Genomic DNA, 144,179 nt, shown 5'->3' with positions numbered 1-144,179 from the left:
TGTAGCTTTCTCGACCCCTATCAAAATACCTATTGAATTTTAAATCAAAATTTTGGGGTCAAATCGGCCAAAAATCCGACATGGCATCTTTAACAACATTCTGTTATTGATTGATTGATTGATTGATTTTTTTCTTTTATTAAAGGCAAGCCTGAAGATAAGTTGGCTCTGATGTTCAACATGTACGACATTGATCGCTCGGGGCATCTTTCTCGTGATGAGTTCAAGATGATGCTTAAGTGAGTTTTTAGTATTTCCTGCTTTTTCTGATTGTCTTTGTTTAAACTAATGTAAATTGAAACTTAGCCTCGTCAAAAAATGCTTAAGTACTATGAAACACTGAAACTTCCAATTACCAATTTGTCTGATTACAATGCATTAACTTGTAAACTATTGTCCGATGTGCTTTTTTTGTGAATTAAATTTGGCTTTATTCAGAAAAGTGATACATTTTATTACACATTACAGAATAATACCATTGGCTCAATAGAGTGGAAAATTTGAAAATTTGTTCTCATAAGGAGTGGATCTGATTGATTAATTGCAGGTCCATGATGGAGACCGTGAGTGCATCTCTTGAACAGCAACAACTTGAGGATGTCATCTCATCTATGTTCAAGGCAGCTGGGTTTGAGAATAAGGAAGATCTTTCCTTGGATGATTTCATCAGGCTGATGGGAGATCACAAGGAAGAACTCAGCCAAGCTGCTCTCACTCTACAAGGTACTTTCAACATTTATCTTGTTTATTTATGTTAAAGCCATTAGACACTTTCTGAACAGAAATAAAAATAAAAGTTCACAGATTTACAAATAAATTACTGGGTTTACAGAAGGTAATGGTAAAAGACTTCCCTTGAAATTTTATTCCATGAAATGCTTTACTTTTTGATAACATTAAAACAATATCAATTCTCGATATCGAGAATAACAGATTTATTTAAAACACATGTCATGACACGGCGAAACGTGCGGAAACAAGGGTGGGTTTTCTCTTTATTTTCGCCCGACTCCGATGACCGATTGAGCCTAAATTTTCACAGGTTTGTTATTTTATATATAAGTTGTGATACCTGAAGTGTGGGCCTTTGGACAATACTGTTTATCGATGTTGTGCTTTAATAACAGTTTTGGTCGAATGTTGCAGTTTTGAGCTCTCCTCTTTTCTCTCTGTTTTTCGTTTTTTTGGTTCTTTTAGAGAGTTTGTGTTATAATTAATTTAGTTTTGAGTCTTAATTGATTAAGCCCACCTGTTTTATGTCTTCATTATTGATAGTCAACAATGTTTGGATGTGATTTTTAGGAGCTGATGTACCCGAGGCTGCCCAACCTCTTGATCGTGGAGCTACTATCATTAAGCGTGAGAATGCTCCATCTCGTGCTCGTAAGACAATCGTCAAAGCATATGCGTAAGTCTTATTGAATATATAATAATCTACATAGTTTCGCTTTTGTGAGTTTTTTTGGTGTGTAAATTTTCGCTTGTAAGATTAAATGTATTTTTTATTATTAATTACAGTCATGCAATTTTCTGAAACCATTAAAGTTGTTGATAGAGGCTGCCACGTTTAGTACTACTGTACTTTGTGTCATTTTTCAAACATTATTTGTACAAGTCTTACTTGTAACTGTAGAATCTCAGACAAAATACTTGGAGTTATTGATAGGTTTTTATACTAATGCGATAGTTATCAAATAGCTGAGTTGACTGAAATTTCTAGGTGAACCTTTTAAAACCAATTAAGGCTAAAACTCAAGAGTGTCCTGTGGCTCATAACCTTCATAGCTTCCCCTCTCCCCTGCAGTGACAAAGACCAACAGCGTCCTATGACTGCTAAACGATACCAGTCTAAGGTGGTGAAAATTGAGACAGAAAAGAAGACCTACACTGAGAGTCGGACACAGCGTAAAGTCAACACCTTCGTACGTTACATTGAGAACAACCGACTTAGCATCTTCTACTTGGTCCTCTACATGCTGGTCTTGGCTGGCGTCTTCATTGAGCGTGCCTACTGTAAGATTCCCTTTCGCTCTTTCCTTAAATGTCTTTTAATGGCCGACTCAAAACAAGCAGGGAGATTAAGCTGGCAAAATATTTCAAATAAGCATTTTGTTGGCATATCTGTTTGTTTCTTTTACCACTTGTTAAAATATAATCAGCATAAATGCAAAAATAGTTGATGGCCTGACGTTTCATCTCTAGAGTCTTTCTTAAAGGCTATATGGCTGTAAACCTGCCAACTTTCTGTGAAGTTTATGCACAAATACACAGAACATTGAGAATCCCAACTAACTTTATAAACTAATGTTAAATATAGTGGATCTAACCAGGGCCTGTTAGGTTGTATGGAGACCACTTATTACTTGGGGTCATTAATCAAATAAATCACATCTTTCACATAATATACTCATGATTCTAAACTTTGTATTTCAGATTACTCTGTTGAGCGTGAACATGCAGGCCTACGTCGCATTGCTGGCTATGGTGTAACAGTCACTCGAGGTGCAGCTAGTGCTATGATGTTCACCTACTCCACCATCCTCGTAACCATGTGCCGTAATACCATCACGTTCCTTCGTAGTACCTTCCTCCATCGCTATGTACCCTTTGATGGTGCCCTGGCTTTCCACAAGATTGTCGCTTGGACTGCCCTAGCGTTCTCATGTAAGTTATAATAAGTAGGGAACTTATTCATTCATCAAATAATGAGAACTTTAAGAAGTCCGGCTAAGTTTATTGACTCTGTTTTTGTATTCATTCTCCTGATGGCATAACAAAAGTAAAATACATGGTTGACTTTTATAACTTTTTGAAAAGCAAATGATTTGTAATCTGTTAGCTTACTGATTATATGTGTCTCAACGGACAAAGTGGCAATCAGTATTTGTCACTTTGTGGAAATGCTCATGGCAAATCTAGTGATACGTTGGTCATGCTAACTTAGTGTAATTACAAAGCTATTATGTGTTAGGTCCAGAAAATTGCTGCCATTATTAATAACAATTTTGAAAACAATTCGCAAAATGTTATGATTTTTGACAAATACTACATATCCCTTACATGTGAAAATAGTGACAAGATGATGATGGTTATATTATTTTGTTTGAATTTTTCTAAGAATTAATTTCCATGTTTTATAATAATTAACGTTCAAGGTCTTCCATAATTTTGTCTTGCAGTGTTGCACACTGTTGGTCATGCCATCAACTTCTACCACATCTCGACCCAGACTGCTAATGATTTGACGTGTCTCTTCCGAGATTTCTTCCACAGGTAGGTTTAATTTGAATTAATGATCCATTTTGAGAACCTATTTCTGAACTTTCTTTCAGATATTTAGATTTTATTCAACAGTGAAATTCCATATGCCATTTCATAATGAACACTTTGAAACTAAGCGGAAAAATATTGAACAGTGAAACTTTCCTTCACTTCTTGAAAATATGAAATCAAGACACCCATTCATACAATGGCCACTTTGGAGTCCTATCATTGGTGTTGTGTTATTCCTATTTCTGTATATATCTTCTGTGAGGTAGCACAAGAAGATAGATCCCTTGTGGGGCAGCAATGTTCCATTGTGTTTTGGCACTTGATACAGGGTACCATTGGTCATTTCAAATAGACTGTTCAGAATTTAGTGTTTCATGAAATTTTGATTCTGCATTCAAATAGCAAACTCAAATTCTTCTGATTCTTAGGTCTCATGAACTTCCCAAGTTCCACTTCTGGGTCTACCGTACCATCACTGGTAAGTATACATTAATTTGTTGTAAATGTAAGAGAGATTAACACTTTTCTCTTTAGCCTTTTAAAACAGAATAAATAACATCACATTCAAGAAATACTTTTTTGAAGAATTACATAAACAATAACAAACAAGAATTAGTTCTAGTAGATCTAATTATGATGTCTTTGGTTTTCTTAAAAGTAACCAATATTGCCTGTCTTGCAGAAGTGTCTTGTAAAACGATTGCTTGGAGATAATTTTGTGATCTGAATCTTTGTATCTGAATCTTTGGTTTTAATTTTGTCTTCACAAATTTTCCCCCCTTTTTTGAGCTGTTTCCAAATTCCTGTTTGTCTGTTTAACTCAAGTAATATTTTTAACATTGTGTTTAACATAATATATACTTGTACATATATTTTTGATGTAATTTTAGTTTAATGCCATTAGTCTGTGACTTTTTATTTGGTGTTGTATTTTTATATGAAAATAAATCAATTTTGAATTGAATTGAATTGAATTGTAGGTTTCACTGGTGTTCTACTGGTTATGGTGTGTGCCATCATGTACACCTTTGCCCTGCAGTTTGCCCGCCGTAAGGTCTTCAACCTGTTCTGGTTAACCCATAACCTGTACATCCTGCTGTTTATCTTGATGGTCTTCCATGGAAGTGGTAACCTCGTCCAGCCCCCATTCTTCTACTACTTCTTCCTTGGTCCCGTCATCCTCTTCACTTTGGATAAGCTGGTCAGTGTCAGCCGCAAGAAAGCAGAGATTACGGTGGTGAAGGCAGAGTTGTTGCCCTCAAGTAAGCAATCTGTTGTTTATTCATAAATCCTTTATATAATAGGGTCCCCAGGCCTGTTCATTTAATTATATTATGAAAACATGTTGTTTCTTAGAAGTGAGAATCTCAATTCTTATGATGTGAACAACATTTTTCATCAAATGTGAATCTTTTTTGAATGAATGATTTTCTGAATTTAAAAGTTGGTAAAAGTTTAGCTTTTGTGTTGTGTATATATTGAGCACCTGATGATTTTGTGTATGTTTGTTTCAAAATCGATTAACTGCTGAGAAGTCTCAGTTTATAAATAAAATAAAAAAATTGCTTATCTTTGTCTTCTGTCTTGAGGCACATTTTTTCTTTATCTAGAAACAATTTTCATTCATATATGATTTAAGTTTTGTGTCAGATGGTAAACTTTGTAAAGTTGCTCATTATGATGCTTGATGCTCCTGTTTTTCTAGACGTGACAATGTTGGAATTCAAGCGCCCTACCACCTTTGAGTACAAGTCCGGCCAGTGGGTGCGTATTGCTTGCAAGACTCTCAACTCCAGTGAATACCATCCTTTCACTTTATCCTCTGCCCCTCATGAAGAGAATCTGTCCCTTCACATCCGCGCTGTGGGACCATGGACAACAAACCTGCGTCGTACCTTCGACCCTAATGTGGTCAGAGAGCACCCCTACCCCAAGGTGAGTAGAGTAAGAAGGCAAGGCAAGAGATATAGTTGACAATCATTTTTACTTATAACATTATATGGCGTTTATAAATCAATTGGCAACAGTTGAGATGTGCTCAACTGCTGCAAAAACAGACCAGCTAGCTGGTCTATGTTTTGACGCCAAAATTCACTTAGATTTGCATTCGCAAGAAGTGTGACCCAACTATTGTTGTCATTAAGCATTTTGAGAACAAGTTGTGCTTTATTTATAATTTTACAATCTTGTTGCTTTTTTTTTAACTGTGTACTCATGACATTGAGGTGTGGGAATGAATAACAAATGACAGTAGACAAAAATGGTGTTCCAGCAACAACTTGTTTATTTTACAAAGATAATTGGTATGACTTAAATCTGTATTTTTAAAAGCAAGCAAGCAATCAAACGTCTGCTACAAACTATGTTTGATTTACTGAATATTAGTTTAATCTGTGAATCCATTTTTCTTTAGCTATTCTTGGATGGTCCCTATGGTGAAGGGCACCAGGATTGGTACCAGTTTGAGGTGTCCGTCTTAGTTGGTGGTGGTATTGGAGTCACTCCATTTGCTTCCATCCTAAAAGATTTGGTTGCTCGCTCAGCCCAAGGACAGAAATTCTCCTGCAAGAAGGTAATATTTAGTTTCAAAAATATTTGTTTCGTATTTATGATTTAACAGCTTGATAGCCTTTTTGATTTGATATCTAGCATTCTTTTATCTATTTGAAAATGTACTTGGTTTTTGCAAGGTTTTGAAGCAATAAATGTTACCAGGCAAGCTTGAACTGTGCAGTTTTGCTTACCGGTATTTGAAACAGTTTGATGTGAGGTTTAAGTTGTTTGGTAACCAGCTAATTGTTGAAGAATTGTCCCCTAGAAAATGACTAATACATTAACTTCCACAATGTCTTCAAATTTTGTGTTATTATTTCAGCCTCAAATATTTTCTGGAAGATTTTTTAAATTACTTTGTCTGTAATTATCTTTAATTTATTTTCAAACTAAAGGTATACTTCATCTGGGTGACCCGTACCCAGAAGCAGTTTGAATGGCTCACCGATATTATCCGTGATATTGAAGACAAGGATGTCAACAATCTTGTCAACGTTCACATTTTCATCACCCAGTTCTTCCAAAAGTTTGATCTGCGTACCACCATGCTGGTAAGTGGGGAAAGGGACAGCAAAACAAAACAACAAAATCTTTCCTGAAATTACATATGTCAACCAAAAAAGACTATCTGGGTAAATCTGAAGAAAATCCTCCATTGTACATGTTTATTATTACCTCTTTAAAACAAATCCTCTTTTGGTTTTATTTTCTCCAGTACATCTGTGAGCGTCATTTCCAGAAGATCTCTGAGCGTTCCCTATTCACCGGACTGCGTTCCATCACTCACTTTGGTCGCCCTCAGTTTGAGCCTTTCTTGCAGTCACTACAAGATGAGCATCCCACGGTTAGTATTGTGCCCCTACAATAGATAACAATGGTTTTTAGGCCAAGTATTATTAAGGCCTTTTAAAAGCATAATTTGGGAGGTTTGGGGGGGGGGGCAAATTTCTATAACTGCTTGAGCACACAGACTTGCTGAGCACATACTGTATATCTAGTTCAGCAGAACTAAATACATGTGTAGTTCCAAGTTTGATACCATGGGCTAGATCAAGAAATAATGTTCAAGCAATAATTCAGTAAGGACTTGGTGTTTTAACTCCAAACTAGCTTTGTGGATTGGTCTAGTGATCCTTCATAAGCTTATTGTTTTTGGACCCCCTCAAATAAATATTAAGATCATTTTGGCTAAAACAAAAGAAATGTTGTCCAAACAATAACTCTAAAAGGACTTGGCATATCAACTCCAAACTTAATGTGGATTGGTTTAGGGATCCTCAGAAGCCTGTTGATTTTAGACCCCTCAGTTAAATATTAAGGTCATTATGGCTAAAATAAAAGAAATGTTGTCCGACTATAACTTCAAAAGGACTTGGCATTTCAACTCTAAACTTGGTTTGTAGTTGGGTCTAAGGGTCCCCAGAAGCCTATTGTTTTTGGACCCCCTAGGTCAAGGTCATTATGGCTAAAACAAAAGAAATGTTGTCCAAGCAATAACTAAAGAATGAGATTATTTTCAGCGGGGCATTTGTGTTTGTCAACACACCATTCTTGGTTTATCAGTAGCTTCATGAATTGGGCCTTGGTGTGGATAACACAGATACTAAAGTTTTTAATAATGCTTTCTGAAGGAGGTCTGTGAGGTAAATTTATGTGATGGAGTTTGTTGAATTTGAGACTTTGAGTTGACTTATTTGTTAATTGACAAATCACTTTCAATTTATTGACTTAAACAGGTGAACAAGATCGGTGTCTTCAGCTGTGGTCCTCCAGGAATGACTAACAATGTGGAGAAAGCTTGCACTGAACTAAACAAGTATGATGGAGCTGCATTCCTCCATCACTACGAGAACTTCTAAATCAGACCCTTAGACCTCCTGCCTCCCTAATGAGGGGGTTGTATGACTAACACATAAGTTGCTATTATATGCTTCATTGTACATGAAAGAGAAGGGTTTATATTTTGATACACCGTGCAAGTTATAGCTGAAACAGCAATTTTTCTAGAACATAGTTTGATTGGATTTGATAAGGTTTTGGAATCAGTAATGTTGTTAACAAAGTAAATGTCCCTGCTCGTTATTTGTTGCGAGCCAGGTTAAAAAGATGGAGTTATTTTTCTAGAAAATAGTTTGTACTGGAATTGATGACATAGTATTTGCTTTCAACAAATATAACAATAATATGAGCCATTTTGCTATACACAGTTTTATATATTTTTGTAAAGATGGAGTTATGAATGTTTTTAGATATATACACATTTTAATCAAGCTACTAACGATGCACATATCAAATGTAAGAGGAGGTTTATTGCTTCATGAATGCAGTCGGAACAATATGTTGGACTAGCAACTTTTGGTGACTTTATAAACTTTATCAGGTAAAACAACATATTTCAGTGTCTGGATTATCATTAATTGAGATTGCATTTGCCTGAACAAAGAGTACAAAAATGTCGGACCTTAGTGTATGCAAGTCAATTTCCTAAAATAAACAATCATTATGATTGTTATACAAAGAAAACCATAAACCAAGATAACGACTTCAGAATCAAGTACTATTTTTTTTAAATATAAATTTAGAATAATCTTGTAGTTAGATAATTGTAAAAAGCAGCAGAATAGATATTATGATGCCAATGCATCTTTCCTGTCTAGAATTTATTGGTGGACCATACTGTATATGTTGCTCTATTCTCTGGTAAATAGAAAGTGTGTATATAAACATGTCATTGAGGTATGTTTGAAGATTTGCCTTTTTAATACAAACCCAACATGAAACGAATCGAGCATTGTTACATTGCATGAGGGGTTCGGATCAGAATTGGACATCGTGACTATGTATGGTTCGTATGAAACAAAAATGATGAACAGCAATGTGCAAGCCATCTAATGAAATGCGGTGACATTATGTTTTACCATTTGGAGACAACATTTAAATGTTTTAAATACTAGAATGAGTTATCTTGTTAGTTTATAAGTGCTCATTTTATTCTCAGCAGCCAAATTTCTAATGGTAATCGGAAAGTTTATAAAAAAAAGCCTATGGTAATGGTTTTAAAATAATATGATCTTGTATTTGCAGAAACACTTGAAATCTGATTGTTATCCACAGATAGAGTTTGTTTTATTCGTAACGTTCCCATAAATGTACGTGAAGTTGGCGACGGGTTTGGTGCACAAAGCAGACAACTCATATTGTGTTAATATTTAAGCGCAATCGGTCATTCTCCTTATCATTTATTTCCATTCAGAATCTAGTTCAATTAATCGGTAAACAAGAAATGTTTTTTCTTTCACAAGAGTTTGCAACGGAGTCTATAACTCCAAATATAGTTCTCCTAGTTTCAGCCAATATGGAAGAAATCTTTGTAGTTGAACAGTCCCAAGAATTTAACAAATTTCACAAAACGGATTTTTATCATTTAGCAACATATTAAATGTGATTGTAAACAAAATTGTAAAACATTTTTAAGATGACAGAACCGAAGGGCTTCCGAATTAATGAGTAGTTTAGAATAATTATACAGCAGATTGACAGATTTATTCCCACAGTGATTATTTTCCGAATAAGAATTCTTTTCATACCAGGCGTGTGTTAGTTTGAGGAAGCAAAAAACTGTTAAACTTTTTATAATCTTTCAAGACGTAGGCAAATAATTTTGATGTCTCAAATTAATCCTGCAATATTTGGGTATGATTGCTTTTGTAAACACCATAACTAATTGTTCTTTCAAACCGCCTCTCCAAACCGACAGGATCATTGTTAACAATGTAGCAAGAACCATTCAACATTATGTGACAATTATAGGTATGCGTTAGGAAATGTTTCTTATTTCCCTATGACTTTTCTTTGATGTTTATGTAATAAATATTGTTTTGATTTCTAGTAAAACATAATGGTTGATGTGATATTTCCCTTATATGTGTAATTTCTCTTAACTTAGGTTGCGGGTGCTGTACTTAATTGTGCAGTAATAAATTTCTCATGTTACTAATTGTTGTGACGTTTGCTTTTCTTCACGTGTTTACTTGACAACAGTGGGACAAACTATATGTTCGGGGATCAGAATGAAACACTAGCGCAATAGACCTTATTAGACCATGGGATGATCGCTAGAATTGTTCAAACCGTAGTCCCCACTTTTGGACCACGCAATTTTTGTATGTAGGTATGAAATAAAATACAGAACATCCATTTTTTGCTGTTGCTCGGCGAAAATCCTGCACCGTATTCCGAAAACAAACAATAACGGCGACAAATCGTGATCTAAAAATCCTCGGAAGCCTGCGATGTGGGTGAAGCATTATCTTGTTTCGTTCACACACTGTACCGTTATAACAGTACAGTGTAACTCTTCAAACCCCTGAATAAAAGAATGCCGATTTGTAGGCTTGTTCGACAAAATTATAAGTCATCACACAAGCGCGAGTGGAAATACGAACAAAATAGTGCGTCTGCGTCCCATAACTCGGCCGCGCGTGTGATAATAACAACTTTAACACACGCACGTTGTAGCAACGAAAAACAAATGGCATTGTACTTGAATAAAAATCATGGGTTTTTGTTGTAGGCCTTTGCATGTAATCCGACAGAAAAGGGGGAAAACTTACTTCGTTCACATTAAACACTTGGAAAAGGTTCTTGCACTGCCGTGAACCATTGGTAAATAGTCCCAGTGTAAACAGACGTTATCAAAAAATACTGTTTTTGGCCTAAAATGACCCAAAAATTGGTCTGTTCACGAACTGTGCAGTTTTAGAGCTTAGCAACAACTAAATTCGGATTCAGTACCATTGAAAACACTAGTGCGTCAAATTTCATGCGGTCCGGAGACGGGGACCACGGAACCCCCAAAATAGGCCCCTTTTCAATACCCATCCCATGGTCTATATGCATCTACGTCATCCAGCCGCCATCTTAGAGGGAAAACGGTGACGAAACAACCGAGACGCACCGATATGTACGCGCGGCGCACAGTATTGACCAATGAACAACCATTGATCTCCATTATACTGACATAATGGAGATCAATGTGAACAACCTCCTTTTGACCTCTAGGTGAGGGCGCCCTACTGAAATTACGTCATGCGCATAAGGTCTATTGAATACTTACGGATCTTTTACAGAATGTGACGGCCAATGTAATAGTGGCTTTCTTGTGAACCATCAGCCTCGGTTTGACCACATTAAAGGACTTGGGTACTTTTGGAACACAAAACACAATGTCCACCGATTTACATTAAGCTTACACCGTTTGAAGATAATGATAGTAGAAAAATACCTTAAAATAATAGTTGCTGTGGTGCTGTAGTTTTTGAAGAATTAGTAAAACCATATCATGAAAATACGTTTTTACATGCTTAAATAATTTCCATCTCGTGGTCAGTGTGACGAAAATTACATTGTTACTCATTTCTCAAAAACTTTGTGTTATTTGCCCTACAAAAAGTACATAGACCCTAGGCAGTTGTAATTACTCAAAATAATTATTATCATAAAACCTTACTTGGCAACGAGTAATGGGGAGGTTTTGATAGTATAACGCATTGTGAGAAACGGCTCACTCTAAAGTATGGTAGTTTTCGTGAAAGAAGTAATTTTCCAGGATTTGATTTTGAGACCTCTTGAAGTCTCGAAATCAAGCATCTGATAGCACACAACTTGTGACAACCAATGTGACGACCAATTGAGCTAAAAGGTTCACAGGTTTGTTATTTTATGCACAAAAATGTGTTGAGATACACCAAATGAGAAGACAATTACCAATAGTGTCCAGTGTCTTTAAAGCAAGTGACACAAGATTTATGTCAATTATGTGTTTCTGCGTGGGTCTCTACTCAACTACATAGTTCCAGTGGGCGGGATGCTCCCAGCCTGCTAGGAACGACACGGCTGCTTCACTGGCACATAGTATACAAATATTGACTGCTTCGAGTGCTATGGTTAAAACTATGACTCCCGAGGTGATTCACGGAGCGTTCTATTTTCCCGAGGCGAAGCCGAGGGAAAATAGAACGCTCCGGGGATCACCGAGGGAGTCATAGTTTTTAACCATTGCACGAGTAAAAGCAGTCAATATTTGTTTTATAACACCCCAAACATTTCTAAAACCTGTATTATTATTATTAAGTTACAGACCTGAATGCTACATTCCACGGACGACGCGAACACAGATTGCAAACACTTTTACCTACTGTGTTGCATGTAGTGTCGGACAATCCGAAATGGTTACAGACTATTAATTTATCATCCTCGTACACGCAACGGACGTCTGGGTACTGCACGCCGAGTGCTAGTCTGTCGGACTAGCGCACGGCGCCATGTGCTAGTCTTCGGACTAGCGCATGGCAAACCGACGCTCTATCACACGGCCGTCGTCTAGCAAAACTAAGACATGTCATGTGACGCGCTCTAAACCAATGAGCAGGCACAATACCTGCAAGGGGTGTTATAATTGAATATAGATAATGGGTGTGTGTGTGGGGGGGGGGGGGGGGAGGTATTCCGCGTGCAAACATAACCAACTCACGCAATACTTAACAACTTGTTCGTCCAAAGATGACGTAATTATTTGGTCAAACAAACATCAATTGCAGCAAAAATGTGAAAGTGACGGGGTGCACGTTTGCACCAGCACACTCAGGTAACCGCAAAAAGTGGACGCACAAACTCGCTTTATTGGGGTGGCTCGAAAAATAAAAATTGTATACACAGGGTAGGGCAAAGCAGTCATATTGGATTTTATAGTAACTCTGGTTTTGAAGGAGCAGATTGGTCAAGTACGGTCCCCGGGCAACTTTCCCGTGTGAAGACAGACAGGAGTTCTTATGCCCAAAGATTATTGCAGCCAAAACATAATAGTGACGGAGTTCAAATTTGGTGGGGTGGGGTGGGGTATCCGCAAGAAGTATCGAAAACTAAACATTGATTAAAGCATGACACCAGGAACAGTTTTTAAGTTTCGTTGTATTACGACACATATATTTAAAGAAAGTGGACACTATTGGTAACTGTCATGACTAGTCTTCATTCACAGTTGGTGTACCTCAACATACGCATAAAATAACAAACCTGTGAAAATTTGAGCTCAATCGGTCGTCGAAGTTGCGAGATAATAATGAAAGAAAAAACACCCTTGTCACACGTAGTTGTGTGCTTTCTGATGCTTGATTTCGAGACCTCAAATTCTACACGGCGGCAGCAGAGCACGGGACGACAGCATGTTACGGCATCCGGAAATACATGCACGGTGACGTCACACGGAACTTTTAGCACACCTGACATCTGAGACCGTGACACCGGCGTGCAGCAGCTGATTGAAAGACGGGGGCCTCGGCACCGGACCATCGCGATGCATCGACTGTACCGACTAGCAGCACTTGGATGTCCCCGTGAGTGGGGTGGGGTGTCCGATGGGGTGGGCTCGCAGGTCAGGGAAAACACGCAAACTCCGGGCGAACGGGCCTCTTTTGTAATGCTACTCTCATACTGTGGAGAATACGCAAGTGAATGTGCTTACGAATGAAAATATTTGACAACTGCGCTAACTTCGCAACATCCGCCGTGTGTTCGTGAGCGTTTTGTGACAAAATCGGAACGTTCACAAGCTGTTCCTCCCCCTCCTTAAGATGATCGGTCAACTTCAAAAGCGCTTTCTAAATTTCAGCGAATGTTGCTGTTGGTTTTTGTATGCGTTGGTAACGTTGGTATAAAAGCGTGCGTATTATTCGTAAGACATTGGTAATGAGAGGTTGAGGGATGACCGAGACAATATTCACTATCCAATCGCAATTTGGGGGCGAATTCATCGCGAATTTCAAATATTCATATTTGCAGGTGTGAGAGGAGCGTAAAGGTGTGGCAATAAATAAAATAAAATGGGTTTGCATATGAGGGTGCCATTTGGGCAGTCCTGTATATGTAAGGAAATGCTTGTCTGTGTTAAATAACAAGTTATTCTTAGTGAGAATTTGGCTGATGAGTAGGGGCGGGATTGTTTATTGGCCTTGATGGCAGAAACACATGAACCATGCCTTCCCAATGTAAGTATACAATGATTACACATCTTGTGACGAGATCATAAAGTTTAACCACGTTGTTGCAATAAAATTGACGAAGAAAGCTGCTTTAAATTGTTCAACTGATTTAATTCTCTTCAGCTCCTTTAACTTATATATCAATTATGTTTATGTAATTCAACAACTGTGTGTGATTCCTTAAAACGGCAAAAACTTGATCAAAATAAGAGAATCTGGAGAGTAAAACTCTGAAAGCTTTACGATCTCGTGTGTAGAAGTGGCTAATATTGAACTCAAGGCGCACAACCGCAAAACTTCACACAACTTGGAAACTAGTAAACAACATGTCATGTCATGACACATCTTAAGTCTAAAAGTGACTGGATAAGCAGAGTCAGGGAATAGATGTTTGGCTTCATCTAGTTTGTGGAGGAAGTCTTTGGTATCATTTAATAAAGAAGGGATAGGAAGGGCTAAGGAAGCTATCAACGATCTCGGAAATGCGCTGTAGGGCTACCCTTACCATGCAGACATACTCCGTCGATAATTTAGGACTCGTCTTATCTGGAGTTAGGACGAGTAACTCATTAGGATTAAACTTGAAGGAACACACTGCCTTGAATCGGTCGAGTTGGTTTTTGAAAAGCGTCCTGGAACCGTTCGTTATAAAATCGATATGGTTAGAAAGATGTTGTAAAAGTAGAATATAATGATCTACACAAATATGCCTCGAAATTGCGTGGTTTTCGTTTTACCTCGTCGACAAACTCGGTCGGCCATTTATGGGAGTCAAAACTTTGACTCCCAATAAATGGCCGACCGTGTTAGTTTGCGACGTAAAATGAAAACCGTGCAATTTTGAGTGATACATGTGTGGATCATTATATTCTACTTTTAAAACATCTTTCTAACCATATGCATTTCATAACAAGCGGTTTCAAAACGCTCGTCCAATCCAAGGCAACGTGTTCCTTTAAGGTCTGCATGATACAGTGCAGGGTTTGGACTCGTTTTAAGTCATAATATTAATCCTAAGTTATGAAGAGTTTTGTGAAATCGACGGCAGTGGGTCTACCCATGGAGGTAATTCTACCTCCATGGTCTACCTAGGTTGCATCCGGGTTGTTGGGCTTGTGTATCTTGGGTAGAAGGTAGAAGCGTGCTGTATGTGGGATCCTGTGGGTAAATAGAGCCCACAGGTCCTGTTTTCTAAGTCTTGTCTTGGGAAATCCCAAACGATGTAACTACTAATTCTCACGGGAACATCTTCAAACAATCAACACGCTTAATAGTTAATTTTGATACTCTGACCGACAGACCTTTTACTTGTGTGGTTTGGCAGTATCAATCCGCATAACCCACTTGACTTGAACACGCCCTCTACCAAGCTCATCACCTACAAACACGTGCAACACAAGCGCAGTGACTATTAAAGGCGGTCAACTCGTCATCAATTGGTCAACTCGTCATTGATTGACAGATGTCTCTATGGTTATCAAACAAAACTGCAACTCATTACATTTTAAATTCCCCCATGCTACAGATGTCACTCTGTACTTCATAAAACCACCTACAGCTCAGAGTGAATAGTGTACCAAGTTGCCATAAACCTTAGATGAAGATCAAAGTTAGAGATTTCCAGTTGGAAGAGCTTTAGCCTTTTCGAATTCATCTTAACATTTCGAACGGGACTTTAAAGTGCTCGTTTTGTCCAGCATGGGTACGCCTTATAGTGCCTTCAGAGAGGATGGACGGGCCACTGCATATCAAGAAAACAAGACAGCCGTTTCCGCTGATGTAACTTTTGCTGGATTTGTCTACGCGTTTTTCATCGTGAGCATTTCGCTCGTCGTCATCTTGCCCGGAATACGTGGGAAAAACGTAAGTTCGATTCTACAAACAATGCACCTAGTGTTTTAGTTGGGATTTATAGATTCTTTACAGGGTGTATCTTAATTTAACCATTGAGTTAAAATCTTGAACCCCTACGATATGCAGTTCAGAATCATGTGACAGGTCCTCCTAGAAAATGTTAGCGTTAAAACACGGGGTCTTTTTAAAATAAAGAAACACAACATTTTAATAGCGTATTTCGACTGCACCAATGAACACATGAATGGGCAAGCATAATGACAACAAGGTATTTCTAAAAAACAAATCAGAAAGGTCGTTGCCTATTAATTGTGGTTAGATGATGAGTTTATTGAAAACCAATGAACTCTTACAATTCTTGAACAATTCTTTAAAAGAACCTGGAACTATAGTAGATATTTAAAGTAACGTTACCATTAACTTGTCACAATACTAGAGTTGGATGGGATTTCAGACTTTTGTATTTGTTTTCGTTGTCTAATATGTAGGGAATATTTGCTGCTATTCGGTTCTTCATCGCCGCATTTATTGGTGCAACCATACTCTGTAAGTTGATTTAAAGCTTATGTTTTTGTACCTTCAATATGGCAGGTCGTCTCTGTGATAAACTATTGGGTTCTGTTGTAAAATGCCATGAATGTCATGGGTTTCTCAGGCGGTTTTATATGCAACTAAGGAGAACTTCAGTAGTGCTGGCCACACAAATTGGGTCAATATTGAACTTTTAATTGACTTCATTCGTGCATTGCTGTTAAAGGCAGTAGTCACTATTGATAATTAATAAAATAATTATTCGCATAAAACCTTACTTGGTAACGAGTAATGGGGAGAGGTTGATGGTATAAAACATTGTGATAAACAGCTCCCTCTGAAGTGACATATAGTTTTCGCGAAAGAAGTAATTTTCCACGAATTTAATTTCGAGACCTCCGATTTAGAATTTGAGGTCTCGAAATCAAGCATCTAAAGACACACAACTTTGTGTGACAAGGAAATTTTCACAGGTTTGTTATGTTATGCATATGTTGAGATACACCAACTGTGAAGACTAGTCATTGACAATTACCAATAGTGTCCAGTGTTTTTAACTGGTTTGCCTCGTGGCCCCCAACTTGAACCCATTAATCCTCGTGTTGTTGATTTAACTCGTTAAATTGGATGATCAAACTCGTTTATCCATCACACCTGCTATTGTGATCAAACTTGTTCCATCTGTTTTAGTTATCGAACTAGTTAATCCAACTGTTTGAATGTAAATCGTCAATCCAATGTATCCCGCTGTTATTAATCCCATTGTTAATATACCTTTAATCGCTTTGTTTCTGTATTTCCAGTCTTATTCCCGTATTTTATACATTTGTGTCAAGCGGCTCTTAACATTTCGTTATCATAATTACTTAATCAATTTGTTTATGTTCAGTATCCTTATATGGTCAAGACTGGGAGTCTGCTGTGCAGCATAACGTCACTACACAGTACAGAGCCTTTATCAAGGATGAGATCGAGGCTGATATAGGGGTACATATTGGACTTACTAATGTTAACATCACACTCAAAGGTGGGTTCGATCAAAACAAAGTCGAGGTTAAACTTATTTTGTTGCCATCGCTTGTGTAAAATACAAAATGCAAAAGGATTTTTGAAAACGTAGAATAAAGTAATACAATAATTTGGCCCAGGCCCTATTCAAACAATTGACATACTATTATACGTGTTGAAGAAACATTCCTAACCAAAGAAATAACTCTTTTCACGACCGGAATTTAACTGAAATACGTCTTAAGTTTTTCAGAAAACTGTTGATAGTTCGTGTGAAATGTCAAAGTATGTACTTACCGGACTCTTATATTGGAGCTTAGACCTATACACAAAATAAAGAACAAAAATCAACCTCGCATTTTGCAGATAAATCTATGTTGTTTATAAGGACAAGCCCACGTTAAGAACCCCCCTCCCATAAAAATAATAATAATAATAATAACAGTACTGATATTAATAATAACACTATAATTGCAACAAGGCCTGGTTTTTTATGTATTTGTATAAATTGACATAAGCTCAAAGGTTTCGAATACATTCGTCCAAGATGAATCGAAGAAAAATAATAAATGACTCATGAAAACCGACTCGTTGTATTGAGTCAGCATTTTGTTGCATGATGAGAATTGTAGGCTGTTGCGTGACAATGTCATATTCCGTTTATCTGAGTGCTGTTGAACCAAATAATACTTCCTTATACCAGGGAAAATGAAACTAGACTATAAAACTTTCTCTTGAGAATTTATCGTGTTTGACTAGCTTCAGTTTCGAAAGACGCTATCTTCCCACGCTATAAATTGCAAACGTCATCTCTTTTGGTTTCTGAAGTGGTCAGACACTTGCATCAAGTGCGTTTTTCCTTGTTTTAGTTTCATCCAAAGAATGGAGGAAATGAATAAGAATAACGATGGCAACATATTGAATACTGTTATTAACCTTCTACTGACATCATGTTGTTTACCGTCCAAATTATTGCAAAACTGCAATTGAATCTCTCATCAAGTTTTAGACTGAAATTAACTAATAATCGATTGCAACTGACAACTGCAGATGATGATTTCATCCCCACAGTTAATCGCCTGACATAAAAAAGGTAGAAATAGAATAATACACGGACCATTCGATAAATCGTAGTTATGTACACTCTAAGAAAAAAATACTCAATGTTGCGTAAAATTTTACTCTTTGTGGTGTTCAAAAGGGAACATGGTCGTTTGGAGGGTAAAACGGTACGCAACAGGGGTTGCGTCGTAATTTACTCAATTTCTGTGTAAAACGGCTACCCAACTATGCGTCAAATTTCTTACCCAACTTTGTTGTGTCAAAATGTACCCAACAACCGACTACCCATTTACTCAGTAGTTGAGTACCATAACCCCAAGTGTTGAGTAAAAAAGAAGTAGTGCATTTTGGCAGCAAAACGGACACTACTAAAAAATTAAAAAAGCCATATATACATTGAATTGGACTGGACAGTATAATATCCGATTAATATATGGTGATCACAACCCTATAACCACCTTGCATAAAACGACCGGAGTGTTTGTGTACATTCAGGGGGTGAAAACGAAAACAAAGTTCTCGCGAGCAGACTATAAGTAACAATCTCTTTTTATAAGCGGTGTTGGCTCTCAAAAGAGCCGTTTGGTTTTGCCAAACCTGTTATTGACGAAATTGAAGCTGCTATCCGCGTATTTCCTGGTGATGCATTTCTCACTTCAACAGACTGTTGTACCTCAAACATAATGCCAAAATTCTCTCAACTGTGGTTAAATGAACATCAGAACATCAACGACCTGCAACATCAGAACTATGTCCACCTCATCCACCTTTGATTGTGACTTGTGCCTGCCACTTGTATACGTCCGTGTGTAATGTGCACGTTGCATGATGGGTAAAATGGTTTCCACGAGGAGCAGTTTACCCAATTACGTGCAACATTTTACCACAAAAAAGAGCATGTCCTGCTTTTTTTAGTACGTCTCAAGGTAAACTTGACCCTGTGGCGAGGAAAATGTGTTTTTGTACCCATAAGTTGCTTTCACTGGCGAATTTTTGTATGCAACTTAAAAAGGTACAAATTACCTTCTCGAGAGTACTGGCCAAAAAGCCACATAGCCCAACATTGCGTAAGAAGTTACTCAACTTTCGTACCCAGCACATTTACTCAGCAAGTTTTTACACTTCTTTTTTAGAGTGTACGTTCATGTTTTATTATTGTTTCCTGACTTCCGTTTCTGGGCTCAACGACGCAAAAATCACTTCAATCTGGTTCAATCTCATACTCAACGGAACTCGGCCACTCAAGACAATACTATTTTACAACATTCTTCAAAAACATTGCTGTCGATATCTACCTTGATCAACATTCTAAACTGAAAATTTAAATTTATCAAACTTCTCACTAGCGAGTAAAACCAGTACGATTTATCTCTGAATATCTGCACCAACCCAACTCTTATTGCCGCTATCTTCACCCCGGAGACGCATTCCGGGGGCTACCTATAATGACACATCTGGAGAGACAGAGCTAGCTCCTACATGGCGTTTACACCCTGACTGAAGTAGATACTTCCCTGTAGCATTTGGTATAGGTAATTGACGGCATCAACAACAACAATAATAGCAATGAATAACCACAAATTAACAGAAAATGCATCAAAACCCTTACGAATGTATGCAACAAAATAACAACGACCACTTATCATAATTACTTGTTGTTTAAGGTGTGCCGGAATACCCACAGCATGGTGAGGTTAAAGGAGAAAGAATCAACTACAATGAACGCTTCACTTTCTGCTGTAGACAGGGCAGGCAGGGATACAGCCAATTCGGTAAGGTTTTAACTGTATTTCAAAGTTATAAGAAAAAGGGACACAAAAGAAAAAAAAACAAGCAAATAAAGCAAACCCGAACATCCCAGATCTACAAAGATGCCGTAACAAAGTAATGTAATATTTTATCATGGCTATTTTTCTCGAAAACATTACCATGGACAGAAACAGACTTTCAAACGAGAGTGTTCAATTTCAAAGATTCACGTGCGATGTTGAGGCCAATTACCTGCGTTTAATTAAACAAAAAGAAGTTGTTTTTCGAGTTCAACACAGCTTTCCCAAAAGGAGCTAGTGTGCCGGTCGAGCAGACATCGATGTGCGTTTTGTTGGCAACAAATTGGACTCATCGAAACTGAAATGTGCATTGAAATACTCCATGTCGACTCCTTTTTAACATAGGCCCTATACAGCTTGTCCAAGGCAAATTCTTAGCGGTGTGGAATTCTCTAATAATATATGTACATTTATTGATGAACTTCCAGCTCAATATGAGATAATGTTAATTGTTTTTTAGCCGGTCGCATCAACCAGGAGTTCCGCGCTGCACAGTGGTCCGGCAAGCCCTATCCCGTTCTGTGGATTGTAGAGTATTTCGTGTTTGATGCAGAGGACATCCGTTGGGGCCGAACATACAGGCTGGCTGGTTTCTACACATATCTCACGCTATGGTTCGTTTTTGTTAAGGATGTAGAGTTTATACTTATAGAGAATCAATAGTATTGGTTAGATTAAAGAGAAAATTCAAACAATGCCGTGTTTTCAGCTCTGGGACTCGATGCTTTTGTATAGAAACAGCAGACACGCTAAAACAACAGATATACTCACGTGGGAAATGATTAGTTTCAAAGTTATAAGACGAACTGTTTAAAGGCACCGGATACTATTGGTAATTACTCAAAACATTTGTTAGCATACAGAATTACTTGGTAACAAGTATAGAGCTGTTGAGAAACGGCTCCCTCTGAAATAACGTATAGTGTTCGAGAAAGAGGTAATTTTCCACTAAAATATTTGAATTTGATTTCGAGACCCATAGTGTGACACGGTTTTTTTTCTTCCATTATTATCTTCGCAACTTCGCCGACCAGTTGAGTTCAAATTTTCACAGGTTTGTTATTTTGTGCAAATGTTGAGATACACCAAGTGAGAAGACTGGCCTTTGACTATACTTGACAATATTACTAAAGGTGGCCAGTGTATTTGATGCAAATTTACGGAACACAATTGTTTTTTTAAGCCAATGCTTGTTTGCATTTAAATAACACACAGGTTCTTTTGGTTGCTGAGTAGTTTGCAGAAGCTAAGTCTATTTTCTCAAAACTGTTTTCGAGCAGAAATATCTGCCAAGCACAGAATTATATGCGTGAGGCATCAGTGGGCTACCGTCCAAAAGATGGTCAAAGATTGGTTCTCCTACAGTTGTTAATTAAATAGCTTGATGGCGTATGGTTGAGATACACGAGCGTAACTTGCAGTGTGTATTGTTGTTTTGATCCAGGACTGCGTTCCCACTATGGGTGATAGCAATAGTTACTTCCTTCATGGTGGTACGATACAGCGGGTTGTTCCTGCTCCTTACTGGTGGCTGCCTATTGACTGGTAACATCATCTACTCACTCATACGATACGGTTCGACGGAACTGATCATTCCCTTCGGTGCTGAACATGGTAATAACATAATAGATGTCAAATTTGCATAAGGGATAAATAACATTAATTTTGGTTTTTACCCATACACCGATGTGTTGCGGTACCCGCTGCCAAAACATAGGATTCGAACTGCCTCTAGCTGCCGGGCAACCTCGGTAATTTAGTTGGTAAGACACTGCTCTAGAATTGCAAGGGTCGTGTGTTCGAATCCCACCCGAGTAACCAGCGCTGCGAGTAACATGCCTGTGATATATTTTTCACAGGACTCGGGAAAGTACTGTCTAATTATGGTAATAACAATTAGTTAACACTAGAACTCGTTAGCATTAATTGAACACGCAGTTTAACTACTGTTGTAATGTTTCTATTTTGTTTAGTGTTGGTGTTTTCGAAAGGCGGTTCTTTCTACTTGTGCATGGTTGGAGGTAAGACACGAGTGCAGGCGCGAGGGTAGTCGTCTTTGCTTGCTAGTCTCAACACTCTGGTACAGACCGAGTCCTTTAAGGATATTAAACAATAGAACAGAAGGAAAACAAATGTCAAGACAGAACGATTGGCAGCCATTTTTATTTTCACTTTGGAAGACTGTGTCGACTGTCGTTAATATACAACATACCTCCATATTTTAATGAATGGGGGTGCGATGTCATTATCATTATCCTACATATTAAAGGCCTCAAACTTTTATGTTAAGCCACTTTTCCAACAACATGATAAAGCTGTAGTTTTTCAAAATGTCAGCTTTCAATGTAGTTTTTCAAAAAAATCAGCTTTTCAAAAGTTCAATTGTTTAACAAACTTATTCAGGAATCGTTTCATCGCTTGCCGGCCTCGCCATCATCTTCCTAGATGACATGTTTCCTTTTAAGATGGCAACTTTCTTCAACGTTGATCCCCTTCAGGACTACCAGGACACCTTCGAAAACCCAAAACATCTTAGCAACTTTCCAGATAGCTGGCGTCTTGACGACGATGACGAGACACCAAAGAACGGGAGCCCACGCAAGGAGAAGCAGCGTCCCATGTCCGTGCTGAACGACGATCCTCGGGTCGATAAACTTGCTTCTGAGGCGCTAGACAAGCGTTCCTCGGAGATGTACCAAGGAGATATGTACATCAATGTTGGAGAGGTAAGAAATCTTAGTTAGATATCAAGTCGAACACAATTTGACTATAAATCACTATGTTATTGACCCAAGTTTTACGTAATCTGATTTGCTTTCACGACCAAATAAAGTTGTTTTTATGATGGTGCTGCAGCCAAAATTCCTCTTCGAAAGAATGAGTCATTCTTTGAAATCTTGTATTTTTCCCAACAGATGCATCAGAGCTTCGTTTCTGGCAGAAAGTCCCTGTTCAAAAAGAACAAGCTAAAAAGACGCCCAGCGTCCAATGAGATGGACGATGTTGACAATGCTGAAGACTGGGCTGGTAATACATCTTCAAAGCAACTACTCCATAAACCATCACAAGTCAGGTATGGCTTTATTCATCACACACAAAACATTTATGACCTCATTGCTTTTCATTTGTAACACGTTCTTCTTCTATTTTGGGTTATTTGATTATATTATTGGTTAACTTTACAACAACTGATATCACGAATTCACGGCTACTAGTATGGTGTGTGTTTCAAGAATAATGACCCAGTAGTGACAGCGAGTGGATGTAATCTTGTGTTTGTTGCCTACAAAAGCGTCTGTAAGGACTGATCAAAAGCGTTTGTAATTTTTTCCATATTTTCACAATCTAACGGCAATGTGGACGCTTCCTTAAACAACTTTAGGATCTATGCAATATTGTAGCTATACACGGCACTGTATTGCTGCCATACACAACTCAATACACAACTTCATTGACAAGAGTCCAATGTTTACAGATTTGTTATTTTAGGAATATGTTTGGATAAAACCAAGTGAGAATACTGGTCTTTGACAATAACCACAGATGTTCAGTGCTCTTCCATCCAACCGTAATGTCTTTCGTTTACTGCTTTGACCAGGTTTAGCGTCAAGGGATTCGGTGGCAAGCCAAGAACGGACGACTCAGTTGCCATGGATACTATGACCAACACGTCAAGCTTGCCGGTCAAGATGAGCCAATTACACGAGGAACCCGACGATGAAGGGAGTGATGCAAACAACGTTACCGAGGAAGCACCCGAAAACCCAGCTACTGAAGCCATCTTAGACGCACAATATGCATTCAGTAACCAGATCAATATTGAGGACGAATAAATCCTCACACAAAATGTCCAGAGTTCATTTCAATTTTTTGTACGCAGATTTGTTCGTTATGCAATTGCTCATAAAAATATAGGCATGAATGTAATGTAGCCCAACTTTATATCTAAATACACGTCAATCTAGTCAGGGACCTCATAAAACCAACGGCAAACGAAATCGCGCCAATTAGATAGAACCAATGAGGGGACGCACCAAAATGACCGCTGTATATTAGTATAATATAATATATAACAGTGTTGACAAATTGATCATAGGGAGACCGCTAACATAAGAGCAAATCCCGCTCTACCATGAAATGAAAACATATTACTACTTTCATTCATTGCCTCTCGAAATTGTGGGGCACGGTTCCCCACCCCGTGGCCATACCGCCGGTGCTCTTCTTTATTTATTAGCTTGCTTTATATTGGATTACTCAGTGCCAGCAACGTGGCAAAATTACTGGTTTAGCAATTGTTCTATTTGATTTTAGTTTTCATCGTTATATCATGAAGTAAGTGTCTATTTAACTTCTTAAAAGAAACTAACAGCAAAAATAGTTAATGGCCTGAAGTTTCGACACCATATTTATAGCAGAGTCTTTCTTGAAGGCTAAGATGACAGCACAACAAACAGTCATCATGTATCCAAGTGCGACATGACACTGTATAATTACAGTTACCTGTTCTTGTTAGTTGTGTTATCATTTAGCCTTAAAAAAGACTCTGCTTGGGTCAAATCGTTTATACCTTAGGTCCTTTCGGTTGGTAAGCAGTTCATTGCAACAGCTGACCCTATTTTCTATAAAAAAAAACTAGGGGTGCACATTTATTGCAGTTATTGTTAACAACATATATTTTGTATAATAGAATATTTATGGATCCATAACAATTAGTGTTTGTGGCCTAACTCATTTCAGAGTTACTAATAGATATGGCTTTCGGTTTGTTTTAATTCATCTTGTTTCATTTTTGCTTAACAGCCTATTATGAAACATAGCTTTTTCGTTTACTGCAAACCCCAAAATGATTCAGATACTTTATTTGCTCACAGTAGGTCCTGTATACGAGTCAACGGGTGGTCCTGCCGGAAAGTGTTATATTACTGTCCGATTTCCACCAACCAAACTCGCTCTAGACATGTTCCGCAATTTTACTCGGAAGTAATATCCCTATCAATCTGAGAATGTTTATTGGAAGTACAGATCCTCGTTTCTACAGTTGCAGGTATGCCCTTACATTTTGACACAAACACCCATTGCAAAGAGATGCGGTATTTACGACCACTCTTCTTCCTTTCCCGCAAACATGTTGCATACAAAGGCGTAACATGGCTGGTTGTTTTGTCAAACAATATTTATTAATGTTTTTTTTTGCAAGACGCTCCAATCCCAAGTGGGGATGGGGATGGGCACAACGTATTGGAAGGTGGATCCTTTCGGAGATACGATTTCCCCTCAGGAAGGACACTATCTCCTGCCACATCGGAAATGTATCCATACTCACGAAATGTACAGACAGCCTACCCGCAAAAAAAAAAACCATTGCAAAATGATCACGGTCGTTACTATTGGTAATTGCTCAAAATAATAAATATACTAATATGGCATCAACAAATCATTGGCATACATATGTACATTATACTATAACGTACTGCTGGGCAAATAAAAATGCCAGTGAAGCTTGTCTGTCAACAGATACTACCTGACAGGTTTGATGGTGCGAGCTGGAAGGCCTCACCTAAGCTTTCAAAGAGTTATTTACTCTTGTGGTCAGGGGGTGATGGTTATATTTGACTTTTTGAAATGAGCGTCTGAAGAGAACACTAAGGTCTTATTATGTTTATCCTCTTTTTCAGTCAAGCATGTATTTAGTCAAAGATACTATCCTTTTATAGTATCTTTGATTTAGTAAAGCAATGGGGATGCCATGAGTAACATGATGTTTTTACTTGCCATCCTCCTTCCACCACCCCGCCCCAATCCATGTCCCAATAATGCAGCAATAAATCCCCCGTGTGTTGGGTGTATTTAGTGTGTACATAGAGTAATGGTGTATGTTTTTCATGGCCCGCCAACTGCAGATGTATTTTTGTCTGCTTACGCGATGTAAAGGCCTATTAAGGAAAGTGTTCTTCGAATCTAAATGCACAGACTTGCAAAAACAAAAATCCAAGTTTTCTTGTTGTCATAGAAGTGCTATGTTTTTAACGGGAAACATAAGACCTTACTCACTTATAGGCCTATAACTCTAAATAATGCAAAAACAACAGTTATTAGTAAAACAAAATACATACATATATTATTCGAGTATTATATCGTGATGACCTAACAAAACAATTATTTTAGCATTTAAGAATATTCCGAGTAGAATCATTTATCATTATCGGTGCATAAACATCACGCCATACATGCATAACAGCATAACAAAAGTGAGCACAGATTGATCAGAAAATTCAAAGCTACTATATCTATATTTTGTTTTTTTAGACTGCCTTTTCTTTTTAAGTGTTGTTTTAAAAATATCGTATTTTAGTGGAAAGCGCCTAGAGGCCTGGAATAAAAGCGCTATATAAATATATTTGTAATGCGCCAAATCAATCCAAACAGATGTTCAAGGCGCAGCAGAGTGTAAACAAAACAATACATGACCATATCCAGTTAATGGTAGTCATACAATTATGATAAAACAATTTAAACACAACAACAACAACAATGAGAAAGAACCAAGATGGAAACCACGACCAGGCATGCAGCATTGAGGCAAATAAAGTCTAAAAAGCTGGTCTCCCTATACATGTTCGAAGGCCAAAGTAAAGACTTAAAGGCAGTGGATACTATTGGTAATTGTCAAAGACTAGCCTTCACAGTTGGTGTATCTAAACATATGCATAAAATAATAAACCTGTGAAAATTTGAGCTCAATCGGTCATCGAACTTGCGAGATAATGAAAGAAAAAAAAAACCCACCCATGTCACATGAAGTTGTATGCGTTTTGATTTCGAGACCTCAAATTATAAATCTGAGGTCTTGAAATCAAATTCGTGGAAAATTACTTCTTTCTCGAAAACTAATGGCACTTCAGAGGGAGCCGTTTCTCTCTATGTTTTATACTGTCAACCTCTCCCCATTACTCGTCACCAAGTAAGGTTTTATGCTAATAATTATTTTGAGTAATTACCAATACTGCCACTGCCTTTAAGCTGCATCAACTGTTAATATCCTTCTCAGGATGACCAATGTTACACCATGTCCAATTATTCACAATAGAATAGATTTGTTAAAAAACTGTATTATAGAGACACCGCAATAAAGACTAAGGAATATTCAAATATCTGAGTTTGGGTGTCTGTATCCCTACAACTTATTATTTTCAATTATAGTATCTGAAATTTCAGTCTTTGATAAACTTCTTGGAGACCGGATAGTTTGCATTATTCCGGCATTTAAATGTTTTTTTTTCCCCGGCCAACTTTAGCACAAATTCATTCAATTTCAATACGAATTCAAATTCACGAATTTTTCCCCCAATCCACTGAACTGAAAAGTAGGGTTTCTTTGTAGCTACTGTTCGTGCACACATGATTGTATTTTTCTCTTTCAGATTTGTTTCAACCATTCTATTTTCATAGGCATTCAAGGCTACACTTTGAAAAATGTTTAAGTTGAACTTCTTAACACTTTTGGCGATGGCCAGCTTAAAGGCAGTGGACACTATTGGTAATTACTCAAAATATTTATTAGCATAAAACCTTTCTTGGTGACGAGTATTGGGGAGAGGTTGATGGTATAAAACATTGTAAGAAACTTGAGGTCTCGAAATCAACCATCTAAACGCACACAACTTCGCGTGACAAGGGTGGGTTTTTTCTTTCATTATTATCTCGCAAGTTCGATGACCGATTGAGCTCAAATTTTCACAGGTTTGTTATTTATATGCATATGTTGAGATACACCAACTGTGAAGGCTAGTCTTTGACAATTACCAATAGTGTCCACTGCCTTTAATTGATCTTATTCGACAACTGGTGAAATTTATTCACCCCTTTTGACCTATTTTGATGGTTGATTCCTGATGCAACGGAACTTTTATTTTCCACACGAAAATGAATGAGCCGGTGTTAAAATGAATGTTTTGTTGTTGAAATTGGCTGGGATAACCTATATTAGGACATAATGAACCAAATTTATACATCGATTTCATATTGGGATGCCACTCTAAATGGTGACGTCATTCTACATTGGTGTCACTCTAACGGTAATCCTATAGTGTCACTGTATATTTTACTCTACATGGGGCTACTCTTCAATGCAGATGTCATTCTATTGGGGTGTCTGTCTAATGCAGATGTCATTCTGGGCGTGTCACTCTATCGTGGAGATGTCATTCTACTAGGGCGTCAATATATTATGTCATTTTACCGAGGGGGATGTCATTCTACTAGGGATGAACTGCTGGGGAAAAAGGTAATGTGGCAGACCTAAAAATCACATCCCATAGCTGATGGCATCGACAGCTAGAGGTGCCCGACCCAGATTTTCGTTACCTTGTCGCCGTATGGTCGATGTCTGATGCGTGATGGTCGTGTGGCTCGGGTGCAAACACCCAGCAAAAAGTATCATCCATCAAAGTAAACAGACAGCGCGTGGCATAGCGAGGGCATTCCGCACTGATGTGGGCGTATGTTGAATACAGGTCTAGGTCAGTGGTGTAGCACTGGCAGCATTATGCACTGGCGATGTGTGATCACATTATAAATGTTGGTTCTCAAGGTAGTAGTAGCTACAGCACCTGCCTACCTGTTGCTTGCTTAATCACAGCATAGAGAACTCTGTCCTTACTCTATGATCACAGCGCAGTTCGGACTCAAGGTATAGTTTTCAATCTGTAGACTTTTTTTTATAACGGTTTTATAATTATTACTAACTACACGGGGGGGGGGGGGTAGGCTACATACCAACAATAACCAATTAATTAATTAATATTTAGTACACCTCATTGGGATGACTCTCTTTCTTTTTAAATAACAATTTCCTTGCTCTAACACAATAGTAGGCCCTCGTAATGCCTGGTACACATTAGTTTTGTAGTAGTTGACGTTGACGACACAGATGTAAATAAGAAGAGCGCATCAGCGCCCCAATAAACTACCGACTGGGTCTAGTCGTAGGAGTGTGTACTGGTGTTGAAGTTCTTCACACTGCACCAACCACCTCTCTGCCTCTGTGGGCACCGTCCATTTCCCGCTGATGAGAGCCTGAACAGCATTTTGTAACAGTGGACCTACAGTTCACATCGTACACAACCTGTGTAGGCCTACCGTGGTGTAACTAATATTACTCAGCACATTGAAAAAGAAGATTGAACAGTAACCCACAAAGAATGAACCACCACTTTCGACTGGATGGGCAACTTCATTTTAATTAAAGCAAAAAAGAAACTGCATTTTAAAACAGCAATAACCATCGCGACTGTACCAATTTAGGTTTGACAGAGAACTAGGAAAACCCCAATGTTAATGCAATACAGGTCAAGATCAACATTACAAGGTCAAATGTGAAGTGAATTCTTTCCTTTCTTTTGTTAGCAATGGCCTAATAATTGTGGCCAGGTGTTCATCAATATAGACTAGTTATCACACATTTAGGCCTCTCCTTAGTGTAACATACACACAACATGTAGCTCAATAAAATAGCACTATGAATAATCAATGCCATGAAATTCGTCACATCCAACATTGAACTTACCCTCTGGTGCGACTCCAAGTTCCAATCATACAGAGTTTCATTTTCACAAAAAAAAAGAAACAGGGATGGTAAAAATGTCTTAATTGTTTGAAGGCTAACATTTTCAGTCTTATCTAATGTTGAATCAATTTTTAATGAAAAGGAATTTTAAAAAGTTATTGGGCCAAGCCAAGTTTTCTTAAGGTCAAGGTCAAACCTCATGAAGGGTGAATCAAACAGAATGTACTGGAAAAATAGTCAGAAATGGTCAAATTAATTTAGAAGAGAAAAAAATGAGAATGGCCTTTTCAAAAGCCACAGCTCAGGAAAAACTGTGTCATTTGTTTTAAATATACGTAATTTTTTTTTCTGCAGGGCTTCAAACAAGCAGCTAAAAAGGGCTATAAAATAAGTCGTGTCACATAATTACAATGTGCAGATGTGGTTGCCCACTGACCTATTTTACAAAGGAAAATTTAACAATTATCACTAATCTTTGACAAAATTGATAAGTTACTTTGTTTTATGTTTTGGACAACTTTTGAAGGCTGTGTAAAAATGTAAATCATTGCATACTTTCCATATACCAAACAGACTCAGGATGTTTGGTATTTGTTTCTTCTTTTAGAATGAAACTATGTTGGGGAATCTGTTCAGCAGGGAATATCAGCAATAACTTTGTGTCAGCTCTGAGTTCCCTGCCTTCAGAAGACCATGAAGTGGTGGCCATTGCTGCAAGGTCAAAGGAGAAGGCCAACAAGTTTGCAGAGAAACATCAGATTGCCGTAGCATATGAGGGTTATGAAGCATTAGCAAGAGATACTAATGTAGGTAGGTTATTGGATGAGAGAAACATTAGATTGTTGTAGCACATGAGGGTTATGAAGCCTCAGCAAGAGATACTAATGTAGGTAGGTTATTGGATGAGAGAAACATTAGATTGTTGTAGCATATGAGGGTTATGAAGCCTCAGCAAGAAATACTAATGTAGGTAGGTTATTGGATGAGAGAAACATTAGATTGTTGTAGCACATGAGGGTTATGAAGCCTCAGCAAGAGATACTAATGTAGGTAGGTTATTGGATGAGAGAAAAATCAGATTGTTGTAGCATATGAGAGATATGAAGTCTCAGCAAGAGATACTAATGTAGGTAGGTTATTGGATGAGAGAAACATTAGATTGTTGTAGCACATGAGGGTTATGAAGCCTCAGCAAGAGATACTAATGTAGGTAGGTTATTGGATGAGAGAAACATTAGATTGTTGTAGCATATGAGGGTTATGAAGCCTCAGCAAGAGATACTAATGTAGGTAGGTTATTGGATGAGAGAAACATTAGATTGTTGTAGCACATGAGGGTTATGAAGCCTCAGCAAGAGATACTAATGTAGGTAGGTTATTGGATGAGAGAAACATTAGATTGTTGTAGCATATGAGGGTTATGAAGCCTCAGCAAGAGATACTAATGTAGGTAGGTTATTGGATGAGAGAAACATTAGATTGTTGTAGCACATGAGGGTTATGAAGCCTCAGCAAGAGATACTAATGTAGGTAGGTTATTGGATGAGAGAAAAATCAGATTGTTGTAGCATATGAGAGATATGAAGTCTCAGCAAGAGATACTAATGTAGGTAGGTTATTGGATGAGAGAAACATTAGATTGTTGTAGCACATGAGGGTTATGAAGCCTCAGCAAGAGATACTAATGTAGGTAGGTTATTGGATGAGAGAAACATTAGATTGTTGTAGCATATGAGGGTTATGAAGCCTCAGCAAGAGATACTAATGTAGGTAGGTTATTGGATGAGAGAAACATTAGATTGTTGTAGCACATGAGGGTTATGAAGCCTCAGCAAGAGATACTAATGTAGGTAGGTTATTGTATGAGAGAAACATTAGATTGTTGTAGCATATGAGGGTTATGAAGCCTCAGCAAGAGATACTAATGTAGGTAGGTTATTGGATGAGAGAAACATTAGATTGTTGTAGCACATGAGGGTTATGAAGCCTCAGCAAGAGATACTAATGTAGGTAGGTTATTGGATGAGAGAAACATTAGACTGTTGTAGCATATGAGAGTTATGAAGTCTCAGCAAGAGATACTAATGTAGGTAGGTTATTGGATGAGAGAAACTTAGATTTTTTGTAGCATACGAGGGATACGAAGCCTCAGCAAGAGATGCTAATGTAGGTAGGTTATTGGATGAGAGAAACGTTAGATTGTTGTAGCATATGAGAGTTATGAAGTCTCAGCAAGAGATACTAATGTAGGTAGGTTATTGGATGAGAGAAACTTAGATTGTTGTAGCATACGAGGGATACGAAGCCTCAGCAAGAGATACTAATGTAGGTAGGTTATTGGATGAGAGAAACATTAGACTGTTGTAGCATATGAGGGTTATGAAGCCTCAGCAAGAGATACTAATGTAGGTAGGTTATTGGATGAGAGAAACGTTAGATTGTTGTAGCATATGAGGGTTATGAAGCCTCAGCAAGAGATACTAATGTAGGTAGGTTATTGGATGAGAGAAACATTACATTGTTGTAGCACATGAGGGATATGAAGTTACTATCCAAAACGTCGTTATTGCCATTGATTGAATTGAGTGATGACTAAATGTATTATGCATCAGTATAAGAGATACTGTTGTTGGTAAATGTACTTTGTTTTGTTTCTTTTCTTCCTGTATAGATATTGTGTACATTGGTTCAATAAATCAAACCCATCTACCTTTATGCCAACTGTTTCTCAACCATAGCAAGAATGTGCTGTGTGAGAAACCTCTTGGGCTCAACAAGAGAGAAGTTCAAGAAATAATTGATCTTGCCAAAGAAAAAGATGTCTTCTTCATGGAGGTATGTCAATCGATTTTTGTAATGATAAGAAAAGTACCTGTACTTAAGTTTTTTATTTTTAAGTTTTCCCTGGGTCTCAATGTCATAATAATTCATGTTTCATAGCATCTTTGTGCATGACAAAGCTAATGCTTTATATACAATTTCAGCTAGGCTGCCATCTTAATATCACTTATTTCTCAGGGATTGTCTCATTTAACCCTACTCAGGGTTGTTAACGTGTTTCTTAGAAAATTGCTATTTCCTGGGTATTTTCCAGGGGTAGTATTACATATGAGATTTGCACTGTCTAATTCAAGTCCAAAAAGCTTGACAGGAATTTTCCCAGAAAATGTGTGCAATTGATTTCAGGGTCATGCTCATGGAACATCACAATTCCTGTCTCAATTGGACTGAGCTGGGTTTTTTTCTTTTTTTTCTCTTTCTTTTTTCCAAACATGTTTTGAAGAATGCAGATCTTTGAGCTATGCAGGGTTTACCAGTAAACTAGCAACCCAAAGCTATCCTAATAATATCATATTTATTTGTTAATGACTCTTTAGATGATATCAGAGAAGTTCTTGATATAAATCCTTGAATTGTTTTTAATGATATTTTCTTGTGAGTAATGATGCCTTAACCTTTGGATCTCTGTACAAACAGGGGTTGTGGACTCGTTTCTTCCCGGCTATTGCCAAGCTTCAAGAGCTTCTTGCTGCCAATCATATCGGACAGATTAAGATGGTTAGTGGAACCTTTGGAATACCCATGGTTCAAGAGAGAGTCCAACTTAAAGGTATCAAACGTCATCTTATCATAACTTTATGTGGTGAAATTAACGCTTATAAAATGTAACAGTTTCAAGTTTCTGCATTTCAGATTTCAAGTCTTACTTCTAGAGAAAGTTTTTTTTAATGCCATTAATGTATAGTACATGTGTCATTTTGACTGGAAAAAATGTATTGCTGTTAAGAACAAATTTGTTACATCTTGGATGCACCCCCACCCAGATGCACTTTATCACCAAATGTTGAACACAAGTACCGAGTGCTAAAAACATCTGGGTAAAACAAAAACAGTGTTTTTTAGTGCTGATGCAAAGTTAACATCTATTAAATTCATGGGAACTATAAGAAAATCGTGATTTGCAGTTTTCAACCTCCATGAAGAAGACATCTTTTTCTTTGGCAAGATCAATTATTTCTTGAACTTCTCTCTTGTTGAGCCCAAGAGGTTTCTCACACAGCACATTCTTGCTATGGTTGAGAAACATTACTCTTTGTTGGTCTTTGTGGATGAGGGATTGAGTGGGAGTTTTATTTCTCTGACTGTTATTAAGGTGTTTCAGTCAAAACCTTGTGCAGACTGCAACTGGTTCCCAAGAGTTGAATACACTGGAAGCTATCAACAATTAAAGCACTCTCAAACCTGGTTACTTCTGCATTTTTATTTTAACAATTTTAATCCCCCCCCCCAATTTGTTGTTCTATGTAGAGTATGGCGGTGGAGGCCTGTTGGACATTGGAGTGTATCTTTATCAGATGACTTTATTGGTATTCGGCACTCCTCCACTGTCTAGCAGCACCAAAGGTTTCTTAACTGATTCAGGTTAGTCAGAATTATAATACCCCTAATAACAAATATTCTGCCTTTTCATTGGTTTAAAGCATGTCACATGGTATGTCTTAGTTTTACTAGATGGCGGCCGTGTGATAGTGCATCGTTGGCCGTGTGATAGTCTGACGACTATCACATGACGCTGCACGGTGCAGTACCCAGACGTCTTTTTACCCACCTCGAACCCAATCAGTTGTGCATCTGTGTATCTGAAACGCGCGTACGAACGTTACCTGTACGAAGATGATAAATAGTCTGTTGGGGTGTTATAAAACAAATATTGACTGCTTTAACTTGTGCTATGGTTAAAACTACGACTCCCTCAGTGATCCCGGACCGTTCCATTTTCCCTCGGCTATGCCTCAGGAAAATAGAACAGTCTGGGGATCACCTCTGTTGCGTAACTTCAGAAGCTCCATAAGTTGCTAATTATCATATTCAACCATCACCATAAATTGTACCCATTTAATTATTTCTTACATTGAGCTTTGTTCCTACATGACAACTTTAGGTTATGTGTACTTTTGTGAATGATAATGTCATAAGTCACACAACTTTTGGCCCAAAGTGGAGACTTACATACATTAATTGTGCTTCGTTGTGATACATGTAGGCCTACAGTAAATGTGTTGTCAAAAATTGTGCAATCTATTCTACAAGCTTTTTGAAAGAATACTTTATGGTGACATATTTAAAATAACGAATGTCATCTCGTGTTTAAAATCTTGAAGTATGTCATTCATTGTTGTTGGTTGTTGACTGTTTTATGACTGTAGACAAAACATAAATGTGTCATGCGTGCTGTTTTTTTGGATTGAGCTCTAGTTAGCCTAGTTGATTTAGTTTGCGTATCACCAAAAGATCTTCCTATCTCGATGTTGTTGAACAAAGTCTAAATTTGAGTAACAAGTGGTTTTACCCAGTTAAAGGGATGGTATACCTCTGGTTATTACTCTAAAAATTAATAAGAATTCACTTGGTAAAGAGCAGTGGATAACTGCCTACTATAAAACATTGTGAGAAATGACACCCTTTAATGATTTGAAGAGAAGTTTAGGAGAGAGAAGTAATTTTTCACCCAAACATTTTAACCTTAGAAAGGCTGCAGTCTTCAAGCATCATAAAGCAAATAATTCTCTGCAAGGGTGTTTTTTTCTTCGTTTTGGTGCAACTTTGATGACCAATATTTAACCTTAATTTGCACAAGTTGATTATTTTATGCATTATTGAAATGTACCAAGTGAGGATACTGGTTTTGACAATTATTGCCAAAAGTATACCCTATCTTTATGTGTACATATTATGTACATACTCTTTGTACATGTTTATTGTTTGCAAGTTTGGCAAAAACCCAAAGCAGGTAACGTAAATATTAGAATGTTTAACCCGTAGGAGTAACCCTTGACCCGTAGGAGTAACCCTTGACCCGTAGGAGTAACCCTTGACCCCAAGGAGTAACCCTTGACCCCTAGGAGTAACCCTTGACCATGGCATTGCAACATAGTGAAGAGTAACCAGTATTCACACCATAAAAAGGAATACAAAAGAAGTACATTGTACATTCTGGATACTGGCAAGCAATTTATACATGAAACTCTTATCTAAAGAAAATTATGTCTGTTCAATGTCTGTATGTTTACTCAGCTCTTGATCCCAACAAACTATCTCACTGTAAGGGATGGCTCATATAAAGGGGGTGGGTCCAAACACGTTCCTGCACTAAACTACATACATTTCGGTGTGTTATTATCTTTTTTCTTTTGTAAACTCTAAACTTTTTGCAGTAAGCGCTATCTTACTACAAATATAACTCCCAATGCCTAACAGTATACCAATATCATTGATACCTTCCTATCATGTTTACTGCTTTGTTCGTTTATTTCCTTCCTCATTTCAGGGGATGTGGGACAATTCCTAAAATCACACCTGCAGTGTTTTATTTTAACTATATTTTGCACTGTTTGGATTGTGTGTATACAGACAAGATTACCTAAACCTTTTTATAGTGTTGTAGCATTGTGTCCGCCATATCTCAAAAAGGCTTATGAGAATAACATCAAAGTTGATCGCTAGCTATGGACATTACACCTTATCACACAAGCGCGAGTGGAATACAACAAAATATAGCGGTTCTGCGTCCCATATCCAACGAGGCCGAAGGCCGTTCGGCCTCGTTGGATATGGGATGCAGACGCACTATATTTGTATTTCCACGAGCGCGCGTGTGAAAATGTATTTATTTTCAAGCAAACTTGCACATGACTTAGAGCACACAAACCGCTGGTAGTGATATTAGCCATGCAATATCATACACATAATGAATGTTTATGAGTGCAATGGTGCGAATATGTTCATGAGTTCAAAGATGGAATGTTCTATTCAACGAGGCGGAGCCGAGTTGAATGGAACATTCCAGCTTTCAATGAGTAATTTTACTAATATGCCTTGCAGTACGCTGCTGCATTACCAAAGACACGCGCACGCAGTGATGTTTTTACTCAGCTTTTTCGTTCCATCTGAAAAAAAAACTATTGCACGCTGGCAGCGTGCCAGCGTGCAATGGTACTTTTCGGATGGAACGAAAAAGCACGGTGAGTGACTCAGCGTGCAATGGTACTTTTATTTGCTATCACGTGACGGACAATCCTCCAATCAAATGGCAAGGATCTGCGTGGGTGTTATATAAAGGTTTTTATCACCACTCCATTTTGCAAATCTGATTTGAGGATTAGCGTGTACTTGAAGATAATATAAAATATCACACAAGCGCGAGTGAAATACGGAAAAATATAGCGCTTCAGTGTTCTGAGTTGGATATGGGACGCAGATGGCTACATTTTTCATATTTCCACTCGCGCGTACTTGAAGAAAACAAAGTTGATTGCTAGCTGGACAACTTGTGCCTCACTCCATGCCTAATGTGCGCTGTGGTTCAACTGGTCAGTCCATTGCACAACCTTTTTGCTATTAGTGTTATAAGAAGAAACATCACAGATTGTTCACTGCTTAATCCACATTTTCTGACTTCAGAGACAACGTTGATGAATTGAATCATGCACTTATCAACAATTATTATAGACATTCCCTTGTTTGAAAATGTTGTGAATAGTATTAGAGTGAAAATAATTCCACTTGCACTGGACTAGCAGGCCAACTTGTAATATTCTTTCCTGATTTATTCTTTCAAACATTAAAAGCATTGTTTTTAAAAACCCAAGGTTCACCAACATGTCAATACACTATAGACATCGATTGTCTTTTTGTAGGTGTGGATGAGACTACTGTGACAACTATGCTGTTTCCAAATAAAGCTATGGCATCACTGACTTGCAGTATCTCTCAGTTTCTGGACAATGATATGGAAATAAGAGGAACTCAAGGATGCATAAAGGTCAGTTTTAAACACTATAATCTGAAGGGGGCATTGTCTGCAATTTTCTGTTTTGCAAGTAAGTCAAAAACCGAACTGGGAAGTTTGAGTTGTTACCAAATTAGCGATGAAAGGTGGTGGGGCTCTCTCTAAAGCCTGCTGTTCTGAACATAAGCAGTATAGAAAACTCTCTAGTTGGGATGCAGAATGGCACCAGGTCTTGACAGTTATATTGGCATGATTCCAACCATAAAAATGCACAACCGATAAATCTAAGTAATTATCTAAAATCTCAGAATTTAAATATAAACCAGCATATTTCTTCCCCTCGTGTATCAATTAAAAAACATGGGTTGGCATCCCAATTTTATTCATCAACCATCTGATTAATCCACCATTCACAGGAAGTACACCCGAGTTTCAAGGAAAAAGTTTTTGTTGTTACTAATTTCTACCTTTTACTTCCGCACTCCTATTAAAAAAAAACACAGTTCTTTATATATCAGATCGACTTCAAGTTACTGTACAGGAAGAACCCACAATTGCCTACAGGACACTCACCAAGTCACAGGGATCTCATCGTCCAGGCATAAGCCCTCCCTTCTTGCTATAGCGAAATTTCAGAAAAAAATCAACAAAAGTCTAGTGATGCCAGTGGTACTGGCATATATCTTCATACAGTGCTACTGTTTATTTCCCGACCCAATTTGCCTCGCTTAGTCAATCATGTTTTTCCTTTAGATTAAAAATCCGTTTTGGTGCCCGACTCAATTGGAGGTGACTACAAAAGGAACCACAAATGTGCTGGACTTTCCACTTCCTAAAACGAAGGCTACCTTTCTTTTTGAAAACATTGTTGGATTTCAATATGAAGCTGAAGCTGTAAGACAGTGCCTTATTAAAGGTAAACAATAATTTATTTTGCCCTCTCTTTAAGAACAAAGAACTTAAAGGAACACGTTGCCTTGGATCGGTCGAGTTGGTCTTTGAAAAGCGTTTTGTGACCGTTTGTAATAGAATGCATATGGTTAGAAAGATGATGTAAAAGTAGAATACAATGATCTACACAAATATGCCTCGAAATTGCACGGTTTTCTTTTTACCTCGTCCAATAACACGGTCTGCCATTTATGGGGGTCAAAATTTTGACTCCCATAAATGGCCGACGGTGATAGTTCGCGACGTAAAAAGAAAACCGTGCAATTTTGAGTGATACTTGTGTGGATCATTATATTCTACTTTTAAAACATCTTTCTAACCATATGTATATACATTTCATAACAAACGGTTTCAAACGCTTTTTATAGACCAACTCGTCCGATCCAAGGCAACGTGTTCCTTTAATATAGGGGGCCTATCCTCTTGTTTCATGGTTGAACACATCCTCTGCAATTTCATGAATGGACACAAAAATGCTGGTTTTAATTTACTAAATTATTGACCTAAAAGCTAAGTATCTAGTTTCTTGAATATGATAAGATGGTGAAAGAAACAAACCACAAGAACTTGGAATTGCAATTTTCTCAAAGAGCTAAAAACTTTTTTGTCACAGCTGGCACAGTGCCAAATAATGAGTGTTCCAGCTTTTTGCATTTAAGTGCCAAAAACTTTTACCCACGGTGTTTTACGCATGCGTTCCAAACGGCCAAAACTTGTTTTTCTGTTTTCACGATGAGCCAGAAGGTGTATTGCTCTAACGCATGCCATAATATGACATCCAATTTATTTGATGTTGATTTTGAAGGTCTTAAAGAATGCCCAGTTGTCAGTCATGATGAAAGTCTGTTAGTAGCAGAGCTTCTCCAGAATGCACGCCATGACGTTGGATATCTACTAGAGGCAGATAAGCAAAAAGGACCTATGACTTGTCAATAGTCACCTGCGTAATGAGTAATACATCAAATCATTTTTACCCAAAATCAAGAACATTTATCTTCAAGGACATTGTAAAAACAATTTGTTTTGATTTTTAAAACCCAGTAAAATATTTTGTTTATTGATGATTAGTAGGCCAACCAATCAGTACTTAGGAAGCTAGGTTTAATGTAGTGTTGTGGGGATTCAGTATGTTAAGTAACGGTTGTATCTCCACTAAAATAAATATCAAATTTGAGTCTTTTCATTTTTTTTAAAAGAGGTGACATTTTAATTTGAGGATGTATGTTTATGACCAACTTTTTAATTGAAACATTTATAAATAAAGACAGTGTGTGCATTATACTATTATCTACCATCAATGAGATTGAGATTGTTTATCAACACCTTTAATGGACTAATTGTTATACTCTAATCTAACTGGAAATGCAACTGTTGGGGGTTTGTGTGATAATTGTTTTAGTTCAAAGGTAGATAATGGGTGTTTTTTGAAATCTTGGGTGTTTTTTTGCACAGATGACAAATCCTGAAAACTGTATGTGTGGAGATAAAAGCCTCTGTGTGGAGATAAAAGCCTCTGAGCTAATTTCATTAAGCATGAAAATAGCTTGCTTATTTTACACATTTTACTGGACAACATTTCATGACATATACAATGCTTGTGACTGATAGTTAGCTGTTGTTTACTTAGTATAACAGTTGAGTGGAGTCTTGGCTGGTATTCTGATTTTACTAAGCAGTGATTTTTTTGCTTAAGCAGCTCTATGAAATTGGGCCCGGCAAGATCAACAGTCTTATAGATCTGTAGCCTACATTTCTTCCTGCAATAGCATCATGCTGCAAAGGGTGATAATGGGAATGGATCCTGATGAACCAAAATGCATCTTATTTACAATACATTTTGATAATTACTTCAGTTCAAATAATTTCAGTTGATTTTGTGGGTTTGTCGTGATGTTTATGATAAAATACAGTTAATAATTCTGACAAATCACAATTATTGTGGCAGATGACACATTTTGCCCGTCCCCAAGTCCATTAGATTTTTGTTATATAAACTCTGTTTAAATGATTTCGGATGTAACAAAGAACAATTGACTAAAATGGGATTTAAACCAATGACTTTTGAGGCAAAACCTCAAGATTTTTAAAAGGAAACAGTATTTGAACCAATAAGCAATGCCTCATATATTGAACATTATTTTCAATACAGTAACAACTGAAATATATATGAAATAAACAGGTGTATTCACATTTTATTATAAAGACGTATATGTTTATGACAATTGTTTAATGGAAACGTTATTAATGACATGTGTAAAACTGTTAATACTATGAAGTACCTTGAATTGGAAAAACTGCCACTTTATAATCTTATGGGGATTATAGGTATGATTGTTGGGTAGCACAGGGCTTTTATGTTACTGCTAGCAATGGCTGCGCTTTTATGAATTCCTTTTTGTATGTAAAGGTTTGTCATTTTCTAAAAATTCAATTTGTAGCTATTGCTCCAAATCATTCTCAATTTTATAATTCATAATGTATGACAATGACATGTATTGTGAATAATAACCATTTGCTACTAGTGAATTTGGAAACATCTTTTGTAAAATGGAATACATAGTTATAAACAACTGAATATCTTGAAGGGGCAATTTTATTGCAAGCAACTTGCTTTAGAACTTCACTAACTCAAAAAACTTATTAAAGGTAGGGTCATAGACTGGTAAAGAACTCCAAAAATGAGTCACCATTGTTGAGAACCACTGCAGCTGTTGGTAGTATAAACTACTTTGAGAAGGGATTTTGTTCAAAGTATTTTTATTCTTTTTTTTCATCCAAAACATTTGGATTTGAGAAACGATTCACGCAGGCATTGTTCCTGAGATTTCTGTGGGTTGGTGTCGGTAGTTGGTGTTGTGGTTGGTTGGTACCCAACGCCCATGAATTTGATACTCGTGTGAAAATACCTGGCCAGATTTTTTTGCTGGTTTCTCTTGTAGCCTAAGTAAATACTGTTTTCAGCAGAAACTTTTAAAAGTGTTTTTTTTTTTATATTTCTTTTTAATTGTGCCTATAAATCGGCTTGATGTTGGCAAAAACCAATCTATGATCCTATCTTTAAGTTTGACTTTGCTGTACAAGTTCCTCGGAATTGTTTTTTAAAATCTTGCCTTTCTTCGAAATAAATTTTTGTTTCTGTGCTATTGTTAAAAAATTAGTAGTTTTATTTTATTGTCATTATTTTAAATAGTTTTTGAGCAGACTTTTTGCTGACCTATCTTAAGATTTAGATCGACAAGAGTAGTGGAAAAACGCAATTGTCTATGCAAAGGTATCAAAATCTATATAAAACAAGAAATGTCGCATTTGAAAACACAAATGCCCAGCAAGCCAGTCCGTTTCTTGACATTTGACACAGAGTTTTTTTATTGTTTTATTTATAATTTTAGCCAGTTTTGTGCAACTTTGTGCTGCAGCACTGCTGCGGATACTCTGCCATATAGGTAGGGAAAAAACAATGGGTGAAAACACTCATACACACTACAACCCCCCCCCCCAATTTTATACTTTTTCTGCTTTACATTTTTGAAACTAGGTTTAATCATTAATAATAATAAATAATAATAATAAGACTTGTAATGCGCACGTATCCACCCTGCTGGGTGTTCAAGGTGCAATAAAAACCAACAACAAATGAAACAAAACAAAACAAAACAAAACAAAACAAACAAAACAAAACAAAACAAAGAAAAACAAAACAAAACAAAGAAAAAACAGACACAAAAAAATAAGTCCTTGAAAACCTGTGACATAAGGTAAGTTTTGAGAAGAGATTTGAATTTTGTGGTACAAAGACAAGATCTAAGATTAAGAGGTAGAGAGTTCCAGATAGCCATTTGTCTATAGCCATAATAATTTTTTTTTTCTGCCTGTAGTCCAACATCAACAGACATCTGGGGTGGGGGTGGGGGATCCAAAGACCAATCCACAAACGAAGACTAATCCACAAAAAAAGTTTGGAGTTGATATGAAAAGAACCTCTCGAGATATTGCACAGACAACATTTCCTTTGTCTATAGCCATGACAATTTTTTTCTGCCCGTAGTCCAACATTGACAGACATTTGGGGTGGGGGGGGGGTGGGGGATCCAAAGACCAATCCAATCCACAAAGACTAATCCACAAAACAAGTTTGGAGTTGGTATGACGAGTACTTCTCGAGATATTGCTCAGACAACATTTTCTTTCAGAGTCCCTCCGAGTTGTACATAATTGGTACGCATGCACACACAAATCACAACACACAACCTCCAATATGCATCCCTATGAACATCTTTTGTTTTTTCCATTGCACCTGTACTTAAGGTTTTCCCATAGACTTTGTACAGTACACAAAATTGTTTGATGTGGAGCACCCTGGTCTTTAGAATTTCCCTATGTAGTCTTTTTTCCCCTTTTTTGTTTTGTCATGAGTCTCCAGAAGGAACAGAGTAAGAGACTCCACACAAACAGAAGGTACCGAGTATGAGACCACGCACACACAGAAGGAACCGAGTATGAGACCATGCACACACAGAAGAAACCGAGTATGAGACCACGCACACACAGAAGGAACCGAGTATGAGACCACGCACACACAGAAGGAACCGAGTATGAGACCACGCACACACAGAAGGAACCGAGTATGAGACCACGCACACACAGAAGGAACTGAGTATGAGACTCCACACACACAGAAGGAACCGAGTATGAGGACACACACACACACAGAAGGAACCGAGTAAGAGACTCCACACACACAGAAGGAACCGAGTATGAGACCACACACACACACAGAAGGAACCGAGTAAGAGACTCCACACACACAGAAGGACATGCTGCAAACAGTATGCCCCTTCGGTGGCATCACCTCCGCAGGGCATAAAAACAAAAACAATAGAGACCTTTGCATTTATTGTTATCATAAAAGTAATTTATTTATCAACTTATTGATTTGTGTTTAGTTTAGTGATAACCAAGGCATCTTAAATTCTGTGGAGATTGCCAATTATTGGAGATTAAATTTGCCCTGAACTGGTAAAATAGGGGGAATTTGACCATTTGACACAAGAGACCCAATAAATTGAAGTTCCATCTCCATGTGTTTGTTTGACTGGCAATTTAAAATACAGCCAGGATCAGAACATATATAACATGAAATAAGCCACTAAGCATAACAAGCTGTAATGCTGTTCATGAAATTGCTTGCATCAGGGCCCAATTTCACAGATCTGCTAAGCACAAAACTTTGCTTAGCATGAAGTTTCTTCCTCAATAAAAACAGGATTACCAACCAAATTTCCATTTGTTGCATATTGTTTGTTATTCAGCTATTATTTGCTTATCGCGAAAATCACGGGGACATTTGGTTGGTAATTCTGTTTTTTTATCAAGGAAGACATTTAATGCTAAGCAAATTTGTTTGCTTAGCAGCTCTATGAAATTGGGCCCTGTTCAGACAAAGATATGAAGTGTAAACATTTCTTTGCACACAATTGTTCTGGTCCATGGTGGGCAAATTCAGTATTAAACACACCTATGAAAACAAAAGACACTTCTACAGCTTGGCTTGGTCTTCATACACAGGAGATGTGAGGTGCCTTTTGAAAATCCTGACAAATATCATAATATTGCATGATTAATGCAAGTTTAGTAGAACTCACTCCAGTAATGAATGGTTTCAGTGTGGAAAGCCATCTCTGACAGCATTGAGACTCTGGTAGTACCAGCAGGGCCCAATTTCATGGCTCTGCTTATCGATGAATTCTGCACTAGCCTTGTAAGCGTAGAATGCCTAGTAACATGGAGTACGCACGCACAGAAGCCAAAAGTCGCTGCTAACCTGTGAAATACACTTGCTGTAAGCACAGAATTCCCTGCTTCCGTAAGCGCCGATGCTATGCTTACGATAAACAGAGCCATGAAATTGGGCCCTGATGGTTCCATTTGTACAGCATTGGTACGAATGAGTGTGGTCTTAACATGTGTCTCAGTGTATTTCTACCTCTATGATTTGAAATACCCTTCCAACAGTTTGTCTATTTATTTATTCACACCCCAAATTAATCATTGTAAAGATCGAACTAAGAAAACATGATTATCAACAAATAACAAGATAACATAAAGAAATGAAAAGAAATGTGAAGTGAAAAATGTACATGTATAAAGCTTACCACAAAATAACCACGTTTTACACGATATAAACAAGTTGCTTTTCTTTCAGTACCACAATACTTTATAATTTTATAAAACGGTTTAAAGTTCAAATTTTAAGTGACAGGCAGTGCTGATCACGAATCAAAACCCAAATAACAATTTTGATGCAGCCTGCAGGAATAATCACTTGTACTGTTTTTTAAAGGCATTAGACATGTTTGGTAATTACTCAAATAATGTACACGTATTAGCATAAACGTAATGCTTAGTAACAAGTACTGAAGAGCTAATGATAGTATAAAACATTGTGATAAAAGACTCCTTCTGAAGTAACATAGTTTTTTAGAAAGAAGACATATGATTTGTCATAAGACTTTGATGACCAATTAAGCCCAAATCTTTCACAGGTTTGTTATTTTTGTGCGTACTGCTTAGGCCTAAAAAAAAAAAGTTGCTGGATTGCCCTATCACGACCGACCATAAAAGTAGCAAAATCTCGGTCGCCATTTTATTTTGATTTGTGTTTTCGGTTTTTTCCCCCCTTTTTTTATATCCACATTTTGATTTCATGAATATTTTTTGCTTACAAAATGGTGGATTTGACACAAATATTTGTTTTTGGCCGACTACGGTCGACAATAATTATCAGGTGCAACAGTTGTAGTTTCAACGCACACGCATATCAAACCACAAGCCCGTTTATCCGACGTCCCGATTTCACAAGGAACCAGTCTAACAATCCATTGAACAACAGTTGCCAGTTATGCCCATATGTGATATTGCTCGTTTATTGAACGGATGAAAAACATGGTGAGTGAAATGACTTGGAATTTATTTTTGAAGGAATTTGCCAAAATAAAGACACAAAAAGTGCGCTTGAACAAGATGTATAAGATGATCATTAACTAGATCTTTCATGAAATGTTTACGCAGTTTTCTGGCATCCTTTGACATTTCAAAAAATAAAAATAAATCCCGACTGACCGACCCAAGCGAAAAAATCAGGTGAAAGGGCAGTCCAACATTATTTCTTTTGCCTTATGTTGGGATGCACCAAGTGGGAATAGGGCCTATCTTTGACAATATTACCAAATGTGTCCAGTTTCTTTAAGCTGATTTAAAAGTTCTGATTTGACATTAACCTGATCACTATAAGAGAAATTCCACTGGACAATATCAATGTTTGGCACTTTATGATTGTCTGTACTTTCAACAACTCCTTCCAATAGACCAAACTTTAGGGGGCTTTACACTGTACAAACAACTGCCATTTATGAGAACTGTATGAAATGGCCAAGGTGCCCCAAAAAGATTAAATTAAGACACAACCATGACGTCTCCTACAAAACGCTTCTCGATTCAACAGGCTGTATGGCAATATCCAATGGCACATAGTTGATGACTGTTTTACTGTACAATCAAGCCACAACCATGACGTCTTCTACAGAATGCTTCTTGATTCAACATGCTGTATGGCAATATCCAACGGCACCCAGTTGACTGTTTTACTGTACAATCAAGCGACGACGTCTTCTACAGAATGCATCTACATTCCAATGACTGTATGGCATTATCCAATGGCCATTATAGACACAAATGACGGTCATTTTCGGTCCATAAGTTAGATTCAAAAGTAGCTGTCAAAACAAATCAAGACAATAAAATGGTTGATAACATTGTAGGTGTAATGCAGTGGAGACCAGCTTAAGAACTTGTTTCAACTGTAACATTGCCAAGAATTGATTAAGTTCTTTGAAATCATATTCTTTATGTGATTTGAGGCATTGCATGGTGAGGTATCAATATTTGGTTTGCGGTAACACCATGTGTGTATCTACTTGCCAGGTAGAGTTTGTTTTTTAGAGATCTGTCTTGCTATATATTCTACTACTGCGGAGTAGATTTATCGAAATGTTTGGGTGACTTCTCAGCTGAAAAAAACTGCCCTGCTTTTTGACTACTACCTGGGTGGAGGGTATAAAATTGGCTGGGACTACTACTTCAGCTTAAAGGATCAGTATTGACTGTACTACCGCGGAGTCCGTTCTTGAACTGGTCTTAACTTTTAGACTAGCTTGCTCTAGTCTTCGTCAAGAGATTGAAGAGTTAAGAGAGAAGTGGGCCTATTTAAAGGGGTTCGGAGGTTTCAGTTTAGAGTCAGTCAACGCTCTGGCTGGTTCTCCGGAAGGAGAACTGTGGTTGGTGGGCTCAGGGCTAATGGGAGGGTTGTCCATCATGTGAGGAAGCCCTGTGTAGTGGGGCGTGTCAGTAGACTGTGGGTTGTCAGAGGAGGAGGGTGGTAGGATGGTATGCTAAATACTGCCGATGAAATAACCGATATCTTCTGGCACAGTATCGTGTATATATATTTCAATATAGCTTCCCTTATACGCCTTGTATACCAATGTCTCTCAGGCGCTATGATTTGAGCTCGATCCAAATCTATGACATGGTCTAAATCAGTAGAGTGTTTGACAATGGCAGATATGTCATATTCCCCTCTACAACCATTTTATGTTCTTTCAGCCCGTTAGTAAGGTCTCTACCTGTCTTGCCAATCTACACTTTCCCACATGAACAAGGAATTCGATAGACCCCTGCCTGACTGCAAATGTAATGCTTGTCTTAATGGGTGTGTAGCTTCATTTCAAACTTATTGTGAGTTCGGTAGTAGACCTTGACATCCACTTCATGGCGGATCCGTTGAATTTTGTGTGAGGTATGACCAATGTACGGAAGGACCGCAATGGGCATATCTTTGGATTGTGCAGACTGAGAGTTGTGTTTGGAAAGGAGCTCTCCTTTGTTCAATCTATACCCGATCTCTTTGAGCACTGTGTTAAGGTGCTGCAAATTCATTCAGTAAATGTTCTTGCCACAAATAATGTGTGCCCTTCGATATGTTAATGAAACACCCGTTTGAAACGCAAAACTATCCCTCATGAAAACAAACATGTTAACAAATTTTGATACAAAAATTTAGCTGAAGCTAGGAGCCTGTATGATGCAAAACAATCGAGTCAAGTTATTTTTTGGCACAGACACAATGTAGTTTTCTCACATACTTTCTAGTTTACTATAAAACGAAAAGCCCTTTGCTGATATGTAGTGGTTTGCCCCTTTAGTAGATGCTTCCTGGTCAATAGCTGAGGGGTTAGCAAAGGCCTTATATTCAGGCTTACCTTTGGAGTGATCAGGAAGTACTGAGAGGTGTTTTCTCTACAGGCAGTTTTGACCACAAGCTCAAACACACGACGTTCATTATTTGGATCCATACCCTGAAAGGAAAAAAATTGGTTAGTCAAACTTCAAATTGAAGTAGTAGTAGATAGTGGATATGCTATTAATAGTTGATATATTTTGGATACTAGGATACTATGTACCCTGTAAACCCTGTAAATAGGAGACATGCTGCTTGTTTTCAGCCCATGCTTTAGTATACGCATATTGACTGGCAATGAGGTAACAAGTGTACGTCTATTCCCCCAAGGGACTTTGAGTGACCAGAAGAGGGACCTATTTTCCAAGGCCGAAGGCCGAGGGAAACAGGCCCCTCTTCTGGTCACTCACAGGCCTGAGGGGGAATAGGCGTACACTAGTTACCGAATTATGCCAGTCAATATGTGTTTTATAACACAGCTCGGTCTTAATATTGAAATAAGAACAGAAATCTGGAAAAGACAAGAAGTTTTGTAGTTGCTGTTCACGGTTCAAGTCACTAGAGGACGCTCTAACCGGGCACTATTTTCAAAGACTAGTGCCCGCTCGGGAACTAGTTCCCGCAAAACACTTGAGCGCGATCACTAGACTATATTATTTCATCCCACGTGACCGTGTTTCAGCCAACCAGAATATAGAACAAGCAAGAGGTGTGTTATAATGGATGCTGCTGACGGTTGACAGAATGTGGGTATAAAGCTATTGCTTCATCAATATGTTGTGGATAGTTAGTTGGTAAAATGTGGATGTCCTGCTCTTTGTTTGATATAATATTATTGTTGATAGTTGGTTTAAAGTGGGTTTCTAGTGGTTATACAGCTGTGGAAATGACAATTGTTTTTACCTGATTGATCTCATCCACTACTCTAAATGGACATTTGTTGAGTTCCTGTAATGCCATCAGGTACAGGATTGTAGATACACTACGTTCACCACCACTCTGATAGTGAGAAGTCAATTCTCTCATTTGTTCTGCCTTGCGGAATTTCACTTGGATGCTTATCCCATATTTGTCATAGTCCTCCTGATAATTAAAGTCAATCAAAACAAAATGGTTGAAGAGGGGTATTTGATAAGACAAAGTCATGGAACACTAAATTGTTTCTTGATGTTATTGCACTAGGACAACTACTGAAGCCCAGTTCATACTGTACTCCCTGCTAATGTAAAGCATTTTGACACCACAGGGATGTTTTTGCTCTGAATGTTTTGCATCAGTTGAGCACTCTTACTTTTCTGAGTTATTTGTTGCGAGATTGGGATGTCAAAATTCTTATCGGATTTGCATTCGCAGGAAATATGAATTGGGCCTAAAGGAACACGGTCTAATGATGATGATAGTAGAAAATATCCTTTGAAATATTTCTGTCTGAAATGTCATATTTGATGAGAAATAAATAATGTAATGTTATGTTTGGAGTTTATCGCTCAGGGTGCATTTTATTCACTTTTGTTTTGGCATCGATAATATGCAAAGCTTTTATTCGGTTTTTCACTACTCTCTCGTGACCCAGATGGCTGATAGTTCTCAAACTTCTACAGGTTTGTCAGTTTATGTAAATGGTGGATTACATAAATTGCTTACACTACCAGCAACGTTTTTGCTAGCAAAACCAATTCTGTAATATTCCTTTAACTGACTGGAGGGCTTTGAGAAGCCTCCTCGGCACAGACGATTCTATTTGTTTTAATTTAAAGGCAGTGGACACTATTGGTAATTACTCAAAATAGTTATATTAGCATAAAACCTTACATGTACTTCATTGTACTTGGTAACGAGTAAAAGGGGAGCTGTTGATAGTATAAAACATTGAAGTAATGTAGTTTTCAATAAAGAAGTAATTTTCCACGAAATTGATTTCAAGACCTGATCAGAAGCAGATTTTGAGGTCTCGAAGAAATGTTTTTTCTTTCTATGTTATCTCGCAACTTTGCGACCAATTGAGCTCAAATTTTCACAGGTTTGTTATGTTATTCATAATGTTGAGATACACCAAATGAGAAGACTGGTCTTTGACAATTACCAATAGTGTCCAGAGTCTTTAAAGAGAAAGTTTTGAAAGTGAGAAACTTGGAATTAGGTATGCGTGCCTATACATGACATCAGTGTCATTACTGTCATCATATTCATTGTGTATTACTTAACAAATAATGATGATAGTTGAGCTTTTTTTCTTGACAAGGCTTAAGTGATCAGAGATGCTTCTCTAGATGTCTCTAGGGGAGCAAAGTGTGCCTTAAAAGATGAAGCAAGCAGGACCTTTCAAAAACAATTTGCCACATCATGACCCAGAAGAACGAACAGGTGTACAGGCGTAAGTACTCTGTTGTACATGGATGTGTTATGCCTGCAATCTTGTACGCACTTTGATCATGTGTTAACATACATGGCATATTTGATTACATGATGCATAGAGAAGGACAAACGCACCTTCAAGTTAAATGCAAGTAGCTGTACAAAAGCTGTACCTAATTCCAAGCTTCACAAAGCTCACAAAGCTTAAGAATGCACTCTGCACTCATTATGGATACAACCTTAAAACATCTTTGAACTCCACCGTTTAATTTTGAACTCACCTCATTTTCAAATTGAAGTTTGACTTCTCCAGCACAGCCCATTGCTTCAAAGAAGTTTGAGAATTTCTGGCTGACCTCCGAGATGAGTCTGTTTAGTTCTTCTTTCCACATCTGCGCAACATTATCGATCTCAGCTTGTTGTCTCTCAATCCACTCTTTACTTTTCTCCATCTGTTGACAAGAAATAAAAAGAAAAATCCAAATCTCAACTTAAAGCTTTATTGAGAATTCCCATACAACACTGAAGCAGTACACATCACTGAAGCAGCACACAACAGCAGCACACAGCACTTAAGTAACCTGCAGCATCAGAGTCCAATTGAACTCAGATCTGACTAATGAATGTTCATCCTAGTGGCATTACTTCCTTTCAGAGCAACCATACATGTAACTCCTTATATCAAACCTTAATCTACATGTAGATTGTTTCCTTCTACGCAAAGTTTCCATGCCCACATCATTCCTTACATCAATGTAACAAAGTTAAACACTCACTTATATTTAGGGGTTGTGAAAACAAATACTAAAAGGGCTGAACAAATTAATAATAATAATGGAAACTTTTATAGCGTCGGCGTGGCTGCTCTACAAAAACCAACCATTAAGCAACTATGTAAGAAATAAACAAAAATGATTAATATTCAACAACACAACTGTATGGTCAAGTGACTGTCATTTGATTTAAAATCTTGACTCAAATTTCATTGCTATGGTAGCCATCTTATGAAGTCTTCCATGCCTGGAATTTCATATTGAAGAGTGCAAGGCAATTTCAGAATCAATACTCTAAAAGGGCACTTTTATTGGCCAATCTTAAAATCTATGGGAAATTTTTGAAGGGGCACAAAGGCCAAGACAAGGGCAACAGAGGCCACCTCTATAAGTTACTTAATCTTAAAATGTACTGGTTTATAGCTAGAGGATTGAGGTTTCCAAACCTATACTTATTGATTAAAGTCAGGCCAGTTCATGTTTTGCTGATACAAACCTTTTTATCAAGGCGATGTATTTCTGCTCCACGCTGTTCATATTCCTGCACCACCCTCTGATCAGTTTCATAAAGGCAGTCAGCTTGAGCTCGGACATGATGAATTCTCTGATCAATCTCATCAATGTTATCTGGACAGGTCCCAAAAGCCTGTGACAATCACAACATTACAACAATCAGAATGGAGTAGGAACAATTCATAATCTAGTCACTTTACAATCAGAATGGAGTAGGAACAATTCATAATCTAGTCACTTTACAATCAGAATGGAGTAGGAACAATTCATAATCTAGTCACTTTATAAACATTAAGAAACTAAGGCCCTTTTTGAAACCACGGCTTTGCCTGGGATTCCGCTCAGGCTAGCTTGGCCTTGCGGTTGTTTAGACAATTCATGCGTACGCACACGGGGCTTCAGACGAGAGTACGGAATCCAAAGTCAAAGTTTCAAAAAGGGTCTAAGAGAATGTTCTTGTGATTGCTTTCTCCAGACAAGTTATGGTCCAGAAAGAAATATTGAACAAAAGCAAATTCACCCAATCCAGATGATTGGGCTTAGAATGGCAGTACGTTGTAAGTAAAAGAGGGATCAGGTGGATAAATATTCATGTTGGTCAGATTATGGTGTTAATATATTAAAGGCTCTGGACACTACTGCTATATACTCAAAATAATTGTTAAAATAAAAAACTACTTGGTCACGATCAAAGGATTACTCTGAAGTAACAGTTTTAGAGAAAGAAGTAATTTTCCACTAAATTATATGAATTTGATTTTGAGACCTCAGAATTAGATTTTGAGCTCCCAAAAACAAGCATCTGAAAGCATACAACTTCAAGTGACAAGGGTGTATTTTCTTCCACTATATCTCACAACTTCGACGACCAATCTCATTCAAATTTTCATAGGTTTGTTATTTTGTGCATATGTTGGGATACACCAAGTGAAAAGATTGGTCTTTGACAACTACCAAAGGTGTCCAGTGTCTTTAATCATTGAGATTTTAAAACAACCCCCAGTCGTACTCCTTGCAAAAATGGTCTTACCCGTTTCAATACTCACAAATTATTCTTGCCAAAATCACTTTTACAACAATAAAGCTGCCACAGGATAGGGCTTTCACAATCCTGTGGCAGCTTTATTGTTTAAAAAGTGATTTGTATAATGGTGTGCTTACGATTCGTAATGTGACATTAATATGTGAGACTTTTCATCACTGGTACTGTTGGTTTGCCTTGACAGTCTTTTGAATGCGTAAGGCAGGGGGGGGGGGGGGGGCGGTCTTGGGAAAAAACATTATACTCACATCTCGGAGTTCTTCGGATGGTTGTTCAGATCCAGTGAGATCTTGAGCTTTTTTGATGAGTTGTCGTGCTCTATCTTTAGTTTCCTTTACATTATTCATGTTTTGCAGCTTCTCATTCTATAACATTGTGAATAATAATAAACGTTGTCTAAGATGGTCAAAGTTCAAGAGGCCTCCTAGCTTGATAATAAACATATCTGCAGAAAACACAAGCACAATCTTAAACCTCAACTGCAAAATGTACTGTAGATTAAAGTTGAGAAATGACCGATTACCGAGTTCATATCAGCACCAAACCTCCATTAAAATAGTTTCATCTACAGTACTGACAATAACATTTAACCCCTTCCCAGCTACGTAAGTCACCATTGCTGTTCCATACAGTAATTCCAATCAGCATATCAATGAATGAACATGTTCAAATTAATGAAAATGACAAATGTTGTATGTTGCATTTCCTGGTGGTGGTGGGGGGGGGGGTGAATGTTACCTCTAGTCTCTGTAGATTAGCAGTTGCTTCTCTCTGAGTTGCTTCTATGTGTGTTTTCTGATTGACTACCAGAGCGTATGCCATACTCAACTCAACCTTCTCTTTAGTCTTCTCAATACAATCCTAAAGGTAGGAGAAACAAAACATACAGCAATTGATTCCAGTTGCATCAAACCAGATTGAGTAATACTGTTGCAGGCATGCAACTGTTACTTCACCACTAAACAAGAAATTAAAAGATGCCAATGGTTTTGTATAATGTCTGAATAGTAAAACTAAGATTAAAAAAAAAGAGGAAAACAGCTGATCTCAGGAAATGTTGCATGCCCGTGTAGGGGAGTCACTGTCATGTAAAAGGGGCATTACTCCTTCCATGACATAGACTACTTAACAAATAAACTCTATGGATGTGTTAGTTGTAATGAGGTGCATGCTAGTCTTAATAATGATTACGAAGACCAGCTTACACCTCACTTGATGGTGGTTAAAGCATGTGTAATATGTATTTGTGCAGCAGTCCATGTCAACAGCTACCAGTAGCATGGATCCAGTCACAAGCATAAATAGTGGCCACTTTGACAGCACCCTCAGCTAGAAAGGATGCTTCGCACACCAATGTGTTCATGGGCAGTACACAGGAATAACCCCAAGCTCATTACACACACAAGTGTAGAATCCACTTAGTCTACATGTATCTTATAAGGATTAGTTATTCAAATGAGAACTCATCAGAAAGTAATTGGTTCACATCCAACCCATCCAATCTAAGGTTAGGTGGATTTACTTTCCTTGATACTAACATTTGCCTTTATTAGTTGATCTACATACCTTAACATTCTGTCTGAACTCCTTAACCAATTTGATTTTCTTTTCATTGATTTGTCTAATCTTCTCCTTTGCCTTTGTTGCTTCCACCTCTAGATCCAATGCAGAGGTTTGACACTTTTGTATCCTAAACAAATAAAAGAAATGTGTACAGTATGTTAGGTACTTTCCCCATATACATTTCCAACTCCTTAGAAACCAGGGCTACCAAGAGCAAATTATGTTCACAGGGCAACTTGTATATTCCTCGAACCACCAGAAAATCAGGAACCTGAGAATTTTCAGTTTTAGGGCCTAAGATGTGGAATTCCACACCACACTCCATCAAAAGTTCTAGCTCCGTTAGCATGTTCAAAAGGTCACTGAAACCATACTTTTTTTTATTCAGTAACTCTTGCCCGTCTTGGCCAGGACGTTCTTGTCATAGAGAGTCCGGCTTTGGGGGGACTTTCTTTGCATCAATGCTGTGGGCTTTGCCTGGTCATGGTTCTCCTGTTGTTTTTTAAATTTAATCCCAATTGTTGTTGTTTGTTCTTGTTAGTTTCTGAGCGCTTTGCAGCTTTAGGAAAGGCGCTATAACAATGGTGTTATTATTATCACTATATTATTATAGCCAATTGTTAGTTATGTGTTTCATAATGTTGATCATATTTATGGGTGAGTGTCGTATTACCACAATGGGCCAATATTAAAGGGCTTATACTTTATTCTTATCTCAAGACTTAAGTTTGGAAGGCAGTGCATTCTGCTCTACCAGCCAGGCATCCTAGGGGATGATACCTATGCCTACATCCTTACGGACTGTGTAGGGGGAAACCCTGTTTCAGCCACATGAGTATGTAGCAGTGTGCCCCTGGTGGCAGTCGACACTTCAAAGTGTAGTCCTCATTTTGAACTGGCTGTCTGGCCTTGCGATGTTAGGGGTTTCTCATCAAAATAAATAAACAAAACCTTTCAATTTCTTACGCTTCTTTCTTGGCTGCAATACACTGATGAATGGTCTTATGTCTATCTCTTCTACGTAATAAATCTTTCTTCTGTTCTTTGAGTTCATTATCTGTAGTCATTAGGGTTTGTCTCTGCCGTTGTAGCTCAGTGTATCTCTGCTTACCAGTGCCTAGTTGAATCTCAATCTCCTGCAGTAGGAATGTGTGCAATAATAACATCATTAAAGACACTCAGACAAGCCTTCTCACTTGGTGTATCTCAACATGTTTATTAAATATATCAACATTATGTGCACAAAATAACAAGCATGTGAACAATTGAGCTCAATTTGGTCTTTGAAGTTGAGAGAGAATAATGGAAGAAAAAACTCCATTGCTGCACAAGGAGGCGGCTTTCGGATGCTTGATTTTGAGACCTCAAAATCTAATTCTGAGACCTTAAAATCAAATTAAAATATTTTAGTGAGACATTAGTTCTTCCTCAAATGTTTCTTCAGAGGGAGCCGTTTCTCACAAGGTGCTGTAGAACTTGTATAAATCCAGGGATCCTCAAAATTCTCCTTTATTCTAGAACTTTTTAGGTCAGACAAACCAGGGTTACGATGAAACATCAGGCTATTGGTATTGTATTTAACACAGGAGGCAAGTCTAAGATTCAAACATGCCATGGTTTGAATAAACTATAAATACATAGAAAACTTGTCCATGTGTAAATCTCTTTTGAGTGAGTGTTGGCTCTGAAAAGATCAGAGCCGGTTTAGTCTCAACATTTTAAACATTATACTCTGCTCATCTTCAGGAGTACGAGTCTACACGAGCTGAGTATACTAATCGGAACATTGAGACCAAACCGGCTCTTTTCAGAGCCAACACTCACTCAACAGAGATTCACACATGGTTGTACCCGCAAATTTACTATCAATTTATAGTGTCTTCTAATTTCTCAACTTCATGCAAAGCTTTAAACAATAATTATGCCATGGTTGGTTAACATCCATGGTTTTCGGCCAAGGTTTGGTTGATTCGTGGCGAACAAAACCCTTGATTTCTCTAAAGAGAAATAATTCTCAGAACATTTAATGAGAGCTTGTTTTCTCCAATTGGTTTTGTCATGGTTTAATTGTGACGATGATATTATCCCACTCCACTCCAAAATTTTTTGTTTAAAGTTGTGAAAATTGTTGAGACCTATGAGCAAATCCCGTTGGTCATGGTGTTAACTGATCAAGACCATGGTCATGACCAAATGTCGTGGCCGAGCGGTTAAGAGCATCGAACTCAAACTCTGGTGTTTCTGATCAGCAGAGTGTGGGTTCGAATCCCCAGCCGTGACACTTGTGTCCTTAAGCAAGACACATAACCATTGCTTCGTCCTTCGGTTGGGCCATAAAGCTGTTGGTCCCATGTGTTGTGTAAACGCATGTAAAAGAACCCAGTGCACTTATCAAAAAGTGATGGGGTTTGCTCCGTCGTTCCTGGCTGGATTGGCAGCATATTGGGCCACAGCACCTTGTAAACCATTACATGGTGCTTAAGGATTAGGTCTTATATCTCAAAAATTCGCCCCACTCCTTGCAGTAATAATACCTGGCACTTTCTATCCTTTGGAAAAAGGCGCATTATAAATACGTTTATTATTATTATTATTATTATTATTATTATTATTATTATTATTATTATTATTATTATTATTATTATTATTATTATTATTATTATTATTATTTCATTTTACCACAGCATGCAAAAGAAAGATCTCATTTTCCTTTGTGCCGGTAATTCCTCGAGTCGGGCTACGTCCCGTAGCCTTAGATCTCAAGGGTCTTTCTCAGATTATTATTATTATTATTATTATCAAACCTCTAACCTGTATGCCCTGTTCAAGTTCTCTCTTTGCACTCATGTCGACGGTGATGTTGAGTAGTCTGGCGTCTTGTATATAGTTACTATCAGTAGAGCGAGTATGGTTACCATACCGTGAGCGTTTGACACTATAATGGTAGTCTGGTGTGTAGAACCTGGTCACGTTGGACTCATTCACAACCTGAGAAATTAAAAACAAATTACAAATTGTTTATTAAAGTTACCCTCTTACCCCTCACAATTTGTGCATGTTGGGTATGAACAAATTGATGAACAGTATTCCAATATGATAACACACCAGAACAATTATAAATAAATTAATTAAAGTTCTTGAAACAAAATCAACTTGTTCTCTATGCAATTATTTGAACGTCTCACGCAAAAAAAATTACTTAGGAAAAAAAGGTACTTCCTCGTTTCTTTTTTTAAATAAACAATTTAATACTTTCTCCCTCGAGTGTTCTGTTGGGATCCTTCCGCAATATAACAAAGTCAAACACACAATGGTTATTCAAAAAACAAAATTGCTGAACCCTGATTGTGGTGTTATGCCAGAAAGCATACCACGTTTTAATTGTTTACAGTGCTTAGTCCACCAGCATTTAACAAAACGTTGATTTGGATTGAGAGTGGTTAGGTTAATGCCCTGACCTTATCGATGTTTTCTTGAGTGACTCTACTACCAAGAGGGAGGTTGTGAAGTTTGTGCATCTTACACAGATACACCATGACAGCTTCTGGGGCCTCAAGGAGCTCTCTCAGGTAGTAATTAAATCCCCAACGTCTACAAGAAATACAACACATGAGACAGAGATAAACAACAAGCAGGGATAAGAGTGGGTGTCTGAAATTATTTGAACTGATGTTTTTTTTTTACAATATGGACAATCTGTTTAGATGTCAGTGCCTGGTCTGAACCTCACTGGCAGTAAACCATTGTAACAAACAAATTATCTTTGGAAAAACATTGGCTAAAGTATGAACCAGCTTTAGCAATCATCGGCAGCTATACTTGACTGCGTAAGAAACATATCATCTTGAAATTTCTCAAAGGTTCTGGGTTTTAACCTACAATTTTCTCCAGCAAAAAATACAATAACTGTATCAAGAAAGTGATTTTTTTCCAGAGAATATACCTTCTCAAAACTGGTCCAAGAGTCTATCAATATTATGCATGCATCCATACAAACTTGCAGTTGAAGAATCATGGAACGCTAAAAGCAAAGCGCACATGGTTTGTGCAATATACTGTCATCTTACAGTATAAATCAGTATAAATCAATTTGGCTCAAGGTAACTTCATAGGATTGCATGGTATCATGCATTTGACTTTACTCTGTGCCTCGCTTGATTTAGTTCTCCATATAATATCATTTAAAAAAAAAAAAAGGAACAGCCTACAAAACTCTAAAGGACTCTAAAGTTCAAATCTGGAAATCTTGACGATCCTCATCTCTAAACAAGAAGTAAATACTTAGTCGGCTCAGTGGGTAGGATTACAAGTCACCAAGGATTGACTTTAAGTGAACTAGTAGAGAATCCTTGATGCTTTCTTCTTCCCACAATATAACACAAACTGATCCATTATGTTATTGGTATTATAACACCCCTCACCAATATTCTGCCTTTTTATTTTTATATGTCTTAGTTGGACTAGAGGATGGTTGTGTGATAGTGCATCGATTTGCATGTGATAGTGCATCGGTTTGCCCTGCGCTAGTCCGAAGACTATCACATGGCGTGCAGTATCCAGCAACCGTTGCGTGTACGAGGATGATAACTATCTCGGATTACATGACACTACATGCAGCACAGTAAAAGTTTTCACAATCTGTATTCGAATTGTCTGTGGATTGTAGCACTCAGGTCTGTAACTTAATAAGTACAGTATTTAGAAATGTCTGGGAGGTGGTATAAAACAAATATTGACTGCTTTTACTTGTGCAATGGGTAAAACTATGACTCCCGAGGTAATCCCCGGAGCGTTCTATTTTCTTGAGGCGAATATTTGTATACTAGGACCAGGCTGATAGATGTGGTAATAACATCACAGTGCAGACCACTCAGTGTCTCATTCAATACACATGCACAGCCAACACTTACTTGATGTCATCAATTGGTCGTTGGGGTCTGAAATTAGCTAGCGGCTCGGCTGGACTCTTCACAACATTGATTTTTAGTTTTTGTTTGTCTCGTACCTTAAAAGTAAAAATAAAGTACATTAATTAGTATCCTGACCCCCCCCCCAAAAAAAACACGAATAATTGACACTTTATTTGACAATGAGCAGCTCTCGTGTACTAGTTTACACATATTGACTGGTATAGTTTGGTAACTAGTGTACGTCTATTCCCCCAAGGGACTTAGAGTGACCAGAAGAGTGACCTATTTCCCGAGGCCGACGGCAGAGGGAAATAGGCCCCTCTTCTGGTCACTCACAGGCCCGAGGGGGAATAGATGTACACTAGTTACCAAACTATGCCAGTCAAGATGTGTTTTATAACACAGCTCGGTCTTAAATGTGAAATAAGAACAGAAATCTGGAAAAGACAAGAAGTTTTGTAGTTGATGTTCACGGTTCAAGTCAAGAGAGGGCGCTGTAACCGAGCACTATTTTCAAAGACTAGTGCCCGCTCTGTAACTAGTTCCCGCAAAACACGCGCGCGCAATCACTAGACTATATTAGTTCATCCCACGTGACCGTGTTTCAGCCAACCAGAATACAGAACAAGCAAGAGGTGTGTTATAAATGTAATTAAGAGGATAGGTGAGAAAAGAAAGGTCATTCAGGGTCACTTACATGTAATAGGAATCTAATATCTACTTACCAGATTGACAAACATCTCCATATCATCAGCATCCTCGCATACGAATGCCAACATGTCATTAAGAGGTATAGCCTTCTCTACGTACTTAGCATGCTCCTTATTCTTCACATTGATCTGAAGAATGTTCAAGACAAAGTCAAGGATTAGTCATTATTGAATAAACACAAATACAACATTTTTAGTTTTAAAGGCACTGGACACTATTGGTAACTGCTCAAAATAACTGTTAGCATAAAAACTTACTTGATAACAAGCAATGGAGAGCTGTTCAAAGTATAAATCATTGTGAGAAACGGCTCCCTCTGAAGTAACGTAGTTTTCAAGTAAGAAGTAGTTTTCCACTAAAGTATCATAATTTGATTTTGAAACCTCAAAATTAGATTTTGAGGTCCCGAAAACAAGCATCTGAAAGCACACAACTTTGGATCGTTTTCTCAGAGTGTTGTCTGCTGCCGTAGATACGCGTGTACATTCGCGTGCAAGACGCAAGATGCAAGAATTATTGGTCACCGTATCTTGACTGCACAGCGTTAACACGCAAACGCAACGCATGGCAGATTGTGAGAGTACGGACACTAAATGGGAATTCCTTAACGTTGGTAGCTGCATTATTTCATGAAAATGACAGATTTGTGAAGAATATATGAAGATCAAAACCCACCGCAGAAAAATATTTGCTGCCATGGAATGTGAATCTGTTCAAATTAGTGGTTTCTTGCAGGTAAGATTTGAGTTATGAAGCTTTTAAAATTTTCCACCCAAGAAATGTACCCTGAATATCCAGGACGTCACTGTAGTACAATACGAAAGTGTAAGACCACCACGGCTATCTATAGACCCTATTCACAACATACAGTGCACATTAGGCCTGGGCGAATTATTCGAATATCCGGTTAATGGCGAATAGGTTTTCCTATCCGTAACCGCGAATGCCTTTTTTTTCTTAACCGGATATCCGCATAGGGCGCGAATACCTATTTACAAACCGGATATTTCTGTAATTACAACCGAGTAACCGGATATTCTTTAATATCCGAATATCCGCGGACGTTGGGCGACAACTGACATGAATGTTTTCTATTAAAACAGCATAAAACAGCATATATTAAGTATATAACTATGCTCACCTCCGTGAAGATTTAAAACAATGACATTTCTGACGTAATTTGTTCAAAGATTACAAAAGTTTTCCTTCACGTAGAGTCAATCACGATCAAAAGAAAAAGCAAATCGCCATCTTTAAATTAGATCCGGTCATTTTTATGAATGAACCGAGTGACACTGTCTAAAACTTATATCAATCCGCCCATATGATCTCATTCACAAACGAACAGCGCCCTCTAACGGCAAAAAAAATATTTTTTTTATTTTTTATTTTTTATTTTTTATTAAATAGCGCCCTCTAGCGGCGAAAAAATTATTCGAATATCCGGTTAATTTCGGATAGTTGGCCAGCGGTATCCGAATAACAAAATTTCACTATTCGCCCAGCACTAGTGCACATACTGTACATGCGCATCTCCTGTCTGCCATTTTCTGTGTCAAAACATGTACAAAAGGAATGGACTCCCCAAAAAGGCCGAAAATGGTGGAAGTGCATAGTTCAGAGGTGCGTAAACAAGTGTGCCATCCTTTTGTGCACATTTTGACACACAAAATGGGGACAGGAGATGGCGTGTACATGTATGTGCGCTGCGCATTGTGAATATGGTCTATTGTAGACCACATGTTGAGATACACATATGGGATGTGTGTCTTTTGCACACAAAGTTTAGATGTCTGGACACTGTGTAATTAACTTTTCATTTACATTTAAAAGTAGCTTAAGTGAGCAACTTGGACATTATTTTTAAAAGTTAAAGACAAATTTTGGTGGCCTTTTTTCCCAAGCCCTGGCTTAAATTCCTCCATCTAAATACATTTCCAAACTTTTCCCCGAATAATACTTACAACCAAAGCCACAGGTTCGTGTATAGTATGTTTGAACTTGTCTTGGTTGGATCGAAGCCACTCCACAGCATTGTATGTATCTCGGTAGCGTTTCTGAAGCTCTTTGAGTCTCATGTCTTTCTGATCATTTAGTTTTCTCAACCTCGTCTCACAATCTGTCAAGGTTAACGGAAACAGAGGGAAACTCACTTTATTTATTAATACCTGAGAGGATTTCAAATCACTAACAGTTTAAGAACATTGGTCAGCCATGGCTCTGAGTGGTAGTCAGGCTGGGAGAATCTTAAAAGGAACACGTTGCCTTGGATTAGTCCAGTTGGTCTTTGAAAAGCGTTCTGTAACCGTTTGCTTTAAAATACATATATGGAAAGATGTTGTAATAGTAGAATACAATGATCTACACAAATGTGCCTTGAAATTGCGTGGTTTTCTTTTTACCTCGTCGACTAACACGGTTGGCCATTTATGGGAGTCAAATTGCATGAACGTGTTAATTCTCGCAGTAAAAGTAAAACCAGGCAATTTTGAGTGATACTTGTGTGGATCATTGTATTCTTCTTTTAAAACATCTTTCTAACCATAACTACAGCACCTCAGTAAATAAAATTTCAAGGGAAGCTTTCTACTATCATAATTTTCAAACTGTTTAATTTTAATGTAAATCTGTGGACATTGTGTTTTGTGTTAGGAAAAAGTACATACATGTGGACCCTTTAAGAAGGTAGAGTCACAAGTAGTTTTTTTGTTGGCGTAATGCTGATTTACATGTAAAAGCTTCAGCTGAATACAGTGTTTCCTCACTCTGAGAACAGCAAAAAAACCTGTTACCGATCTTTAAACAGAATGTTTGACGAGGTGACAGGGCGTACCAATGTTGAATCCTTTCATGTTTGACGAGGTGACAGCGCGCATCTCTACTAGCTGCAGCGTTCACAAACGGACACCAACCCTCAGAAATCAAAGAACTGTTTCCAAACCACCTAATTTCATCACATAGTGTCACTTCAAGATTCATTTCCAATCAAGGAAACGTTTTAAATCCCACTTTTAACAGAATTTTTCAATAAAGTGTTTTCAGAATTGAATACTCGGTCGAGTATGACTATGGAATTGATTTAAAATTAACTTGCACATGGGATAAACTTTCTTCAATCAAAATACTACATTTGGTGGCAATGCATCCCAGAATAAACTTAACTGAATGCCCCTATAAACTCGTCACTAATGATGTATCAAGATTTGGTAAACCACACCAATAAGTTCCTGAATACCACAAAGTGACTTAAGGTCAGTATATTGGAAACTTTCTATGGTCTTCTTCTGATGCTTTATACATACCTCTCTTGTCTCTTTGTAGACCTTCACGCTCACTTTTGATAGCATTATACTCAGTATCAATGGCATTGACTTCTCGTACAACACCTCGCAACGCCTTCGAATTCTCATCAAGCTGAGGCTGTTGGTAAAAAAGACAATTTGAAGATTGGTATACATTGTGTACCATCAGGATGCATCACCAAAAACACAGGCATGGATTTTAAACTTTGAAAGGGCAAGGCCATTTTCATTTTGCAAAAGGCACATCCATTGTTAAGTCAATGGGAAACTTTTGAAGGGGCAACAAGGCCAAGATCATGGGCAACAGAGGTCATTGCCTCTGTGGCCTGCGTGTAATTCCAGGCATGAAATAATTTCAATTGATTCAACCGTTGTATGGTGTGTGATACATTGTACTTCAGTAGTTTACCACCTTTTTACGCAGCACAATAGGGGATAAAGGCTGAGTCACACTGCAGCGATAACGAAAACGATAACGATTATGCTGTGAAGAGAACGCGTTCTATTGGTTGAATTGCTCCACGTAGAGTACGCACACGCTCATTCAACCAATAGAATGCGTTATCTTTGTGTCGTTATTGTTATCGCTCTCGTTATCGCTGCAGTGGGACCGGGCCTTAAGGCTGTAAGTCATGTTAGATAATGAACAGGTCTGACATTGAACAGTAGAAATAGCTTGTTACATCTAATGATTAGGTAGAGCATCTATTGTCTGACCTTGTCTGACCGTGTCAGCTATACAATGTATGTCAGGGTCCTTCAAATTAATAGAATCAAAGCAATCAAAGTAAAATTAGGGAACAAAGTGTTGTGTGCTTAGAGGAAGGGCATACAGTTTTACAAGGACCTCAGCAAATTCATGAGCAAAGTTGTGTTTTATTAAAACTGAGCATAAAAGTTTGATTAATTTTCTGCCATTCTTGAGTCATTCATTATAGGAAGGTTACACTCTGTATGGGAATGGGAAAACATGTTGTTGTGGATAATTATAACAAAACAAATGCAACAATTAATACTGCTGTATGGTGATGTCATTCTATTGCTTAGGATCTTCCGCTACATTAAGAAGGTATTTTTGTGTTCCTAGAAGAAGGGCATAGAGCCTTACTTTTCTTCCAGGCAAAAAATAAAAGTGAACAAATAAAACCACAACTGTATCAAGTTTGAACCCTGCATTCTGCCTAATTGGGTAAAAGGTGCAGTTTCAAATAGTCTGTCAATGAGCACTGTCCGTGCTATCGATGTAGTTTATGAATGTTTAACTTAGCTCTTCTACAATAAACGAGCAAAATGAGCAAAGTCATTCTGGATATCCATGTATAAGCAAGTTTAAGAGGAACTTTCTGCAGAATCAACTCAGATTTGTTGATAAACAATGAGCATGTATTACACCTTTGTGTGTCTGTTGACATGCTTCATACACCTAGTGTACATGTACAAGCTTTGAATGCCCACTATTTTAGTGAGTATAAATTCCTGTTTCATTAATACAGTACAGATAATTGATGCATATACATGTATACATGTAGGAGCACAATAAAGGAAAATATAACCAGCGTTCGACCTTAACGCTGGTCCGCTGGCCAAATGCCAGTAGAAATCGCAGCGGACCAGCTGAAACACCTTGCCAACTGGTCCGGCTGACCAGTCAAAAATAAGCTTGGGCGATATCGATTTATTTTATTCAAGATATATCGCCGACAATTTATCGCGATATTCGATATAATCGCGATTAATGAAATTTGACATCATCAGTCTTAAAACTCCAAGTGAAAGTTGTAGAGAGACAGTCATAGCATTAGAGAGGTGTTCTAATGACCTATTCTTCTGGTTTTACTCCAAACCTATGGGGTGCAAGATGTCTCAGCTAGCAAATACATCGCGATATTTAATCGATATATCGATATATCGCGACTATCGCGATATATCACGATATATCGCGATATATCGATATTTCGATTAAAACCAAATCCATCCGATATCGAAATCGTTTCCAAATTAATATCGCGATATTCGATAATATCGTAATATTGCCCAAGTTTAGTCAAAAATATCGGCAGCGGTACTACAGAACCATGACTATTATTTAAATATTTTTAGGCTCGAATAAAACGTAAAAACATTCACTCAAGGTTTGGATAAAACGTAAAAAAAATCACCCGAAGTGCCGCTGAACGCTGGCAAACTTCCCACGATAACGCATACACATGTACACACAGCGCAAAATCCCATCATGCAACGCAAATGCTTGTAGTCTTCGTATTAGTTCACGTGTGCCAAAAAGTGTAAGAAACATTGAACGCTAGAGGGCGTTTCAGAATATTCGATAGCGTGAGAATAGACGCCCTCTATTGGTGAAAGTACACGATAGCTTACAAAACTAGCTTCAATCGCCTTGACAAAAGACCACAAGCAAAACGCATTCTGTCAGCAGCAGCATGGTCGTCGTCAACGGAGCAGATTTCCGTGTGGGAAAAAGAGTCTAGCGTGTTTACGAAAAACGAGCGAGACGGTGAGGCTTCATTGAACAAAAATTACAAAGTTAGGATACTCTGGATGAGCAAAAAGGAGTATTTAATTGGGATTAGTATGGTTCTTCCGTCCTGATTTTGCTTATTTGTTTTGGTTATTTGGGGCTTGTTTTTTTTTGCGGGAGATCGGTCGACAATCTAGTTTGGCTCCATGGTTTTATTGGTCAAATATAATGCGCGGTTGCTTGGGTTTTTTTTTTGCGGGTTCAAATTTCAAGAAAGACTTGGGTTCTCGAATGCAACACCTCCATGGTTTAACAAAGGCGCAGTTGTTTTTGCTGCTTTTAAATGAATTTTTTCTTCACAAAACAGACGCCGGCACCGACCATTCCATACACATAATTAAAAAAATACCGTAAAACTCGTATGCTTCTCCATGGATGTTGCAACTATTTTGATGTCTACTTTTTGTTGGTTTTTTTTCTGGATGAAAGTGGGAAGATATTATGTTTATGAATACTTATTAAAAGTACAAACAGGCAATGTTTATACATGATAAAATAACTTAAGTGATCGCACGTAAACCCTCCCCACTGTAGATTTGAAGGCAATACATAAAAAGTTAATATTTTTAACAGTCGGTTTTAAAGTGTTTTTTTTTATTAAGTAAAACAATAAAAGCAAATTCATACAAATGTTCTTCGTACTTAGGAATACTTCGATGTCCAGTGCTTACAATAAACCGTAGACTAAAAAATTACCTAAATAAAGATCATGTTAAATTTTCCAATTTGCACTCACAAATAATTTGACCTGTTATTAAATTAATTTTAATAAGATTATTGTTATTACTTTTTTTAAAGAAAAAATACTCTCAAATTAGTGAGCCCCCTTACGAACACAATAACTTGGTACACATAAATAAAGTATGGCTTCCAGTGCAGTTAAGTTGACATTGCAATTCATGTTGAATTTTGAAATAGCGGCGATTAAAAATTGAGCAGTTGGTATACAACAGTATTTTTTTAGTTAAAAAAACATACAAAAAATTTGACGGACCAGTCAAAAACCTGGCGGACCAGTGAAAAATCAAGCCAACTGGTCCTGCTGGCCAGTTGAAAAAAAAGTTAAGGGCAACCCCTGATAACTACAATGTAAAATCCGGACTGTTCTATTTCAAGAAATGAAGCTGAGTGAAATTGAACAGTCAAGATTTCAATGTTAAAGGCACTGTACACTGTACAAAAGCCAGTGTTCTCACTTGGTGTATCCTATCATAAGCACAAAATAACAAGCCTGTGGAAATTTGATGAAAGAAAAAAAAAACTCCCTTGTTGGACGAATTGTGTGCTTTCAGATAGGAATAAAAGACTTGAGAAATTACCTCTTTCTTAAAAACTAAATTACTTCAGAGGGAGTCGTTTCCCACAATGTTTTATACTATCAACCGCTTTTCCAATGCTTGTTACCAAGTCAATTTTTAAGTTCTTATTTGTTTTGACTAATTACCAAATGTGTAACTTCCCTTTAAATCTGTTTTAAATACCTCACACATAGATTCTTGTAATTTGATAGGCCGTATATTTTATATAATTGATCAATTATTTAAACAATTAAAATACAAAATCTTCAACAAATTTTTTTTTTTCAACAATAAGGTGCCTCCTCCAATGACAGCGACATATTGGAGCTGTTTAAGACCGGTTGGCTATAGCGCATTCGGCATTCAAAGCCATGTAACACGCACAATTTTAAGTGGAAGGTTCAGACTCCTATATTGAATTTTTGAATATTTGAACAGTATATAAAACATGAAAGTGTCCTGGCTGAGCAGTTAAGAGCACCGAATTCAAACTCTGTTGTTTCTGATCAGCAGAGTGTGGGTTCGAATCCCCAGCCGTGACACTTGTGTCCTAAAGCAAGGCACTGGACCATTGGTTTATCCTTCGGGTGGGACATAAAGCCGTTGGTCCCATGTAACACATGTAAAAGAACCCAGTCGAAAAGAGAAGGGGTTCGCCCAAGTGTTCCTGGCTGTTATAACTGCAAAAACCTATCTCTCTGAAAGCACCTTGAGTACCTTGTTTGGTAGATACGTCTCTTTATAAGACTTTGATATTATAAAAGCAATTATTTACCTTGATGTCATCTGCTGGTGGCATTCCTTCCAATTCTCTGTTCCATCCATCCACTAGTTTCTCATAATCACGAATCCTGCAGAGTTAAATAGAATCTACATGTATATGTTTGTATATTATACGTACAATAAGACCTAAGCCTATAAGGGAAAACAGTATACAGGAACAAATTAATGTATTTTGACCCACAAAAAAATTACAGTTGGTGTCAGCATACAGTGTTTGTATGGAATAAGTAAGAGTGCAATACTTAGGTTAAAGTGTCATCTACATGTACCTCAAGTATTCTTGAATTTGACTCTGAAAATAAAACCTTGATTAAAATACAGTTTTTCGCAACTGACACTATACAACATTGAGCTTAGCTATTTCAGTTTGAAATAGTCCAGGATTTAATTAAACTTGTAATAAAATTTCAAACTGCAGCATCACCGAATGTAAAAACAAAGAAAACCAAAACAAGTATCGACATAGAGATTAAAAACCAAAATGTAATCCAATAGACCCTTCCCATGAAATATGTAAATTGCACAAAGCGCACAAAATGAGGGAACATCACGCTGTTTTGCACACTAGTAATGGGTGCGTGACGCAGATGCGATTGCGCCTGCTTAGTGCACAACTCTATGGCGTTTGTCAACCAACAGGGTCTTTAACGCATGCGTGAATGTAATTAGCATATTTCATGGGAAGGGTCAAGGAATCAGTCCTTCTTACTTTTTGGCCCGCTTTTCTTCTTCTTGCTGCTTGGATTTTAAATCATCTTGAATCTCTGTCAAATCATTGGAGAAGTCACCAATCTTTTCATGTCTCCTATTGGCTGAGTTGGCCAAAAGTCGTCCTGCGTTTGTCTACAAAACAAATTGAAAAAAAAAATATGGTCAATAAATCATGACAAAGCTTGTGTGTAACAAACATATACGTGTAAATGACTCCATACATCAAGCCAATGACAATTCAGCATGTTGATGATGTCATAACATTTTAAAGGGAAGGTACATGTTTGGTAATTGTCAAAGACCAGTGTTCTCACTTAGTGTATCCCATCCTTAGCATAAAATAATAAACCTGTGAACATTTGGACTCAATTGGTCATCAAAGTTGCAAGAAAATGATGAAAGAAAAACACCCTTGTTGGACGAATTTGTGTGCTTTCAGATAAGAATAACAGACTTCTAGCTAGAAGTCTTTTATTATTTTAGTGAGAAATAACCTTTCTCAAAAACTACGTTACTTCAGAGGGAGTAATTACCAAATAGTGTACCTTCCCTTTAAAAATATGTTCCATTGTCTTTGTATTTGATCACTTGTTACCTTTTCCTTAATGACTATGTCCACTTCATGAAGTCTTTCTGCAAAATTATCCAGTTGACTTTGAATAGGTGAGTTTAAAGCATGGGCTTCTTTCAGCTCCTTCTTCAGTGATTCTTGTCTCTCTTTGTATTCTAGGTAGAGCTTACGTTTGATGTCATACTCCTGCATTAGGGGAAAAATACACAACATCAACAAGATTCCTACTTCAGTGCATTCACTCAACTTTATGGGCTCTTTCTCTGTGAACAATTTTATTGTTTTGGTCGAGAACGAATTTTAATAAAAATTTGTTTAAAAATTGTCTCAAATATAGCCATACATGTAACACTCTACCCTGAATTTTACCAAGCTTCATAACCCTCCAACTTTCAAGGATAAATTCAGCTTGCTTGGTTAAAATACAAAGTGATGAACGAGAATAGGACGTGAGAAATCCAAGTTGTATACTCCTTATGCTGATTCAGTGGCCACACATAGGCTAGCTGTGTTGAAACACTTTTGGCTGTGGTTATATCATCCGTTTAAACACCCCCATGTGATGTCCTTTCAACCAATCAAAATGGAGACACTGTCCAAAGTATTTATTAATAATGTACATTCATAAATACCTCAGACAGTTTCGCTATTCCTATTGGTGGTAAGCGCATCACGTGGGGGTGTTTAAACGGTTGAGAATGACCAGCTGGAGCTCTGTTTATAACCGTTTGTTGTCGGATATTACGCGCTAGTCTTGGTGCAAGACGTTTCTCGTTACTGCCTTTAAGAACTCGTCGCTACCCTTTTATTCCCTTATTTAAAGCACCATAAACAAATTGCGCTTGAAAATGCAACTGACCAAGTCATACATGTACATGAGCTACTAGGTTTGCGATTCACTGTAACTGTAGATTTTTTTCAAAAGTGCAAAGAGTCAACATGAACATTTTTCAGATTTTTGTTACCAATATGAGGGTGATGTAAATTGTACCAATATAGTGTAGTGACCCAGTGGTCATATGATTTCAATCAGGGATACTAACCACCCAGGCTTTCTTCTTCTCGAGTGTTTCTATGACCTCCAAGTGATGTTGTCTCTCTTGGTAACGTTTGACATCTGCTTCAAGACGGTTATTCTTCTGCTTCAGTTTGTCAAGATGGTCAGACTCCTCTTTCTGTTTCAGAAGAAGCTCCTTTTGTTCCTTGTGGAAGTTCTTAAGTCGACAGTGGTTTTCAAACAAATCAGGAGAGCCAACCTGTTAATGAGAAATGAATAAGTCAATTCAAAGCCTCAGGGAGGCAATGCACCGTCAGAACATACTTTACCCTTTCTTTGGTGTTCTCATTAGCAAGGTTGACTAGCGACCGCACCAAAGGTTCACCAAAATCAAATGTTTTAAATTGTGATTATTGCTATTCAGCAACATCTCAATAATTTTCAGCAACATCTCAATAACGTTACCAACTTTTGAAATGAAGTTTTCACAGGATAGTATTGAAATACAATTAATACAATTCAATGGTTCCAAAAACCAAAGGTATACCTTTGCTTGTAACCAGTTCCAATTGCCATTTCCAACATCACCAACGTTCTTGTTTGAGCAAAATTAAACCACCAAAGACAACAAATATTCTCATAAAATGCACAGAATTCACTTGTGATCTTCGGTTGAACAAAGACAAATTTACTAGAGTGGGATTTGAACCAACGACAGCATAATCATTTAATCATTAGCACTTTTAAAGTACCGACTTGTATCGATGTCTCAAATTAATTACGATAACACTGAACTTTATTTACATTCCCTAGTTGTTATATATTGATTACTGAATAATGGACACATTTCTAACAGATGAACAAAACCAACTTCACTGAAGCTTACTTCATATTTTAGTTAAACAAAAAATCAAACTTTCGCAACTCTCTGCTGGTTCGAAACAAAGGTCATATTGCCTACTACCTCTTAACTTAATGGTTAAGTGTTTTGCTTATAAAAGGACACAGGCCAAACATCTGTGCAACATTAACTCCACAAATATAGTCAACACAATAATGATATAAAATACTTACGGCTTTTTCAGTGTTTTCCAGCAACTCAATGTTCGTCATATTGGCAAACTCCACAACTTTGTCCTACAGAAGAATAAAAACTCAAATTGAGTTGACTGGGCTATTTATTATACATTCCTTAAACCATCTCAGCTCCCTGTGCTACAAATATGCACTCTTCGGCTAAATCAATCACAAGAACCATCACTGCCCTGACAGGTACCCATTTTACCGCTGGGTGGAGAGAAACAATTTCAAACTTTGCACACCAGAAGGACTTCTCAAAGCGCTCCAACATCATTACCCCTTTTACTGGGCCATTAAATAAATTCCTTAAACCATCTCAGCTCCCTGGGGAGTATACAGCCTGCGCTACTAATGCACTACTATAAGCTAAATCAATCACAAGAACCCGGACTGCCCTCACAGGTACCCATTTTACCCTCTAGGTGGAGAGAAATACTTAAGCCGTGTTTGCAAAGGATTAATATTTTGGGAAACTTAACCATGAGGCTGGGTGACATTCCGACAACTTTCCCACCGTCCGCACTTGAATTTATTTGGCTCAGTTAAACTTACCAGGACCAAGGGTAAACTAACCGAGCTGCGCCCCTGCATAACCTTTGACCGCACTTTAATATTTGTCGATGAGCATTAAATTATCAATGTTTTTGGCTTGATCTTTGGCATGGATAAACTAACCACGCGGCGTGAGTAAGTCAGGGCCTACCTGTCAGGAAAGTTACCCAAGCTGTTCGCACTGGACTTGAAATAGGTAAGTTACCCATTGGCTCGGGAAACATGGCTTTAGAGTTTAAGAGCCTCTGCCTGTAAGAATGTACCAAATTAGGGGGGGGGAGATGTGATTCATGGGTTCTCAGATCTTCTTCCAAAAAATTAGAGTGATACATCATCATACCAAATGAATAAACCCAGAATATTAGTTTGCTGACGCTTTCGGTTTGGGAGTTATCAGTTATCAAAGTTTTGGCCAAAAAGCCCTCGTGAAACAATTAATAGTACATTCCCTGTAAATACAAAAGTGTGCGCCAAGCTGGTCCCAACAAAAGTAAAACATTTTTTGAAACCTCCAGTTGGGCTTATAACAAAAGTAAAAAAAAAAGGGATTTCAATGATTTCCATGTTACGCGGACCTGAACCTTTGACGAACAATGTCCTCGTGCCATTTTCAATGCCTACACGTTATAACTCAATGCGCCCATAAGATCCCATGAATTAAACAAGTTCGCATGAGAGAGCTTGCATCCCTAAAACAAATTAAAGTGCAAAGTGCGTGGAACGGTTTTTATCTAAAGACAAATGAAAAAAGAATCTTGGGATCTAGAATTGGCACAACATTCATTTTTCTCATTACTGTAAGTATCTGTGCCAACAAGATCCCCCCAATGTTTTCTTGTATTTGGTTAAGTTGAGTGTTCCTAAACAGATTTCAATTGAAAAATAATCAGAATCATGTTGGCCCACCAGTATAAAAAAGGTCAAAGGTCATATGAAACTACACTATTTTGGGCGATTTTGCATCTTCTAGGAATCCACGCGCCCATATGATCCCATTAAAACTGTGTGCATTTTATGATTATATAGATTCGCAGCAACACATATAAAGCAAAACCCAATGAGATTTGAGTGGCGCTAACAAATATTACAGATCAAAGGTCACAATACAGGCCAATGCACTGCTGTGGCAACCGAAAGTGAGAAATATCCACCAATTTCAAAATGTTGGCGAACCATGAAGGAGATGGGTCTCCAAAACAAAGTTTGCTCAAGATATAGATTGGACTTGTTTTTACAGATGGTGTTAGTTTAATGCCGGTGGGGAACTGTTGCCAAGGTCAAAGGTCACAAAGAATTTGGGTGTTTTTGATATTTTCTGTCGAGACCAACTTCAGAGCCTTTTCAAGATTTTATTTAAAGAACAAAGGCTCTATCCTTTATGTTTTGGAAAGCCACTTACAATCTGGGCACATGTGATTGTCTCAAATTAATGATAGAGCCCTTGTTCATTTGATAAAATGTTGACAAGGCTTCGAAGTTGGCTCTTGACACTTAAAAGTGTCTTACTCAGGGACACAAGTGTCACAACAGGGACTTGAACCCACACTCTGCTGAAGAGAATCACCAGAGCTTCAGTTCGGTGCTCTTATCTGCTCGGCCATGACACACTTAAACCTTCAGTAAGCATACCGCCTGGAGAAGCCCTGCTTTACACTGCATACCAGGCGCAGCCGCCCTCCAAGTTTGAAATGGCGTATTTTGAGTTATAAACATGCGAATAAAACAGCCAAAGATGGAGCGCGATTTTCAAGATGAAAACAGTCTAAAAATAGCACATGGTCCCCGAAAGAAAATATTATGCTGTCCACCTTCAAAGGTTCAAAGGTCAGAAGTCCTTTCATGATCTACTATCACATAGTACTAGTAGGTGCTTTTCTTTCTCTGTGTGTGACAGACCATTTTCTGTGTGGGGCAGATCCAATAGTTATTGCTAAGACAGTGAGCTCAAAAAACAATGTAATTCAATTGTGACAACAATTATCTTCAGACACTCACCTGTGGCAGAAACTGACACAGATTACCAATCTGAATATTAAGACTCTTCACTTTCTCTTTGACATCACTCATATTACAGCGATTCCCGTTCAGAGACCAAGACGTCTTATTCCCTTGTTTGATTATTTCACGTCGTATGGTGACATTCTTAGGCGATTTGTAAATCTCCAGCTCAATGACTGCTTTGTTACTGCCATGCTTTACAAACTCCCCCACCTGTAAATTAAAACAATAATAAACATGGATGATTTGTGGCCAAATTAAATGGTAAACAATCAACTCTTTAACTAACAATTCAAACACATGTTTACTAAGCCTGGGCGAATAATTTGAATATCGAACACTTGGAGCCGTCGTGCTTTCGAATCCGGGATACACCACTCATTTGACATGACAAGAAGAGCCATTCTTAAACACGACGCTGTCCCAACAATTTGTCCAGCTAGTGGGAAGTCGAAGAAGGTATCTGAAAGACGTGACGAACCCAGAGGAGCATTTGCTAAACATGAAAAAATTCAGGTAAGTTTGAACTTTGAGGGTATGTTTATAGCTTTTGCCAAGTGACACGATTTTTTGTTGGTACCGCATGCAATTCACTGTGCGTGCAGGTCCTGTGTGACCGTCCGCACATTATACAGCAGCCATAGTGCGTAATAATAATACGTAGGCAGACCCACATCTTACAACCCATTTGGTCACTAAAAAGTCGCATAGTTAAATAAAAATAGCAGCAATAGCTTTTGTAAAAACCACTAGGTGTTCAACATGTTCAAGTTTCAATGTACGTATGTATGTAAAATCGTGTCTAAATTTGTTTTGATGTGCCATTTTCCCAGACGTAATGTACGGGGGCCCCCCGACTACAAATTTTCTCTTCAAATATCGCGCCTTGAATTACGTCACGAACAGTGCCCTCTCGGGTCGGGGCCTACTCGTAAATTTGTAAATACAATCGAAACTAATATTTTTAAACCTTAGTTAACTTTTTATTCAAGTCACCTGGAAGTGGTATTTTTTTTAAATAAAGCTTTTGTCACTAAAACATGTGTTTTTATGAGAGGAATGAGTCACTACTTTTTTAATCCCATTCATAAATGCCTTTTGGGTTAAAAGGCGTAATAAAGTAAACTCTGTAAATCTTATCCGTTTTCCGACGTCCTTGAGATCTGACGTGTGTTGCATTTTTATGTTTTTGGATATTTGCATTCGTGCGCGTAGTATGCATCTAAATGAATCCAAACAACCAGTTATAAACAGCTCAAGCCGGTCATTTTCAACTATTTAAAATACTGGAGACTATTGGTTATTGTCAAAGACCAGTATATTCACTTGGCGTATCTCAACATATGCGTCAAATAACAAACCTGTAAAAATGCTATCTCAATTGGTCATCGAAGTTGCGAGATAATGATTGAAAAAAAAAACAACCTTGTAACACGAAGTTGTGTGCTTTCAGATGCTTGATTTTGAGGCCTCAAAATCTAATTCCGGGGTCTCGAGATCAACTCGTGGAAATTTACTTTTTTCTCAAAACTACGTCACTTCAGAGGGATGCGTTTCTTGCAATGTTTTGTACTATCAACAGCTCCCCATTACTCGTCACTAAGTAAGGTTCTTCTGCTAATAATTATTTGGAGTAATTACCAATAGTGTCGGGTACCTTTTAAAACGCCCCAAAATGACGCGCTGTCCACCAATAGGAATAGCGAAACTGCCATTCAACACCATTTGTTCACGTTCTTATACAGGTATAGGAGCTCAAACTCAACAATTCCTTCAAACCGCAAGAAGAACCACACAAAATGGCTGTAACTGAATAATGGATAAACTAAAGGCATTCAGATCCCATAAAACATCTCAACAAAATGGTTAAGAAGCTTACTAAGCCCGTTAACAGATGAATGGAAATTGTGATTCATATAGGCCCAACTGCTAAAAAAACAGTGATGCAGCTTTGTAGTCACTTTTGCAATGATTACATGTTTGGAGATTTTTATAAAGAATGAATTGAATGGGCTTATTCACCTCCTTTGCTCTTCCGAGTAAGCTTGTATTTCCTGCCAGTCCTAGACACATGGCACACACTACTGTGGATTTACCGGTTCCATTAGGCCCCATGATAACATTCAGATGAGGTCCTGGTCGAAACTCACATTGATCATAGGTGCTATTTAGAATAAGACAAAGGAAAATAATATGAAAATGCATTAATCAGCAAAAAATGTATTTAAAAAACACCCAGAAATTAAGTGTTTTACAAATCCCTGAAACATAATTCTCTTATTAGTCCTAATGGAATTGTTTCCAAAAACAAGGGCTCCAATAATGGGAGAAAATATAACTGCCAGAAAAAATGCTTTTTGAACTGATGTGGTATTCCGAGACTTTAGCAAGGCTTTTGATAAAGTGTCTCACCATCGCCTGTCAGCCAAGCTCAAATTCTATGGTATCAGAGGGGACATGGTCATCTGGATTAGTGGGTTCCTGAGTGATTGTGAGCAGGCTGTGACAATTAAAGGTTCCTCTCTTACTGTAAGGTTATATCGGGGCCCAATTTCAAGGCTCTGCTTACCGTAAGCACGAAATCAGCGCTTACAGAAGCAGGGGAATTCTGTGCTGATGGCAAGCGTATTTCACCGGTTTACGACAAATTTTGGCTTCTGCGTGCGAGTACTCCACAATACTAGGCATTCTACACTTACACGTAAATGGCTAGTGCAGAAATGCGGTGCGAGCAGGTCAAGCAGGGAATCGTGATCGTAAGCGCAGAATTTGGCGATGCGGAGCCATGAAAATGAAAATGGGCCCAGGTGTAACCTCTAAGGTTTGGTTCTAGGGCCAGCTCTGTTTCTGTTATACATCATTGACATCCAGGACCAAGTGCAATCCAGTTTGAGGCTGGTTGCTTACAATGTGTCATTTATCGTGAAATACATTGCCAGGAAGATAACTGCAATGGCGCACCCACCGGGGGGGGCTCGAGCCCCCCCCCCCCCAAAGAGGGTCCCCCCCCCAAAAAAAAACAACAAAAAAAAAAAAGGGGGAGAAAGAGGGAAGGAAAGAAGAAAAGAAAAAAAATAATAATGGGGGAGGGGAGGAAGGGGAAAGGAAAAAAGAGCCGAGAGAGAAAAGTCGCAATGCATGTGTTTAGTTTTTGGTTATTTCCAGTGGAAGTATTTTCTTTTCTTCCTTTGCCATTCGCATTTTTTTCCCTGCCAAAATAACTCTTTTATCTGGGATATTCGATAATGCGAGGAGCGAGGTGAAAGATTTTGAACACATCTTATGCAATTATCCTATGACAACTCCCTTGTAATTGTGTAATTGTAACATTATCGACCCTCATACGTTTTCGAACCCCAACTTTGATTCCTGTTTACCGCGAGATTGTGCAAGCTGCACCGGTGACAGAAGCTATGCAGTTTACTCACGGTCTGTATTTTCATCAGGCTTAATCATGCTGAGAATAAAGTTTCCTGTCATTTGTTATGCTCAAACATTTATAAAATGATTGATTTTTGGTACAAATCACTAGTGCATTATTATGCAAACATTCAAATGAGTCAAAGAAACATCATTCAACCTCGAAAGTTCAAAACAAAATTACTATCAGCTAGCTAGATTGACTTTCATTCTGATTTAGTCACTAAATGGATCACGTGAGTTGGTTACTATTTGGGATTCTATGGTGTGCCAATATGGGGAAAAAATTAAAATATTTTAAGTGAAAATGACAAAAAAATTGTTTTTTGAACAACTGCATACTGTATTTAATTCCGATGAGCGTAATAAATATTAAGTCTACATTAAAGTGAAAATATCACAGATTAGTTTCTTATCTCCTGAAACCAAACATTACTGAATACTGGTCTGAAATGGGGGAAAAAGGATTGTTATGAAGTGCGAGTGCATCAAGGGGGGTGGGGTGTTTTACTATCATGCCTTATGTTATGATATCTCTGGATTCTAATATAAATATATAGTACTAGTAGCCCAAGGACAAAAATGTAATTAAGTTTGTTAAGTAGTAATTTAAAAATATTTTTGATTTATTTTGCACGCCATACTAGCTTCTCAATATTCAATAAAATACCCCCCCAATGAAAGGTGTGAAAACATATGACAATGCTCCAATGAATGTCGTGCATGCATTTATAAGCACCATTTTTGGCGGACTGTCTCTCGCAACGTAAAACCAAAACTTTAAAAATTTCAACACACCGTGGAGTGTAAGTGTAATTGTTAAAAAATTGGATAGATGATTTGAAAAAACCCATTAAGTTTTTGATTGTGAACAATTTTCCTGTTATCCTACTGAAAACACATGACACCAGGATAAGATAAGGCTACCCTTAAACTTTAAAGTTATTATTAATATTAATTAATTTTTTATTTTTATAGTTTCTAGAAGTAAGGTGGCACTTGCAGGATACGGACACTTTTGTTATAAAGGAGGCCTACAATAGTTAGTTGGTAGTTTTGTTTAGTAGATACTATACAGACATATGTACAGACACTCTTGTTATTTACACAAAATTTTCCATCAGAATTCGCACAATCGATCCTTCCACATAACCCTTTGCGTTTTCAGCAGTCGGCTGCCCACTGCTGGTGACTCCATTTACCATCGTTGAATCATTTCGACTGCGATTCCTCCCAGCAGACTCATGTGAGCTTCGTATGTTCCTCCTACATTTTGAAGACATTTTGTTCTTTCATTAGGTTGTATTACTTTTTAGTCAGACAGTTGTCAAACTTGACACTGACACTCGACAGTGGCGTGCGGACGTCCTACTTGTACGTTGCAGTACAGTAATCTGACGGTTATTTTCGCGGCACAAAAACACATTGTGGTTTTTCCGAGCACGTTTGATGTCATTGTTTTGGAATGTTCAATTTTTTTCATGAGGGTAAGACTTTTTTAGATTATTAAAATAAGTTGTTATTGTAACCCTTGCTAACTGAAATGTAATCGTATGATAACAAATAATACACCATTTAAAATAAAGAAACAAGATTAATAATATTAATAAAACCAGAAATGATTTTGTTTAAAAAAAAACCCAGAAAGAAACAAAACTCTCTGCAGTAAAAAATGGCCCGGTCCATCCAATTCAGAGGCTTGCTTGCAACCAACTATTTTTTACGTATGAAGGTTATGGTCGTCTGGATAACAGTCTGAGCCGTCCTAGGAAAATATGATTACAGATTGTAATGTTTTTATTAAAAGTATCAAACCACACATGCTGGGTTGCAGTGCTGTCTGTGATTGAAGTGGGCAGAACAGAACTTAAATTTCATGAAGGAAGCTATAAAGGAGAGTCAACATAGTCAAGAGTCAACAACTGAACAACATCAGAGCACCTCCCATGTATTGTATAGAGTAAGTCTCTGTGGAACAACAGTGAGACGGCGTCAACGTTTATTCGATGAGGTGAGCCTTTACGTATCGTAAACGAATGCTGGTCATCTCGCCACCTGACAAGCTCGCCACCAACAAAGTCGCCCCCTGCAAAGTCGCCCCCTACCCGGCTCGCCCCGGGTTGAAACAAAGTCGCCCCTGGCAATGTCGCCCCCAAACAATGTCGCCCCCCTAGCAAAGTCGCCCCCTGACAATGTCGCCCCCAGCCAATGTCGCCCCCTAGCAAAATCGGCCCCAGATGTTGTTAGGAAAAAATTAAGGCTACAATAATTATGCCTTAAAGGCTTAAAAAGTTATGGTAAAAAAATATAGTTAAAACATTTTCAGAAAAAATTCTGTATGAAGTAATTGTGCTTGTGGAAGGTCTAACCCTAACCCTAACCCTAACCCTAACCAAACCCTAACCCTAACCCTAACCCTAACCCTAAACCCTACCCTAACCCTAACCCTAACCCTAACCCTAACCCTAACCCTTAACTATTTTCTGGGGGCGACTTTGCTAGGGTGGCGACATTGGCTGGGGGCGACATTGTCAGGGGCGACTTAGCCAGGGGGCGACATTGTTTGGGGGCGACATTGTCAGGGGGCGACTTTGCAGGGGGCGACTTTGCAGGGTGCGACTTTGTTGGTGGCGAGCTTGCTAGGTGGCGAGATGACCAGCCCCCTCGTAAACGTATGCCTGGTTCACTCACTGACGTCTCGTACATATCCTGGTGTCATGTGTTTTCAGTAGGATAACAGGAAAATTGTTCACAATCAAAAACTATATTTTTTTCAAATCATCTGTCCAATTTTTTAACAATAACACTTTCACTTCATGGTGTGTTGAAATTTTCAAAGTTTGGGTTTTACGTTGCGAGAGACAGTCCGCCATTAACAGTGCTTATGCATGCACGACACTGGAGCAATGTCATATGTTTTCACACCTTTCATTGGTTGGTATTTTATTGAATATTCAGAAGCTAGTATAACGTGTAAAATAAATCAAAAATATTATTCAATTACTACTTAACAAATTTAATTACATTTTTGTCCTAAGGCATTATGGCTACTTTATTAGAATCCAGAGTATATCATAGGCATGAAAGTAAAACACCCCACCCCCCCCCCCCCCCGATGCACTCACACTTCATAACAATCCGTTTTCCCCCATTTCAGACCAGTAATTTTATGTTTCAGGAGATAAGAAACCAATCTATGGTATTTTCTCTTTAATGTAGACTTAATATTTATAATGCTTATCGGAATTTATTACAGTATGCATGAGTAAATCAAAAAAAAATTTTTTGTCATTTACTTAAAATATTTTAATATTTTCCCCACATTTGCACACCATAGAATCCCAAATAGTAACAACCTCACGTGATCCATCTAGTGACTAAGGCAGAATGAAACTCAATCTAGCAGATAGTAATTTTGTTTTGAACTTTCGAGGTTGGATGATGTTTCTTTGACTCATTTGAATGTTGGCATAATAATGCACTAGTGATTAGTACCAAAAATCAATCATTTTATAAATGTTTGAGCATAACCAGGGACAGGAAACTTTATTCTCAGCATGATTAAGCCTGATGAAAATACAGACCGTGAGTAAACTGCATAGCTTCTGTCACCGGTGCAGCTTGCACAATTTTGAGATAAACGGGAATCAAAGTTGGGGACCGAAAACATATGAGGGTCGATAACGTATGACGCTACGATACATGTACTCAGGCGAGCAAGCAAACGTTTACCAATAATAATCAACTTTAATTTTAAGTTTATTATTAGTTCTGACGCCTGTATATGACTGTATTAATTACTGAATATTATGTTTCACCATTTTTGCATGGATGGAGCTTGAGATGGAGGTAGAGTTCCTTGCTCTCTCAATATCATGTTCATGGTTAAAAGTTAGCTCCATGGGCATGGTTTAGGGCCTAAATAATCATGTTAAAATTAAAGACACTGGACACTATATATTGGCATTGGTAATTGTCAAAGACCTGTCTTTTTCCTGTAATGTAATGTAATATAACTAACACATCTCAACATATGCATAATTTCGTTCCAGACCTCAAAGACAAAATCAAATTACTTCTTTCTCGAAAACTACGGTACTTCAGAGGGAGCCGTTACTCTCAATGTTTTTTACTATCATCTCTCCCCATTACTCGTGATGGTAAATAACTTATAACTGCAGCAGCCGATTTCAAGAAACTTTACGCAACTGTGTAAGTCCCGCAACATATTATAGCGCAAGCAGTGAGTACCGTACTACCTAGTAAGAGCAAGGACCATGGATCATACGGTATGGTATACCTTAATTGTGATATTCCTGCGTGGCTGATTTTGTTAGTTGTTGAAAGACGAAAGGCATTTTGGGAAGGAACAAGGGGCATTTGTAAGCCCATTTTCTATCTGTACCAGCTGCTCCCACAATACAGAAGAATAATCTATGCTAAACCAAAACTATGTTCTGTATTTTGCAGGATCAGGATGAGCACTACCACCTATAAAAGACGATAGCTACGTAGGATGGAGCAAGTAGCCGAACATGTTGCACAAGAACTTCTTGAGATGAATAGTCAAGCCAGACTAGCGAGTACTGCAGCTTACTTCAAAGAATCCGAAGCTCAAGTAGAGATACTTCAGCTTCAAGCTCAGACTGATCAGCTGCAGAAATCAACAATCTTGTCTACACAAGACAGTATCCATGATAGCCTTGCAACGCAGTTACTCAACAACATGGCAAGGTTGCAGCATGAACCTAAACATTTGATTCCAGATCAGCCATCGCAACAACAGATCTCAAGGTCACCTTCAACCACAGTCCATCAAACTTTGGGTTTTCATGGGAACAGCAGCAATGTCACTTTTCATGACAACAGAAACTCCAATTTCAACAACGCACATAATGGTGACATCATGAACCCAGATTTGATAGAAACCAATAAGAACCAACAGGAAGCAAACGGTCAAAATGATGATGTATTAGTTGAAGATTCTCTCCCTACCTTGTTTTATGTCACGACGCTGGAGGAAGCCAATGAGGCTGTTCATAAATTTGAGAAAGAAACAGGAACCAAGTACACCTGTTATAAAAACACTGCAGGATTTGGAAATACTGGTAAATATTTTAAGTTTGAGAAATGTTTTGGAAAGGAAGACGGGCCTGATACTTCAGGAAGATAAATGGAGGCAACAACCATCATGCCTGTGGTCATTGCCTTTGGGTCCCTCAAAATGTCCAGTAGAATTTCAGGTCTCCCTTTGTAAAGGAGCCCATAATACAAGGAAAAAACCATTGCCCTTACAAGAATGAATTATCAGGCCATGAGAGATACTGACACTATTACTGATACAATAATGCTATTTTAAAGGCACTGGCCTGGACACTTGGTAATTACTCAACAGAATTGTTAACATAAAAATTTACTTGGTAACGAGGAATGGACGAGCTGTTGATAGCATAAAACATTATGAGAAACAGCTTCCTCAGAATTTATATAGGTTTTGAGAAAGAAGTAATTTTTTACTAAAATATTTGAATTTATTTCGAGACCTCAGCTGAAGTGTTCGAAAGCACAAAACTTGTGCGACAAGGGTGTTTTTTCGTCCATTAATTCTCTCACCAACTTCAACGACCAAATGAGTTCAAATTTCCTCAGGTTTGTTATTTTATGCGTATATTCAGATAGTGAGCAGACTGGTTTTGACAATTATGTGATGCTTTTCACTGGCTTTTGAAGTACAAAAGAGGAAAACTTCTTGATTACAATGGCTGGAAATTGTGCAAGGTAAAAAGAATTGCTCACTGGAAAACAAAGGCTAAAGATATTGTCATGATTTTCCTATAATTTTGAATTTCAAAAATTGGGAAAATCTCAAGGCCCAATATTGTGGTTACTTACAGCATCATTTGTCGACTGTTGTTTATTAACCCAACATTCTTATGTTCTCTCTTTTTTCTCTCTCTGATAGAATACAAGGTGGAAAAACCTCACAAGATTTACTTTGAAGAGAGGTCAGTGGACCTTTGTGGCTTTGGGATTCCTTACGATGGAATTCCTTTTGTAAACATCGGTAAGAAGGTGATGGACTGTGAGTATGGCATTGACCGATGTGTAGCAGCTAAAAGGAAATACATGGAACGTCATGTAAGTATGTCATCAAATTATAAAGGTTTTCAGATTGAGAACCATTGATTTTCTCTTTTGGTAAAAGGATGACAATTAGGACGACAGATTTCTCAATATTGAGAACTATACATTCCAATCAGGCTGACTGTTTTTCTAAATTTGTAATATTCAAATCTCATGTGGAGAAAAGATTTTAATCAGGCAAACATTTTCTGATTTTTTGATTGGCTTATAACCTCTTTTGAGAAATGGATTCCGATCAGGCGCACAGGTTTTTTGATTGGTAAATATTCAAATTGTCATTTGGAGAAAGGATTTCAACATGTTCAATCGGGCAAACATTTCCTGATTGGGTAGCTGGCTTATTACCTTTTTGGAGGAATGGATTCCAATTAGGGTGACAGGTAAATCTGATTGGTGAATATTCAAATTGTCAATTGGAAAAGGGATTTCAATCTGGCAATATTTCCTGATTGGGTACCATTTGTAACCTCTGGAAGTTCAATAGGGTTCCTGACTATCTTAATTGTGTATAGCCTTGCTCAAGGCAGTCGCATTATTCGCTCCGAAAAGACGCAGCTGTAAACCCACCCGCCGTATACCCTGTGCATGGTGTGTGCGATCACACCGAATGACCCACCCGTATACACACTGTCACATCGCACGAATACTGTTCACACAAGTCATCGCACTCGTACACCACTAACCGCACGCGGAGGCAGTCAGGCCGACAGCCTTGTCGGGTCTGTATCTTCCCGTTTTAAAGTGTTGTATTGAAAAATTTCCAATAGTGGACGAAATTGGGGGGGGGGGCTCTAGGATATGCTAGTATGCAGCTCATGAATATGTATATCGTTCGTCACACCTATCAGACAACACAGGATGTGAGGCAAATGAATTATTCATTTTGACGTCCAATCACACACGCCTATCATGCTCGCTGAGCGTCCGTGGTGGTGGTGTGTGATGATGTAGACATGTCTCATCTTTCGCGGGCATTATGGTAATGAGCTGACCGTGGGAACTCTTCGCTTATTATAGTAATGAGGTCAGTGGCTTCAACACAGACCCTACAAGGCTGTCGGCCTGACGGCCTCCGCATGCGGATAGTGTACGGGGGCATCGTGTCGTGCGATGTTACGCACAGTGAATACGGGTGGGTTTTACGCACAGTGAATATGGGTGGGTTTTTATACAGCGGCGGTCTTTTTTCGGAGTGAATAATTCGACTGCCTTGAGCAAGGCTAAATTGTGTACCATTAATTGTATACCCTCTTGAGAAAGGATTTCAATTAAGCAAACAGGGACTGTTCCTGATTGGGTATCATTTATAACCTCTTACTATCATGGAGAAAACATTTCATTCAGTCTGACAGATTTCCCGATTGGGGACCATGAATATCCTCATTTGGAGAAAAGGTTTTCAATCAGGCTAACAGGATACCCAATTGGGAAGCTTTCATTATCTCATTTGGAGAAAGGCTTGAGTCAGGCCAACATATTTGCCAGATCTGATCTGATGTCCTTACCTCATCAAGTGGAAAGGATACCAATCAGGCAGACATTGTGACTGACAGGATAGTTTGATTGACTAAGTGTTAACCAAAATAATAGGCCATTGTTCTTGTCAAATCATTCTTAAATATGTGTCATACTCCAAAGCAGTAGTTTTTCTGGCTACCTTCTGAAAACTGAAAACTTAATTGCTTGACTTCTTGTGAAGCTCAAGCCCCTTCATTGTAAAAGTAGTGTTGATGTTCAGCATGTATTGTTCAATTCAATTCTTTACTAACATCAGCAATACAAGTTGTGCTTTATATGTTTGTCTTTGTAATTAAAAATTTAGGCCATGTTGTCACAATGATACAAGGTAATGTACAATGTATTGATGCATGTGTTTTTATTTGTTTTTGTATGACAGCTGTCAGATGTAACGATTAGAAGAAGACCGTTAGCTCAAGAGCGCACCAAGAAAATAAAATGTAAAGCCCAGATCCGCATGAAAGAAATCTTCAAATATCCAGAATTTAAGGTAATCATTAGCATAAAATAACAAGCCTGTGAAAATTTGGGTCAATTAGTCATCGAAGTTTGAGAAAATGATGAAAGAAAAAACACCCTTGTTGGACAAATTTGTGTGCTTTCAGATAGGAACGAAAGACTTCTAGCTAGAAGTCTTTAATTTTTAGTGAGAAATTACTTCTTTCTCAAAAACAATGTTACTAAATTTATAATGGGAGTCGTTTCCCACAATGTTTTATACTACTAAGAGCTCTCCAATGCTCGTTACCAAGTCAGTTTATAAGTTCAAATTTGTTTTGAGTAATTACCAAACGTGTACCTTTAATAAACCATTCCCATGAAAAAGTGTAAATTGCACTACACCTAGCGCAGGCGCACTAACATTTTGGTTCTTAAAATGAGGGAACATCGCTGTGTTTCGGATGGTGTGGCTATTGACTACATGTATGTGATGCAGACTTGAATGTGCATCTGCTAATAATAGTGCACACATCTCTACAGCGTTTGGCAACCAATAGGGTCTACCTGGACGCATGCGTGAATATCTCTACAATCCCTGTATACTCCCCAGGGAGCTGAGATGGTTTGAGGAGTAAATTAAAGGAACACGTTGCCTTGGATCGGTCGAGTTGGTCTTTGAAAAGCGTTTGTAACCGTTTTTTATAAAATGCATATGGGTAGAAAGATGTTGTAAAAGTAGAATACAATGATCCACACAAACATGCCTCGAAATTGCGTGGTTTTCCTTTTACCTCGTCGACTAACACGTCGGCCATTTATGGGGGTCAAAATTTTGACTCCCATAAATGGCCGACCATGTTAGTTTGCACAGTAGAAGGAAAACCACGCAATTTCGAGGCAAACTTGTGTGGATCATTGTATTCTACTTTTAAAACATCTTTCCAACCATATGCATTTTATAAAAAACGGTTACAAACGCTTTTGTTTTGACCAACTCGTCCGATCCAAGGCAACGTGTTCCTTTAAGGCCCAGTGACAAGGGGTGATATCTTGAAGCCCTTTGAGACACCCGTAGGGAGTGAAAAAGCGCTATATAAAAACTCAATATTATTATTAATATAATTTGCATATTTCATGGAAAGGGTCTATTGTAAGGGGTTTCTCAAGGCAATCTGGGCCTTATTTTACGCTTTTGCTCAATGCGAAATTCTGCACTTTACAGCTCCCTGCAAGCGCATAACTTTACAGTAAGCAGTAGTGCTGGGCGAATAGTGAAATTTTGTTATTCGGATACCGCTGGCCAACTATCCGAAATTAACCGGATATTCGAATATTTTTTTTTCGCCGCTAGAGGGCGCTATTTAAAAAAAAAAAAAAAAAAAAAAAATTGTTTTTGCCTCTAGAGGGCGCTGTTCATTTGTGAATGAGATCTTATGGGCGGATTGATATTAGTTTCAGACAGTGTCGCTCGGTTCATTCATAAAAATGACCGGATCTAATTTAAAGATGGCGATTTGCTATTTCTTTTGATCGTGATTGACTCTACGTGAAGGAAAACTTTTGTAATCTTTGAACAAATTACGTCAGAAATGTCATTGTTTTAACTCTTCATGGAGGTAAGCATAGTTAAATACTTAATATATGCTGTTTTATGTTGTCTTAATAGAAGTTTCATAAGGATTCAGACAAAACATTCATATCAGTTGTCGCCCGACGTCCGCGGATATTCGGATATTAAAGAATATCCGGTTACTCGGTTGTAATTACAGAATTATCCGGTTTGTGAGTAGGTATTCACGCCCTATGCGGATATCCGGTTAAGAAAAAAAAGGCATTCGCGGTTACGGATAGGAAAACCTATTCGCCATTAACCGGATATTCGAATAATTCGCCCAGGCCTATAGTAAGCAGAACCTTAAAATTGGGTGCTGGTTGTTGATTTTGTGGTTTTGTTGGGGTTTTTATCGGGGCGGGGGGGGGGGGGGGGGAGGAAGGAGCAGTGGCTACATGTAGGTGAATTAGCATAGATTCCCCTTATATTAGGAAAAGTCAACAGCTTGGGCGATATCTCGATATTATCGGAAAATCGTGATACCATTTCTTAAACGATTACCAATATGGTCTAGATTTTTTTTAAATTGAATTATCGGCAAATCGTGGTTTTGATGAAGTATCATGATTTATTCCCTAATTGAGACAATGGGCTGTTTAAAAAAATAAAAAGTCCCAGAACCAACCGCAAGATTCCCCCAATTGATCCCGAAATTACAGGGTTTCTTTGAAAAAAAAAAAAAACATCAAAGTCTTTAGCGCCCGGGCGGTCTAACACACTACAGAAGCAATTCAATTGTGTAAGTTTCCCTCTGTGTGTGGAGCCGGCCGTGTGTCACAAAATGAAAACCACTTTGGGATCATAACACAAACCACAACCCATCAGAAGTCACCACATGTTCATTATGGATGCTTTATAGCACAATATGCACACATGTAAGAACAGTCATGTGCAGTACACACTTAAAACGACACTTTATGTCAGTATGTGTGTGTAACTGAAAGGCCCAGGTTTTTACACGATGGGTAGACAGTACACCCGACAGATGTACATGTGTACTGATCGATTTATAGAGTATTAAAATTTGGCAACGTACATGTAAGATGTCGAGTTCAAATATGAATCACCATATAATCAAATATCGCGATATTTTTTGGACGATACATCGTGGGATAATAAAAGCAATATCGCCCAAGCTTATATGCAAATAAACTGTTCATTCAAGACACCGTACACTATTGGTAATTGTCAAATACCAGTCTTCTCACTTGGTGTACATATCTCAACATAGGCATAAAATAACAAACCTGTGAAAATTTGAGCTCAATTGGTTGTTTAAGTTGCAAGAGAATAATGGAAGAAAAAAACACCCTTGTTGCACAGAGGGGGCTTTTGGATACTTGATTTCAAGGCCTCAAAATATATTTCTGAGGTCTCAAAATCGAATTCAAATATTTTAGTGAGAAATTGATTCTTTCTCGAAAACTACATTATTTCAGAGGGAGTCGTTTCTCACAATGTTTTATACTATCAACAGCTCTCCATTAGTCAGTACCAAGTAAGGTTTTATGCTAATAATTATTTTGAGTAATTACTATTATACCATTGGTGTCCAGTGCCTTTAAACCAAATAGTTATGCTGTAATGCCTTGTTTTTAACAGATCTCCATTGACACATCCTCTAGGAAGAAGAAAGTCAATTTGTCCATAGCTCTAAGGGAAGCTCTCAAAAGTGGATCAGTTAAGGGTGAAAAAAGAATCTATATTCAGTTGCCGAGAATATCAGATCACAAGAATCATCCGCTGGGAGAGGATGCAGTCAAAGAGGTTCGTCAATCAGGAAAATGTAACTGGTTATAGAATTGTTTAAAAAAATGGGGTTGGAAAATGTTTGAACTTGAAGAAGGTAAACTATTGGTCAAAGTGCTTTATTGCATTTTTCATGTTTTCTGAATTGAAGCTGAAGAATACCTCATGACTCTTATGAATGCTGATGCTAATAATTCTTTCTTTCTTACCTCTAATAAAAGTACTCTCTGTAGTCTGTAATTGTTTTAGTATAAGAGAGATAACCCTGCCTTTCTTGATGATAAAGCCAGCCATAATTACAAGAAAAACGATAAGGGAAACTGACTGGGTAAATTTTAAAATGATTTTGGGGGGTGAACAAAAAATTAACTAGAGTGGGATTCGTACCAATGACCTCTGGGTTAACCGCCAACATAGGGCTAGATAGCTTAGTTTGTAGAGCGCCGGCACGTTAATCCGGAGGTCGTTGGTTCGAATTCCACTCTAGTCAATTCTTTGTTCGCCCCAAAATACTTACAAGAAATTAACCAAGTTTTGATTGACTATAGGATGAAAACTTCCATCTTGATCCTAAACAGGAAGAACTGGCTTTAAATCATGTTTATGGTTGACTTTCTCAGGTGAAACCATCATTGTCTGGAAAACAAGCATTGAAAGAGGTGAATGCACTAAGCTGGGATCTCTTCATTCAACAGTTTGGCAATGTTGTTGAACATGGACAAGTTGTTGCCTCTGCTGCCTGGGCTATGAGACCCTTTGTTAACATGAAGGCATTGCATAGAGCTTTCTGTGAATACTTGGACTCAATGACACATGCAGGTTAATGTCTATATTGTTCCCTTATATCACTCTCAGAGAAAAGACTTTATATGTTGTAAATATTTGAAGCCCTTTTTTGGAAATGGTATAATATTACAGTGTAGTTAATCATTTATGTGGAATGACCATAGGAAGTGCATGACGGGTTGGATGCAACAATTGCATTCACTGGTATCTACAACATTCTGTAATGTGAGGCACTATTCAAATTTAAATGACAGCTTCATTATATTCTTTTTCACATGGAAACTCAAAAATAAGAAACTTACTCTTTTGAAAGATTTCTTTCATTATCTTAGTAAGGCTTGCTTAACTTAACTTCTCACAATGATGTCGTCATCATAGTAATGGGAGACTTTCGGACGCTTGGTGGCAGCAGACTTACCAGGTAAAATCCATTGTTCTCGGTCATGTGCGCACGCTCAGAACTACGTAAACAATGGAAATTTACCTGGTAAGTCTGCTGCCACCTAGCGCTCCAAAGTCTCCCATTGCAGTTGGTTTGATGATTGAACCAATGTAATATTAGAAATAAATAAACAGAATATTTATTTGTTAAAGCTGTTACAGGAACCATGGTTGAAATATTGAAGTGTAAGCTTATTGAGATTATTTAAACAATAGTTGTTTTCTTTTGTCATGTTTGTAGGGAAAGAGGCCTTAATCCGATGTTACCCTAACCTACAACCCACCTCACCGAGAGTCTTATCATCTGATACATCTTGTGAGTTTCATAAACTTGGACTCCATTTACTATCAGCTGAAGAATCCTCACTACTGACGCAGCTAAACTCCAAATATAGACACAACTTTCACTTCCCATTCATTGTTTGTATGCAAGAATTGAATAAAGAAATGTTTTTCACCGAGCTACAAAAAAGGACACAGAACTCCCGTGAGACTGAAGCGCTGAATGCTATGAAGGAAATCAAGAAAATCGCATGGCATCGAATACTCAATCGATTACGGATAAAAACATTTGCAGCTTCACAGAAATTGTGTGAAGTGAAGCAGAATACTTAGGAAAGTTGAATTCTTCTTGCCAGGAACAGAATACGAGAGTGGATTGCCAAAGAGGATGAGAGTCATGTGCCAGGGAAGGGGCAATTAGTCCAGTCAACAAGTGCCTCGCACACATCTTTCCAGGGAAGCGATTTTTTAAAGTTAAAACTTGTGCCAAAGATATTTCATGACAAACATACATTTTGTGACTGTTTGGTCGCAACAGTCATTCCTAATTTTGTACAAACCCTGGATCCTCCTGTGCTTTTAATTGGCAAAATGAGAAGTATTTTAAAACTAATTAGGCTCTGCATTCACCCATTCTGTAAAAAAAGTGAGTGCGCACAACATATATTTTTTTTGTTCTTCCAAGTGCCTGAATACAATTTTTGAGTTTGAAAAAAGACGCTTCAGTTTTTTTATGTCTGTAAAATGCAAGATCATTGTTATAGTTTGTCCTGAGAATAATCTGCTTAATAGAATTGTCATTAACCAAGCTGGGCCCAATTTTATAGAGCTGCTAAGCACAAAAGTCTGCTTAGCATGAAATTTCTTCCTTGATAAAAACAGGATTACCAAAAAAATTTCCATTTGATGGATGTTGCCCGTTACTGGTATTCAGCTGTTGTTGGCTTATCCTGAAAACCACATGGAAATTTGGTTGGAAAACCTGTTTTTATGACATTCTGAAGGCAAAAATTTCATGCTTAGCAAATTTTTGTGCTTAGCAGCTCTATGAAATTGGGGCCCTGGTATGGCTGTCTGAAATATGATATGATAGCGGGAGTGGCCTTACCATGTTTACTATTACCGTCATGTTTATCAATCCTAACTCTTGCAATTATCATTCATATTTTTTGCCAATTTCATCATACAATTATGCAATTTCACCATTTTGGTCAGCAATTGTTTTCCTTTTTATCTGTTTTGCATTTACATCACCTAATTTGGGCAATTTTGGTTTGAAATATTAGTTTCAGTTGTTGAAATTTGGGGTTTACATGTTGCATTCACATGCATTTCCTGTGTCCCAGGGAAATCTGTCCGCACGAGATTCTGTCTCGCATTATTGGAAACTTAACGGAGGCTGAAAGAGAATGATTCAAAAGAGGGCGCTGTCAGAAGTAGTTTGTACACAGTTAGCCGTAATGGGGGAACATGATATCCTACCCACAAGCACTTTGATTATTCAATTCTGCAATTCCATATTGGTTTTTTTTTTTTTGTGAGCAAGTTCCGAAACCTAGCTTGTCGGCAATTTCACCAAGTTCTTCCCAGTGTGGCAATTCACTGTTCTACAGTTTGCTGCTTACTATAGTTTTCGTGAAGATTCAGCCGTAGTACAACTTGCTCTGTTCATTTGATTGAATGTCCATACTATTTTGTTATTCACTTCTGGTAGTTTCACAACTTATAATGTAAACCAGTTTCAAGAAACTACTGCGGGTAGGGTTTTATCGAGTGTTAACATCTATTTTATATAATAATGATATATTTGTGTCTTCATAAAATCCATAAATCACACTGCTTGTGCGATAATGGCGTATCCGCTACGCTTGGTCAAAATAAGTGAGAGAATGCAGCTGCCCGACCTAGGAGATCCCACTGGTGACTGGTATCAAATCTCTGCAATTGAGAGAATGCAGCTGCCCGACCTAGGAGATCCCACTGGTGACTGGTATAAAATCTCTGCAATTGAGGCCATTTCAAGTTTTAAATATATAAATTATTTTATTAACAACTTACTTTATCTGTTTCTGAAAAATTGCTTTTGAAGTTTATTAAAATGATCAATCCTGTTTCTAAAAATGAGAAACACTTGAGTTCATTAGGGTCAAAATCAGACAATTTGAAAATATTGATCCTTAAACATGTTAAAGACAATGGACACGTTTGGTAATTGTCAAAGACCAGTCTTCTCACTTGGTGTATCTCAACATATTCAAACACCTTTGTCACATGAAGTTGTGTGCTTTCAGATGCTTGATTTTGAGACCTCAAATTCTCAATCTGAGGTCTCGAAATCGAATTCGTGGAAAATTACTTCTTTCTGGAAGACTAAGTTACTTCAGAGGGAGCCGTTTCTCACAATGTTTTATAATATCAACAGCTCTCCATTGCTTGTTACCAAGTAATTTTTTATACTAACAACTATTCTGAGTAAATACCAATAGTGTCTACTGCCTTTAAAGACAGCGGACACTATTGGTAATTGTCAAAGACCAGTCTTCTCACTTGGTGTATCTCAACATATGCATAAAGTAACAAACCTGTGAAAATTTGAGCTCAATCGGTCATCGAAGTTGCGAGATAATAGTGAAAGTAAAAACACCCTTCTCACACGGAGTTGTGTGCTTTCAGATGGTTGATTTCGAGACCTCAAGTTCTAAATCTGTTCTGAAATCAAATTCGTGGAAAATTACTCCTTTCTCGAAAACTAGGTTACTTCAGAGGGAGCCGTTTCTCACAATGTTTTATACTGTCAACCTCTCCCCATTACTTGTTACCAAGTAAGTTTTTATGCTAAAAATTATTTTGAGTAATTACCAATAGTGTCCACTGCCTTTAATCCAAAGGACAAAACTGTTCAAGATGGAGGGTCTGCTGAAAGAATATCTTAAAAATTTGTAGTGAAGCAAAATTATTAAAATGGAAGTTTTTCACCATGACCTTCATACGTAACAGTTTTGAGCAAATCTATGAACAATCATTTCAATACTACTGTATCAACGTTGTGTACACCCTTTAATAATGGCCATCACATCTTTCCACAAATAAGTTGTCTTAAGAAATTGTTCAAAGGCCATCTTAATTATAAAGTTGAATCACTTGAGAAAAAGTAAAAGAAAACAATGTGAAATGTAACCTCACTAAATTAAAATTCATCCTGATTAAATTAAAGTTGATTCACTTGATCATTCATTGAATCGTTCTTTGGAAATATGAAATCTCAACTTCAAAAAGGACTAACAATAACAACCTTCTCACATGTTTCATAAAGGATGCTGCAGTGGTCATTACAAGTGAGCTGGCCACATGTATAAAGGGACCAGCCGTCGATTTCACCAAACTCTTCCTAACTTAAGATTAATCTTAGGACTTATGACGAGTCCCAACCCTGCACTGTAGCATGCAGACCTTAAGATTGATCCTAAGTTAGGACGAGTTACTTGTCCTAACTCGAGATTCGTGAAATTGGCTGCAGGTTGACTAGATGATCCATGTTTAGACCCGGCTGATGAGCCACCATACAGTAGATAGACATAAGTATGCATAAATGTCAAACTGAGATAGTCACGTTAATATAGAAGGATTAATTGTGTAGCAGCCAATTTCACGAAATGCTAGGATCAATCCTATCTCGAGTTGGGTTGAGTAACCCGTCCTAAACTTATGATGAGTTCAATGCGTCCTATGTATTTGGATATGGAACTGAACCCGTCCTAAGTCCTAAGATTAATCCTAGGTTAGGAAGAGTTTGGTGAAATCGACGGCAGTACTGTTTAACAGAGCAGCTGTTTCCTTACATTTTTTATTATTCAATCACTCTGAGTATCCCCCATACCTCCAGTATAGTTTTTAACCATTAGTGCCAAGTCACCACGGCCAACTTCTTTCAATGCTTTTACAAGATCCTCTGTCATTCTTTCCACACCTTTTTGTTGCTTCTGCTGCCATGCTTTTAGCATGCTGAATTTTTGGCCATGCGAATCATCTGCTGCATTCCTTTTGAAATTGTGAATTTTACTTGCTTTGAACCCCAGGCAGCGTGCCAGTCTTTCCCACTCTACCCCAACTTCGTCGGCAATAAGATCCAGGTGTATATCACTCATCGGCCCTCTGTCCACTGAAGAATAAATTAGTAAAACAGAAAAGTACAAAGTTAGTTTTTGGTTTTGGGCAAATAGTGGATAATGATATACAAAATATAATTGTTACGGACTGAAAAGGTGTAAAGCCCAAAATTGAAAATTGTGCTTCACAGGCAAAGTATACGTTTGTTTTTTGGAACCGTTCAATTGTTTCAATCCTACAAAAATGTAGATAAATACAATCGATCTAACCCATGGAAATTTCATTTCAAGGAGGGGCCGCATTTTTTAGATATTGCTGAAAATCCAGAGCAGAAATTTCCATTCAGGAATAAATCTCCCTAATAGGAATACAGTCTGAAATGGAGTGTTATGTTTTTACAAAACCATATAACTTCGAAGAGAAATGTCCCTCAAAATGCATTAATCTATCCAAAGCTGCTGTACTTCTTACTACTGTATGTAAGTTTTTATTGCTATTAATTTTCAAAGTCATTATCAATTAGATACAGACCCTTTAACGATGAATGGATGTCACACAAATTATGCTTCAACTCATGAACCATAATAAGTTATGTAGCTTTGCCATCAACAACATACTTCCCTCTCTCACCAACCCGAAGGACGAAGCAATAATTTGTTCAGTGTCTTGCTTAAGGACACAATGTCAAGAACGAGACTCAAACCTATAGCACTCTGCCAATCAGAAACACCAGATTGATTCCAGTGTGTATGACTGCTCAGCCACAACAAACCAATATGTCCATATCATCTTACCTGTGTCGTCCAAGTCTTGTGCAGCACTGATATCTGGTTCAAACATTGCTTTAAACTGACGGGTCGATATCTCAACTTGCGGCATCTTCTCTATTCTGCAACTAACACTTGTCTTTACCAAGCAGTCATCAAGTGGAAGGAAGTGTATAGACCCACGGCCGCAGGTACATGCAACAGCGAGGCTGTAGTCTATACGCTTGATCCAAAGATCCTTTAGGTTTTGAAGCTCATTTTTCACAAAGTCAAGCACCTGTTTGTATGTAAAAACAAATTTGACAACAAAAACAGGCGAGAGGATCAACAGAGAGGTCTGAAACTTTGATGAATATGCCACCTTCAAAGGCAGGTACACTATTGTCAAAGACCACTATCCTCACTTGGTGTATCCCAAATATGCCTAAAATAACAAGCCCAAGAAAAATTGGGCTTTGAAGTTGCAAGAAAATATCAAAAGAAAAAACACCCTTAAAGGCAGTGGACACTAGTGGTAATTACTCAAAATAATTTTTAGCATAAAACCTTTCTTGGTGACGAGTAATGGGGAGGGGTTGATGGTATAAAACATTAAAAGAAACGGCTCCCTCTGAAGTGCCATAGTTTTTGAGAAAGAAGTAATTTTCCACGAATTTGATTTCAAGACCTCAGGTTTAGAACTTGAGGTCTCGAAATCAACCATCTACGTAAATGCACACAACTTCGTGTGACAAGGGTGTTTTTTTCTTTCATTATCTCGCAAATTCGATGACCGATTGAGCTCAAATTTTCACAGGTTTGTTATTTTATGCATATGTTGAGATACACCAAGTGAGAAGGCTAGTCTTTGAAAATTACCAATGGTGTCCACTGCCTTTAAATGTTGCATAGCATAATGAGCTTTTAAGATGCCTGATTAAAATGGACTGATGTATTTGCATTCCAAAAAAGCCAATTAAATACCTTGTTTGAAAAGTTGACATTGAAACAGAAAAGCAAATACTAATTTTTTTTGTCAAATGTGAGTAGAGAAGGAAACACCAGTAATGAACAGACGAGGTTAAAGCAGTTTCTAGAGCTACACTGTACCAGTTTGGTTTTGGACAGATAGAGATGTACACTGTTAGTGCCACCTGACATAACAAAGAAGATGCCACAAACCTTTTGTGTAACCTCAGGGGATGGCTTCTTTCTTCTTTTAATCTTTTCTTCCTTTTTGCGTCTTTTTGTGGAGCCATGCTCTGGTGCTAATATAACACTCACCTACAAAAAGGAGTAAACCTTTAAACAAGATTTGTGTGCAAAACAGTTTGATAAAACTACAACTACAGGAACAAGTGTGACGTCCGACTGTTTTGTTTTGTATATATAAGTGGAGGATTCAGGTTTTCCAAATATCACTGGGAATAATGGGCAAGTTGAAAACCAGCACATTCATAATAAATAAATAAATAATAAAACATTTTTCTATTGCATTTATCCTAGGATGCCTGAAAGCAGTTACAATGTTTATTGAGACAGATAATTAAATTGTTCAGATTACCAGACCCATTTATATTGTACCTTGGTTTTTAAACGGTGATGTGACACAATCTTTTCCAATGCCCATTAACTCTCTGAATGATAAGTGTACTGGGTATTTTACATGCAATCAACACACAGGACCTACACCTTTGCGTCCCATCAAATAGATACTCAGCAATGTTAGATAAGTGTCTTGTGGTGCTCTAATAACAATGAAATCACATGCATGTATGCCAAGTTTTTAAGTTCTCACATGCTTAAAACATCTTTCCATTCAAAACATGTTTTATTTGAGAGTTACATCAAAAAGTCACACTTGTGCACATTCCTACAAGTTCATGCTTTTATCCATACCAACCAATGATGATTTCAGGAGGGAAGCAGGCATGCATGCTTGGTGGTTCTATGAAGACATTTGGCATTTCATGGCCAGGCAGTTTAATAAACTACTTAAAGTGAGACAAATAAAGAGGTCATGTACTTGAATGTACGCCAGATCATTCTTCCGTTCCATTTGGAGAACAAATTCATGTTGCACATCAACAAAGAAGCTTCCCCTATAGTACTCCAGAGCAGGATGTGTTCCTCCCAATGTCTGTGACCATCTCAATGCTCGAACAACTAGACGGTGAAACAATCCATCTGGTGGAATGAACATTTTAAAAACTTGGTTATTTTGGTTTCATCCTACATTGACTTGTGATGAGCACTGTGTATTCTGTGCTTCTTTGGTCATGTGTGATGAGCACTATAAGCTTCTTGAGCATGTTGAGTCACGTGTGATGAACACTGTGTACTCGTAATTTGTCATTTCGGGGTCATTGCAACACATACTCAATAACTGTGAATTTAATAGGCAAAAAAAGTTACCTGGGAGAAAGCTTTCAAAGTCCACAACAAAATGATTTGCCGCGGCCTTTGGACCTTTCTGTGGTTGTGATTTACTGTTCGTTGACGGTGTTCGTTTTTGCAGCATCGAAGGTACATAGTAGGAAATGCTATTTTTGTCCTGTTGAGTTGAAAAAAAAAAAAAACACAATCACTCGCAAATCTTTATAGCGAAAACACTTTCAATAAAATGAACTCTTCCTAAGCCAATTAGTTCCCCATCATTTATCGTTCCAATGCCCACCCAGCATGCCCAGATGAACAGTGTCTAGACTGGCTGTGTGACTTTTAGAATTGATGTCAATTATTATGACCTTGGACCGCCCCAACTGACCATTTCACCATTCTTCCATGCAATGACCATGTATTTAGTTAGTGTTACATTAATAAAGGGCATTCATCTGTATCAAAGTTACATGCATTATTCCATTCCCGGCTGTGCCTTATAAGCATTCCTGAAAACCTCTATATCCCTTTGGTGTAATGCAGCACCAGCAGCTGGTATGCACACGGTGCTGATTGATTAATGATCCCTGGCACTGATTTACTCCAGAGAAATGAGAAGCAATTATCGTTTTAAGTGTCTTTCCTAAAGAACACAAGTGTTGATGACCGGGATTTAAGTTTTAAGTGTCTTTCCTAAAAAAAATACAAGTGTCATGACCGGGATTTAAACATACACTTGGATGACTGTAATGTAATTTACATTTCCCCACCCCTCCCCCCATGAAAAAATGTTTTATTTTCTACTTTACACACAGACATTGGATGTTATTACCACCAGCTAAGATCTTGTGTAGTGCCACCCTAAGAATTCAATTTTTTATTCCGCACTGACTCACACCTCTTGGTCAAGATATGCATCAATATAGGCAACATTCATAACAAACTTTGTTTAACAATAAAATATATTAGAGATGTTGATTACCTGACTGATGCGTTCACACAGTAAATCAAACTTATCCATCAGGCAAAGCAGTGACTTCTTCTTTTGGGGGAAATTGTTCCACATATGATCGATTAATTCATCGTTCAGAATTCCCTCCTCCTGCAGTCTTAGCCAGGATTTTGTAAGACCTGACATCTGGTACCATGACAAAACATTCGGGGAAATAAACAAACAATAGTAAATTAATGTTGTTGGTAAAGTTAAACCTGAATCTCCTTCAGCTAGAGTGGCATGGTTGGGTTGGGGTGGGAGAAGGGGGGCCTATAGATTCATGTTTTTGGGGAATTTTTTCTACAGAAATTTTGTTCGTTAGTAAACTCTAATATATTTTAATAAACTTAATGCAGGCGTCAATTTGAAGCGCAGACCCATCCTCCTCAGAGGTCGCAAAAAAAAGACGCCGTTTCACTGCCCAAGCCTGAGGTCAATAATTTGTTGTTAAAGTGAATTAAGCCGTAACTTTCTTTTAAAATAATTTTGTGAAGCGTTACCTATAAGGTTGATGAAAAAGGTGAAGCGTTGATGAGCCTTGTTTTTGATGTGACATCGAATCCACGACATCGGTCGCGCTGAAAGTATGTCAAAGCCGTGGCGTTTCAAACAACTGTAATTGTGATGCAATTTTTGAAGATGGCCTGATCTGAAATTCGCGCAAGCCAACTTGGAATTTGCGTTTGCGCAATTTTTGAACTGAAGTTTGCTCACACACAAATACACACACTCTAACATCGCGCCGCATCACCTTTGGTGCGTTCCACTTGCGAAACATTGCCAAGTTTGAGCGATTGCGAATGTACATTATGTACTTCTGAAAAACTGAAAAAGTGAGGAAATAATTTAAAGGGTGAAGCTTTGACTAAAACATATGCTGATAGAGTGAAGTGGTGGTGATATCATGATGCTATACATAATTGGCTTAGGTGAAGAAAGGCGATGATGTGAGGAGGTTGGTTCAGGCTTCAAATTGACGCCTGCGTAAAAGATTTAGAAAAATGAAAATGTGCGTAAACTTATACATGTGTATCTATACCTTGCCTTTCTAGTCTTGGTAAAGTATAAAGGTTCCTCTCTCCTACATAATATTATGATGCCTCGTTATGCCTTTGGCATGTTTGGACACAAATTGTGTTTCTCACATATTTATTTGCCAGGTCTACATTGACAATTCTGATACTGAATTTTTTCTGGTGTGTGTGAGTTTTTGTTCATTTGTCTGTTGTTTGCTTTCAGGGACAATGTTCTCACTCTCTATTCAGATATCCATGATGTAATGCTACAAACAAACAAGAAACATTTCAGTTGTGCTTTTAGTCATCTAGTACATGTATGGATTTGCCCTAAGTTGACTTAGAACTTGGTGAGAACTATTTATATGTTCATTAGAAGAATTTCAATGGTTTCACACACTATTTGTAAACCTCTTCTTCCTGTAATGGCTGTGGAAAACAAGTCATAGATTGTTGTTTCTTTTTCCAAAGAATTGTGCTCCTTGTCTTTAACCCTTTAGCCTGCATACCACTCGGAAGCGCCCTGTGTATTACTATGCATATCGCCCGCACACGCCCGCGCAGTTTGACATGGTGTGATTTGAGTTATATAAACATGCTATTATAACGCAGCAAAAAGCCGCAGATAGAGCGTGATCTCAAGATGACAACTGTTTAAAAATAGCACATGGTCCACATAAGATTCAAAGATCGAAAGTCATTTCACAATCAAACAATGCGCGTATGAATGGGTGCTTTTTCTGTGTGGAGCCGTACGTTTTCACTGTGTAGCAGGACCGTATAGTACACAGTCACTCGCTTGTTTCACATCAAACTTTCTGGTGTTTTTACACACGGAATACCGCAATTTGAAAGGATTTTACAAAAGATTTTAGGTACAGAAGGTATCTGTTGATAATAGAGGCATTCATTTTCATTTCTAAAGGTGTGTTGTGATTATTTTCAACCACTTTTCGTAATGTAATGAAAACAATTCCTGTCGGACAACAGTAAAGTTGAGAAAACTTGTGTGTACAACTTTCCACGTAAACGATTGAAATCGATTGAATTTTCATATGGTAAAGGGTTAACCAATTAGGAGAACAGTCTTCTTGAGTTATTTTATTAATCAATCAGAGACAATGACACACCTGTTCTTGAGGAGGCACTACTGTGATGACTTTCTTGAAAGCATCTATCAACCATTGAGGATCCAGAATGACAACATCTTTCAACTCTTGTTTTGTACAGTCTCCGTCTCCTCCAAAGTATACAATATGGCCGAGATCGTGGTAAAATGTCAGCATCGTTTGGAGTTCAACATCTGATTTTACTCCAGAGTTTTCCCTCACCTAGTGTTATGAAAACAAAAAATATATCAGTTGTTTCATAGATGGATGCATCATAAATTATCAAAAACTTTCACTTCACTTTTTGTATATTAAAAATGATTATTACTCCAAACACAGCTTGTTTGGAGTGGGGAGGGGGTGGCTGCGAGGAGGTTCATTAATCCAATACTTCCAACACACATGTGCATATGTGTACCTTAACCTCCGTTAAAATTAACCTCATTTTGTAATTAGTTTTACATGACATCATTATAGTTGCGATGGAAATCACCATGATGTCTGTCATAAATAATGTATAATGTTTCTGAATTCAAAGTTTATGCCTGATCCCATAGTGCAGTCCTCAGTCCTACACCATACAGTAGCTCAACACCCAAACTGTTGGACTCTGATTATGGTGGTATGCCTGATCCCATGTAAAGCATAATCAGTTTACTAGTGCAGTCCTCATCAGTCCTACACCATACAGTAACTCAACACCCAAACTGTTGGACTCTGATTATGGTGGTATGCCTGATCCCATGTACACTGTAAAGCATAATCAGTTTACTAGTGCAGTCCTCATCAGTCCTACACCATACAGTAACTCAACACCCAAACTGTTGAACTCTGATTATGGTGGTATGCCTGATCCCATGTAAAGCATAATCAGTTTACAAGTGCAGTCCTCATCGATCCTACACCATACAGTAACTCAACACCCAAACTGTTGGACTCTGATTATGGTGGTATGCCTGATCCCATGTTAAGCATAATCAGTTTACTAGCGCAGTCCTCAGTCCTACACCATACAGTACATGTAACTCAACACCCAAACTGTTGGACTCTGATTATGGTGGTATGCCTGATCCCATGTACAGCATGATCAGTTTACTTGTGCAGTCCTCAGTCCTACACCATACAGTAACTCGAGCACCCAAACTGTTGGACTCTGATTATGGTGGTATACCTGATCCCATGTACAGCATGATCAGTTTACTCGTGCAGTCGTCAGTCCAACACCATTCAGTAACTTAACACTTAAGCTGTTGGACTCCAATTATGGTGGTATGCCTGATCCCATGTACAGCATGATCAGTTTACTTGTGCAGTCCTCAGTCCTACACCATACAGTAACTCAACACCCAAACTGTTGGACTCTGATTATGGTGGTATGCCTGATCCCATGTACAGCATGATCAGTTTACTAGTGCAGTCGTCAGTCCAACACCATTCAGTAACTTAACACTTAAGCTGTTGGACTCCAATTATGGTGGTATGCCTGATCCCATGTACAGCATGATCAGTTTACTAGTACAGTCCTCAGTCCTACACCATACAGTAACTCAACACCCAAACTGTTGGACTCTGATAACGGCGGTATGTCTGATCCAATCCTCAGTCCAACAGAATCAAACCACACCCCCATGCAGTAATTTTGATCGGTAAGGGGTTGTTGTTGTTCAGTCCTCTTTCAAAGAAAATCAAAGACAACATGTGGTTGGATTTTGATAGGTTAGATGGAATGATTAATAAATTGGATTTAAATGGTTTAGGACGAGTAAAGTTGAATTTTAATGGGCTACACACATGTATATGGTGTGGTCCTTAGTCCAACAAAATCAAATACAAAATGCAGTTAAATTTGGATGGGTTAGGGCTGGTTAGGTTGGATTTTAATTGGTTATGTGTGCATGTAGTTTTTGACAGGTTTATTAAAGTTTACATAAACCCATAGAGCTATAGTTATTGACTAGAGCGCTAACTCCCCGTTATACACGCACTTAGAATTTGATGCCGTGTGGACGTATCCATGTTTATAAACAAGCTGATCCAAAAGCTTGAAATTTTGCATGGATATTGTACGACTATTTGCATGATAGTGCGTTTGTTCTTTTATATACGTCATCAAAACAAAATATGCAGCAAAATGCGAACGCACAATCTGATGATGAGCGTAGAAACTGCGAGCATCATGTGCGTCATGTTTAAAGGACGCATTTGGTTTGTCACTCTTGCCAGCATATTATGTATCGTTGAAGCAGATTTTGCTCTTTTTCCCTTGACATCTTGAAGCATTGAATCCTCCCAAAGCTTTAGTTCTGTAGACTATAAGTAAAAAACATCAGACAATCACCTACTACACATTTTTTAAGACATCATAAAATCTCATCTGTTTACAAGAGCCATTTTTTATTAGCACAAACATTAATGCAGCACTATTACATAAGTGACCCTTAGTGAGGACAAACATGAATGGGCTGTCGCGTTCGTAAGCGCGCACTCTGGAGGTAACATTTTGGCAGCCATGTGTGTTCCCTTAAAATTCAAATGGTTCCTGACTCACGCACCACATCATGATCAAACATGTCCCAGGGAGGCTTCTAAACGCAGAGCAAGTTAGTGCTATTAGCTCTATGAAATAAACCTGACAATAGCAAATATCTATTACCTCTTTCAGATTCAACACAGGGGTTCCATCATTGACAGTGCACTTAGAAAATTCTTTGAGTGTGTTTTTATCAAACTGCAGCCAGTGTAGTGGAATCTTCTCTCCCATGTATGGCTCTTTCAATACTATGTCATTGATGTGCTCTCTTAACTGTCCAATCTATTTCATACAACAGTGTACAAAAAAAAAACAATAATACCATATTGATACTTTTCAGCCGTTTGCTACACATATAGTGTATTTTTTTTAATTACAGGTTCAATATTTTGACAAAAAACACCTTTATTTAAGCTGAAAAGTGTATCAATCTGCTTCATTATATTGAACACTCTTGCCACAAAGTTTAAATATTTGTTTTGACAACTGTTTAAGTCACCTGGAAGTGGTATTTTGTCAAAATAAAGCTTTTATCACTAAAATATGTGTTTTGATGAGTAGAATATAAATTAACAATTAACTAAGGTTCTAAAATATTAGTTTCCATTTTATTTACAAATTTAAAAGTAGGTCCGATCTGAGAGTGCACTGTTCGTGACGTCAATCGAGGCGCAACATTTGAAGAGAATTTTTTTAGTCTGGACCCGTACACGTCTGGGTACCTGATCGGTATTATGCCTACGTACAGAATTACGGTCACGGAGCAGACTGCACGCACTGTATGGCTGCTGTGCAGATGGTCCACTCGGATTACCCTGCGCGGTGAATCGCATGCAGTGCCAAAACAAGATAGTGACGCTTTGGCACAAGCTTAAAACATGCCCTCAACATGCTCAAAGTTGAAACAATAGGCCCACCCAAATTTGTTCACGTTAGGCAAATACTCCTTTAGGTTCGTCACGTCTTTCAGGTACCTTCTTCGACTTCCCACTATGTTGGGATGGCGCCATGTTCTAGAAAAGAACTTTTCTCTTCATGTCAAAATTTGTGGTGCATTCCGGATTCTCGAAGTGTTTGCTGCACATACAGTGCTGGAAAAGACGACGGACCGAACCACTTTGCAAACTGACCCCATCTTTAGTTGTTTTGCTGCACCTAGCAGCAATGAACCTGGTCGACGTTGCCGGGAAAATGCAAGAAAAAAACTTTTTTTCGAAACGTACAAACTCACGACTAGGACTTGCATGTACTTGCACGTACGTGTGTTCGATGTTCGATCGAGGCAAAGTCTGCCTCGATTGACGTCACAAAAGGGGTAGGCGGAGTCACCCCCTTTACAACTTTATCTACATGTATTTTTTAAACATATATATCGTTACAAACAATTACTCAATTTTTTTTGTATTGTTCATAAACTTATACTCTAATGTTTGACGAAAAAACCAGGTGACTTTAACAATTCATACCTTCTCGTTGGAGGGGCCCAGAGAGTTGTCTATTGCATAGAACCTTGTAACCATGTATCTGTTGTAAGGCTTGTTGTAGGTCTCTTTCCTGATTCTTGCAAATATTTCATTTATCTGTAATTCAATGTCAATCAAATGTTATTAGTTTGTTTGTTTGTTTGTTATTTCCAAATATCACAATAAATAATCATAAAACATACAAGAAAAAAAGAACAAAGGGTGATACGAGGAGGGCATCAGGAAAAAGCCTAGGCTTATATGGAGCCTGGGTTCGATTTCACAAAGAGTTAGGACTAGTCCTAGGAGATGTACAAATTGCATGGATAGTCCTAAGGACAAGTAACTGGTCCTAACTCGAGATAAGACTAGCCCTTACTCTTTGTGAAATCCACCCCAGGACCCTTTAAAATATAAATTGACTGGTTTTACTTTATAACAATTTAACAATGTTGATTGATGAAAGTACAGTTAATTTAATGCATACAGCAAAAATAGCACAAAACAATGTTTGTTTGTAATTAACTGTTTTTAACAATTTGTTTGCTATGCAGCCTTAAATACATATTGAGAGTTGATAACAAAAAGGAAAATTAACATACTTGGGAAAGTACAAAACTAAATAATTTGGAATGGATAATCATGGTACGCATGTAGTTACTGGTGGTATCAATTTTTATTACTTTTTGAAGCTGTGCACAGTTCTAAACAAAGGTATTGGGAAGTTGTCCGAGCCTTTCCAATATGAATTTTAGCAGCTGATCTAGTGTTATGTGAATGGATGTCCATATTTTGTGAAAAGAGGAGTATTATGTTACCTGGTAACAAGTTAGATTCCAACTTAAACATAAGGACCCCAAGATCTAGTGTTTTAAATTGCTTGAAAAGAGGTGCAGTGTGCTCTCTAAAGCCTAAAGCTAGAATTGGCTATAACTCTCAAGGATTTCTTCTGTACGATTAAAAGCTTGTTCAGGTAAGAAGCATGAGTATTTCCCCAGACTAGAATTCCGTATTGAAAGTGGGGCAATGCCAGCGTATTATAAATAGAGAATACGCATTTCTAGGCAGAATATGTTTAAAGGCAGTGGACACTATTGGTAATTACTCAAAATAATGTTTTGCATAAAACCTTTCTTGGTGGCGAGTAATGGGGAGAGGTTGATGGTATAAAACATTGTGAGAAACGGCTCCCTCTGAAGTGCCATAGTTTTCGAGAAAGAAGTAATTTTCCAGGAATTTGATTTCAAGACCTCAGATTTAGAACTTGAGGTCTCGAAATCAACCATCTAAACGCATACAACTTCGTGTGACTAGGGTGGTTTTTTCTTTCATTATTATCTCGCAAATTTGATGACCGATTGAGCTCAAACTTTCACAGGTTTGTTATTTTATGCATATGTTGAGATACACCAACTGTGAAGGCTAGTCTTTGACAATTACCAATAGTGTCCACGGCCTTTAATTTAACGTAGAACACCCAAACTTTGGGAAACCGGAATCTTGGATGCCAAGTTAGGAGCAATATTTGTAAAGAAATCGTTAAAATGCTCAGCAATGTATCTTGGGTCGTCAAAGGTCCTACCATTGATAATGAATGAATCAGAACCGGGCGACTTTTTACTTCTTTATATATATAGTCACATCTCCAATTTATACAGGCAACATTGAAGGGAACAAATTTCTGCCCTGTATGCCAACAAGGGAGGATCATCTTTTGATGAAAGAAAATATATACATTGACAGATTGATGTGTGCCAAGTGATTTATACTCAGTACATTCCCAAATCCTGTGAAACATAAACATACAGCAGGGCGTGTCATGGCCGAGGGATTTATAGCACTGGATTCAAGCTCTGGTGTTTGATCAACAGAGTGTGGGTTCGAATCCCGGTCGTGACACTTGCTATGTAAATTTTGGGAGGTAGTGCTTTCTGCACTACCGGCCAGGCTTCGGACTGATGATACCCAAGCCTACATGTACATCCGTATGGACTGTCAAAGGGGTAACCCTGTTTTAGACCTAGCAGTAGGTGGCATTGATCTTGAAATAATTTTAGCCCACACCTTGAACTGGCCTTCAGGCCTTGTGTGTCTTGCGACTTGCATAGAGAAAAATAAAATAAAAAAATAAATACGGGCAATGGGCTGGCCAAGTTTGTTTATCAACCACTAGTAATTAGCCATTTTAACCAGAACATTGTTTTGTGCATGATGGCCCAACAGGGTCAGTTTGTGACTGCATTGGGTCAGGTACACATCAGGTACACAAGAAGTACTGGTATGCATGTGGTATGCGTCGGTACTTGTTGGTTGTATGTCTACGCCGGGTTGCGGCATGGGGGTTGCATCAGATTTAGGTTTCTCTTTCCCTTTTTTTTCTATTGCTTTTTTTGTTGTGGAAACTAGGCCTATGCGAGTATCAGGCAATTTATTTCCTCTTGCTTTTTGTTGTTGTTGAGTTTATGAGTATCGGGCAATTTATTTCCTATTGCTTTTTTTTGTTGGTGAGTTTATGTGAGTAACTGGGCAATTTATTTCCTATTGCTTTTTGTTGTTGGTGAGTTTATGTGAGTATCGGGGCAAAAGACCCCTGCCACTACATCAGTAATACTGAAAGCCGGATTTATAAAGTGTCATACTTGGGACCAGAATCCATACTCTGACAACACCAAAGCTTGAGTCCTGTGCACTAGACAACCTCTCCATTCTAGAAAAGTTGCAGCATCTTTCAGCATAGTAACTTACCAATTTCTTCCGTTCCCTATCAGGCAAGTCTGCCCCTCCAACACTGTCTCTGTGAGTTCCAACAATGAAAATTGGTGGAGATTTCTGCTCCAATCTGTTTTTGATTTTGGAGGTGTTTTCTTTGGTATAGGTGTAGACAGATCTCATCCAGAAGTCCAAGTACTGTATTGGAGTCATTTGACATGACGTCTTCTCATTCATGAGACAAAATAAAAGGATTTTAAAATAGATATTGATGTGGTTGTTTTACAAAGAAGAAATGTCTAATGCAGGATTTCAACCTGCAAACTCTGGATTTTTGTGCCGACGTTCTACCAAAGGAGTTTCTAGCCCTATGTTGGTGTTCTCCCTAAGACGGTGGTCTCCCTATATTTCAACATCTTTGTTTGGGGTGCCAGTCAGAAGCAAACCCATCACCCAGAGTCTGATAAGTCAGTTTCCCTTGTGGTTTCTTATTTGAAATCTGAGATGAAAAGTTGCATCTCTGAAAGGTGATCCCCTGGCTGGTGCTTCCCAGGTTGTATCGTAAAGTTTGGTGTGTCCCATGGCTACATGGCAGTTATAACGACTGTATGGCTTCTGACTAGCGCCCCCGAACACAGACATAGACAACATAAGGAGACTGCCAACTTAGGGCTAGATAGCTAGATAGTTGGTAGAGCGCCGGCATGTAAAACTGTACATTAGGGCTTTCGAGCTTTAATAATGAGTTTTACCAAAATACAAACAATACTTGGTGTTAAGGTGGAGATGGATTATTGTAAAATTTCAAAAGACCAAATAAGTGATACCTGCATTGTTATCTTGAAATACAATGTCTACAAATTTGTCTACAAATTGTTTAATACATTACCTCATACGACCATTATTCATATAATACATTCAAAACTAAAATAAGCAAAAACAAATGATGGAAATACGGGTTTGAGGTATTGTGAGTAAGGTTATCAAGATATTACATTCGGTTTTGCGGATAAAACAATGTCATAATTAGCTGTGTAGATTTGTTCTTTGAGAACTTTGTCTTGCTATTCATTCTACTTAATTTAAAAAAAAAACCTGTCGTGCTTATTAACTTCCTTTGGCTGTTACTAGTACTTTGACTACAACTATTTTAGAGTAAAAGAAGAAAAAAAAAAAGGTTGTATCCTGGGACACAGGTCACTATTTGATGTAGTTACACCATAGAGAAAGGACCCACAGAATGAGTCACAACTCCACTGAGGCTACTCATTAATCCAACTAGTGTTTGCCTGGCTCTGTAGAAACTCTATGGGACCTCTTGCCGGTGAGTAAACAGCAAGGCCTTTGTATCCTATGTGCGTTACCGCGTTTCATTGGTCGTTGCCTGTCCCCGTCGTTGTCTGCACGTTCAACCAATGCGTAATACATCAGGCAATGACTATACTTGCCGTCAACTCGTCGTCATCTCACTTGGCACAATCAACTCGCCGTCAACTCAACCAATACACATACATTTGAAATCAACAAAAGATGCATACAACTGTAAAGTATTAGCAAAAAAAATAATGTTCATAAGTTTTAGGTTACATTTTGATTATTTGATTGAGTTTTGTTCTCATGAAAAAAATTGATCATGAAGCAGCAAAGCTGTCGGCCGCCACCTTGCTTTTTCACAGAGCTTGTACACGTGGATAACAGAGGGCGCTTTCCGAAAAACGGAATAGTCATAACCCAAGACATCAATTATCAGTACCCCATAGTGTATTATGTACTGCGCTTCGTGTAAATTTATCGCTAACAACTTGGGTCAAGACTAATCTGTACCAGTAGCAGTTGATGGCACAAGTGAGTTGACGACGAGTTGACAGCACTAGTAGTAGGACCAGGATAGGAAGCATAAGCAACTCAAAAATAGGATATAACTATTTTATGTAGACCTTTTTTTTCTACGGCTTCAAACATGTTGATGTGTTCTAAAGTGCTTTCTCAACACGTTGATACATGTATGCACTTCATACACAGAACTACACAATCTAAAAAATCGCTGTGAAAATTCTCGTTTTTTTTCTGTATGAAGCCATTTCGGTCGACATTTCGGTCGCGCACTGCACGCTGGGTAAGTATTACGTCACTCCAGAGTTGTCTTTATTGAGCAAATACCTGGGGTTGTAAATCTAGATGTATAACAATCGCAGTAACACAGATAGAACCTTTTAAGTTCTACTACATGTAGTTGTGACTCCTTCTGTGGGTCCTTTCTCTATGGTAACACTTAAGACATGAGTCTGAAATCGTGTTTTACTCACAGCTCCAGCTCCAGAAACTGGAATGGGTTTCTCCAGATCATGGCTGAGATTGAACACAACAACATAGACAGCTCTAGAAGACAGGAATGTCTGCAGAAGAGAAATAATCGTGTTAGTGCAATAAAGACCTGAAACAGACTCATTTGTGATTGAGTGTCTTGCTTCAAGGGAAGACGTGCTGTGACAGGGACCAAGGCCAACATTCTTGACAACATGAAGACCCCAATTTCACGCAGCTGCCAGCATACAAGGCATTGCTTTTAATTTTCTGCTCTGCAAAAATAACCACAGCAAAGGACAAATCATGTGACACTTCTGGGCCATTAATCCTTTTCTGGTCAGCACATGTGCTTGCATTTTCTTTTATAGTTTCTAGATGGTCTGTCGTGTGGTATTTCCTCCCACGTCACCTTGAGGTGGTGTATGTTGGATGGAGCAAGATGGTTTAGTTCTTTAAAGATAACAGTTAGACTAGATTTTAAACGTCTAGCGTCTAGTCGTTCCCACTCAAGTCGTTGTAGAAGCTGGGTGACACTACTTTCATGCATGTAATCGTTTGCGACAAACCGCGCTGCTCTGTGCTGAACTTTTTCCACTGCTTCTATGAGGTTCTGTTGGTCATCTAAGCTGTGAGTTAATAATGATATAAAAAACACCCTGATGTCACACAAAGTTGTGTGCTTTCAGATGCAAAATCTAATTCTGAGGTCTTAAAATCAATTTTGTGGAAAATTACTTCTTTCTCTGAAAGTACATCACTTCAGATGGATCGGTTTCTCACAATGTTTTATACTACCAACAGCTCTCCATTACTCGTTACCAAGCAAGGTTTTATGCTTATAATTATTTTGAGTAATTACCAATAGTGTCCATGTCCTTTAAAAGGATGATGATGGATATAGCGATCATTCTCTGGAAATAATGATTGTGGTCACGGTGGTTGCTTGTATTTATTCATCTCAGACTGATCGATAGGGGGCGTTATAATAATAAAAATAATAAAAACTTATAAAGCGCACAAATCCACAGAAGTATTAATTAATATACAATAACAACAACAAAAATTAAAATGTAAACCTAAGTTGAGAGAAATCTAGAACATGTGGTATAGAAAACAATAATACAAACGCAATATTTAAGAAAAACATCCTAAGAGGTAACAAAAATAACAATAATTAAACCATTGAATCAAATGCCTGTTTGAAGAGATGTGTTTTCAGTTGTTTTTTAAATTGGGTCAAAGAAACAAATGATTTTACTAGTGCAGGCAGTTTGTTCTATAGACGAGGCGCAGCATGTGAAAAAGATCGGTCTCCCCATGAATGTTTGGAAATGGGCTCAATAAGGAGGCTAGAATTATAAGACCGGAGTTTTCGAGGAGGATTGTATGAGCTGAGAAGATCATCAATACCATTATCATTAATCATTATACTAACTATCGATACACACCTGATGAGTTGTATAATACAAATCCTGTCCAGCAAAGTCCCAGATGCTGAGAAGTACTCCCTCATTTTGGATAATTCCTGAAAAGTTTCTCCTTCTTCGTGTTCTTAGTGCGTGAGCAATTTCAGGATCAATTGGATTTGATGTGACTTCTGCGGCAGACACTGGGCCTATAGGTAATGAATACAAGAAATTAAGGCTTTTTTTTAAAGTCTTATACTTTACGAAGTACAATCATGCAGGATTGTTGTAAAGATACATTGTATGCTAACCTAACCTAGATACAGTGACCCAAACAACATGCACATCCACTGTTACTCTCTCCCTAGACTCTACTTTATCCTCTACTCCATCTGTACAGCTAGTGTTGAGCATTAAAGTACATAAGTTTTAATATTCGTACATGGCATTAAAGGAACACGTTGCCTTGGATCGGTCGAGTTGGTCTTTGAAAAGCGTTTGTAACCGTTTTTTATAAAATACATATGGGTAGAAAGATGTTGTAAAAGTAGAATACAATGATCCACACAAACGTGCCTCGAAATTGCGTGGTTTTCCTTTTACCTCGTCGACTAACACATCGGCCATTTATGGGGGTCAAAATTTTGACTCCCATAAATGGCCGACCATGTTAGTTCGCACAGTAGAAGGAAAACCACGCAATTTCGAGGCAAACTTGTGTGGATCATTGTATTCTACTTTTAAAACATCTTTCCAACCATATGCATTTTATAAAAAACGGTTACAAACGCTTTTGTTTTGACCAACTCGTCCGATCCAAGGCAACGTGTTCCTTTAAGCTCTGGTCTTTGATTACAGCAGACCAAAACTACACTGCATTACAATACCTGTCGAGCCATGTAACATGCGTTTTTGTTGCGCGTCACATGATTTGTTCTCGACCAATCAAACTTAACATTTGTACAGAGGTATAACAATGCCAGTTGAATTGGATGTAGCAGGTAAACCAGATAAGCTAGGCCACTATTGTAAAGGAAGTAACCATGTTTCAGCCCCAGGAGTAGGTGGCAACGGCTCCTGGAAAAATAGTTAATTGTAGCCAACAAGTTGAAGTGGCCTTGTGTGTCTGGCGAGTTAAAAATAAATACTTAAAAATAAAAATAAATACAAAAATAAAAGTATCAGACATAATATTGTTACAATTGTAAAACATTGTTAACACTTTGGTACACAGATTAATTTTTATGAAAGCAAAAAAAAAAACTTGTTTCACCGTTTGTCTCAATATTTTAGCACCCCCTGTTGAACATCACACCAAATGAAAGCTAAACAATTGTTCTAACCAATGAGTGCCGTATATTTGGGGGGGTTTTGTTTTATGACTGTTTATAAAAGTCCAATATGGTCGTGTTTTTGGTGGTCTTTAGTGACGGCCTTGTGCACCAAAGGGTCAAACATCAAAGAAAACATTGTACTTTCTGGCAAGGTTGGAAAACTTGTTTCCATACAACCCCAGTTTACCAGCAGCAAATTGGCTTCCATGTACTGTACACACCATATCACAGATCGAATACCTTTCCAAGCCTGGAATTCCATCTATGAACATGTTGGAAAGTAATAACAATAATAAGAAGAGTATTTATGCCTTAGTACGCCTTAATTTATGCCTTAATAAGAAGAGTATTTATGCCTTAATACATGTACACCTTAATTTATGCCTTAATACGCCTTAATTTATGCCTTAATAAGAAGAGTATTTATGCCTTAATACGCCTTAATTTATGCCTTAATAAGAAGAGTATTTATGCCTTAACACACCTTAATTTATGCCTTAATAAGAAGAGTATTTATGCCTTAACACACCTTAATTTATGCCTTATTAAGAAGATTATTTTATATTGTAACTAGCAACACAAAACATAGAAACAGCAGTAAGGGCAAGGCTATTTTGCAAAGGCCCTTCCATTAGAAAGACGTAAAGTCAATGGGAAGCCTTTGAAGGGCACCAAGGCCAAGACCAGGGGCTTCTAGAGGCCATGGCCTCTGTATCCTGCATGTAATTTCAGGCCTGCCTTTTCTCTAATCGTACATCTCTATCACCCAAACTAATTGTTCATTACCTTCTGCAATGGCTGGTTCTAGCTCATCTTCAGGAGTCACTGCATTTTCAGAACTCACTCTTTGAGAACTCGCTGCATTTTGAGAACTCGCTGCATTTTGCGAACTCACAGCAGTTTGAGGACTCACAGCAGTTTGAGAACTCTCTGCAGTTTGAGAACTCTCTGCAGTTTGAGGACTCACAGCAGTTTGAGGAGTCACAGCAATTTGAGGACTCACAGCAGTTTGAGAACTCTCTGCAGTTTGAGGAGTCACAGCAGTTTGAGGAGTCACAGCAGTTTGAGAACTCTCTGCAGTTTGAGGCCTCCCAGCAGTTTGAGGACTCACAGCAGTTTGAGGACTCACAGCAGTTTGAGGACTCACAGCAGTATGAGGCCTCCCAGCAGTATGAGGACTCACAGCAGTATGAGGACTCACAGCAGGTTGAGGATTCACAACAGTTTGAGGACTCTCTGCAGTTTGAGGACTCACAGCAGTTTGAGGACTCACAGCAGTTTGAGGCCTCCCAGCAGGTTGAGGATTCACAACAGTTTGAGGAGTCACAGCAGTTTGAGGACTCACAGCAGTTTGAGGACTCACAGCAGTTTGAGGACTCACAGCAATGTTAAGACTCGCCATATTTTCTCTAAACTTCTCAGCAGCATTTCTCTGCATGTTTTGATCCCATTCTTCAGCCACACTTTCCACAAATTCACTTTTAAAACTAGCAGGGTCATCTGCAGAAAGTCAGAAGTAAACTAATTCATTCAAACAGAAATAAATTGTAAAATTTCAAAGTAGAGGGTAAATAAACAAAACACCTTAGCAATTTTGCGCTCAAAATTTGGAGGAGACAATAATTAGAGCAAGTTCATGTTTGACACTGTATACATACATGTAGATAGTCGGGAAGTTTTGCGATAGAAAGCCAGCACTGACAATTGTGGGTTTACTGCACATTATGACATAGTTCCAATTATCATTTTGGATTGAAATCAGTAAAAATGGGTTAACAGTTAAATGGAAGTTGCAAGTTTCATTAAAAAATTAACATAGTTGCACTACCCTAATGAAAGTTTCCACTTTAAGCCCCACAATATGAAATCAGCCATTTTGACTAGAGATGATACATTATTGTGTGTGGCAAATGGAATTTTTATAAAATTCCTTGTATGTTTGGTCAGGGCCCGACTTGGCTGCTCAACAAAATTAAAATGGTTTAGGATCGAAACCCAAGTTGCCTGTAAAGATGGTGTCGATGGTATTATGTACACAATGTTTTCACCTCTTTCACCATGGAGAATCCAGCCCTTAACATGAGTGACATCTATGGTGCATAGTGACTCTGTATTTATCCCTTCAGTTGAAGGCTCCTCACTGTTGAAACTGCAAATAGATGAAATGAAAAGTGCACTTTTAACTGCCAATAACATTAACTTCATCGTGCAACATTTGATCTTGAAAGGGGAAATGATTGATTGACTCTTGAACTGTTTTCCTCAACAACCCCTAGATTACAATTTGTAATTTTTTTTTACACTATTTGCCTTTGCTAATAAGACTCTAAAATCTGTCTAGATTAGAGTATTTTAAGGGCCTACAATGTAAGTTATTTAGTGGGGTTCACATCCTTACAGGCCTGGCATGGAGTGACATAGAAGAAGAGGGTATGAAAGGATTGAGGCCGCACACAAGCACACACTAAACCTTTCTTATGTTAGAGACTAGGTCCAGAGAGAACACCTATTCATTACTCATCAACAAGTGTTGAGGGTATTTACGACCTGTGTCCTCCCTGTCCTACTCTATGGCTCAGGAACATTGGACACTCTGAGCTGATGACACACGAAGGCTCCAAGCTTTCTCGGCGTCCGGTGGTCTGATTTCAACACTAACGCAACAACCTCGGAGACCACTGGCATTGAGGACATTCGCGTGACTATCTCCTGGAGACATCATTCCCTCTTTGGCCATGTCAGACGGCTCCCATCGGATACACCTGCCCATGTGGCCCTCAAGCTGAGCGTGGAAGCACGGGGAGGATCCCACTCCTGCCCAGCCTGGAAGAGGTTAAGAGGCTGACCTCGCAGCACCTGGGTAGGCCAACTGAAAGCAGACTTTGAGTCCCGGGCTGGGCAGCTGTGGCAATCCGCAGCAGAGCGTATTGGTTGGGCGGCTCTACGTCCCCCTTGATGGATCAAGAGAATGATGATGATGATGATGACTGTGACATTATTACAGACAGTGGACACTATTGGTAATTGTCAAAGACCAGTCTTCTCACTTGGTGTATCTCAACATATACATAAAATAACAAACCTGTGAAAATTTGAGCTCAATCGGTCGTCGAAGTTGCGAGATGATAACAAAAGAAAAAACAACCTTGTCACAGGAAGTTGTGTGCTTTAGATGCTTGATTTCGAGACCTCAAATTCTAAATTTGAGGTCTTTAAATCAAATTCGTGGAAAATTACTTCTTTCTCGAAAACTACTTTACTTCAGAGGGAGCTGTTTCTCACAATGTTTTTCACTATCAACAGCTCCCCATTACTCGTTACCAAGTAAGGTTTTATGCTAATAATTATTTTGAGTAATTACCAAGTGTCCACTGCCTTTAAATAGACAAGGCCCCAATCCTCCTCCACAGACCACTCTTAATGCCACTTCACACCGTACTTTCACACTGATTGGTACAACTGGCCATATGAAATTGTTATGCAGGTCTAAAGACAATCCTCCACAATCAGCAAACTCATGGAGAGGATCTGGGATGGTTCAAGAGGGTTGGGGTAATTAAATTAATTTTAGATGAGAGAAAAGTAATTAACTGCTGGATACAAACCCTCCCGATGAGCCGCATTGGCTTGGTACAGACTTTACTTTATTTTTAACACAACATACCTTTGATATGTAAGATTCCTCATCAGGCTTGTTTTTCCTACTCGTTCCTGACCAACTAACATAAGCCTCGTGCGTTTTACTGACTTGCTTCCCTCCTTCAGTGCTTTCTTGTAAGCTTCTATTGCTTCTGGTTCAGTAATCTCCGTTGGAACACCAATCAAACCTGACAGAAACTTATATCATTGAATTCCTTTCGAGGGCAACATCTTATATGCACAGTGTGTTCTAATTACAATTGGCAAAAAGCAGAATGGAAAGTTAATGCACAGTGTTTAACAACTTGTATGTAGTGTAAAGCTTTGTACATACATGTATGCATGTAGGCCTATGGTTTATTTAACTACAAAACACTCTCTAAGTAATAAGTTACTTAAAGACATTGGACACTATTGGTTATTGTCAAACACCAGTCTTCTCACTTGGTGTATCTCAACATATGCATACAAATTCATGGAAAACTACTCCTTTCTCGAAAACTACATTACTTCAGGGGGAGCCGTTACAATGCGTATACAATCAACTTCTCCCTATTAAGGCATCTGAAAGCACACAACTTGTGCAACAACAAGGGTGTTTTTTTCTTTCATTATTCTCTTGCAACTTTGACAGCCAATTGAGTCAAAATTTTCACAGGTTTGTTATTGTTTGCATATGTTGAGATACATCGAGGAAGAAAACTGATCTTTGAAAATTACCAATAGTGTCCAGTGTCACACAGCTCATGAGAGATTTCAACTATTCCTAGTATTTTTATCATCATCATAATTAGTTGCGATAATGTAACCCTCCTCTCGACGGCCAAGCCATAGGGTTACGAGATTCTTTCGAGCAACATACTGGACTTTGGTCCAACACGTACAACTAGTCAACCGATTTGCTAAAGTTTTACCACTTTTCATGGCACAAATTCTAGAAAACCTCAGGTACCAGCCTATTGGATTGACGAACTGAGTTATGAGGAAGCGCGGCAGTGCGTGCGTGCTATATGAGTGAATGGCGGGCATTGTAAACGGACAGCAGACACGCACTGCCTTGTAACAACCCTTTCACAGATTGGTTAAGTCCAACTCGGCTGCGGCTCGGCAGTTCGTCAATTCAATAGGGTGGTCTAAAGTTCAGCACTTGGTAAGTTGGTGACCAAACTATAAAGCGTTGAACATATTGAGAAGTCAAAAAAAAGGTTCAAAATATCAACCTGGGAAAACTGTGACTGTTTCAGTCTGGGATCTGGTAAGTTTTTGTGTTTTGAGTGTTATGAAAGGATTCATTAGACATAGAGGATTAAGTTTGTGTTCCTAGAATTTGTGTCATGATTTTCAAAAATGGTAAAAATTGAGCAAATCTGTTGACTAGCATAAGTTGTACGCGTTGGAACAAATTCGAAAGTGTCTTAATTGTAACCCTACTGCTTCGCCGTCGGGAAGAGGGTTACGTTATTGCAACTACTTCATATTCACAAACAGAAAGACTTACCTGGAAAATTCACGTCGATTGAGACTCTAGTAGTTCCTAACGGTAAATATCCTTAGGAAATGAAAATGACAGCAAAAACAACATGAATATCCAGCCTAAGAGTTTACTTTGATATTGTACACAAGCTCTTCAAAGAGACTGCTGTGAGCTGGTCCCCGTCTAGCCCTATATAGGACTCTTTCTCTGTACACAGATACAGAGTCCTAACTATCAAGGCCCATTCCTGGGGCGGAAAATTTTCAAAGCTTCATAACTCAAATCTTACCTGCAACAATCCACTTATTTCAACAGATTCACATTCCATGGCAGCATATATTTTTCTGCAGAGGGTTTTAGTCGTCATACATTCTTCACAAATCTGTCATTTTCATGAAATAATGCAGCCCCACCATTCCCATTTTTGTTCGTATTCTTACAGTCTGACGTGGGTACGCAAGATGCAGAACGCGCAAATCTTGTGTTGTGTTTGCGTGTTAGCGCTGTGCAGTCAAAATACGGTGACAAAGAATTCATGCGTCTTGCATCTTGCACGCGTCTTGCAAGTAAGATTTGAGTTATGATTCTATGAAGCTTTAAACAATTTCCGCCCCAGAAATGGACCCTGATATCCAGGTTGCACTGTAGTAGTACAATACGAAAGTGTGAGGCCGCCAGGGCTAGTCCCTGTCTTATTTTAATTAGACTGGTTTAAAAGGTTGCGGACAAAGGCAAAGAGCTCTGCACAGTGTAATAATTATGTCACTTTCACAGACAATTTTCCTGTGTGCATATGGTTGCTGTGATGTGAAAGCTACAATAGAAAATTGTACAAAGTAAAACAATGTCTTTTGACGTAATTTGTATACCTTATTATTATCAATTTATTGCAATATGCGATTTATTTACTTGTGCATTCATCAGTCAGACCTCAACTCAAAAGAATGTCATGACACAACTCACCAAACTGCATCAATTCTTGTTCAGCATTGTCAATCAATGGTTGGATTTCAGGACGATCGATTTCTCTCATAAGCACCCGCAAGTTGTAAAGAGATGAAGACACGTTGATGCGTCCATTTTCCAGACAAACTTGTTTCCTCAATAAACGAGTTAACTTTTTAACAGTTTTTGTATTTTTCAGTTCGGATTCAGTTAACCCAAAGTGAATCCACGCTTTTCGGGATTTTATGATCTTTGTAATTTTTTTAACATCAGAAGCATTTAATTTAATCCTGACTGATTCATACAATTTGTCGATCACGCCTCGAAAAATCTCTTTTAATTTTATCTGCGTAAGCTCATCTGATGGTGTATTGACAGGTCCTTGTTGAACTGTGTTGGCGCCCGCCATTTTAAAATTTGAGCACAGAGAAATTCGTAAAAATAGACGTAACGGGGAACGGTACTGTGACTGAGTCGCGAAGAAGAAGCAGAAACTGCTACACAACAGCGTAATGTGATTGAGGGTGAACAGAAAGTTTCACAGAGTCGAGTTGGAGCGCCAGTTGGCCTTCTTGGCGGAGAATTGTTGCATTTTTAACGATGATTGTTGCCCACGCATCAAGTACTTTCAAGCTGCTTTGTCACACGTTGTCACCTTAAAGGGATTTCCCCAAAATATTAGGTTTCGCGCGTTGCTCAGTTTTGTAAATTGCTAAAGCGCGCCCTCTTACGGTATGATTTACTAGCAAGCTTGAAGACGAGCTAAGCCTAAATTTATCAACCTCAAGTGTTGAAGCACATAACCCTCAGGTTTAGATAAAATTGTTATATTGTTTTACAAAGTCTATTAATTGCATGACCACAAAAACGTTCTTATTACAAGATTTAGAGGGCCATGCATTGGCCTTGTGCAGCACCCCTATCGATCACGTCTTGTGTCAAGACTACGTGCACATTGCCCATGTCTGTACCAACTACACGTCCAAATGTAATGATACTTCGTCGTGTGTCCAAAATTATTATTACATCATTTGACGGCTTTTTGGGGGGTAGGTTGGCGAGACTGACTGTTGTATGTTCAAGATCAGCTGCAGTAGACGACCAGAGCCATTACAAGTGTTGTTTCCAAAGTTACAGACTATCTTGTACAGCTTGAGTGATGGACGAAATCAACGCCCTCTCTTGGGAACCATTTATCCAGCAGTTTGGTAACGTTGTTGAGCATGGACGGATTGTTGCAGGTGCTATATGGGGGCTGCGACCATTTGCTGATAATAAAGCACTACATGAAGCTGTTTGTGAGTTCATGGACTCTCTACCCCCAAATGGTAAGGCAATGATTAAATGATTATACTACCAATGGATCGATGTAGGAATTCCTACCTCCATCCTAGCCCAATAAATCGGTCCAATCCACTCCGTATCCTTGGGTGGATTGGACCGTAGCCCAGGTTGGACTCCTCCGTTGCAGGCAGTGCAGTGGCACATTGCACTGACCCACTACCAGGGCTAGGATTACGAATACTATTGCTAGTGCCATAACACTTACACTACAGTAGGCAGTTTCATCAAGTTGATTTCACGTGTACCAAAACACACACACACACAGCCCCGAAAAAAAAGAACGAAATGTATTAAATCATAACTCACATTTTGTACAATTCACAACTATGAGACTTGACAGCAGGCAGGAGCATTCTCTCCTCGTGCTTACATTTATGAAAAATTTTGAAATCGGATGAATAGTTTCGGAGATATTGTAAAAAATAGAGAGCAACGACAGAAACCGGATGCTTGGCCTCGCGTGTAGCCCCCATTCGTTTGTGCATGACGTCACCTTTGAACCCCGTGGACAACGGATTTCGGAAATCTTCGGAAAGCGTCGAAGAAGCCCGAAGACGGTTTTTTGCGATGAGGGAGCACATGTTTACACAAAATGAGATAACGATTACATCATCGTGTAGCCGATAAAATTCTGCACATGGTACATCTAGTCGCATAGCTTTTACCATGAAAACCTATTTTTGTCGGCGTTTTCCGTTTTTTTAATCAAGATTTCTTCCAGAGATAATTATCAAAATTGAATGCGACTTTGTCAGTGCTAATTCCCATACTTTTAAGATTAACTTGTGAAAATTTGGTGTAGTTTGATTATGTATTAGTATTCTTCTCCCTCCGAGATGTTTTGTTCAACCGTTTCTTGCAAAGTTGTCCTAAATACGCACGAATGTACATGTACGTCGCACAGTCTGCAAACCTCAAACCTCCCCATTGGTAGAGGGCGCTCGTCATATAGTGCGCCCTCTTTTGCCATAGGCTGTGCGTTAAACTTGGCCGTGGCCGATATGAAGAAAAACATAACAATTGAACTTGAACACAGGTACGTTTTTTGCACGATCCACGCTCATTAAAAACGGTATATCTCTGCAACCAAACATCCGATTTCAAAATTTTAAATTGATTTTTACTCCTTATAATACACCTTAACAGACCACATCTTGTCAGAGAAAAAATCACCTGCATTTAATTTCACTGAAACTGCCTAACTACAGTCACTTGAAAGGCTGTAATACTACAAAGCGTACAAAGCAAGCAATTATAAATTGCTGTGCCTTGTTGTTACTTGTTGTGACAATCAGAGCTCACTCATCAGGCAAAACCAATTAATAAACCATCACCATGGATGGAGGAAGAAATTCCTCCAGGAAAAGCAGAGAATAGAATACTGTAAAGAAATAATACCAGATGACGACTTGTTGAATAACCATGAATTAACCATGGAGGTACCTACCTTCATGGATTAACCATGGAGGTAGGAATAGATGTAAATACAAAAAAACTAACAATACATGTAAACCACAAAAAGGCACTGCATTTGTTCAATGTCAACTCTTGATTAATATTTCAACATTCAAATAACGTTGAAGAATGATTTATTTGGAATTGCAATCTACATGTACATCTTACATGTAGGAGTATTATTGTCAAAGCCTTTTCAGCAGCTAGACAAGGTGAGAAGACAATTAAGAAATTTAAGTTTTAGAAGTGGTCGGAGGAAAACCCCAGAGAATTGTGCTAGGGAAAACCCATGAAGTCTGGTAGGGACTGAAAAACCTAATCCAAATAGTGCTCCAGCAGGATTTGAACCGGGGTCCCAGAGGTGGAAGGCGAGGCTAGACACCACTGCGGAACCTGTCTTCCCTGCAGAGTGAAATTAGGTTTAAAGTGCTCACATTACCAACTGGGAAGGAAGACATTGTTTCAATTTCACCATGTGTTGTTTCAACGTCAAATTTCTATGTTGAAATATTTTAATATGAATCGATTTGCATAATTTGTAAATTGCCAACAACTTTTTTTTAGCCAGACTGCAGAGTACAGGAGAAACCTACTTCTAGAAACTATAAGAAATAGATTGGAGAAACTGTTAGTTGTAACTCACCAGTAGAGGGCGCCACATCAACTGTGTGGAGGCTGACCTGGAGAGGGGGTTGGGGGGGGGGGGGGACTGGGCAAGTCGATTGATCCAGATGTTTGTGTGGTAAAGTTGTGGACAGTAATCTGTGTAGCTGTTAAAGGCATTGGACACTTTCGGAACAGAAAAAAATTAAAAGTTCACAGATTTACAAATAACTTACAGGGTTTACAGAAGGTAATGGTGAAAGACTTCTCTTGAAATATTATTCCATGAAATGCTTTACTTTTTGAATGTACATGTACGTCGCACAGTCTGCAAACCTCAAACCTCCCCATTGGTAGAGGGCGCTCGTCATATAGTGCGCCCTCTTTTGCCATAGGCTGTGCGTTAAACTTGGCCGTGGCCGATATGAAGAAAAACATAACAATTGAACTTGAACACAGGTACGTTTTTTGCACGATCCACGCTCATTAAAAACGGTATATCTCTGCAACCAAACATCCGATTTCAAAATTTTAAATTGATTTTTACTCCTTATAATACACCTTAACAGACCACATCTTGTCAGAGAAAAAATCACCTGCATTTAATTTCACTGAAACTGCCTAACTACAGTCACTTGAAAGGCTGTAATACTACAAAGCGTACAAAGCAAGCAATTATAAATTGCTGTGCCTTGTTGTTACTTGTTGTGACAATCAGAGCTCACTCATCAGGCAAAACCAATTAATAAACCATCACCATGGATGGAGGAAGAAATTCCTCCAGGAAAAGCAGAGAATAGAATACTGTAAAGAAATAATACCAGATGACGACTTGTTGAATAACCATGAATTAACCATGGAGGTACCTACCTTCATGGATTAACCATGGAGGTAGGAATAGATGTAAATACAAAAAAACTAACAATACATGTAAACCACAAAAAGGCACTGCATTTGTTCAATGTCAACTCTTGATTAATATTTCAACATTCAAATAACGTTGAAGAATGATTTATTTGGAATTGCAATCTACATGTACATCTTACATGTAGGAGTATTATTGTCAAAGCCTTTTCAGCAGCTAGACAAGGTGAGAAGACAATTAAGAAATTTAAGTTTTAGAAGTGGTCGGAGGAAAACCCCAGAGAATTGTGCTAGGGAAAACCCATGAAGTCTGGTAGGGACTGAAAAACCTAATCCAAATAGTGCTCCAGCAGGATTTGAACCGGGGTCCCAGAGGTGGAAGGCGAGGCTAGACACCACTGCGGAACCTGTCTTCCCTGCAGAGTGAAATTAGGTTTAAAGTGCTCACATTACCAACTGGGAAGGAAGACATTGTTTCAATTTCACCATGTGTTGTTTCAACGTCAAATTTCTATGTTGAAATATTTTAATATGAATCGATTTGCATAATTTGTAAATTGCCAACAACTTTTTTTTAGCCAGACTGCAGAGTACAGGAGAAACCTACTTCTAGAAACTATAAGAAATAGATTGGAGAAACTGTTAGTTGTAACTCACCAGTAGAGGGCGCCACATCAACTGTGTGGAGGCTGACCTGGAGAGGGGGTTGGGGGGGGGGGGGACTGGGCAAGTCGATTGATCCAGATGTTTGTGTGGTAAAGTTGTGGACAGTAATCTGTGTAGCTGTTAAAGGCATTGGACACTTTCGGAACAGAAAAAAATTAAAAGTTCACAGATTTACAAATAACTTACAGGGTTTACAGAAGGTAATGGTGAAAGACTTCTCTTGAAATATTATTCCATGAAATGCTTTACTTTTTGATAAAACATTAAAACAATATCAATTCTCGACATCGAGAATTATGGATTTATTTTAAACACATGTCATGACACGGCGAAACGTGCGGAAACAAGGGTGGGTTTTCCCGTTATCTTCTCCCTACTCCGATGACCAATTGAGCCTACATTGTGTTGTGTAAATTTTCACAGGTTTGTTATTTTATATATAAGTTGTGATACACGAAGTGTGGGCCTTGGACACTTATTACTGTTTACCGAAAGTGTCCAATGGCTTTAACAAACTGAATGTCGCCAATCGACTACCCGAGTGATGTTACATTGGGAACATTTATAAAAACATGAAGGAAGAATCCACATTAACCAGAATCTCAGTCAACCCCACAGCAGTGGTGGGTTCCCCAGCTTACATTTCCCACATATTCAAGAGGTTTATGTTATAAAATTGGTAAAGGCCTGCCTTTTTACCTTTAAAGCACTACAGTAACAATGTCATAATGGGTTTTGAGAGTTCTATATGGGTCATCCTTCCCTTTACTGTGTACACTTAACTATAAAACCATTCAAACTCCTGGATCCCTGCTAAGTTCCTCTGTTCACCAGACCACACATTCCACCCCAAAAGTCCCCACAAAATTACCATTGATCAGTTTAGTGTCCACATTCCACAATAATGATAACATGTCCACAGTTATCAAATTAGATAACTACTTTTTCTTTTCCATGCATGTGGATCATTTTGATCATAGTCTTACACTGTTTTCTTTTGTTGTGAAGTATTTTTTTTAATGCAAGTGGCCAGACACACAAGGTCTGAAGGTCACTTCAAGGTGTGGGCTGAAACAGGGTTACCCCTTTTACAGTCCATACGGATGTAGGCTTTGGTATTGGTATCATTAGTCCGAAGCCTGGCCGGTAGAGCAGAAAGCACTACCTCCCCAATTTTACGAAGCAAGTGTCACGACTGGGGTTCGAACCCACACTCTGCTGATCAAACACCAGAGCTTGAATAAGTGCTCTTAACCGCTCGGCCATGACATGCCACAGTATGCCACATAAATAATGTCCTCGGTGTTGCTCTGCAATTCACATTAATTTTTCCACTAAGGAAAGTGCAAAGTGCCGCGCCCAATGACTAATTCCAGTTGAACTGCAGAAGAACTGTTGACATGATTATGTCATACATGTAGGGTGCTCTAAGCACATATTTTAGTGGTAATCAGGGCCATGATAGTGTGCCCCATTTCTTTGACTTGTTTGTGAAAACGAGTGTTCGATTAATATTAGTAGCAAGTCGAGAAAATCTGCTGTCAAAAAGTGTGAGGGACCCAAAAGCATTTAAGTCCATCTGTATTTGATGAGTAAGACCTGCTATTATTGTGTTTTTTTAAATGTTTTTTTTAAATTGTCAAGGTTCACTTATGTCAAACCTTGCATTATTGTTTTTCATCAGGCAAAGAATCCATTCTGAGATGTCACCCTGACCTCGCTGGACGTCTAGCCCAAGCTAATCAACTCACATCTGAGTCTGATCAAGAACAGAGCAGTGCAGGCTTACTAAACCTCACCCAAGAAGAATCCAATCTCATTGCCGACATGAACACACGGTATAAAGAAAAGTTCAACTTCCCTTTTGTCATTTGTGCGAGGGAAAACAAAAAAGTTGTTATTATTGCTGAACTGAAATCCAGAATTCACAACTCCAAGGATGCAGAGCTTGAAAAAGGTATCAATGAAGTAAAAAAGATTGCCTGGTATAGGATTGTAGATGCCACTGCAATGGAATCAAAATCAGCCATTTCAAAAATGTAACTGTAAATCTTGACTTAGAGCTACATATTTTATAAGAAGTTGTGTTGTATGGGATATTGCTTGATTTGTGTATTCATTCATTCAGGCTTTAAAAACATCAAAAACACATAGCAGCAACAAAATACTTGAAATGTTTATTTAACAGAAGAGACTTACCAAAATACAAAGAACAAATAGGAGCCAAAAAGCTACTAAATCACTATCCAAAAGAACAATTTCTCAAAGTGTACAGAATAAATACAAGTAACTTGCATCTTTAATAAGAACTTAGGTAAAATATGTCCTCCAAGAAATGAAGTAGAGTTTATGATTTAATCCCGGCTGAGTGCAGCCCACTGGTTAATTTATGTATTCAGTCGATCCGTTTTGTATTTTGTTCATTCCTTTTTTTAATAACTTTATTGATTTGTTTTAAGGGTTTGGGTACTTTTTTTAGGACACAAAACACATTCACAATGCCCATAGATATGATTACCATCAAGCTTACACACCCATGGTTTGAAGATAATGATGGTAGAAAGCTTTCCTTAAAGTATTTTATGGGAAGCTTTCTGTTATCATTTTCTTCAAACTGTAGACATTGTGCAAGAATTACCTAAATGCACTGGACACCATTGGTAATCACTCAAAATAATTATAAGCATAAAAGAGCAATGGAGAGATGTGATAGTATAACAAAAATGGGAGAAATGGTTCCCTTTAACCTTTAAAGTAACATAGTTTTTGAGAAATAGGTAATTTCTCACTCAAATAATAAAAGCCTTCCCGTCAGCTGAAGCCTTTTTTATTCCTCTGTAAGCACACACATTAATTTGTGCAACAATGGTGTTTTTCGTTCATTATTTTCTTGCAATTTTGATGAGCAGTTGAGTGAAATCCTTCACAGGTTTGTTGTTTGCTCTTGTTGGGATACACTAAGTTAGAATTCAGGTCTGTGACAATTACCAAAGGTGTCCAGTGCTTTTATAGCGCAGTAACTTAATCTTATAAGATGATTCAGGAACTCTACTAACCCTTGTACCCCAACCCAAACCACACCAGCAGTACCCCCAGAACACCTCACCCTCTTCCATGCGGTTGACACAAAACTTCATCTCCTCCCTGCATGAGACCCACTGTACTTTACTGCGCTCAGTTTAACTAAACACATTTTTAATGTATGGATATATTTGGCCTCGAGTAGTGCAACACCATATATGAACATTGCTGTACATGTATACTGTATTTTTCGGCTTCTTTGCAAATATTTTTGAGAAACATAGGCCCTACTCTCTTATTGTAAAATAGTGAAAACCACTTATTTTGTCCACCATTCCACTCTTGCAAAGAGCCAGATGGCGGGCTGAAAACTCATTTTAGAGTGAAATACGGATACTTTAAATTCGATTTAGAGTGAAGTTCGGTTAAATTTCGCAAAAAAATAAGAGTGATTCAGATTGACTTTCACTCCCAAAAGAACGAAAACCACTCGGACAAAAGAGTGAAATGTTGACTGTTTTACATTAAATAGCCAATAAAGGATAATTTTAAATATATAGATATTACAGTTTTCCAATAGCTGGTGTCCATAGGAAACATAAAACAAAACGAGTCTCTTACCTCACGTTAAAACATGGTAAAAATTGTTTTTCTACAGAACGCTTCTAGCCAAATTTTTGAAAAACGCGGGGTCAAACAAACCTGCGCGACAAAGGAATCGTGACGTCAGTGGCGGCTCTTTGGGGTGCGTTCGTTTAGCTTCCCTGGGTCGACCCCCGATGTTGCGTATTATTTTTTTCCTGGACGAACGTGGGCACACAATTACCCCACGTTCGTCCTCGAACCAGGAAAAAAACCCAGACACGTCACCACGTGAGCCTTCCTGTGGTGATGCAGTGCACCTCGGGCCAGCCCCAAGAGCCCCACTTGTGGATTGGGTCACTTGGGGCTGGCGTATCGGGGACATCGGGGTCGACCCAGGGAAGCTAAACGAACGCACCCTTGGTTTGGAAAATAGCGCCCTCAGTTTGCCAAAGCTGGAGAACTGTGTTCACACCAAATTATGGTAATATCGTCACTGGCGTTCAGAGGTTATTATAATAGATAAGCCGTTATTGACTCTCGGCTGAAAAAGCCGCGCGGCCGGATGCATTGTTGACTCGCCCGAGTTATTCGTTACTAAATGCAAATTTTGAGAGTAAAATGGTTATTAACCGGTATCTACGATGTCTATTTGGCCATAAAAAGGTAATAGTTGAAATATTGAGATCATCCTTTACTGGCTCTTTAAGAGAGTACGTAATACTATTACATAGTACATGTATACGGCAGTCCATCGGCATGCGGTTACCAAGGCAGTTTCATTAAATGATGCTTCCATTATTCCATTGTCATGACTGTATACATTTATTGAGCATGCTGTTCTGTAATGAGAAGTGAGTAGTGTTGTAATTTTGCTGCAACCAAGTGCCACAAAAAATGCTTTCTGCTGTTTGTTTTCATTTCGATGTGTATCCTTTGAAAATAGTAACCTGATTGAATAGTAAGATCTATATAAATGCAACTAAGATGTCCTAATTTATAATGAAACATTCATTAATACCCCAGACAGTTTCTTTACTCCTGTTGGTGGAGAGCGCGTTACGTGGGGGTGTTTAAACGGTTGATAATGACCAGTGTTTATGACCGGTTGGCTTCCGCGTGTCAGACGCGCAAGACTATCACGCGGAACGTAATTCATAGCTATTAGTAACAGCGCGTAATCTACTTCTAAGCGCGCGCGCGTAATCTATTTCTAAGCGCGCGTGCGTTTACACAACCCACCCGCAAAAGTTTTTGAAAAAAATATTTCAAACCTCGAATTCATAAATACCTCGGACAGTTTCGCTATTCCTATATATTGGTGGAGAGCGCATCACGTGGGGGTGTTTAAACCGTTGATAATGACCAGTGTTTATAACCGGTTGTCCGCGCTAGTCTTGATGAAAAACGTTTCTTGTTGCGGGCGATGCAGGCGCTGTCGGTGATTTGGCCGCGCTGTGTGTGAAAGGAAAACCAGCGAATATGCACCAAGACTATACGCGCCTGCGCACGAACGGGATCGGAAAACACACGCGTCCGGACATCGTACATGTAAATTCAACACGTATACTGAACATTCAACACGTATACTGAACATAGTTACCATGGAGGTGGAAACATACAGATAAGAGCTCAAGCACTCGGAAACGGATAAGTTTTACAGAGTTTCTTACCGTATTACGCCTTTTAAAGACACTGGACACTATTGGTAATTGTCAAAGACCTGCAATGGATTTCACAAAGAGTTAGGACTAGTCTTATCTCGAGTTAGGACACGTTACTTGTCCTAACTTAGGACTAGCCATGCATTTTTAATATCTCCTAGGACTAGTCCTAAGTTAGGACTAGTCTTAACTCTTTGTGAAATCGACCCCAGTATTCTCACTTAGTGTATCTCAACAAATGCGTAAAATAACAAACTTGTGAAAATTTGAGCTCAATCGGTTGTCTAAGTTGCGAGATACCAATGAAAGAAAAAAGCACCCTTGTCACACGAAGTTGTGTGCTTTCAGATGCTTGATTTCGAGACCTCAAATTCTAAATCTGAGGTCTCGAAATCAAATTCGTGGAAATTTACTTCTTTTTTGAAAACTACGTCACTTCATCAGAGGGAGCTGTTTTTTACAATGTTTTATACTATCAACCTCTCCCCATTACTCGTAATCAAGAAAGGTTTGATGATAATAATTATTTTGAGTAATTACCAATAGTGTCCACTGCCTTTAACCAAAAAGGTATTTATGAATGGGAATCAAAGTGTATTGAATCGGTTTTCAACTAGTGGTTTAAACCCGCCGAGGCCTGGTTCTTTATAATTTACCTCGACTTAGTCTCGGTAAATTATCAGGAACCAGACCTTGTTGGGATTGAACACCTCTTCACCACACATTGATTCCCTTATTTTCAACTGTCAAAGTGTCTGTAATTTTTTTGTTTTTAACGTTTTTACCAAAAGGGCATTTATGAATGGACGGAAATAAAAGAGTAGTGACTCGTTCTTAAACGTCCGTTTAAAACATTGCAGGGTCGTTGCCGTTGCGCTATAGGCATGAAGTTTGTATCGGATGTGCACTTCTTGCGACATGGTCCGGTAAACCAAGTGTGGACGGCCAAGGCAGAGCCGTATATTTGGATCCCCGGGACAGTGTATTCTATATAGGGTGCGTTCGTTTAGCTTCCTTGGGTCGACCCCAGTGCGTTCGATTAGCTTTGACGTCATTCCAGGGGCTCACCCGGGTCAGCCCCAGTGCCCTGCTTGTGGACTGGGTCACTTGGGGGCTGGCCCCAGGTGCATGACGTCACTACGAGAGCGGTGAGTGATCGTTCGTTTAGCTCTTGTCTGGGGCTCACCCGAGTGAGCACCGCGGGGTCTCGACCAAGGGAAGCTAATCGAACGCACCCAGGATAAACTGTCACTTGTTAGGTTATACTGTCCGCCGTGCTCGGCGGGGATTTTGTCCCCCAACGGAGAATGTGTGCTCCAGGCATGAGCGTCCACACCAACGACGGAACTTCAGTGGGAACATTTCGCAAGGTTTTACACACATTTTCACCCGTAAAACAGCCACTTTGTGAGCAGTAAAACACATATCCGAAGACGTGTAGGCCTACTATTGTATCAATGTGGGCCTGAAAAATAATTTAACGTTGCAGCTTTACCTCGATAATAGTTATTTTCAATATTTGTTCATGATCTTTTCGTGACACACGAAAAGTTGCGGACGTAGGGTACACACAACTAAAAGTAGTTCCGGTCGGCCATCCCAACAAATACCGACCTGGGGAAGTATTCACGAAGCCCTCGTAAATTGGTCACTTACGTGGCTCTTAGTAAGACTTAAGTAAGACTTTAGTAAGCCCTTACTATTATTCATGAAGCATTCTTACCGCTTTACTACCGCGTTTCTACTTACTAAACCTCTCGTCTTGAGCTGAACAGTCATGGATTTGTTATGTAATTTACTTGAGCGTGATCGCATTGTCCAGAACGAGTATTTATACAATGACTGGCTACCGTCATTTAGAAGATATTTGTCACCCTGCATGCAAACATGGAGAGCCAGACTAAAGAAGCAAGGAGGAAGAGCGTTGTCCCGCAACGCGAGGAGGAGGCAAAGGGGGAATCATTGGAAGGCGAAGTTTCTCGCCTGCTGAGATAGTGAAGTTAGTTGACCTTGAATTGGTAGGTGCTTAACAACAAATTTTCAGATGTTGTAACGCTGAAGAGAAAGGCCGACACCTGGGCAAAATATTCGCGGAGAATCAACTGTGTTGGGAAAAGTCCTCAGATCTACCAAAGTGGTTCATCACAAATGGGATCGATGACATTCAGAGATTTCGCAAGCTTTCACACGACGCAAACATGCAATGACAGTACAAAATGTAGTTGGTTACCCCTAAACTAAAAATAATAAAAAATAAATAAACAAAGTAAGTAAAGTAAATGAAGTAAATGCTACAGAGCAACGCGTTCACGCCTTTGTAACCTCCCGTCTTGTTTTGGTCTGCTTAGGTTAGTACCCGTTAGTACCTATTTTGATTGTATGAAGTAATTAATTTTACTAATTTAATTTCTGACCTCAACTTTTCCGAGAGTAACTTCGTCTGACTCTTGAAATGTTTTCTTATTTGTTGCCCATACCAAGACTAGAGCCTTTTTGGAGTCAAATTGCACATTATTATTATTATTGTTTTATCAGTTAGGTTAGGAACAACTAGTGTTTTTATAAAGTTAAAGGTCCCCAACAGTGGAACAAGAAACAGTGGGATGTTTTTATAAAATGTTAAAATAAATATGACTTGGATCCCATGTTTACCGATTCTAGTTCGTTTGCAGATTGTTAGATAATGGATACTTTATATTTTTTAAGTTAACATAAGACTAAGTTTTACATGTATTATAATGTTAATTTTTGTATTTTGAATAGCATTATGGGATATTGATGTACACATCCCTTTGTGAAGAGGAGCAGACCAGCAGATGTTCACGGCAAACCAACAAGTATCGAGTTGCCAACTGATCAGCATCATACAGAAACAGGTATGATGGTTGAACACCCAGGGAAAATGGCATTGCTAGATGAATTCTTGACACACAATTAGTAGAATAATGCATAAAACAACTTCAAATCATACAATAATTGATTGTATTGGTTTTCAGTGCTCAAAATAAACACTGGACCACAGGCCAAGTCCAGTGGTTATAGCGTTGGGCCAGTAAACTTACGACTTGTCAAATATCTGCTCTACTGGTCTTGTGTGTTTTTAATTTGAATAATCACACCTCATTGCATTTTTAGTACAAAATATCTATTGAATGCAAAGTATCTGCTTTTAGTGCTTGCTGCATGAGCAGCTCCAATGTTAAACTGTGTAGAAAGTGTTCTCCTCATTTCGATCTGTCTTAACAAATTCTCTGGTCCAGTAAAAGCCATGCAGTCTTATGAATTTGTTCCCCAAATCGAGCCCGTGTTTAATTAACCATGTATAAAAACTGTTGGTAACCTAAGGAACTGTATTTTTGCAAGTTTGCGTACATGCAGGTGACGTTTGTATATGTTAAAGTCCCAATCATAGGTCAAATTGAAAAAGAGTATTAATTTTGTATCAAAATTTCTGTTGGTTTTTTGTCTCCCTGATTAGAACAGTGGGCATACTTTCTACACACAACAAAACCACCAGTTTGCCACACTTGCAGCATCTGTGATGAAAAACACATGGACACAAGAAGGACATCCTTTGACACAGACATCTGATACATCATTGATGATAACGTTGAAGGAAAGCTTCGATGAAATCATTAACTTTAAAAATTACTTAAACAAAGATAGCCCATCGATTTAAATTTCCTTTTGCATTGTACTTATTACAGACATTCTACGGCTACTCAAGTCATTCCTGATGATTGTATGCACTTGCTTTTCTAAGTCTATTAAAACAAAAAAATTATTTTAAATATAATCTGTAAAAATCGATAAATTTGCCACTGCATTTATGCAAAATTATAGCTTAATTTTTGTTGTCCTCTTCTGATACATATTGATTACTCCCTTGCTCGCTATGTTTAATAAATAAATTGTACCTGTGTTCATTAAATGTTATTTCATTAACGTTGATTTGAAACAAATACTTGAAAAAGTCAAAAACGTTAGTCTGTTTCTTTTCTCTTATTGAGTTCACCTATTTATAAAGTTCAAACTAGTTAAATTCTGGACACTTTTTTGATTTTTGTGGCATCTATTCAGCATCTGAACAAGGCTGGTATCTTTTTACACCAATATACAAAGTGATTCGGAAGAAGAGGTGTTGCTATAGGACTTTTCATGGGGAGGGCTTGGGGTTGGCATGTTTTAACTTGGGGTTGGGGTTGCTTTGTTAGTCGAGGGGGGAGGGGCAGGGGCTCATGCTTTTATTTTGGAAGGAGTATGCTACGGGGGGGGGGGGGGCTTATGGCATTTTGTGAGTTTGCATTTTCCCTTTTTAAAGGGGGATGTATATTTTATTTGTTTGGGGGTAGCCACTCCCCACCTCCTCCCCTTGGCTGCACCGCTGATTTAAAGTGTGGGAGTAACATTTAAACCGAATGATTTAATTCCTTTGATGTTTGGTACAGCTCTAACTTCAAAACAAAAATGGTTCAGGGAAACAAACAGAATTGTAGATTTTAAAATACAACGCTCACCTATTGTAGTTTCCTTTTTAGAGAAAAGAAACCCAAACATTTTTTTTAAATAATACTATGCTGTTTCCAAAATATTTAGGTAACATTAAAAAAAATTCAAATTTCAAAAGTTACAAAACAACTCTTGGGTAAACTCGCAAACTCGCAAACTTTTTTTTTTTATCCCAGCGCAACCTCGTTTCCAGGGGTGATCGATCTCGCCGCGCCATTTTTTCCCCAGCATGCCTTGCTCGATCATATCCCCTGGAAGTGTAGTCCTGTGGTTGATCCGTTCTGTGTTGGGCGTAAAGGCCGGTTCATACCATAGATATAGAATTAAATAACTAGATCGGCCGCGCGTACATACGCGCCACTACCTGTGTAGAAAATAAAAATTTTCGCCATGGACGCGGTAAAAATTTCACGTTCGAAAGGCGACGCGCAAAAATGAACACGGGAGATAGGCCTTTGACGCGCTAAAGGTCACGTGCTGACGGCAAAAAGTCACGTGCTGACGGCAACGCACAGAAAATGTACACAATGGCAGCCCCCATGCCAGAACCTGCGTATTTACGCGCGGCCGATCTAGTTATTCTATTCTATATCTATGGTTCATACTCACTCACTCACTGCGACTGCGTGCACGCACCCGTCAGTTCGAAATTGGATTTAGCGTTCATACTTCATCCAAATAAAAAATAGATACGCGTTAAATTTGCGTTCGCGCGCGGAAACGAACGCGTCAACTCGTGTTCATACATTCGTCCGGTGCAAGGATTTTTCATAAAATAAAATGCCTCCCGTCCAAATCTTTATCGCAAATTTTCCAAATTTTCTTCCATGAAATCACTCGGTATTCTTTCTCAATTATGAACAACCAAATCAGTTACAGATTCTAATCAAAGTTATTTATAATGTTGAATACTGAGTATTAAGCTATCAATACAACTAATTAATACTTTTTTATAAAGTATAATAAAAAATTTTTTACCCACAACTCGGTAAATTTTTGACTGATTTTGTTCAAAAAAATATCGCTAGTATTGATGCGGCATCCAGGGAGGAGATCCAAACATATTCACACAGACAGACAAACAGACCGACCGACCGACCGACCGACCGACCGACCGACCGACCGACCGACCGACAGACAGACAGACAGACAGACAGACAGACAGACAGACAGACTAGCCTTGCTCAAGGCAGTCGAATTATTCACTCCGAAAAAAGACCGCCGCTGTATAAAAACCCACCCGTATTCACTGTGCGTAACATCGCACGACACGATGCTCCCGTACACTATTCGCATGCGGAGGCCGTCAGGCCGACAGCCTTGTAGGGTCTGTGTTGAAGCCACTGACCTCTTTACTATAATAAGCGAAGAGTTACCACGGTCAGCTCATTACCATAATGCCCGCGAAAGACGAGACATGTCTACATCATCACACACCACCACCACGGACGCTCAGTGAGCATGATAGGCGTGCGTGATTGGACGTCAAAATGAATAATTCATTTGCCTCACATCCTGTGTTGTCTGATAGGTCTGACGAACGATATACATGTTCATGAGCTGCATACTAGCATATCCGAGAGCCCCCCCCCCCAATTTTTTTCCACTTGTGGAATTTTTTCAATACAACACATTAAACCCGGAAGATACAGACCCGACAAGGCTGTCGGCCTGACGGCCTCCGCATGCGGTTAGTGGTACGAGTGCGATGACTTGTGTGAACAGTATTCGTACGATGTGACAGTGTGTACGGGTGGGTCATGCGGTGTGATCGCACACACCATGCACAGGGTACACGGGTGGGTTTACAGCGGGGTCTTTTCGGAGCGAATAATGCGACTGCCTTGAGCAAGGCTACAGACAGACAGACAGACAGACAGACAGACAGACAGACAGACAGACAGACAGACAGACAGACAGACAGACAGCTGATTCGGCAGATAATAAGCAGATAATTATTGTATAAATCACAATTTATTGTATAAACCACAACTTCTTTATAGGCACTATCGAGCTAAACACATCATAAGAGAATTCTAGCAATTGCATATAATGTAATGAGCATCAACAAAGAAGGTGTTTTATGAAAAGGAATCCATTTTGTACCACCTTGGAAGAGCGTTGATGACACGATTAGCTAACTGTAGTGACATGAAATAAAATATATTTGATAAGCAAACTGTTTCAAAAATCAATCCCGTTTTATCACCACCGGTATAGAGAACAATATTATGACAACGTGCGTTTTAACTGATCACAATAAATAAGTACATGTATTAAAGGCAGTGCAGGCAGTGGTAATTACTCAAAATAATTATTAGCATAAAACCTTTCTTGGTGACGAGTAATGGGGAGAGGTTGATGGTATAAAACATTGTGAGAAATGGCTCCCTCTGAAGTGCCATGACAATTACCAATAGTGTCCACTGCCTTTAAGGGATAGTGCGAAGCACACACTTACACGACAGGCGAACATCAAAAGGCAGCATAAACACTTTAAAACCTTTAACTTAACAACTAATTATAAAAACAATAGTAAGCCATTATATGATACTATCTAAGACCAATATCATTATGATACGACAATGTGCTACAAGTTGACTAGTTTGTGAATGATAAATTGATCTGACAATACATTCAAATCATGTTCATAACAATAGTTTTGTGTGGAGCAATCTTCGATCACAAGGCGTGCATATCCAACGGTCGTTCAATGTAGGTAAATAAAGGCCAACTTGGTAATTGAAAGTCTCTCAAAGCATAACATGCTATAGCTGAACACTCGTAATGAACTTTACAATAGCACCTGTTTTATACCAAGACTTCATAAACGCAAAAAAGTACCGTGCGAATTATTCCTCATCAATACGAGTTTATAGTTGTATCATGAGTTTTATGACTAGTATAAAACACTCTTACGAGTTTTATAGCGACATTTTTATGGACACGTTCCCCTTTGTAGTGCACTTGATTGTGCAATAAATATAGGAGGAAAGATCCTTTAAAGCCATTGAACACTTTCGGTAAACAGTATTTTCCAAGGCCCACACTTCGTGTATCACAACTTATATATAAAATAACAAACCTGTGAAAATTTCAGTTCAATTGGTCATCGGAGTCGGGAGAAAATAACGGGAAAACCCACCCTTATTCCGCACGTTTCGCCGTGTCTGACATGTGTTTAAAATAAATCCGTAAATCTCGATATCGAGAACTGATATTGTTTTAATGTTTTCTCAAAAAGTTAAGCATTTCATGGAATAATTTTTCAAGAGAAGTCTTTTACCATTACCTTCTGTAAACCCTGTAAGTTATTTGTAAATCTAGTCCTGTGAACTTTTGATTTTTTTTCTGTTCCGAAAGTGTCCAATGGCTTTAAGGTAGAATATAATGATTCACATATCCCTTGAAAATTGTGTAATGTCATAACATATATCACGGTCCACTGGTTTGTACAACCACAGTTTTGTATTTTTATATGCAGATCTCTGTGTTTTATTGCATAAAAACTCGTTAACAAAAAAAAGGAGTATTTACAAACAGCAACATTTTGAGCGGTTTTGAAGATAATATACCCCTTAAAGTAAATGCGTTAACTTTCAACTATTTGTTTAAAAACAATTTAGTAGCTTAATATCCGAAGGGTTGGTAACTAAGGGAATCAATGTGTGGTGAAGAGGTTTTCAACTAGTGGTTTAATCCCAACGAGGCCTGGTTCTTGATATTTTTACCGAGACGAAGTCGAGGTAAATTATAAAGAACCAGGCCTCGGCGGGTTTAAACCACTAGTTGAAAACCGATTCAACACACTTTGATTCCCATTCATAAATACCTTTTCGGTCAAAAACATCATCACTTTTTGGTCTAAAAGTAAAATAAATGCAAAAATTAAAATTATATAATCGAATATAATCTAAATACAACAGTTTCGAATTATTCAAACGTTTTGTAAACAACAATGGAACACAGACATCCCCGTACAACAAACAGCATTGGTCCCTTTTTTGTCTCACGGAAAAACTGGAAGGTGCGTGTGGGTGTGTGTTTTCTACTTGAGAAAAAAATACCTCCACCGTTTTTCTTTTTTCTTCTGGACTTCGGCTTCGAAATTTTCGAACGGATCATAATTTGCATGCTTCACTTTTCCAATAGTATCTGCGTCTTTTCGCACACCTTCTAAGCTATTGACTCGGTCTTTCCAACCAGGTTTACCAGAGTGTTTCTCAGATTCAATTAGAAGATCAATGTATTCAACCGTGCTTAGGGGGTTCGGCTTCAGTGCAATCTCTTCCAAACGTGTGACGCTTTTATGTGCTTCGGCTATTAACGCAAAGACGGCCGTTCGGACCTCTTTCAGACTTTCCATGTGTTTTTTTATGACTTGCTGAACCGTCAATTTCTTTCCCGACGCATCTTTGAATCTCGCCTCAATCTCTTCGTACGTCTTCTCTTCTTCCTCTTCGTAGAATTCGAACTTGTACTGCTGATTGAAATGAACATCCCATGGGCACTTGCCTGGACACACAGTACAGACCCCGTCTCTCATGGCTGCACAACCGGCTTTCTTTGCATCGTCTGCGATACGACAAGGGTAATGACAAGTGAAGTGGCATTTGCTGCAATTGGTTATGTACTCTCCAGTTATATCTACTTTTTTACTCTTGGGATTCTTCACCGTGAACTTGAAATTTTTGTTTGCTTCGATTTGCACTTCGTGCTCCTTAAGGATCTGTTGCTCCTTTCTGAGAGATTCGTATTTGCAGTTTCCTACCTTGATCTGAGGCTGAAGACCTTGGACTGCAGTTTCAAGACGCTTCCTCTCCTCCAACACATTCACCGTAAGGATGAGACTTCGGGCCTCCAGACTCTTCACTTTCTGAAAAAAATTCTTAAAATTTGTGGATCCCATGTCCCAGAACATTGTATCAAACATTCCATGATCTTTGCCATTGGACGTTTTGTCACCACCCTGGTGATTTGGTTGTCTCACTTCAGCAAAGAGGGCTGAATTATTGAACTTAAACATGTGCCCCGTGAAAGGGATTTTTGCCTCTATCACTGCAGCCATAACAGGTGGTTGCTTTCCGTCTGCAAACGTTGCAAGTAGAATGATGTTGTCGGCAACGTCCTTTCCAAACACCGACAAAATGGAATCAAAAACATACTGCTGGGTTTGCGTTAGACGCACATCCGGAGCCTTGACAACAAACCCAATAGCATCAATGTGATCGATCCCGTGAAACTCCGCATCTAAGAAAAACTCACGGATCTGGTCTAAGATTTCTTTATCTCTTTGAATGCCACGAGTATCACCGAAACCCGGTGTGTCGACGATGGTCAGATCGTAAGGCACATTAAGGTTTTCGTCCGTCAGGGTATACGATGTGAGAACCTGGGTCTGGCTATGAACTTGTGATGATCCGTTTCCTTCACCGACATCAACCATTTTAAACCGGTACTTATCATGCCACTCTACTTCTAAGATGTTATTGACCATTGCGTTAATCAGGGTGCTCTTTCCTGAACCAGTGACGCCAACAACCATGAACACTTTGTGCTCTCTTTTTATCTTAGGCTTTTTACCAAAGCTGTAACTACGACTCTTGGATTTCTCACACACCTTTTCGAGAGGCAACTCAAAAATTGTTGGTTTTCCGGTATTCGGGTCACCAGGTTGAAGTCTTTTTGACAACTTAATAACATCTTCCTTGATGAGCTTGCGGGTCGTACAGTCAACCTTGCTCACTTCACCTGCCCCTGCTTTCCCACAAAGGCCCCAAACGTTGATGTTGTAGCGCGTTTTAGATTTGACTCCCTCGATATCAAACTTGCATGAAGAATCGTATGTCTGCTTTGATACTACCACGGAGTCGTCATCGCTGCTGTATTCAACTTTATAGTGCTTCACTTCAGCACCACAGACAGTAGGCTTTGTCCACTTGATTTCGATCTGTGATGTTGATACCTGCTGGGCTCTTAAACCCCTTGGTGGGCCAGCAGGCAGCGTAGTGAAAGGAACACTAATGGCACTAGGTATCATCTCAGGTTCATTACCCTTCTTCACTCTGCAAACTAGTGTCACCCGGGCAACGTAGGTCGTATTTGGATCTAAATCGGGAATCAAACAAGAGCTGGCTCCGATACCTTCCTTCTTTAGCATATACTTCTCCCACCCACCGTCTTCAGATTTTGTAGACTGCTTGCAATTGGCCACTTTGCGGTATTGTATGAAGTGGTCAATTAGCTCTACACCAGGTGCTACAGTGGTAGGATCTGTCCAGGTGATAACAACGCTAGTTGATTTGACATCACTAACTGCAGGTTTTCCTGGCCGGCTTGCTGGATGTGTTGTACAATTATCGCTAGTGGTACTAGGTGGACTCTTGATGCCCGTCTTGTACAAGGCAACTACCTGAAATGTGTAAGTAGTATTTGCCTCCAGATCCTTAATTATGAACTCCTTCTTGGACGATTTAATATCGATTTCGTTGATCTTGTTTCCCGCTTCCATCAACTGGATGATGTAGCTTTCAACGACTCCATCCTTTCCCATCTTACCAGGCTGTTTCCATTCCAGAACGACACTGGACGCTGTCACGTTTCGGAACTCAGGTTTTTCAGGCGATTTTGCCGACAGTGGTGATGCCGCAGCACTGCGCTCGCTCTCGGGGCCCACACCTGCCGAGCATACGGCACTGACTTGGAACCGTATGGACTGGTTTGGTTCTAGGTTGTCAATCAAGACTTGGGTTTCCAGGCTCTCTGTTTGCATCTCTTGTGGTTCACATGTTTGCGCATTTTGACCACGAAATACACTGTACTTGATAGCGTACCTTTGAACATTCGACAAACCATACTCGGGTGGAGTCCACTTCAGAGAAACTGAGTGTTCATCAATGACGTCACACTGGGGCTTCAAAGGCCGACTTGGTGGGTGAAAATCCTCCTGGGTCAACATACCTTGCTCAAAAAGGAATACCGTTCCACCGATTCTGCTGCTTTCTTCTTCAGATGATCCGGGCTTACGATACTTGAAACCGGTCTCGATGAACTTGATAGAGACCGTCTCTTTATTACTCTCACAGAAATCAGAAAACAGTTTTGCCTTCGGCCTCATCTCCTTCATCAGAGCCATATCGTCGTACCATTGGGTAACTTTGTAGCTGCTAATTCGTCTCTCCGGTGCGATGTACCCTGATAACACTCTCAAATAATCTTCCTCTATCCCATTCAGTTGGAAAGTAAAGCAAACCACAGTCTCAACTCTTGGATCAAAGAGAATGTTTTCCAGAGTGTCTTGAGAGTTGACGATTTCTACGTCAGCGGGGAAGACGTTAACGTAAGCCCTGATAGCTCTCAACTCAGTGTGCTTACTCTGTACCCACGCTTTCATTGAAGTCAGATTGAATGGTGACGAATCAACATCTCGAAACATATCCTTGATGGATCCCTCGCCCTCACTACCACCCACGATTAAGGGCAACATGTGCCTCATATCTTTCTTGTACATCGATCTGAACTCAATCAGTAGACGTTTGAACAACGCAAGTTTCTCTTGCATTTGAGGAAAATCTTTGCACATTGGGTCCCTCGCCAACTCGTGGCTTCTGATCAAGCAATCATCTAAACCTTCTAGGAAAGTATACATTTGTGCAGTGACACTCTCGCTTATACTGCTAAAAACACGAGAAGATCTAGGATCTATCTTGATAAGGGGATATACAAAAACTTTAGTCAGAACGAATTTTTCCTCAGCTAATCTTGGCAATGATGCCATAAATGTAAATAGAGCATTAACATCTATTGGGTTACACTCTGGGGTCAAGTCACTATAAACCCTGCACTGTACATGATCCACCCCGCCAGCAGGTGTAGGCCTACTTTTACCTTCTTTAGCATGAACTTCAATTTGTCTCACCAGGTCTTTAAGGACCTTTGCAGCTTTTTCTTCTTCGTCGCTCCCAGAATAATCTAGTACGATAAAAGTGTTGGATCCATACAAAGCTGAAGACACCACATGTGTTGCCCTACCCTGTGTAAACACATCGGGGGTTTCGCCTTTCAAGTTGGCTTCTAATGTTTGCAGTGTCACAAATTCAAGCTTCTTGGTTGTTTTAATGTGCAAAGTGATGCGGCACTGACTGTCGAGGGGCTGTCGATCATGAATATACTTTGCAGCTGCATCTACCTTCACCAAATCCACCAGAACACTAACCTTAAGGGGGGCATCGAGTCCGAGAGCCAAAGATTTCTCACGGAACGAATCCGACAGAATTATGTTTGTTTCTCTCTCTTTCTGTTCAAAGACCTTTAGTTGATCCGGTGTGGTTTCTTTGTATGGTCTGACAACCTCGTTACTACGGCAGTCGTAAAATGCGCCCACAAACATTGATCTACCCAACGCTGGTAACTCCAGGGTACCCGATATTGGTTCCTCCCTCTCCTCACACCTGCTTGGTTTATTATAGAATCTGCAAAAACAAGTAGAGATAAATAAACAAATTAAATAAGCAATAAAATCACAATAAAATGTACCACAAACCTGGCGGTTCCGTATAAATCGCGCCGAATGCATTAGATGTATTTATGTTGAATATTTAATGAATGTGTGTTCGATGGGCACTTACAGAAACATTCTGGTTGAGAAGAATCCAGGCTGGTTGAGATGCTATAGTCTCCCTCCTTCTCTTTAGCACAGATCTGAGGGAAACATCGTAAAACAGTAAACAAAAAATCAACAAAAAGAAGGCCTCATTATAATAAAGAAGTGAAGTATAATAAAAGAATGGTGGAGCTAATAAATGCTTTAATTTCAATACAGGAACCTGAAATACGACGTACTGCTAAATATTTTAGTGGGATCTTTTGCAAATGTTGCCCCAATCTTGATCTATCAGATGCCCAAATATGAACATCATAGCTTTCACATTTAAAAAGATACAGCGAAAAGCAAATGATCATTTTCAACTTTAAAAACCTTGTTATTCGACACCTGCTGACGTCGGCACGACGTCATGAAAACTGTGCCGCCTTCATGTTGAGGTTCAATTGTCTGGTGAGTTTCAAGGTTGAATTTAGTTTCAAACTTTAGTTATGTTGTAGAGAAGGTTTTAGGGTGATCGGGGCGGTGAGGAGGATTGAACCACTCACCATCCACTGAAATTGGCCATATCATCAGCGCCTCAAATAGCCTCTCCTAATTCAAACTCCTACTGCCCGGAATCACGTGCCGATCCCTATTGCGAACAGAGGGCAGAGGTGTGAAGGCGAATTTATGGCGTTTCAAAACCAGGTTGCTCCGGGCAGTAGGGCTCGTTAGCCTTGGAGGGCAGCCCACGTGGGAGATGGAAAACTCACAAACCCGGGTAGGTAGAACTCGTTAGCCAAGGCCGGCGATCTTCCTAGGAAAAGGGAGAAGGAAGAAAGGAAACAATGATGGAAACAAGAAACGTCAAAACGCCAAGTGTATACCTTCAATCGTATACACATCATGCCTACATAGAGACAGAGATACTTTAGCTCCAACGGGATGAGTACACGCGGGATAAGCAGGAGCTGTACAGCGTCTACGCCACTATCGAGAGAGAGGAGCTGGAGCAAAAGATAGAAGGGGTCGATAACGCGCATAAAGCCCAGCAGCATGCAAGTAGTTGGAAGCTGATTAATGAAATCTCTGGCAGATGTTGATCCTAAGCTGCCAAGTTCAAGACCCCAAGCGCAGAGGAGAGGGTGCTGCTTGGGCATGCACACTAGTACAAACACAAGTAGCCCAATTGTTCAGCAACCCGCCCATACTTGATAGTCCCTTCTTCTTATAAAGGGACACACCGGCCGAATTGGGCTATTTGGGCTACAAAATAGACTAAGAAATGAATTCAGCAGTCTTCCAGGAATGAAGAAGAACAGTCCATAAAAAAAATCATCAAATTTGGCCGTTTTTAAGCATTTTAAACAAAAACTTAGGTCGCGTGATTGTTCTTACCAAAAAGTGGTACAAACAATCACGTGACCTTCCGGGCTAGTTTTACTTCCAGCCGTCAAAAAGTAAACTACCAAACCAAATTTAAATCTTTTTTTTACACAAAATTATTAAAGGCGAGTAATTGACGAAAAAGATCATGTATTCAAGTTATCGCTACAAAATGTAAATAATGGTGAAAAATCTAACGTAAGATTCGCATTCAAAGAGTCTATAGCCCACGGCGTGGAGCAATCAGAACGTAAGCCTCGGGGGCATTATACCATACCGCGCATGCCGTGTCTCGTGGGGGGCTGGAGGTGTAATCCCAGGCGCTATGAACTCCAAGCTTGCGGGTCTCGCCGTGAGCTTGGGAGGGGTTGGGAGTACAAGTTTGTCATTTGTCGTTTGTGGGTTTGTCAGTCGGTACACCTCGTGTCGAATCCGTTATTTCTTATGATCGCAACGTTCCAATATTATGCTCTGTTTTGTTTCATGGCTCCTAATTTTATTTTGCTAGGAGTTTTCAGGTAACAATAAAAAAAGATTGATGATGTCCAAACGTAGAAATATCGCATTTTGTTATATTGACAGTGTTTTTGTGTGAAAAAATGTTTTATGAAGAAGAAAAAGGGATTAAAAAAACCGGAGCCCCCGATCGAAAAAAGAACAGTTGAATAATAATTTTGTACAAAAGGTTGAAAAAAAAAGGTTCAACAAAATTCTCTCAAAGCGTAATTTTGTCAATTTTTTTTTTAATTCTGTGAATGAAGTGTTATTTTTGAGATTGTTGAGGTATTATTTGGTTACGTTCCAAGCTACGCAGCTACTCAGCTACGCTTGCGTTCCTTCAAGTTACGCTATAATATCAAAAGGTACGTTTTCAAGCCGAGTCAAGCTACGCTTTTGTTCCATATGCAGCTATGTTTACATTCCAAGTTTTTGCTTACGTTCCTTCTCAAGTTATGCTGTAATTACAAAAGGTATGCTTTCAATCCTGAGTCAAGTTACGCATACCTTCCATACGCAGCTACGTTTACGATCCAAGATACCTAGCTACGCTTACGTTCCAAGATATGCTTACGTTCCAAAACATAAGGTTACGAAGCTACACAGCTTCTCAGCTATGCTTACATTACAATATACTCTTACGTTTCGTCAAGTTACGCTATAATAACAAAAGGTATGCTTTCAAGTCTGCGTACGTTCCAAGATATCCAGCTACGCTTACCTTCCAAGATATGACGTTCCAAGATAAGCCTACATTCCAAGTTTTTGCTTACGTTCCTTCCCAAATTACGCTATATTTACAAAAGGTACACTTCAATCCTGAGTCAAGTTACGCTTACGCTCCATACGCAGCTACGTTTACGTTCCAAGATACCTAGCTACGCTTACGTTTCAAGATATGCTTACGTTCCAAAAGATATGGTTACATTCCAAGCTACGCAGCTACTATACAATCCATATACATTTTTTAATATTTGTTTCGCCATAATCAAAAATTACGCTTTC

The 144,179-nt window shown here is 38.5% G+C and overlaps 8 protein-coding genes and 1 pseudogene across 19 annotated transcripts in view; 5 read left to right on the top strand and 4 right to left on the bottom strand.

The window, feature by feature from the left end:
* The window catches only part of LOC139941334 (dual oxidase 1-like), a 27,498-nt gene extending 17,675 nt beyond the window's left edge, over window positions 1-9,823 (top strand). For all 3 annotated transcript variants that reach the window (XM_071937777.1, XM_071937779.1, XM_071937778.1), the window contains 13 exons: window positions 146-239; window positions 548-723; window positions 1,303-1,408; window positions 1,805-2,013; window positions 2,434-2,664; window positions 3,180-3,273; window positions 3,702-3,751; window positions 4,254-4,535; window positions 4,979-5,208; window positions 5,687-5,845; window positions 6,222-6,377; window positions 6,542-6,670; window positions 7,563-9,823. In XM_071937777.1, the coding sequence (XP_071793878.1) occupies window positions 146-239; window positions 548-723; window positions 1,303-1,408; window positions 1,805-2,013; window positions 2,434-2,664; window positions 3,180-3,273; window positions 3,702-3,751; window positions 4,254-4,535; window positions 4,979-5,208; window positions 5,687-5,845; window positions 6,222-6,377; window positions 6,542-6,670; window positions 7,563-7,685 (2,039 nt within the window). In that variant the 3' untranslated portion in view covers window positions 7,686-9,823. The remainder of the gene's footprint in view (window positions 1-145; window positions 240-547; window positions 724-1,302; window positions 1,409-1,804; window positions 2,014-2,433; window positions 2,665-3,179; window positions 3,274-3,701; window positions 3,752-4,253; window positions 4,536-4,978; window positions 5,209-5,686; window positions 5,846-6,221; window positions 6,378-6,541; window positions 6,671-7,562) is intronic.
* A 5,574-nt stretch (window positions 9,824-15,397) lies between these two features.
* Window positions 15,398-27,056, top strand: LOC139942196 (dual oxidase maturation factor 1-like). Its single transcript, XM_071938965.1, has 10 exons — window positions 15,398-15,728; window positions 16,208-16,265; window positions 17,140-17,277; window positions 19,985-20,092; window positions 20,610-20,763; window positions 21,594-21,763; window positions 22,123-22,170; window positions 22,553-22,875; window positions 23,065-23,222; window positions 23,748-27,056. Exons 1-10 carry the CDS (start codon window positions 15,564-15,566, stop codon window positions 23,980-23,982), a joined length of 1,557 nt encoding a protein of 518 aa, XP_071795066.1. The 5' UTR covers window positions 15,398-15,563; the 3' UTR covers window positions 23,983-27,056.
* Window positions 27,057-28,303: 1,247 nt separating this feature from the next.
* Window positions 28,304-42,524, top strand: LOC139941696 (trans-1,2-dihydrobenzene-1,2-diol dehydrogenase-like). 3 transcript variants are annotated; one of them, XM_071938303.1, is made up of 8 exons: window positions 28,304-28,436; window positions 30,325-30,527; window positions 32,389-32,552; window positions 33,195-33,327; window positions 34,026-34,139; window positions 37,415-37,539; window positions 38,260-38,422; window positions 39,263-42,524. In XM_071938303.1, exons 1-8 carry the CDS (start codon window positions 28,417-28,419, stop codon window positions 39,391-39,393), a joined length of 1,053 nt encoding a protein of 350 aa, XP_071794404.1. In that variant the 5' UTR covers window positions 28,304-28,416; the 3' UTR covers window positions 39,394-42,524. The 3 variants fall into 3 exon arrangements, with proteins under 3 accessions (XP_071794404.1, XP_071794406.1, XP_071794405.1); XM_071938305.1 differs by lacking the exon at window positions 28,304-28,436 and adding an exon at window positions 28,628-28,841 and having other exon boundaries at window positions 30,291-30,527; XM_071938304.1 differs by lacking the exon at window positions 28,304-28,436 and adding an exon at window positions 28,629-28,841 and having other exon boundaries at window positions 39,263-42,523.
* A 57-nt stretch (window positions 42,525-42,581) lies between these two features.
* LOC139941693 (structural maintenance of chromosomes protein 5-like) lies at window positions 42,582-78,251 on the bottom strand. Of its 2 annotated transcripts, none has more exons than XM_071938297.1 (23): window positions 78,070-78,246; window positions 75,470-75,611; window positions 73,445-73,660; window positions 70,892-70,954; window positions 69,864-70,076; window positions 68,845-69,006; window positions 68,248-68,381; window positions 67,531-67,606; window positions 62,922-63,039; window positions 61,584-61,738; window positions 59,634-59,747; window positions 58,909-59,003; window positions 57,457-57,589; window positions 56,810-56,986; window positions 54,965-55,134; window positions 54,002-54,125; window positions 53,174-53,296; window positions 52,684-52,800; window positions 51,377-51,526; window positions 50,389-50,559; window positions 48,656-48,835; window positions 47,775-47,870; window positions 42,582-46,229 (listed from the first exon to the last, which is right to left on the bottom strand). In XM_071938297.1, the coding sequence occupies exons 1-23, from the start codon at window positions 78,111-78,113 to the stop codon at window positions 46,098-46,100; spliced, it is 3,105 nt and encodes a 1,034-aa protein (XP_071794398.1). In that variant the 5' UTR covers window positions 78,114-78,246; the 3' UTR covers window positions 42,582-46,097. The 2 variants fall into 2 exon arrangements, with proteins under 2 accessions (XP_071794398.1, XP_071794397.1); XM_071938296.1 differs by having other exon boundaries at window positions 42,583-46,229; window positions 77,975-78,251.
* On the bottom strand, window positions 46,716-47,451 carry LOC139941756 (uncharacterized; annotated as a pseudogene).
* Window positions 78,251-90,175, top strand: LOC139941695 (uncharacterized). Of its 4 annotated transcripts, none has more exons than XM_071938298.1 (8): window positions 78,251-78,354; window positions 78,675-78,878; window positions 81,338-81,975; window positions 82,830-83,005; window positions 84,909-85,019; window positions 88,185-88,349; window positions 88,952-89,150; window positions 89,800-90,175. In XM_071938298.1, the coding sequence occupies exons 3-8, from the start codon at window positions 81,384-81,386 to the stop codon at window positions 90,171-90,173; spliced, it is 1,617 nt and encodes a 538-aa protein (XP_071794399.1). In that variant the 5' UTR covers window positions 78,251-78,354; window positions 78,675-78,878; window positions 81,338-81,383; the 3' UTR covers window positions 90,174-90,175. The 4 variants fall into 4 exon arrangements, with proteins under 4 accessions (XP_071794399.1, XP_071794400.1, XP_071794401.1 ...); XM_071938299.1 differs by having other exon boundaries at window positions 78,264-78,354; window positions 78,702-78,878; XM_071938300.1 differs by lacking the exon at window positions 78,251-78,354 and having other exon boundaries at window positions 78,597-78,827.
* Window positions 90,176-93,686: 3,511 nt separating this feature from the next.
* Window positions 93,687-118,672, bottom strand: LOC139941692 (uncharacterized). Its single transcript, XM_071938295.1, has 17 exons — window positions 118,017-118,672; window positions 117,078-117,128; window positions 115,605-115,767; window positions 113,989-114,089; window positions 112,727-113,440; window positions 110,649-110,815; window positions 109,200-109,289; window positions 106,930-107,118; window positions 104,188-104,301; window positions 102,845-103,003; window positions 100,213-100,413; window positions 98,055-98,210; window positions 97,109-97,247; window positions 96,720-96,880; window positions 95,876-95,977; window positions 94,742-94,991; window positions 93,687-93,999 (listed from the first exon to the last, which is right to left on the bottom strand). Exons 1-17 carry the CDS (start codon window positions 118,405-118,407, stop codon window positions 93,692-93,694), a joined length of 3,456 nt encoding a protein of 1,151 aa, XP_071794396.1. The 5' UTR covers window positions 118,408-118,672; the 3' UTR covers window positions 93,687-93,691.
* Window positions 118,673-118,873: 201 nt separating this feature from the next.
* Window positions 118,874-132,353, top strand: LOC139941697 (2-oxo-4-hydroxy-4-carboxy-5-ureidoimidazoline decarboxylase-like). Of its 4 annotated transcripts, none has more exons than XR_011786615.1 (4): window positions 118,874-119,326; window positions 124,615-124,768; window positions 130,961-131,073; window positions 131,676-132,353. XR_011786615.1 is itself a non-coding variant. In XM_071938306.1 (2 exons), exons 1-2 carry the CDS (start codon window positions 119,158-119,160, stop codon window positions 124,971-124,973), a joined length of 528 nt encoding a protein of 175 aa, XP_071794407.1. In that variant the 5' UTR covers window positions 118,875-119,157; the 3' UTR covers window positions 124,974-127,334. The 4 variants fall into 4 exon arrangements, 1 of the variants encoding a protein (XP_071794407.1); XR_011786614.1 differs by having other exon boundaries at window positions 118,876-119,326; window positions 124,615-124,887; window positions 131,681-132,348; XR_011786613.1 differs by having other exon boundaries at window positions 118,877-119,326; window positions 124,615-124,887; window positions 131,676-132,347.
* Window positions 132,354-136,655: 4,302 nt separating this feature from the next.
* Window positions 136,656-144,179, bottom strand: part of LOC139941970 (uncharacterized) — an 11,205-nt gene continuing 3,681 nt past the window's right edge. The window contains exons 2-4 of the mRNA XM_071938618.1: window positions 141,857-142,107; window positions 141,334-141,406; window positions 136,656-141,177 (exon numbers count right to left, since the gene is read on the bottom strand). Coding sequence (XP_071794719.1) covers window positions 136,755-141,177; window positions 141,334-141,341 — 4,431 coding nt within the window. The 5' untranslated portion in view covers window positions 141,342-141,406; window positions 141,857-142,107 and the 3' untranslated portion in view covers window positions 136,656-136,754. The remainder of the gene's footprint in view (window positions 141,178-141,333; window positions 141,407-141,856; window positions 142,108-144,179) is intronic.

The sequence above is a fragment of the Asterias amurensis genome, chromosome 9, assembly GCF_032118995.1.
Source record: "Asterias amurensis chromosome 9, ASM3211899v1".
In the NCBI taxonomy this organism is placed as follows: domain Eukaryota; kingdom Metazoa; phylum Echinodermata; class Asteroidea; order Forcipulatida; family Asteriidae; genus Asterias; species Asterias amurensis.
The sequence above is the reverse complement of the archived record's forward strand: the minus strand, read 5'-3'. Positions and strand labels throughout refer to the sequence as shown.

What these genes read in the sequence shown, in the direction of transcription:
- LOC139941696 (XM_071938303.1), top strand. Translation starts at nt 28,417, where the DNA reads ATGAACTGCTGGGGAAAAAG. An exon ending in ATGAACTGCTGGGGAAAAAG is followed by an intron (nt 28,437 to 30,324) that starts GTAATGTGGCAG and finishes TTCTTCTTTTAG; the next exon opens with AATGAAACTATGTTGGGGAA. An exon ending in AGAGAGAGTCCAACTTAAAG is followed by an intron (nt 33,328 to 34,025) that starts GTATCAAACGTC and finishes TGTTCTATGTAG; the next exon opens with AGTATGGCGGTGGAGGCCTG.
- LOC139941692 (XM_071938295.1), bottom strand. Translation starts at nt 118,407, where the DNA reads ATGGCGGGCGCCAACACAGTTCAACAAGGACCTGTCAATACACCATCA. An exon ending in AGGAATCTTACATATCAAAG is followed by an intron (nt 114,090 to 115,604) that starts GTATGTTGTGTT and finishes ATCTATTTGCAG; the next exon opens with TTTCAACAGTGAGGAGCCTT. An exon ending in CTTTGAAAGCTTTCTCCCAG is followed by an intron (nt 96,881 to 97,108) that starts GTAACTTTTTTT and finishes TCATTCCACCAG; the next exon opens with ATGGATTGTTTCACCGTCTA.
- LOC139941697 (XM_071938306.1), top strand. Translation starts at nt 119,158, where the DNA reads ATGGACGAAATCAACGCCCTCTCTTGGGAACCATTTATCCAGCAGTTT. An exon ending in GGACTCTCTACCCCCAAATG is followed by an intron (nt 119,327 to 124,614) that starts GTAAGGCAATGA and finishes GTTTTTCATCAG; the next exon opens with GCAAAGAATCCATTCTGAGA.
- LOC139942196 (XM_071938965.1), top strand. Translation starts at nt 15,564, where the DNA reads ATGGGTACGCCTTATAGTGCCTTCAGAGAGGATGGACGGGCCACTGCA. An exon ending in TACACATATCTCACGCTATG is followed by an intron (nt 20,764 to 21,593) that starts GTTCGTTTTTGT and finishes GTTTTGATCCAG; the next exon opens with GACTGCGTTCCCACTATGGG. An exon ending in TCCCTTCGGTGCTGAACATG is followed by an intron (nt 21,764 to 22,122) that starts GTAATAACATAA and finishes TATTTTGTTTAG; the next exon opens with TGTTGGTGTTTTCGAAAGGC.
- LOC139941693 (XM_071938296.1), bottom strand. Translation starts at nt 78,150, where the DNA reads ATGTCTTCAAAATGTAGGAGGAACATACGAAGCTCACATGAGTCTGCT. An exon ending in TGTGTCAGTTTCTGCCACAG is followed by an intron (nt 70,955 to 73,444) that starts GTGAGTGTCTGA and finishes ATTCTTCTGTAG; the next exon opens with GACAAAGTTGTGGAGTTTGC. An exon ending in AACTTGAACAGGGCATACAG is followed by an intron (nt 55,135 to 56,809) that starts GTTAGAGGTTTG and finishes TTCCTACTGCAG; the next exon opens with GAGATTGAGATTCAACTAGG.
- LOC139941695 (XM_071938298.1), top strand. Translation starts at nt 81,384, where the DNA reads ATGGAGCAAGTAGCCGAACATGTTGCACAAGAACTTCTTGAGATGAAT. An exon ending in TCAAATATCCAGAATTTAAG is followed by an intron (nt 85,020 to 88,184) that starts GTAATCATTAGC and finishes TGTTTTTAACAG; the next exon opens with ATCTCCATTGACACATCCTC. An exon ending in GAGAGGATGCAGTCAAAGAG is followed by an intron (nt 88,350 to 88,951) that starts GTTCGTCAATCA and finishes TGACTTTCTCAG; the next exon opens with GTGAAACCATCATTGTCTGG.